This window comes from Natator depressus, chromosome 16 (genome assembly GCF_965152275.1).
Source record: "Natator depressus isolate rNatDep1 chromosome 16, rNatDep2.hap1, whole genome shotgun sequence".
NCBI lineage: Eukaryota > Metazoa > Chordata > Testudines > Cheloniidae > Natator > Natator depressus.
The window spans coordinates 15,918,135-16,033,021 of NC_134249.1; the positions used below are offsets into that span (position 1 = coordinate 15,918,135).

General features: G+C 45.5%; 2 protein-coding genes across 5 annotated transcripts; both read left to right on the forward strand.

The window, feature by feature from the left end:
* Positions 1-2,938: 2,938 nt before the first annotated feature.
* Positions 2,939-24,904, forward strand: AIF1L (allograft inflammatory factor 1 like). Of its 2 annotated transcripts, XM_074973458.1 has the most exons (6): positions 2,949-3,289; positions 3,424-3,485; positions 13,633-13,699; positions 19,081-19,122; positions 21,249-21,411; positions 24,293-24,904. In XM_074973458.1, the coding sequence occupies exons 1-6, from the start codon at positions 3,148-3,150 to the stop codon at positions 24,378-24,380; spliced, it is 564 nt and encodes a 187-aa protein (XP_074829559.1). In that variant the 5' UTR covers positions 2,949-3,147; the 3' UTR covers positions 24,381-24,904. The 2 variants fall into 2 exon arrangements, with proteins under 2 accessions (XP_074829560.1, XP_074829559.1); XM_074973459.1 differs by lacking the exon at positions 19,081-19,122 and having other exon boundaries at positions 2,939-3,289.
* Positions 24,905-27,838: 2,934 nt separating this feature from the next.
* Positions 27,839-104,212, forward strand: NUP214 (nucleoporin 214). 3 transcript variants are annotated; one of them, XM_074974191.1, is made up of 36 exons: positions 27,839-27,975; positions 30,418-30,613; positions 32,024-32,175; positions 33,409-33,613; positions 34,469-34,539; positions 34,893-34,956; positions 36,185-36,288; positions 36,895-37,001; positions 37,536-37,602; positions 38,232-38,358; positions 41,146-41,307; positions 42,474-42,951; positions 44,668-44,843; positions 46,004-46,095; positions 46,705-46,794; positions 47,408-47,557; positions 47,825-47,983; positions 55,328-55,431; positions 55,984-56,166; positions 56,879-56,964; positions 57,073-57,156; positions 60,013-60,258; positions 61,375-61,536; positions 63,668-63,776; positions 73,294-73,369; positions 74,203-74,311; positions 81,439-81,544; positions 83,833-83,900; positions 85,667-87,457; positions 88,995-89,065; positions 89,745-89,901; positions 95,600-95,749; positions 98,726-98,897; positions 102,519-102,661; positions 103,300-103,324; positions 104,071-104,212. In XM_074974191.1, exons 1-36 carry the CDS (start codon positions 27,934-27,936, stop codon positions 104,102-104,104), a joined length of 6,318 nt encoding a protein of 2,105 aa, XP_074830292.1. In that variant the 5' UTR covers positions 27,839-27,933; the 3' UTR covers positions 104,105-104,212. The 3 variants fall into 3 exon arrangements, with proteins under 3 accessions (XP_074830292.1, XP_074830293.1, XP_074830294.1); XM_074974192.1 differs by having other exon boundaries at positions 63,671-63,776; XM_074974193.1 differs by lacking the exon at positions 95,600-95,749.
* The last annotated feature ends 10,675 nt before the right edge of the window (positions 104,213-114,887 follow it).

Here is a 114,887-nt window from a genome sequence, read left to right on the forward strand (position 1 = left end):
AGGATCTGCTCGGGGACCATGCAACCCCAGTCCCTGAAGCTCCTCATGCTACTGCCCAGACTTGGCCCAGCATTCCCTGCGATCCCGAGGTGCCTGGCTCCCCCACACAAACCCCTTCTCTAGCTTGCATTAGCTGGACACAGCATCACGCCCACACTGCGGACACTAGAGGGAGGCTTTTCCGTTCCCAATGCTTTCAGCCTGCTGTTAAAACCTAGTCGGTTCCTGTCAGTTTGATCCATGCGTGGGGCACAGCTCTGTTCGTGGGCAAAGACAGCGTTAGCTAATCTTGAGCACCTATGGAATGGAATGGGAGGGAACGGGGTGAGAGCCCTAGTCTGGGACTTGGGAGGCCTGAGTTCAATACCCTCCGCTGGCACAGATTTCTGGTGGGGGTCTTGGGAAAGTCACTTAGTCCCAGATCTTCAAAGGTATTTAGACTCTTGACTTCCACTAAAATCAGGATCTGGGCTTTAATCTCTCTCTGCCTCAGTTCTGCATCTCTAAATGGGGATGCCCAACATCAGGGGGTGTTGGGAGGTGCTCAGATACTACCGTGAGCAAGGGTCACATAAGCACCTTGGATAGATAAGATCTACTTACCTACTCTCATAAGATGCAAGGCCCTCTGCGTGCAGGGCCTTTACTTTCTGGTGTGGCGGAATGAACAGGTGCCAGTATCTTGCAGAGGTCCGTTCTGAAAGGCTTGCTGGAAGCTGGGTGTTTCAAGGAGCCGTCTGAGAGGGGTGAGTCGGATGCCGACGTCAAGGGGGCAGCGTGGAGGAAGATGCAAAGACCAGACCAGGAGAGGGAGCAGATGCTAGAATAACTGCAAGTACGTGCAGGGTGGAGGTGCGGCCCTCAGCCCCTTGTCCCTGGACTTTAAATCCAAAAACAGGACACCTCTCCTGTTGTTTTTGGGCTTCCAGCTGGTGACTCAGACTTGGCTTCTCCAGGCAGCAGCCATTCCAAGGGACTCACCCAAACTCTGATTGTTTCGTTTATTTTCTTTAATTAAAATGAACAGTATTGTTATTAGTGGGGATCTAGTGGTTATGAAAATGGGAGAGTGAAATGGGCTGGAATCCAGCATGGGGGACTAACCTGCAGGAAGGCGCTGGGCAAGATCCTCCCCACCCCACTATCTTTCCCCAGCTTTGCTGATGCACCTCAATCCTTACCACTGCACCCCGTGCTATCCCAGTTCTGCCCCCCTCTCCTAGCTGTACTGATGGCCATCTGCAGCAGTCCCTGATACCCCACTCCTGGCTCCTGCACAGCTTGACCCTTGTCTCCTCCTTTTGTTTCAGTTCTGAGCAAGTGAGGAAGAATCTTGCAATTGTGCCAAACAGTTTGTTGTTTTTTTTGTGATATGGACAAAGGACCACAAGGGAGCAGGCTGAGCTCCCCAAACTCATCTCACCAGTGACCAAACTGCTCTGGATTCCAGCACTCTGGGCCACCAGCCTCTTGTCCTCATGAGAATAATTTGTTGCCATGCCTGGCACCGGGCTTCCAGCTGTTCGATGCGATTCTTCTCTAAGTTGTGGGCACTCACCCTTAGAGAACACCACCAACCATCACAGCAAACGGAAACGGTCAAGCTTTCTAATGTGCCATTGATAACAGGCTCATGTTTCGTACCTGCAGGACCACAGCATTATAGACTGTGAATTTTGGCTGTAGACAGAGTCCATGTTGCTTCCAGATCCAGTGGTGGAGGTGACCATATGTGGTGCTGGCTTTCTTAATTCACAGATCCCTTTCGTGGTCAGCTGTGGCTTCCTTAGTCAACATGCAGCCAACACAGGTCAGTGCGTGGCTTGGAGCCACACTAAACTGGGAGGAGAAGTAGATATGCTGGAGGGTAGGGATAGGATACAGAGGGCCCTAGACAAATTAGAGGATTGGGCCAAAAGAAATCTGATGAGGTTCAACAAGGACAAGTGCAGAGTCCTGCACTTAGGACGGAAGAATCCCATGCACCGCTACAGACTAGGGACCGAATGGCTCAGCAGCAGCTCTGCAGAAAAGGACCAAGGGGTTACAGTGGATGAGAAGCTGGATATGAGTCAACAGTGTGCCCTTGTTGCCAAGAAGGCCAATGGCATTTTGGGATGTATATGTGGGGGCATTGCCAGCAGATCGAGGGACGTGATCGTTCCCCTCTATTCGACGTTGGTGAGGCCTCATCTGGAGTACTGTGTCCAGTTTTGGGCCCCACACTACAAGAAGGGTGTGGAAAAATTGGAAAGAGTCCAGCGGAGGGCAACAAAAATTATTAGGGGTCTGGAACACATGACTTATGAGGAGAGGCTGAGGGAACTGGGATTGTTTAATCTGCGGAAGAGAAGAATGAGGGGGGATTTGATAGCTGCTTTCAACTACCTGAAAGGGGGTTCCAAAGAGGATGGATCTAGTCTATTCTCAGTGGTAGCGGATGACAGGACAAGGAGTAATGGTCTCAAGTTGCAGTGGGGGAGGTTTAGGTTGGATATTAGGAAAAACTTTTTCACTAGGAAGGTGGCGAAACACTGGAATGCGTTACCTAGGGAGGTGGTGGAGTCTCCTTCCTTAGATATTTTTAAGGTCAGGCTTGACAAAGCCCTGGCTGGGATGATTTAGTTGGGGATTGGTCCTGCTTTGAGCAGGGGGTTGGACTAGATGACCTCCTGAGGTCCCTTCCAACCCTGATATTCTATGATTCTATGAGCCTGGTGTCTTCCAAAGCTTATGGACGGGTCTAGGTGAGGCGCTGGCTGGTACATAACCTCAGTTTTCGCTGGGCTGATGGAGAGGCCAGCGTTATTAGCCCCTGCAGCAAAGCGGTTTGCGAGACCTTGTCAGTCTGCTGCTTCAGCGGGCACCACCCAGGCCCAACCAGCCGCCTGCAGCGGTTCCTGAAAAGCCGGCGGCTGGCAGGGCCCGAGCCTTGGGCTGGCTAGAAACGCTCTCCGGAGCCCTGGCCCCTTCCAAGTGCCCGCTGTGGGCGCTCTGCGGAACCGACTCCAGGAGGAGGGGCGGGGGAGGGAGGCAAGGGAAGGGTTAACCCCTGTCTGGCTCCGGCAGCGGGCAGTGCCTGGCCGGTGCATGCTTTTGCCTCTTCCAGCAGAGGGGCCGCTGAGTCACCAGGGCCCCGCTTGGTGAATGGCTGCGCTCAAGAGGGGCTGGGCTGCCCTTCCGCTCGTCCCGCTCGCAGCTCGTCCCGCTCCGCAGTGCAGCCAGCCCGGCCGGCGGGAGGGCGCGGGGCAGCTCAGCATGGCCGTGACCCTCAACAGCCGCTTCCAAGGTAAGCGCGCCCCGAGCCCGGCACCGGCGGCGCCTCCGGGGCGCAAGGGAACCCGCGCAGCCCCCTGCGCTGCGCTGCGCTGCGCGGCCGGGCCCCCGCCCCACCCCGCTAATGCCCCTCTCTTCCCGGCGCAGGAGGCAAAGCCTACGGGCAGCAGAGAGCGCAGCAGGAGGGGCGGCTGGAGGAGATCAACAAGGTAGGAGGCGAGCCGGCGTGGGGCGCGCTGGAGAAGCTGGGTGCACGGGGCGGGGGGGACCTGGCCAGAGCGTCCATCCGGCGCCCCTCGGGCTGGGGAGCTGGATTGCGAAGGGGCTTTGGGAAGGCGAGCTGCTCTGGGGGGGGGTCCTCCCCTGTGGGTGCTGGTTTGCCAGGGTCTGAGCCGCTGGCTCCTACCTGCGGCTGCTGGGAAGGGGGCTGGGGGGTTGCGGTCCCAGCCGCCTCTGCTCCGGCTCCCCCCAGCTGTGGCCGGGACAGGCCGCCCCGCAGCTCCACGTGGCTGGTGGGAGCCAGAAGTTCCTGCTGCCCTGCGATTTCTGACACACGTCGCACGCGGCTGAACGTGCGTCCAGCCCAGGTCTCCCACGTGTGAACTGGAGAAAGGGGCCAAATCTTGGCTTCTGGCGTGGGTGTGTTTTGGGGGCATAGGTGTGTCTAGGTGCTTGCACCACCCCTATCACTCCCCCTGCCAGGCAGGGCCTAGCTAGCCACAGCTGACCTCTGGGGAAACTGAGGCACGGACCAATGATGTCACTTGCCAAAGTTGGGATGGGAAAGCCTGAACTTCAGTTCAGGACTCTACCCCCAGGGACATGCTCCCCTACCTCAGTTACCCTGCTCGCTAGTAAAATCTGCTGAAGAGCCTCCTTCTAAAGCAGTTCTAATGTGCCTCCCTCCAGCCTTGAGCTCATCCAGTGAGCCGTGCTAGGTGGGGGCCAGTGTGTTAGGGGTAAGGATGGATGATTTGTGTTTCTTCACTGAAAAGTTTGAAATCCCCCTTTCCCCCTCCCCCATCAGATTCTCAGCTTGACACAACAATCAAACATGCACCGTTTCTTAAGACACCTTTTGTTAGCCGGAGTGACCATGGTCAGTGGCGTTGTGTAGTGAAGGTCCTAGATCTGGCTCAGTCCTCCTCTTCTCCTCTCCCCCCCCCCCAAAAAAAAAAACCAAACAACTAAACAAAACACCTTTCCAAGCGTGTCGCTAAAGCCCTCCAGCTCCTAAACTGGGCTGCAAGTGAGACCACCGCCTGTGCCTGGTGGGGAGAGCTGTCTGCAGACAAAGCCTGGGTGTCTCCCAGTGTAAATGGCAGCTGATCCCTTGGCTTGTGCCCTTTTTCGTCTCCCTTGTGAAGCAGATTGAAATGGTTAGGAGCCAGTTAAAGCTGAATCCTTCAGCTCGAAGCCCAAAAGCGACGAGAAGTTGGCGTGAACTAAGGGTCTGTGTAGAGAGCTGGGAGGGGAAGACAAAGGCGGTTGCAGGGGAAGGAGGCTGCGGGGGAAGAATCCATATGGGGGGGGCTGGATGGAGATCCGAGTTGGAGTGTTGGCTGGCAGGAGGGGTCTATGAAAGGGCACTGTTTGAGGTGGGGTGTGTGGAAAGACCAAAGTGTCTGTGGGGCCAGGCCTTAGTTAGTCTTAATTTCCACTGGGTTCTTCGTGTAACTGCCTCCTGTCTGGTGTCTGGCTTGCTTCCCCCAGCCTCAAATGGGAATAGACCTGCTGACCTACTGTCATGGCTCGAGGGACCCAGTCCTGCCCCAGCAATGAGAGCCCCATCCCCACAGGCTGGCTCTGTGACTCTGGTATTAGGGGGCCATGGTAGTGAGTGAGGTGCCCAGCTGTCCTTCTGAGTGCTTCAGTTCCAGTTCCCAGCGCACGTAGGGATCTTCAGAGACTATGGAAACTTGTGGACAGGTGAAGGAGGGTGTCTCCCCAGCCTGCCATAGGGTGGGATGGGGAGGTGTCCAAAGCGGAGAGGTAGCTGGATAGAGCCGTATGGGTGTTCGCTGGCAGAGGGCCCAACAAAACAGAGCTGCCCCTTTGAGCCTCACAGAGCACTGGGTGTGGTCTGCAGGCTGGGCAAGGTTCATACATCATGGGACCATCTGGCAGGATGGTGGGAATGAGCAGCCAGGCCTGTCCTCGCTCTTGGGTTGGTGGATTAAATCCTGGTCCCTTCCCAGCAGCTTCCCACTCCTGTCCTAGTTGCATAGCTCAGATCTGAGGTTATGTTTGAATAATCCAACCAGACTGAACCAGGACCTGAGCAGAGGGGCCCGTGCAGGTAAAACAAGTGTAAACGGCCCTCTTCCCCACAGACCTCAGTGCTGCTGTGCCTTCAACAGGGGCAGCAGCAAACCCTGAGGTATGCAGTAATGCTTCCCCAGCAGGTCACACCCATAAACCACAGTGGTGCTGTGCAGGGAGTGTGGCTGGCCTGAGAAGAGGGCGGGGCTGTGGCAGCAAGGAAGGAATGGAGCTGGCCTGAGCCTGGGGTGGAGATTGGTCTGGTGTGGGGCAGGAATGGGTGGCTGGGGCAAGACGGCAAGGTGAGGAGTGGGGAATCTGTATTGCATCCACAGCCACTGGCCGTGAGTCTAGCGTTGTGTCCCCTCAGGCCCTGAGGTCCCTGAGCAGGTGGTGCTGAGGCAGAGGAATGCCTTCAGGGGGCCAGTCTCCGACAGCTGAGAGATCAGAGGTACATTCAGTGGGAGGGATGGGGTGGAGGTGGGTGCCTTTTTCTCTCCTTCAGTGGGCTCCCTGCACACTCTTCTGGCCTGATCTAACCTGTGCTGGGCACATGGCTGGTGCCAGGCGGGCACTTTATGAGAGAGACCCCATTGCACTCTACCCTGAAACTTAGGCCTGTTCTCTCCACAGCCAGTGGCCCTTGGAGGAGCACTTCCGCTGCAGCGGAGCTGGTGGAGGTTAGGGCAGCAGACTGCAGGACAGCAAAGCTGGATCTACACAGGGGCTGTCTCTTGACAGCAACCCCCGAGCTAGGGGGCTCTTCCCCTTCCTCACTACAAGGTGAGGACTGAAATCGTGTGTGTGGATAAGGGCTGGGCCTGTGCCAGGGACCGTTGTGTGCCAGTGGATGCTTTGTGGCCAGCTGCCATAACGGTCCCTGCAGGAGCGCGCCCTGGGAAGAATAGGAGCTATTGTTCTTGGGAAGGGCTTTCAACTTTCACCCCAGCCTGTACCGAGCTGTTCTGATTTCCTCTCCCAGGAGTACACAGTTTCTGCCTCTTGTGAATGCTGACTTGGGTCTTTTCTCCATGCTCTGTGTAGCCAGTGGGTGAGCTCGGTGGTGGGGCCTCCGGACGTCCTGCAGACCTTGGCAGGGGGCTGGAGGGAGGAACAGCAAATCAAGGATTAGAGGGTTCAAGGGACCGTTAGGGTAAATGCCCTGGGTACCAGGGCTGGATGAGGTCCCTTTCCCTGGTGCAGTACAGAGGAGGCCCCTGGGCTGGAGGGGGAAACCTTCTCCTGTCCCAGAGACTAGGATACATGATGGCTCCATCCCCCCGCCCCCTCCTTTCTTCCGTGCCCATGCCATGGACAGTAAGTGCCTTAATCTCTCAGGGGAGGTGCTTCATGGAGGAAGGGGAGTTGGGATGGTAAGTGCTGGCGATAGGAAGCTGGCTGGGTTAATTCTGGGTGGCTTTGGCACTTTACCAGACTTCCTGCTGCTCCACCTGTCAGGAGGCCCATTACGAGTGGGCTGGAGGCTAGGAAGAGAAGAGGGTGTGGGGTGAAGGGGCATGTCCATGAAGGGTCTCAAAGGCTGTGGGGGCGTGTAATGGATTCTGAGATGGACAAAAGCCAGTGAAGGCTTCAGGGAGGAGGGTGACAACATCTGGAGCTCATCCAGGCCAGCACCTTCAATCTGAGCATCTCTTGAAAAGGCTGATGAACCTTCCCAACCCCCATGGGGATGGGGAGTGTCATCTCCATATTACAGGTGGAGAAACTGAGGCGCAGAGGGGAAATAACTTGCCCAAGGTCACAGAGCAAGCCTGTGGCATAACCTGGAGTAGAACTGAGGTGCCCCAATCCCAATCTCTTGCCCCCACTGTGTGCCAATGTATTGCACTTGGTGGGTTTCTCTTCTGGGTATGGATGAGAGCAGCCAGGATCTCTTGGATTGACTGAGCCCTGTAGAGTTGGGACCTATGGAGACCACAGAGGAGGGGATTGGAGAGGACTTGAACCAGTGAGAGGCCTGAATAAGAGAGCACCTGGCAAAGGAGAGGTAGAGACAGTGTCTGATGTGGGGGTGATTTAAGAGTGAGATACCAGGGCAGCTTACAGGGCTGGGAGATGTGGAGACTAGAGAGATTGGGGTCAGTTCTAGCACTGCCTGATATCCAGGGGCAACTGCGAGATTTGGGGATAAGAAGGCTGAGGAAAGAGCTACGCTCTGCTCTCTAACCTCCCCCAATTGCACCTGGAAGTGTCAAGGGCCAGGACTCTGGAAAGCTGCTCTTCCCAGAACCCTCTGACACTTTGAGCTGTGGTAGTTTCAGCCCATTGCACTGAGTGGGAACATTCTTATGACTTGTGCCACCCTCATTCTGCGGCAGGAGTCTCCTTGTAGGGAGGTTTGGGTGTCTGAAATGCAATGAGCTTGGATTTCCTTGGAGAGCTACTTAATGCCCTTGCTGGCTTCTCCCTCCCCACTTTAACACCTTTCCTGGGCCTGAGTGTTAGGGTGTGCTGCCCTGAGTGTTAGGGATGCATGTTCTGTGCACACAACTGCTGCATAAAACAGGCTGCAAACAGCCTGCAAATACTGCGGGATTAATGGGCTGGAACAGCTGCGGGCAGTTAACCCTGTTCTGCTCTTCTTGACCAGCCTCTGTACTTCCTCTCTTCACTGAGGGTGAGGTAGGGTAGTTGTTTTTTTGCCTTTTTAAAAATCTGATCAGCTGTGCAACTGCAGAGATTTAAACCTCTCCAAATCCTCCCAACTGTAACATAGCTGGCATACCAGGCTGTGCAGATGGCATGGCGGGGTCGCCCTCGAGAGCCAGCCCGGACCGTATATGGAAAAGGAGAAACTTTCTCCACCTTTTTCTGAGGGGACTTTCCAGCCTGCAAAATCCCCAGGGCTGCAAACAAGCTCCATTAAGCAGGATAGAGATCTGTTAGGAGCACCTATCATCACTCCCTAGCAGGCTTGGGGAGAACAGTCAGGGATGCCACCTGGGAAGCTAACAGCTGATCCCCTCTGGACTCTGCTGTCAGAAGCTGAAATGGTGCACTTAGCACTCTCCTGACTCCTGTGTGGATAAGGATCTCTGGCAGGAAGCCACTCCCCACTGCTGCCTCCTGGCTGCCAAAGGGCATTGAAGCTATCGTTTCCAATGTGTTTCTCTCTTAGGGGACTGGTTTAGGGACTTTGACAAAAATGCCCCAGTTGAGGTCCCCGCTTCAAGGGGCAGTCTCAGCAGAGCCTAAGAATTCAATGGCCCGTTGCGACAGGCCCAGTGATGGGCACTCTACAAACGCTATAAACGCTATAGGTAGATGGGCCTACCCCTCGTGAGGGACAGGCCCATGTCTCCACTGCAGTTGGAGGTGTGATTGCAGCATGCGTAGGTTTGATTTCACTTCGGTACCAATAGCAGTGAAGCCATAGCAGCATGGGCTTCCGCAAGAGCTAGCCACCCGAGTACACACCCAGGGTCCTGGGCAGGCTTGCACCGTGCATGCTGCCGTGGCTTTACTGCTCTTGGTTCCTGAACTAGGTAGCTCAGGTACCTCTCCACATGCTGCAATCCTACCTCCATACCCTGAAAGGTCCAGGTGTGTTAGTGGGGCGGGGCGGAGGGGGTCTGTGCTTTTGCTACCCCAGTTGATTTGCAGTTAGAGAGGGCTTGTGCATCCAAGTCCATATGCCTAAAGAAGATGACCTCTAACCAAGAGTAGCTCTGTCTAATCTGTGCACTCGTGTGTCTCATTTGTGCAGTTCCGCGTAGTAATAAGAATGCTAGATAGGCAACTATGCCCCTAAAAGCTGGAGCCCCAGCAGAGGGCTCTGGGAGCAACCTTAATCGCTAGAGCAGAGCCCAAGTCGCCAGACCCTGGGGGTGGAATTCCTCTGTGATATTGTTAATGCCTGTTGTTCTTATCACAGTGGCTACAAACAGGAATTGTATACAGTTCGTTGAGGGTGGAATGTTTCCATTTGAAATGTCTTCCTTGTTGCTTTGCACATTCCAGAGCAGGCCCCGTGAGGGTTGCTGGGCTGTGACTCTCACCCCCGCCGATGAAATGCATTCCCCCCCTTCCCCGGCCCCAACTTCTTGTAGCAAGAGAACTGGCTGCTGACATCAAGATAGCTGAATACCTGCTGGGTCAGTGCCACCTGCTCTTATGTGTTGGCATCTGGGCACCTTCCCTGGCAACTTATAGCTGGCCTAGGGCAGCAGGAGTTGGTGTCCTCCCATCCTAAATGCCTCTCCTTTTTCACCACCCCTCCATTCTGTGAGAAAAATATACCCACTGCTCTGCTCAGCATGGTCCGGCAGTAAGTCGTGGGACTGGGAGTCAGGCCCTGGTTCTGTACTGGCTCTTCCACTCCCTCCTCTTGTGACGTTAGACAGGTCACTTCTGCAGAGATTGTTTATACCCATAATAACCCTCCCTCCCAACACAGGTTCACTCTGTAGCCTGCGAGTCTGCCACCATGCCCCATGAGCTCTACAGAGGGTGGGCAGATGGTGTTTGGGGATAGTGTGCTGCTGGAGTTCTGGATGAGATACGAAGCCAAGGGCATGACCACTTGTGTCCATCACCGCTCCCCTGAGACTCTCTCTACGTATAGAATGCTAACCCTGATGACCTGGCTGAATTCCACCTTGAGTAATGGCATTCTGCTGCCCAAAACTCCCCTTGCACTTTCAGCTGGGTTCCAGGGCTGAACATAGTATTGAACTGGAGAGTGATACTCTTAGCTGGATCATTTTTTCTATTCAAGTGTGGCTCAAAGGGAACCAGACTGGTTTACGTGGGTGAGGGGAAGGATCTGGGTGTGTTGCTTAGACCAGCTGTTTAAATTCTCAAGTGGAGGTGCTGTAGTGGTAACAGATGCTAATGCAACGCTAGGCTGTATCAGGCAGCGTATGTTACACAAGCCTAAGGATACTGTGCTTTTGCCACCTTTAGAGCAGTGTTCAGATCTGGTCACTGTAAAGAAAGGTCAGGTTAAGTTGCAGAGAGCATGGTTGGGAGCAGGGGTGGTGGTAAATGGAACGGGCAGGCTTGTGCATGAGGAGAACCTGAATAAAGTGTGGCTCACTAGTGGTGAGAGAATGATCCAGCGGTAACATGACTGAAATATTTAGTGAGGGGCTTTTACACAGCAGAGCTGCTTGATCTCTCTGAGGTTGCTTGAGAGACCAGAGCTAAAGGACGTCATTCTGTTCTGTGTTGGTTCTTACACTGTGCTCATCACCATAAAATCTGAGCACCTTCGAGAGGTATATTAAGCAATAACTAATTAATTAGCAAGAGTTGAGAGGGACCCTATTAGAGTTGGGGCTATTTTAACAGAATGCAGATTTGGATCCAGACTTCACCACTATGTACCTCAGTTTCCCAGTCATTAGGTGAGGATAACGATACTGACCTGCTTGGAGAGGCACTGATGAAAAGCACGGTGTGAGAGCGAGGTGTTACTATTCAGCCCTAGTGTGCTGATCCAGGCCTGTCTCTGTGCTAGAAGTAAGAATGCCAGGAGCTGTTTGTACAGAGTGGGGATGGGATGGGCTCTGAGAGGGAGGAGGCAAGTATGGTAGGATTTTTTTAAAAAATGACTGCAATTGAATCATGTAGATGGGTTCTTGGTCAGCTCTGTGCTGGGGAGGAGCCAGCAGTGCATTTGGGGGTTTCCCCAGTGTGACCCAGGGACCTCTTGGTGCCAGCTGGCAGAGGGCACAGGAGTGCATAGAGTTTTACAAGCATCTGCTGGGCTGGATATAAGCATAATAATTCACTAAAGGGTGGCATGTGAAGTCTCTGTTGAAAGCCAGCAGCCACTTGGTTACCATAATCACTGTGACAAGTGTGTATGGGTAATATTGAAGGAGTTAGGTTTCTATGCTGAGAATTATGTTCTTAAGGCAGGTGACCAGGAGGGGACAAACTTCGAATATTCTTACGGCAGGGGGTAACGTGTCCAGTCACCTGTGTGTTGTATGTCTCACAGTGGAGGCTGGTTTGCATCCTGAGCCAAATGCTAATCAAGAGGTTGCAAAAACCTTCAAGAGAGGAAATTTGCAGAAAGAAATAAACAGCAGGAGGGGGCCCTGCTTACAAGTAAACCCAATGGGTTGTTGCGTTATAATGGGACACAGAGGTAGGTAGACCCTGGATATTTCCTTGGGAGGGAGGCAAGCTGATAGAATGACTTGTCTCACAAATGGAAGATCACAGCCAAACCTGGCTGTAAAATACTGAAAGGACTTGGGCTGAGATTTGCTCCAGATAGAAGACATGACAGTAACTAGTGCAGTAAGTCTAGGTTGTAAAATGCGTGTTCTGATTTTGTTTTATATGTAACTGTCTATTTCCAATATTTCTACTTGCTATCCCTTGAACCTCTACACGTTGTTAAATAGACTTTTACTTGATTTCACTATCAACCTATCTAAGTGCTGTGTGTTAAGCAGAGCAATGATCTGAGATGTAACAGGGAAGCTGGGGTGCACTGTTTCTTTGGAAGCAGTGAATCTGCGAATACTGGGAGTGTCCAGTGGATCAGGGACTGGGAGCTCTGGGAGTCGCTTGGAGGGCTCAGGGGTTGGAGTGTGCCTATCACTAACCGGTTGAGAGACAGCAGGGCCTGCAGAGGCCTAGTGGGCAGTGCTTGTGTTGCCTGTGGCCGGTGCAGTCATGGAGCTGACCTCCGGTAGGTGGTAGCAAAGTGCCTCTCAGCCCTGGGTATCCCTGGGAAGCATCACATCCCGCCCCTCCCACCATCCACGCTGGTCACTGCTTTGGGTGTGGCTGACTGGCTGTTTTCTCTCTTCTGAAACAGGTGTCAAATGTACTTAAAGCCCTAAAATCTCCAGACTAGAGATGGCTGAGTCAGCACCTGATGGTCCCAGAGCTGTAGGCTGAGACTTTTTGAGCCACCTCAGGGGTCCAGAAGCCTGGTTCCTATTTTGTTAGCAATAAAGACTGTGTCCAGCAGGGTTGTAGGAAAGAACATGCAAGTTTCCAGTAATGTTAGTGACGACTGGGCATCCCAATACCTTAAGGCCAGGGGCTGCTTCTGCTACTCCCATTCATGGCTACACAGTTTGTGTCTGCAACGCATGTATGGAGTGTGCAGCAGCCTCAGCCCACTGCCCCTCAATCCCTTGGAGGGTCCTTGCCCCAAACAAGCAAAAAAATAAACGGCAGCTGTTCATGATTGCTGCAGAGAAGAATGCTGAACACGGACCAAGTGACTAAATTCCTGGACATTGGGTGGACATGGGAAGCTGGAAATGAAGCGGAAGACCATGCAGTTTGCAGCTGCAGGGAGTATATTGCCAGCAGAGGTTCGCTGGAGGGGCACAGTGGTGGGGCTTGCTGTCCAGATCCTGCTCTGTGCTGGAGCTCCAGGCTCTTCACCTTGCAGTGCTAAGGCACTTTAATAATAAAGCCGTGAGATGATGGCAGTGGAGCCTGGAGACATCTGCAAGTGGATGAGCAGAACTGACAGGCATGCCACTCCTCCAGCACTTGGGAGAACCTGTTTCCTGCCTCAGCGCATGAGAGGCACTAGCTGTGTCTTGCTAGTAAAAGCTTAGCTCCTAACTTAGTATCCAGTGTGAATCCAGGAGCTTCAAAGCACTGAGAGAACTGTGCTGGCTCTAAAGAACCAAAAGCCATTGGTGTGTATGCATAGAGGAGAGAGAGGTGAGGGGGCTGGAGTCTCTCATCTGCTACCTCAGACCCTATATGGCTATATCAGGAACACTGTTATAGTGTCTGCCTATGGACAGAACTGCAGGGAATCCCCCGGCATTGCCGCTAGAACAGTTCCGGAGTTGCTGGTGCAATGAAGGTGTTGTCATTAAGAAATCTCCAGGCACTGTGATTCCCTCTTGGTTCCCTAGGATTCTCACTATAAGGGTGGGGGCAGGAATTGACTCATTTTAGATCTCTCCTGGCACTGATGATATTCAGCTTTGTAAACAGCATCTGTTTTTGACTTTTGGCAGTTAATTCCCCTCTTGGGTATTTATATAGTCAAACACACATCCCATCTTTAGACTTGCCCTAGGAGTTTTGAGGAGCTTTGCCTTGTGTTTTTAACTTTTGGGACTTTTCTGCCCCTATTAGGAATTTCTCTGTGACCCCAAGTTCAGTGATGAAGAAGATCTGGAGGAGAAACTTGCGGTGTTCAAAGGTGAGACTTAGCTGCCGCTCTCTGTCCCCTTTCACCTGTACTCTGTGTGCCAGGGGTAGCCTTTTCCCAGGAGCTAGGACCAGCCAGATTGTAGAACTCGCTGCCAGAAGAGATAAGTGACTAAACTGAGATAACAGCCTCCTCACGTTTCAGACTAAGCGCTAACCTTCACTGTGACTTGTTTTCCCACAATGAGTCTTCACACACAGACACACACCCTCAAATGGTCCCTCCGCAGGCACCTCTCACACAACTGTGGCAAAATAGTTACTCCTCTAAGGGCAGCTCTGCGCTCAAACGTGTGTTCCTGTTTTCCAGCAACAGCACAGCTGCCATGCTAGCAATGGCTGCACCATTGCTTGAAAACAAGTACAGAATCTTCCAGTGCAGGTAAGGCCCTAGAGGGTGAGAAGGGGAAGAGAGAAAAAGTATTTCGATAGATCCTAGGAGGTACTGAGCCAATACAGTGATTGTAGCCATATAAGCACCTAGATTGATTAGACAAGTGAGTAGAAGCCTCTGCTACAAAGTTGGGCTCCAAACTTCCTCAAAATTGGAGGGTCTTGGGATCCCTGTTTAGGCCACTTGTCCCTCTTGTCTTTCCTAACACGCTATAGATTGCCATCCAGCCCAACCCATTCCCTCCCAGACCCCTTCTCCTAGTCCAGTCCATATTGATGGAGTTTAGAGATGTGCCCCATCTTCATTTTCCACCCAAAACTCTCCTGTTCCTAGATCTGGGGTTTTGGTTTAGGCCTAGAATGGTGTTTGTTTTTTTTTCTTGTCTTTTTGCGGTGGGGAGGAGGGCAGCACAAAGCATGGATCTGCATGTGGGGCTCTCTGGGTGCGGGGTTTGGGCCCGTTTTGGGTGGGGCAAGTCTCACGCTGAGCTGTCTTGGCTGCCTCTGTTTCTCAACAGGCCGTTAGAATCATAGAATATCAGAGTTGGAAGGGACCTCAGGAGGTCATCTTGTCCAACCCCCTGCTCAAAGCAGGACCAATCCTCAATTTTTGCCCCAGATCCCTAAATGGCCCCCTCAAGGATTGAACTCACAACCCTGGGTTTAGCAGGCCAATGGTCAAACCTTAGGGGATGTTTGTGTTGCAGCTGGGAGGGGGATTCCTAGAGTGGGTAGACAGACTCACTCTAGCTCCATTCGAACTCGCACACCAAAAATAGCAGCATGTCCGGCGGCTCGGGCTAGCCACCAGGCTCCAAGACTGCCCGATCCCCTAGATCCGAGCTCCGGTGGCTAACCTGAGCTGCTGCCCATGCCGAGCAGAGCTAGTGCAAGTCTGGCTCCCCGCACTGGGACTCGCACCTTCCAGCTGCAGTGTGGACAAACCCTTAAAGACCTTGCCCCCCAGGCCCTCCCCCCCGTCCCCGGGAGCCCTGGGAAAACATGCCTTCTGTGCCATACTCCCCTTGGTTGTCTGTCCTCTAGCACGGCTCCTCAGCAAATAGGGGCCCATCTTTAGGGGCCCTGGGGCAGCTGCCTAACCTGCTTCCATTCCAGGCATTGGCTGCTTTTGACTTTGATCTCAGCCCTGGAGGGTGCTGGCTGGTGCCTTGCCCAGTGGAGAGTGAGGGAACTGGATGTCTCCAATTTCCTCCAGTTCTCCCTCCCTCCCACCCACCCCCATCACCTGCCTCTCCTTCCATTTTTGCTGAAACCCTGAATTATTTTCCCTCTGAATTGGGCTTTCTTCAAACATTGTGACTCTGGGTTGCAGCCGCAGAACTCCCTGTAACAGGAGGCCTCGGCATCTCCTCCCCCGCCACCTCGTGCATTTGTCTCCATGGCTCGATGGCCTGTTCTGTGGGAGTCCCGCTCCCTGCCGCCAACACCTCCTCCAGCTTCTCCCAACAATCGGCGCATTGTGTGTCCCCCTCGCCCAGCTGAGCCAGAGAGTCTCAGGAGCCCCTGTGCAGAAGCGGTGTTTGTGTGAATGCGCTGGGGTTAGCAGGGCAGGATTTCACCCCATTGAATCCCGGCAGCATAGGATGAAAGAGAAACATGAACGTGTAGGCTCAGGCTCAGAGTGCCATGGTATAAAGCCGCCTCTGTTCTCTGCACTGCCTGTCAAACATCCTCAGAGGAACAGAGAAAATAACACACACACTGCGCACAGCAGACATGCAGTGGGGGACACGTTTCAGATTCGTATGCTGGGAGGACTGACCCCAGTGCTTGGGCCTGGCCAAGTGACTCAGAGCCACAAAGGAGGACACTCCGAGTAGAGAATTAAACCTGCCTCTTGTCCCAAGAGCTGCCGTCCTAGTCCCTTGCTGCTCTCTGTACCTCTGGCCCACCTGCCAGTCACAAGCTATTCCCCCAACAAGCCCAGGATTTCTGTTGGCGACTGAAAGGGGGCTTGCTAACGAGACATTTGTCAAGGTGGAAATTCCCTCCTGCAGCTGGTCCTCTGCTGCTCAGCCATAGGGGCAGTTCTAGCATCGTGCCCTGGCCTGTGCTTGGTTAGGCCTCTTGCCCTGAGCTGAGCCACAGGGCAATGTAAACAGAGGCAGCTATTTACCCGTTGCTGGTAGAACAAGGACATGGCACAATGAGCAATTAAACTGCAATTTGCCCGTAGAACAAGGAAATACTGTGATGGAGCTGGGACTTCCCTGTGCCGCTATAAATGACCTTGCTTAATGTTACAAAAATATGGTGGAGAAGAGAGGGAATTTCTTAATATAGTGCCCACCGCAGTGGTATCAGGGTATTGCTTAGGAGCAGAGGAATGTAGCTTTGTCCATCCAGGAGTGTCCTCCTGAGCCTGGTACTGTAAAGCACAACAGTACTCTGAAATAACAAGGAGTCCAGTGGCACCTTAAAGGCTATCAGATTTATTTGGGCATAAGCTTTCATGGGTAAAAACCCCACTTCTTCAGATGCATGGAGTGAAAATTACAGATGCAGGCATAAATATACTGACACATGAAGAGAAGGGAGTTACCTTACAAGTCTTTTGTGGACACAGACTAATACGGCTACCCCTCTAATACTCTGAAATGATGCTGATTAATAACGAGCAGTATCCAGCACTTGCCCAGGGGCTTTGCTGGCATGGGGAGACAATAACACAGCCTCTTCCCACTAGGAATAGCGCACCGCGTAATGGGAATGCTTGTGGAACTAACTACATGGTAGCAACTCAAATAGTATTAGACATAGGCTGTTTTTCATAATAGAAAGTTATTGTAACGCATCTGTAGCCCTCTTATGCATCAATTATTGCCATGCTGCAGACTGTAGCAACTTGGAATTTCAAGTTGCCAGGAGGAACAGAATCTTCTGACCCAAACCAGACTCCTACTACTTGAGCTTGAGGAGAATCTCCTTTTAGAGGTTAGCAGTATAGGGCCATGGACATAAAGATGAGTTCTGATTCTAGCTGCTAGAGGAAAATTGTGCATATACCCAAAAGCCAGTTCATTATACCAAGTGCCAAACAGTGGGTTTCAGTGGAATGCCTTTTCTGAAAAGTAAATATCCAGCTCTCCGTGCAGTAAGCCATCCCAAGCTGTACACTGTCTTGACTCTCCTGATTCTTTAGGTGTGTTAAAGGACACAATTTCTTCCCTCACTGGTTTTCCAACCATCCATGCCCATTGTGCCTTAGTGTTTAAATCCAGAGTGAAGGCTGTCATTCAACCATCCAATGGCTAGTTAGCTGACAGCTTGGGGCTAAATCAAAGAATTTGTGGCCCAATACATCTACCTTGCACTGATCTTTCAGGAAATAGGATCATTTACCACATCAAATCAGTTATCCATCTACTCTAGAAACCAGATCAGCCAAGTAAAATATAGCAAGGCTCTGTCACATGAGGAGATATAGGCCTGCTGCACTATCCAGTGTGGAAAATACACAGTTCTCTAATGAGTGGTACGTGTTGCCCAGGTGCATTGCATGCACGGAGCTCCCATTAGCACTAACGAGCCCTATGCATTCACCCAGGGGCGACCCTGTCACAGTTCTGAATGGGGGGCTGTGGCACTAATTGGCACCTCTGAACTGGCATTTGGCCTAATTGGTTCTTAGTCCATCAAAAAGGCTTTTGTATCTTCAAAGCCCCTTTATGTGACCTGAGATCAGGTTCAATTGCAGAACCCCTGGCCCAGTTCTCGCTCATGTTGTATATGATGTCTCCCGTGGATCAGCGAATTCTGAAAGGTGTGTCTCTGCTGGTAATAGACGTGATGCCTCAAAGTTTAAAAAAATGCACTCTTTGAAAATCTATTCAGTGCACGTTGTGTAATGGTTGCTAATGGCTGATCTCTCTCTGGTGATGATGCCGCCTTTAAGTGGTGGGGCTAAAAATTTCTTAAAGAAAGAGCACTATCCTGTAAGAGCCACTGTGCCTCGAAGAGGGGATGAATTCATGACCTGGGCAGGCCTGCCTGGATCTCTTGTCTCCCTGTGAATCCTATGGACAGGTTACCCCACCCAGTGGAGCAGTGCCCCTTCCAAGTCATCAAGAAATCAGACCTAAGCAACTGGGGAAAACCCAGCCCTTTACCTGTGCAATACTGTATTAATCTAAATCCCTCCTTCATACCACAATGTCCTCATCCGTATCTCGTTACCTTGGTCTGCCACTGGCCACTGCTTTGTACCATGTCTCTTTCTTTCCTTTCCCTGTAGGAAAGGAACCACGACGGAAGTCATTACTGAGCTTTAGAGCCCATTGAGCCTGTTTTCAAGGCTGGGCACTAACCCCAAGAGCTTGGACATTTGTGTCCCTGTGTGACCACCCCGTGGTGGTATTAGGCACATCACTCTTTGTATTCCAGTAGCAGTTGGAGCCCCCCCAGCTGAGATCAAGGCCCCATGGTGCTAGGTGCTATACGTACACAGTCAGAGGCATTCCCTGCCCTGAAGACTTTACAGTCTGACTAGGCAGATGGTTCTCAGGTGGGAGGGGAGACACAGGCACAGAGAAAGGTCCCATTCCTGAGGTCCCATAACAGATCATTGTAGAACCAGGACTAGAAGTCAGGTCTCCTGACTCCCAGCTCAGTGCTGTATGCACTAGGCCTCACCATCTTGCTTCCTCCCCTACCCACACACAATAATGCAACTGTTGGGCATTTTGGGGTGTGGGGTTTTTTGCCTTCCTCTGAAAGGCTTGGTTGTTGCCAGCTTCTGAGGAGTCACGTGGTGCAAGACTAGCTGGCAAACGATCCATGCCAGTATAACCACCCTGTGTGTTTCATTGCATCCTCTTGGTGATCTAGCCTCTGTGCCCAGTCAGGGAGCAGTGCCACTCAGTGCTGTCCTCTACCTCAGCTGGGATATGGAAGGAGCTGCCCTGAGAGCCTGCTGAAGCTGCTCTGATTTGCTAACTCCCTTCTGTGTGTCTCTTCCAGAGAAATACATGGAGTTTGACCTGAATAACCAAGGCGAGATTGGTGAGTGACCCCTTGAGGAACACATCAGTGCTGCTGGGCCAGAAGGAGAGTTGTCTGTTGGGGCAGACACTGGGACTACAAAGCATAAAGCCAGGGTTGCTGCTACTTTTACAAACTCTATCTCCAGGTGCTGATAAAGAGACCACGGGCTGCTCCCCCCAAATCTCTTGCCTGGTCCTGTGGAACCTTACTCTGTCACTTGGCTTCTGAGAGACTGACTCTGTGCTCACATATCCAGCCTCCTGTCCATGGTCTGTCTTTTTTTCTCTCTCTCTCTCTCTCTCTCTCTCTCTCTCTCTGGGTCTCTCCTGCTTCAAGCATTAGACATGTGTCTGCTCTTGGTCCCAGGCTCCCCTCTTTCTCCTGGATCTCTGCTCAGCCCTCTTGCTTCTCTTTCTGTTCTGGGCTCTTCTTTCCTCATGATTCTGTCTCAGTAAGTATCAGGAAGAGTCATGGATTCCTATCCAGGGTTTTGTGCTTGGATGAGCCTGCAGCTTTAAGGCTTTGTTTGGTTTGAGGTGGAAACCAAGCAAAGCTCCTAGGTTTCCACCCAAAACCAAAGCTCGCTTGTCCTTGCCCACCTCCAGACTCTCTGTAGGTGGAGAAGGGGCTGTCCCCCAGACCTCTGTAAGGTGAGGTCTAGGCTATGGAGCTGGGCCCAGTTTTCTGTTTTCACCTGCTGAGATCTCCCGGCTTAAGGTTTTTAAGGAAGGCTTTTCTCACATCTGGTAGTGGTGCTATCTTGCTCTTTCCCAGGGACAGGCCCCGGCAGCTGAAAAGAGATGAGGCCAAGCCACGGTGTCCAGATCCAGACTTCTGCAACGTTCAGGATTTGGGTCCCAGGTTTTGCCTTGGGCCCATCCCTGTTGCTAATTTCCCCAAAGTACAGCGTATTCACTGTGTCTGTCTGTCTTGTGAGTTCCCTGCAAGCCACAGCCGCCTCTACCTCCTTTAACTGATCCAGTGTCCCTGGTGGGCGGGGAGGGAGAAGGAGACCTGGCTCCTAACCCTGGTGCTGGTTAGGAGGAGGAAAGGAGCCTGCAGCTCATTGTTCAAGTGAGAACAATCTGAAGGAAATTGCCTCAGACTCTGCCTGAGGGTGGGGTTTTAGCACCACTTCCAAGGGGCCTGTTGGGGTCTGTCTCGGTTTCTTTAATATTCGTGCTTCTCTCTCTCCCTCCCCCCAATCCCCTCCCCCGCCGCTTGCCTCCTACACTTCAGGAGAGTTGGAATCCAGAGACCCTCGTATCTACTCACAACAGGGTAGGGATGGGGAAACAGGCACAGATGCCATGATTAGCCCTGGATCATGCAGTGAGTCAGTAGCTGGGTTAGGATTAGAAGCGAGGGGTCCTATGCTGTGCCCTCAAATGGCTGCACCTCAAAAGTCAAAACCCAGTGGGAGGAGCTGCAAAGGTGGCTTTATACCACCTTAGCCCTGCGCTACTCCAGGGCCACTGGCCTCAGCAAAAGTCAGAGCAGCCCTTAGCTGTCTAACTTGCAGCTTCCTCCCACCTTGGCACAACCTCTATGCTCAGGTTTATGGTGGGGGCTGTCTTATGTTTTACCTCAGGATAATCTCTAGTCAGTTATGGCCCCCGTACGCTTCCAGAGCAATGTTGTGGGGCCGGGGCAGGAGAGAGTGGTAGATTCTAACAGGAGGCTGAATTCACTAGTGTTTGAGGCACACGAGTATAATAGTATGGACGCCACCGATACTTGTTTGGTAACTAAACGAACTTAGACATCACCCAGAGGAAAAATATCTGTAATTCTTGGTTTCTGTGGTACCTTTCTGCTGCTGACTGTCAGCCCTGACTTTTGCAAGAGCAGCATGGGGCTGCAAGGGGTCTCTCCTGCATTATTTTTTTATTTTATACCTTGGAAACGTGAGGCACAGTGGCCACGGTCAGCAAAAAATGGCAGCTTAGGTTTTGCTGGATCTTTTGTTTTGGATCTCGGAGTTGCCCATTGAGCATGCTCGGCTTGTAACTGAAGGGGTGGGGAGGACTGAGTTGTTAATGTAGATGTCCTGTATCCCGAAGGCTTATTAGTCACGTTCGGCGCTGCACTATCTCCCGCCGCCACCATTCCTGGCATTGGTTCTCTGGCTCTTCCTCTTGCAGATCTGATGTCCGTCAAAAGGATGATGGAGAAACTGGGGGCTCCGAAGACGCACTTAGAGCTGAAGAAGATGATCTCTGAAGTGACTGGAGGGGTTAGCGAAACCATCTCTTACCAGGACTTCGTCAACGTGATGCTTGGCAAGCGCTCCGCTGTCCTTAAATTGTGAGTCTTTGCGGTGTTTGGTGGGCAGACAAAGGAAGTGATGCTGGGATCTGAGCTCCACGCTTTGGAGGTTCAGGGGCCAGGTGCAGCAGGAGGCAGGGGCTGTTCTGCATGTCCCCGAGGGGCAAAGATGGAGCAAGAACCCATGTGTCCTAGACAAGCTGGGAAGCCTGAATGGGGAAAAAGATGAAGAACGTATCTGGAAGGCAATGAGCAGAACGGCATCTCAAGGATGGAAGGAGTTGGGAGTCACTGTGGCGGGAGTCGGAGTCCAGCCAGGGTGAGGGCTGAGCCTGAGGGGGGGGCTGAAGTTGTGGTGGCTCCAGGCCCCCTTTGCTTTCAATCTACCTTCCAAAGCTGGACCATGTGCCAGGTCCAGGGGTAGGGCTGTCCTAAGTCTGTCACCACCTCATGCTGCCAGGAATGCGCTACAGAGGTGCCTGGTGTATCTGGAAGAGGCTTTGTCCTGCATTGACATGGCAGGGTTAAAGCAGCTCCAAAGCACACAGGACGCAGTACTCTGGAGTCCTCGGCCCCTTGCATGGTTGAGCCTGTGGCCCGTCTCACAGCCCACCTAGGTGGTGCGCCACACAGTCACAATAGGTCTATCATGGGGTGCCACTGCAGCTCGAGTAGACGTACGCCAGCTAGCTTGATCTAGCTAGCTTGGGTGCCGATAGAAACGAAGCCACGGCACCATGCACCTCAGCATGGCTTGCCCAAGCCTGCCTGGAACCCTGGGTCATTACTCATGGGGCCAGCCCTGTACTGTAGCCCATGCTGCCATGATTCACTGCGCCGGTAACCGAGCTAGCTAGATTGCGTCTACGTGAGCTGCAGTCACACTTTGTGATTGCAGTACAGACATAGCCTCGTACTCAGGCTGAGGGTGACTCTCATCCTGCGGCCTGGTGTGTGTCCACACAGGTGTTCCCCAGGGACCACCCAGGTCCTATCACGCTCATGCCCCAATCTAGCTGTAACCCTAAACTGGGGTGGGGGAGGCTAGTGTAGCGATTAGGTCTTTTTCGCCTCTCTCCCACATGAGTCTGTCCAGGTTTGCAGGACAGTAGGTTCCCTCTTGCTTTCCTGTCTGAAAGGCGTCCGCACTGAACTGGGAATTCAGCGACAGTGCAGAGAAGCAGGGAGGCTCCTGTCACTTGCCTCTTTCTACAGAATCCCCCTTCCCATCTCCTCACACCCATTCCAGAGTCGCCCCTGCCTGGCGCCAAGATTTTCCTTGTTCCCTTGGCACCGGAGTGGGTGGAGGAGGCACGTTTGAAGCAGTGCATGCGGGGGAGGGGAGGTACTTCTACTGTGGTATGAGCCACTGGTGTAAGCTTCTCACAGCCTTTTGTGCCCTCCTGACAAGGGCGGTGAAAGCCCTGCTGTTGTAACAAATGGCTTCTGGGCACCAGCTTGGCTGCTCCTTGCAGTGGGGTGGAGTCTATGGGCTCCTTCCCCACCCTCCTAAATCATCTCTGCCTTTCATGGCCACCAACCATGCTAGCACTGCTTTTGTGCTTAACCGAGATGGATAGATGGGGTCCTCTCTCCTCTGTGCCCCTTGTCCGTTTCTGAAGGATACCTCTAGTGCGACTGGCTCTCCAAAGTGGATGTTAAGGGAATCATTTTATTCCCCACACCAGCAGAACAATTGCCATTAATCTGCTGTGTATTTATGGTGAGGGAAATCTTTACCACCCCTCTCCCCTTAACTGCCCTTGGTTAGCATGTTAGTGAAGGATGTTTCTGGAGTTTTCTCCCCCAGCGATGGATTTGTTCCTGATAGTTCCGTGACTCCTACCACAAACGCTCATGGCAACCTTCTTCCCCTGCTGAAGCCTGTTTGATACTCTCCATCCTCTGCCCCAATATAACTAGTTTTAGATAGACAGAGACAGGTCCCTTCTCAGCAGACACCCAAACAAGCATCCCATTGTCCTCAGGGCAGGGTTGAGTTTCTGCTCCAATTGTAAATGCAAAGTTCCAGTCCCAGCAAAAGCCACCAAACCGAGATAGCAGCTGGCAGCTGCTAAGTGGCTACAGTTCTTAGGGAGGAATAAAGCAGTGACACTTTAAAAAGCATTCTGGATTCTCTTTCCAATTACGGCCCCACCCAATCGGCAGTCACTCCCCCTCCTTCTCCAGCACACAGTCGCTGTGGATTGCTTGTTGTTGCTTCTGAATGTGCATGCAGTGTAGTTTCCAGGGGGTGGCTAGTTATGCTGTCCAATGCACATGTCTGTAGGCATAGTGTATTAGAAGCAGTGATCTGCCATGTGTTCTCAATCAACTTCAAGTGGCTGCTTAAAGTGAACATACAAATCCCTTGTGCTCTCAGATGGGAACCAAATGGGCGACTTTGCAAGTGACATTCAAGGCACAACTTTTATGGCTGCTTCAAAAATGAGATACTGTGCCTTGTACTGTGTTGGTAATACTGCCCTCTACTGGCTACAGAGTAGTGGTGGCGATGGGGAAATAGCACAGCCATATTTTTGCAGCTTAGAGCGGATCAAGAAAAACATAAATCAGTTACTATTCTGCACATCTATAAGGCCTTGCATCTGGGGATCTCCGAGCACTTTGCTGGTATGTATTGAGCCTCACAACACTCCTGTGCAATGCAGAACATCTCTGTTTCACTGTTAGGGAAATGGATACGCGGTAGGGTGAAGACACTGCCCAAAGTATGTCGGGGGCAGAGCTAGGAATAAAACCCAGGAATCCTGACACCCAGTTTTGCATTCCAACTACTGGACTTTCTAGCATAGGAGAAAGACCTTGTTGTTTTCCAACAGATGTTGTCGATCCTGGTGATGGGTTAAACTTTCACCTGTTTTCTTAACTCATGCTTCTGACTGTTTGTTTTTTCCAGAGTCATGCTGTTTGAAGGAAAAGCCAATGAAAACATCCCAAAGCCTTCTGGCCCACCTCCAGAGAGAGATATTGCCAGTCTTCCCTGAAGGCAATAGGCTGAGAGCCAAATCTGTCAGCACCATGGTGGTCTGTAAGGAGGGTTACCTGTTTTTGTTACTTTTACATTGGTCAGTCTTAGTGATAGAAACTAATCTGCCTTAGAAGAGGAATGACAAGGGAAGCCCAAGGACCCCCAGTCCACAGGTAGCTGTCTCTTTGCTGCATCCCCTAGCCAGTTTCATCGGTAACAAAAGTGTAAACGTGAAACCAAAAATAACTGCAACCCCACCTGTGGTTCTCAGGTGAGAAATTGCTGATTGATCTCTGTGGTCTCTAGCATGGATCTCTCTGCTAGAAAGGGCTGCCTCCTTTTGAACAGGTGGATCCTGAGCCACAATGAATCAAATGCCGAATCTGCATTCGGCACAGAGTATCCTCCAGTCACTCCCATGGGAAATTGGTATGTTCTTAACATGGCCTTGCTGCCAGTCACTACCTTGCTATCTGCGTCCCCTGAGGCTGCTGTTGAGTACTGCCCTGCCACACCTTGTAAAGTGCCTTCTCAGCTCTACCCTACACCTCCATCCAGTTCCAGGATGCGCGGGATCTGGTGCCGAACTGGGATGGCTCTTTGGGGCCTGTTTCCTTTCGTTGTTGATCAGGACTGTGGAAGAGATTTTGCTGGTGGTTACACCTTGCATGTGTCTTTCTGAACTAGGGTGCAAATCCAGAGAGTGCAGACCTGTTAAAGCCTCTGGGTGAGATCCTGGCCCTACTGAAATCAATGGGAATTTTGCCATTGACTTTCTAATGAGGCCTGGATTTCCCATTCTGTCTTGCAGTTCTAAGGCAGGCTAAATTCTCACTGACATCCACCAGTATTTTGCCTGCCCAAGGTGCAAGATTTAAGCCCTAAGTGTACTTCTCAAGCTGTCTGCAAGAACATATAATTGTTTGCTTATATGGCAACTACTAAAGAATGCACAAGTAACTTAAAGAATTCCTGCATAGCTGTAACTTAAAGGAGCTCATAACAGCAATGAGACTAAAAATAGGCAAGAATTGCCCTCCCAATCACAATCACTGGCCTCCAACGAGAAGACAACAAAAAACTTCCATCTGTGACTATGGTGCAGGACAGAGAGCAAGCACCCCGTAGGGTCCCTCTTTGACCAAGGGGAATAAGCCCTTGCAACTGTGATCTCCTTTTTAGAAGCTAGAGAAACTATTCTGTTAAGTCATCTGTGGTAGAAGCTGTGGATCCATTGTCTGCTTATATTTATATAGTTAAAATGTAAACTTCGTAATATATTGGGTTTGTTTTCCTTGTAATGTGAATAAGTGGCTGGCTTCTGAAGCTTGCAGCCTTCCTCTGCTCCACTGACCGATCCGTTCAAGTGCCTAGAATAAATCCCGTTTTAACAGCCAGTTCCAACTGGCTGTTATCTTGCACCTGAAATATTGGGGGTGGTGGGAGAATGAGCCCAGCTTTTTTGCCTTCGAATTTCACAGAAGAGGCCTGTGATGTGCTGAACCTGTAGGTCAAGGAAATGGGACTCCAGTCTGAGTCTTTAAGCTGTTCCAGAAGAACTGTGGATGAGTCTGTTTGTTCATATTGATGCCCTCAAAACCTCCTAAATTAGACATTGATCCTGCAAACATACTCCTTCCTATGTGCTTGAATTTACTCACATGCAGAGTCAGTTGATTTCTATGGGACTACTCTGCGATTAAAATTGAGCACGTGAATGTTTTTTTTTTATGGGAACAGGGATCTTATGTCTCACTTTTGGGGGTGGGAAAGACTCCCCTGCATACCAGAACTTAGATCTAGCAGGACTGTGCTCTGGACATTGAAGTGTTCGTTGCTGTGTACTCTGTATTTACAATGCTTGGAACCTAGTTGTTTGCCCCTGGGGTTTCATTGCTTATCGTGTTTCTTCCCTCCCACTCTGGCTTTTTTTCCTTTGTCCTTGGCAGCTTTTAACTTTTGTGGTTTTTTAAATCATGCCTTAAATAAAAACAGATACCCAATTTATTGTTTGGAACTCTAACTTGTCTTATTGCGCCTGCCAAAGGCTGCCCTTTTTAAAAAATGCCTTGCTATTCTTGTTTGTCTCAGAATGGCAACGGAGAGAGACATTGTGGGTGAGGGCAGCACAGCTCTACTTGTACAGACTGAAAATAAATCTTCTGAAACTCTGTGAAGCATCAGTGTATTTAATGTTGCTACTCCGGAGCCTTGTCTAAACTCAAGTTGTTCCCAATAAACAACAACTTAGTTTTTAAATCAATTTAGTTAAAAGGTGCGAATCCCAGGATAGGCACTTAAATTACATCAGTATAAGACAGGTGCAAATCATTTAAGTCAGTAACTGATCAAATGCTTCAATGTTTGAGTTAAACAGTGCAAGGGAAGGTTTATTTTATTTTATTTTTTATAAAATCAAACATTCATGAAATAAATTTCAGGCTGCCTCCTGGCTGCTCACTTGCTTCAGGGTCACTGTTTGACATGCACACCTGTCTGGCAGGAGCAACAAGACTCTTCTGACAGATCTTCTCCACCCTCGCTTTTACAATGGATTGGCTAAACCATCTGGGTCTCCATAAATAATCATCCAAGCAGCGACCAAGCTTCATGGTTCCAGGAGATGGCAGGTGGATTTCTTTTCCATCATCACAGAAGGCTGAGTATCAGATGCCCTTTTGCCCCAGCATAGTGGGACGCGGGGATGAGGCCTTGCCAGCAGCCTCTCTAAAGAATATATACGTCTCGCTGGGGCCAGTGCAAGTTTAGAATGTATTGTTCATTTTTAAAAAGGGGGAAGGTTTACACTTGGAAGACTTTCTGACATTCTTACATGCTTCACATAATACAGTATGACATTTAATCCTTGCATACAGGTGTGGAGTTGTGACTAGAACCTTTCCTTCAGCTCCCCCTGCCCAAAACAGGGTTTTACCACTTGATCTAGAGATAAAATGTTTTAAGGGGTAGTAGTCGAAAGTGTTTTGTAGGCTCTAAAATGCCCATTAGGGTGATATAAACACATGCACTTGTACTACCTTACAACTGCACCTGAACTCTCTCTACGCTGCTTTTCCAGCCCCCCGCAGCTTAACAAGGGAACCCAGCAGAGATGAAACCTCCCTGCTACCTTGTTCTAGTGTTGGGGGCCAGGAGAAGGGGTGCGCTTCCTGATTTGCAGTGTAATAAGGCTCAGCTGTGCTCAGGAAGGAAGTCTCTCGCCTCACTCTGTGACCGGTAGGTGGCGGGAGCCTGGACTGTTTCCTCTAGGCGCTGTACAAACCAACGGTGCCTGCCCCGCAGAGCGGACGGCCCCCCCCGGCCCCTTTGGCCACGCCCCTTCCCTGTCAAAGCTCCCACCCCCAGGCATTAGGCCCCGCCCCTCAATCTTAAACCTCCGTCTAGGCTTCTTTCTCCCTGCGCCAGAGGCGCTACCATAGAGCGCTGCGGCGAGAGCGGCTCTTTCGGCTTGATGGCCGCCGGAAGCGGAAACGCCCGCTCAGGTCCCTGCGCAGCTCTGAGGCGGGGAGGAGGCGCCGAGCGGTTGGCGCCCGCGCTGAGCCGGAGCCATGGGGGACGATATGGACGTGGTCCCCGAGCGGGAGATGAAGGTGCGGGAGGGCTGGCGGGTTTGGGGCCCGGTGCGGAGCATAGGGGCTGCGGGAGGACGCCTGGTGGGCCCTGGGGCGGGAGGGGCTCGACCCCTGCGTTGGGCCCCCAGGGGGTTGTAGGAGGGAGTTGCTGGGGTGGGGGGAGAGGGGAGCCTGTGTTCCGGGGTGCGGAGCTACGCGGGGGGAGGGAGCTGGGGGGATTGTTAAGGTGGACGAGGGGGGGCTGTGTTCCAGGGCCGGGGAGCTGGGGGTGGGGGGATTGTTGGGGTGGACGGGGGGGGGCTGTGTTCCGGGAGTCGGGGTGGACGGGGGGGGGGGGCTGTGTTCCGGGGGCCGGGAGTTGGGGTGGACGGAGGGGCAGCCTGTCGCCCAGCCCAGCAGCTGTCCCCTCTTCCAGTGTTCAGACGTATCTTCTTCATCGGCCCCAGTCATCCCCCTCTCCCCTATATAGGGGGAGCCCTGGAACTGGGATCCTAGGCTGTCAGGGTCCATGTTACTCACTGGACCAAGGCGAGCGCCGCGCATGGGGCGGCCTGGGCGGCTGGTTCTCTTTCCAGGCACGAGCTAAGCCAGCTTCCCTCGTAGAGCTTGGTAGCAAGGCTGGTTATTTAGTTGACACATTGCTGCGTATGGCAGGATGCAGTTGCTTCCTCAGTTTTCCATGCCCAGGGGTATCGAGTTAGACACCTGTATCTATTTTTAAGCACTTTACTAAGTGCCTAAGGGAAGGGGACACCTAAATAAGTGGCCTGATATTTTTTGCAGGGGTGTGGAGCACCCACAAGTGCCTTTTACATCAGCAGGTGCTGGGGCAGTAGTTCTCAGACTTTTGTACTGGTGACCCCTTTCACACAGCAAGCCTTTGAGTGCAATCCCCCCATATAAAGTAAAAACACTTTTTAATATATTTAACACCATTGTAAATGCTGGATGCAAAGCGGGGTTTGGGGTGGAGGCTGACAACTTGTGACCCCCCCATGTAATAACCTTGCGACCTCCTGAGGGGTCCCAACCCCCAGTTTGGAGAGCTCCTGTGCTAGGGTGACCAGATAGCAAGTGTGAAAAATTAGGACGGGGGGAAAATAAGTGGCTATATAAGACAAAGCCCTGAATAGTGGGACTGTTCCTATAAAATCAGGACATCTGGTCACCCTAGTGAGGGGTCAGTATCCTCCCTCTCCCAGTCAGGCAGTTTGTTTAGGTGCCTAACGTTAGGCACCACCATTACATTTTAAAACATTGGTTTGTGTGTGTTTTTATGTCAACCTATTTGGGAGTGAGACTGGAATCCTAAACAGAACCCCTGTTTTCTGCATAGTCATAATGTTACCATTAAGTTCTCTGTCCAATCAATCAGCATTTATATGTAGCTTTAAAATTTTATGGTTTGTAATCACCTTTTTTCCTATTTTTCTGTTTCCTGTGATGCAGAAGCCCAATGCAAACAATGGGGGTGTGTGTGTGATTACACGCAAACTACTGCCAAATGCACGAAGTAAACATTCAAGGGGGAGAGGGGAGAAGGCGGGGGATTTTTTTTCTACTGTTTTGGGTATAGTTATCTTAAGTGTTACTACAATAGCAGGTAAAAATATATTCAGACACGTATACCACTCTTAAGTTGACAGTGTCCCCTAACTGTCACTCTGACTCTAGTAGCCATGACGCACAGGTTTTTTTCAAATGGAAGATATGTGCTACCTTCTAGGAAAGTCTTCATGTTCTCAAAATGCTGCCAATTAGTGCCAAGTATATTAAGGATTATCAAACTTTGGAAAAAAAAATATACCTGTCAGGAATTAAAATGGTGACTTCCTAATTTATTTTGTAAACAGTGAAAAGAAGTGGTCCATTTTAGGACACCTGATAGAAAAATACTTTTAAAAAGATGCTTGAAAATAACTTGGCGCTCAAGCTGCAAAGTAGATAAAGTGAAGAAGAAATGATTTAGTAGACCTCTCTGAGAGAGATTGCCTTATCCTGTTGAAAAGGCACCTGTTACTGTTTGTGGTTAAAGTGTTTCATGAGATTAATAACAGCCTTTCCTATTCTGCATTACTTATCTCACCAATACCAAATGTGCTGAGTGAAGTCCCTGGCCCATCTGTTTATAGATAATTCATGGAACTATCACTCTCTGTATATTTAAAAAAATCTGGAAGTGATTGTAACAAATGATTTTTCCTTGGGTCGGTTTTAGGGTCAATATTTTTGTCGTTGTGGTCTGTAAACTGTTCAAAATCATTTTCAGGAGCTCGTGGTTTGGCAACCATGTGGGAAGTAACAATTGAGAGGCTGTATGTATAGTAGTGGGAAAGTGTAAAGTGCTTTTTAATGAGTTCAGTTTCTCCAGGTGTAAGTGAAACTCAGTTTTCTGTCCCTTTCCCTGCCCCACATATATACAACTAGAATTGCTTTTTAACTCTATTATTTTTATGACAGGATTTTCAGTTCAGAGCGTTGAAGAAGGTCCGAATATTTGATGCTCCTGACGAACTCCCTAAAGAACGTTCCAGTCTCCTTGCCATCTCGAACAAATATGGGCTAGTCTTTGCTGGTGGAGCAACTGGCCTGCAGATCTTTCATACTAAAAACCTTCTCATGCAGAATCAAGCAGGAGAAGATCGCAATAAAATTGGTAAGCTATTTTTAAATTATTGCTCTACAGTGAAGAGAGCTGCATTTGGAAGGTCTGTGACATAGTTGATTAGTCTACTCGTGCCACATTCCATTTGATACAGGCCTGGCTGTGGCGATCCATGAATTTGTGACTACCAGGCTTCATTATTTGAATTTGTTGTATTTAGGAACGAGGCAACATATGCTGATGCAACTCCAGCTGATACAAGATGCAGCAGTTGTCCGCTTTGCAATATAAATTGCTGGGAACGTGTTATCAGGATACCGTACTCTCCGCCCGGGCTCCCCAGTGAATAAATTCCTGTTCAGTTTTTCCTTCCTGACATTCAGAGTCCTCCATGGGATTGACTTCAGCTTCTGGAGAGAATGGTGTTTTGTGCACAACCATGATCTCTTGTGACAGCTGCAGTCAATCAGGACAATAGTGAACCTGTGAACTCACTTAGGGAGGCTTGTGAGAGCAGGAGATAGAATTTTCACAGGAGCTCAACCTAGATTGTGGAACTCTCTCCAGTAAAAGAGATGAGTCATCACAAAACTACCACTTTCAGACCTCAGTGCAAAAGTAATTTCTTCAATTTAATTTTCCCTCAGTAACTTCTTCATAAATTACCTAACACACCCTCTTGCTCATGTAAACAAACCTATAAATTCATCAAGCTGTTTTTCCTTAGAGGTGGTTGTTAGTATCTGAATGTCTCCCAAGTAATTAAAAGTACAATCGTGATGTGTGCCATATAAGTACGTTCTTTCACCTGAGAAGCGTTACCAGACTCCTAGCTCTGACAGTTGATATTCACAGGAATTTAGGAGTTGCCTGGCTATATCAAATCAAATCATCCATCTGATCCAGTATCTGGTCTCTGATAAAGGTCAGGACCGGATGCTATAAGGAATATTGTCTTCCTCTCATTTCTGTGATTCTGATGCCATATCTTAGCCTCAAAAGTAATGAGACCTGCTGGGATATTATCCATCAAATTTAAAAAAAATTGTCATGAGTTCAATTTGATCTGTGCTATCTGACCCTTCCAGTAATTTGTGTATTAAAATTTACAACCAAGTAGATGTAAGTCTCAGCCTCTTCAGTTTTAGGGCAATCGACATGCCAAGATCCAGAACAAGGAAATTCCTCAAAAACCTGTAATTAGAAATGTCCCTCTTCGAGATAGTTAAGCATCCAAAAAATTATTCAGACTTGACTTATGGAAAGTGGAGTACATGTCTCTACGCATCTTTTAGAATTAGTCTGCAGTGTTTAGCTTTACATGAATGCACTTTAGGTTACCAGGTGGCATCTGTATTTACTTTTCTTAATAATTCTGCTTAAAGTGACTCACTTACTTTTGACTGTTTTCTAAGAGTGACCGCTCCATACTTCCCTCTTCCGTTTCCTTTTGTTTTTAAGTTGAAAATGTTCAAAGTATATTGGTTCCTATGAAGTTTCCTGTGCATCACCTGGCTCTGAGCTGTGATAACCTCACACTGTCTGTCTGCATGACATCCAGTGAGTTTGGTTCCTTCATTGGCTTTTTTGATGTCCGCATGTTCTCAAATCAGGTAAGGTACATACAAACAGATGTACAAATTTCACCTTGAAAGGGAGCATTTGATGGCAGAAAGGGGATATCTCAAAATGTTTTCCTGGGTGTCCACAGTAGAGTATGCTTTGTAGGTAAAGAACTGTGAGGTTTATTCAATAACTTTTCAATTAAAATCTGCTTTAGTTTCCCCATCTGTAAAATGAGGGTATTCGTCTACCTCATAGGGCTGTTGTGAGGATCTCACAACTGATGTTTAAACAGCCCTGTGAATAAGAAAAGTGCCAAATATTAATAGCCCCACCTCTGACTTGGAATGTGGTAATTCAGACTCCTGCTTGCATGCTAGCCCTGTCTGCTGTGCTAAGCAGTGTTTGTGATTGTCCCTGTTTGTTTGCTATTGCATAGCTGTAACTTCTCTCTGAATAAGGAACGTGTTGAAAGAAAAGATGAAATCGTTATCCAGAAAAAATTCTACTGCAGTAGTGTTAAAAAATGACTTATTTTGGCCTTGTTCAATTATTCCACATGACATTTTGTCTAGTTTACTGCTTGCTTTGCATCAAGTATCAAGGGGTTGCATGTTAGAGTGCTGAAGACTGAACTTTAGTATTGACTGTGAGCCCCCAGTACAGGGAGCAGTATTTCCACAGCTGCTCTACTGGCATTATCAGGTGGTTTAGGTCCAAATATAGATTTAAAAAAAAACCCTAAAAAACCCCAATTATTGAATGCCAGAAACAATGACAATATTTGATCTTGTGCAGTGCTGAACATACTTAAACAAATATTAATCCGTTTGCAGTGACATTTTTATATTCTGGCTAAACAATGTGCTCATACGTTTACACATTCCCCTCATTGTTCGCAACCCAGCTATTGCAGCACTATAGAATAGGAAAGGGAAACAGACAAGAAATCAACAGTGAAACTAATTCTCTCCCTCCCCTTCCCCCCCCCAATTAACCTATATGGTGAAAAAATAAACTCGATATTTAAAATTTTTAGTAATCTGGAGAAATTAACATGACACAAGGAAAGAATTTTTAAATAAATACATAACTTTTAACCTAAACATGGCACTTTAACTTGCATTAAATCTTGGTTTGTGTGCTGTAGCGGTCAGTGTTTTTTCCTACATTGCAATTGTTAGAGTACAGCAAGGCCAAATAGTTATGGATTATGAGTTTGGGAGAACTTGTTTGCGCACTGAATTTATGGGCTGAGGCATTCATTTATTTTCTCTTAAAAGGCTAAACAGCAGAAACGTCCATTTGCTTATCATAAACTGGCCAAAGACTCAGGCAGCATGGCAATGGTCTGTGATCTGAAGTGGAACCCTGCTAGCCCCTCCATGGTCGCTGTCTGTCTATCCGATGGTAGTATCTCTGTCCTGCAGGTCACAGAGTCTGTGAAAGTGTATGCCACTCTTCCATCCTCGGTGGCTGTTACATCAGGTGGGTGACCCAACTCTGACTTAGTGATAATTTGTAAAGATGGAAGATGCTGTAAAGAGTGTGGAAGTGTAGATGTCACTAGAGAGACGGGCGTATTTGCCTTTACAACAATTTTAAAATCTTCTCCTGGGGAGCAAATGGAGTTAAACTTAAATAGAACTTAATTATATTCCAATAACGGTTTCTAAATTTTTTTTCATGATCTTCTTTGAGCAGCCCACTTTGAGAATTAGAGCTAAATGTTTCTGACAAAAGATTACATTGTATCAGGCCTTCAATATCGCTTGAGGGAAAGGCGCAGTATTGCAGGTAAAATAGAATTGTTTCCCTGCGTTTTTCAGTTTCATCAGTGCTCGAGGAACTTTGTCTTCTGTGATGTGGAGTGCAAGCAAGCAGAATTGGTGTTTTGCAAGCATTCTCCAGACTTCTAGCCCAGATGAGGCCTGGTTCAAACACACATTGCACTGGTTTTACAAAAGGTGTGATTTTTAAATTGATTTAGTTAAATCAATGCAACTTTGTGGCTACTCTTAAATCACAGGATTTTCACCAGTTTAAACCACTGCAAGTTTGTGTGTAGCCAGACTCTAAGGCAGATATGCAGAAAGTTAAATGTTGCTGAAATTTTAATTAATCTGAGCCATGGAGCCTCTTTGGACTCATCTTTCTGCATTGCGATATGGTAATGAAAGTGGATGGAATCCACAAGAGAGGACAACTTCAGTAGGATCGGCTGTTTGGCTCTAGTTTGAGTGGTATTTAGTTTACTGATGCTGTCACTGGGAAGTCCTGTAAGTGTTCAATTCTTCCACTGCCATTCTATTTTGTGCTGATAAAACCCTCTTGTTTACTTAGTGTGCTGGAGCCCCAAAGGAAAGCAACTGGCTGTAGGGAAACAAAATGGCACTGTGGTCCAGTATCTGCCTGTAAGTTTTTGTTTGCAGTAATTCATTGTTTCTTTTCACTGACTTCTAATTAGCTTTAATTTTGCCTTTCATCAGCATGTGGTTATTGATATTGGGAGCATAATGTAGGTAGTACAGTGCCTTTCATGTGGGACTTTCCAAGCACATCATAAACATTAAGCATCTCAGTCTGCCTTTGAGAGAGGTATTGGGACATCTGCTGCTGCTGAAATGCAAGGGTCTCTGAGGAGGAATGTGGCAGCTGTTTAAAAAGGACCTGTAGCACCCTAAAAACAACTCTTTGGGATCTGCAAAACTCCTGATGTGGGGGGTTAGTGTTCTTATTTCTGAAAGAGGAATTCTTTTTCTTTCAGAGCCTGCAGGAGAAAAAAGTAATTCCCTGTCCTCCGTTTTATGACTCAGATAATCCTGTTAAAGGTACAGTATTTCTTCTTCTTTTTTTTTTTTTTGGACTTCCATTAAAATGTCATGTCCATGTCATGTCCTCTTTAAGTTGATTCTTGTTGGTGGTAAGGTACTTAAGGATGTGCCAGCATTTCTGCCATAGACACATTTTTGGGGGGGGTGGGGGGGGGGTTAATTTGGTAATAAAAACTGCCTCCAGGCCAAAATTTAATATACAAGGTCTTGTTTCAGTTGGACATTCATATGTAGAAATAAAGCATGAACTTTTAAACAGTGAGGATAATTAACCATTGGAACAACTCATAAAAGGTTTTGGTGGATTCGCCATCACTAAAAATTTTTAAGTCAAGATTGGCTGTTTTTCTAAAAGATATGCTCTAGGTCAAACAGGAATTAGTTCAGGGAAGTCCCATGGTCTGTGTTATACAGGAGGTCAGGCTAGATAATCACAATGGTGTCTTCCGGCATCATATTCTATGAATATTCAAGCATTTAAAAAACTGTTAAATGTTTTTTTTAAAATGAATACAAGCTGCTTTTTAATGCACGTGCAAAAAAATTAAATAATTAAAATGTTAAGATGAATTTGGGCGATGCACCTTAGTGGTGGGGGGAAATGTAGCTCCTGTGCATATCTAGGGCTTCTAACATGTGCATTAGGTCAATGTGTGATGACAACTTTTAAGATGGACTGTACTTTCTAAAGGCTGCAATTACATTTTGCCATGGAGATTTCCAGACACTTCATGAGAGAACTGACCTTATTTTATTCATAATTTTCCTTATTTCATAATAAAATTCAAACCACCACTACAAAACTACATTCAGAACTTTCTAATACTGATGCGAATGCAGAAAATTTAGAGTTAAAGCTTCAACTCCATCATTAGATATGTTCAGTGTGTGAAGACAATGGTGTGTTCTTGCCCACAGTGTACCAAGGCACAGTAGACTGGCCCAGGCACGTGCTTCAGCTTTGTTTCTGAATTTGCTCACATCAAGTTGGTCTCCTAATGTCACTCAAACACTTCTTGAATGTTGTCTGCTAGATGACATGTAGTTGGTTAGGTAGCGCATTAGAAGTTGTCTTCGTCCTACTGCGGAGGTGTAAACCATCCCTATGAGATTTACAATGTCACAGTGGCATTCGAGTTTGGTTTTAGTTGCACATAGTACACAATATCCAAGGCAGTGCTCCTTTAAGATGTCTCTGGATGATGATTATTCATTTTTCTTCCAGTCCTGGATGTGCTTTGGGTTGGCACCTACGTGTTCACTATAGTTTACGCTGCTGCTGATGGGACCTTGGAAACATCCCCAGAGGTGGTGATGGCCATATTGCCTGTAAGTGCTAGGAAGTCTCAACTTTATTTTTCTCATTTTAAGGATTTTATGCTAATGTTTGTTCTTCTGACCTGCTTATTAGTGTCCTATGTTCTTTTTATTGTTCTCGTTAGCATCAAATAGAGGTTCCAGTATCAAACTCAATTCTGAAGCTTAATGGTTTAATGGCAAAAAATTGAAGTAGGGTCCAATAGGGAAGAAATCAGTATCCCATTTTCTATTGAGATTAGACTGTGGCAGACCTTTTGAGGTCTCCAAGTTAATAGGACTTAAGTCCTGCGTATCAGGTGCTCTGGAAGGTAACCTTGTGGTTTATCACAGTGTGGGCTACCGAGAGACTGTTTTTTGTACCCTCCTGCTGTATGCAATACCAAATTGTACCCTCCTAGGACTGTTTGTGTAGAGTGATGCACACATGCAGTCCTGATTGCTCCTGCTCTCTTTACGCAGTTGGACCCGATTAACTTTGTAATGATCTGAGCATATTTCTAAGAAGTGTAATGTAATTATATTCTCTAGGTATGCCTATTTGTATGAGAAGCTGACTTAACTTGCTTTAATGGAAGCTAAATTGAATGTCAATTTCTGTTCCTCTGGTCTCTGCAGAAAAAGGAGGAGAAACGACCAGAGAAGTTTGTGAATTTTATGGAGCCTTGCTATGGTAGCTGCACCGAGAGACAGCATCATTACTTTCTCAACTATGTTGAGGAGTGGTGAGTGTAGAGACCTATGACCAAGTCTTCAGCTCTTTATACATGGGTCAAAAGAAATCATCAATTTCTCAGTTTTTGGGTGGTAAAAATGTATAATATGCCATAAATGCACAAAGGTTTTTAAAGTCGTGCTTTCCACTAAGAATGAAACTTATGCTTTAAGTGGTGCATGGCTTTTAGATTTTTCTGTTCACAGGTCTGTGTGAATATGTTATGTCCTGTTTGTTAAACTGTTTGTTTCTGTTCCATCACAAATGGCTTAGAATAATGATGTTGCATGAGTATCTTATCTCGTCACCTCTGACAAAGGAACTGAACTCCTGACCGCTAATGACACCTGTTTAGAACGATGAAGAGTTCCCTGTATTTCTCCCCTGTCTTTTACCACTTGAGCATGACAAATCAATTTCATTCTTGATTCATATAGCATGCCATAAGTATTTGGGATGCCCATTACAATAGTATGGGCTGAGGAACTCTATATGTGTTGTCATCATATTTGGACTTAACACTGTTTTGGTTCTATACTTGAAGGGATCTAGTCCTGGCAGCGTCAGCAGCTTCCACAGAAGTCAGCATTCTCTCTAGACAAGCGGACCAGGTAACCTTCCTTTCTGCTGCACTTGACTAAATGTATCTTTTCCAGGAAAGCTATCTGGATATCAAAATCTGAGGGCTAGAGAATGCTTATCTCAGAGTTGACCCATTTGATATACATAGACTCTTAAGATGAAAGGAAATTTTTATTACATCCTTGCCTTGCTTATGAGCCAGAGAGTTTTTAGTAACCAGAAAGTAGACGACTGTACTGAAGCATAGCAGGTAATGAGCAAAGTGCCAAAGGGCTATGTGGCATCAGTGGCTTTGTGCAAGTTTAACATCCTGAATCGCTTTTCACCATGGTGACTTTAGTCTTGCTGAGCTCATTAGTTTAACTTTAAACTTAAAGTGAACTCATTCCAGAAAATGTAAGTACCATATGTAAAAGTCACTCAGGAATTTGTGAAGGTTTTTGATATTTGTAGGATTTTTTTTTTTAATCTGGCAAATTTTGACAGATATAGCCCATCTTGTTGCTATCTATTCTTTCTAAATCTTTGGCTAACATTCCAAAGCCAGGGTATCCAGAGTTCATGTGCAAGGTGTTTGTGCTTTTCTGCAGCTTGTTCCCAGCGTGAGTGAGAGTGCTGAAAATCACAGAACAGTAGCAAAAATATTCTTTCTTTTCAGAACAACTGGGAATCGTGGGTTCTAGAAGATTCCAGCAGAGCAGAACTTCCTGTGACAGATAAGAATGATGACACCTTACCAGTAGGTGTTGCCATAGATTACACCAGTAACATGCCAATATCTATCAGTAAGTCTATCTGCTTGTTTTGTTTACTGGGGAATACTATTAATAATAGCAACTCAGATATCTTCTGGGGAGTGGTAGGGTGATAGAACGGCCATACTGAGTAAGACCAAAGGTCCATCTTAGCCCAGTATCCTGTCTTCTGACAGTGGCCAATGTCAGATGCCCCAGAGGGAATGAACAGAACAGGTAATCATTGAGTGTTCCCTCCCCTGTCACCCATTCCCAGCTTCTGGCAGACAGAGGCTAGGGACACCATTCCTGCCCATCCTGGCTAATAGCCATTGATGGACCTATCCTCCATGAATTTATCTAGTTCATTTTTGAACCCTTTTATAGTCTTGGCCTTCACAACATCCTCTGGCAAAGAGTTCCACAAGGTTGACTGTGTGTTGTGTGAAACTTTTGTTGTTTTAAATCTGCTGCCTATTCATTTCATTTGGTGACCCCTAGTTCTTGTGTTATGGGGAGTACATAACACTTCCTTATTTACTTTCTCCACACCAGTCATGATTTTATAGACCTCTGTCATATTCCCCCCCTTAGTCGTCTCTTTTCCAAGCTGAAAAGTCCCAGTCTTATTAATCTCTCCTCATATGGCAGCAGTTCCATATGCCTAATCATTTTTGTTGCCCTTTTCTGAACCTTTTCCAACTCCAACATATCTTTTTTGAAATGGGGCCACCACATCTGCATGCAGTATTCAAGATGTGGGTGTACCATGGATTTATATAGAGGCAATATGATATTTTCTATCTTATTGTTTATCCCTTTCTTAATGATTCCCAACATTCTATTTGCTTTTTTGACTGCCGCTGCACATTGAGTGGATGTTTTCAGAGAACTGTCCACAATGACTCCAAGATCTTTCTTGAGTGGTAACAGCTAATTTAGGCCCCATCATTGTGTATATATATAGTTGGGATTACGTTTTCCAATGTGCGTTACTTTGCATTTATCGGTGTCCTGAGAGGTTACATCTTGACCAGGGCTCTGGTACAGTTCAGCATCTAGTTTGTCTAATTAAAGAAGCTCTTAGTAACCTGGGACTCAGCAATCGTCAATATATAACTTGTGCTTTGTTTCCATCACCACCTCAATTGATGGAATTGAGATGATATTGGGTTTGAAACTACCTGTAGTGTTTCACTCCAGTATTGCCTGTAAAAGTGCTTGGCGTGCTCTTGTAGCAGAGTTGTTCCTGCAGGGCTCTTTTCTTATATAATTTGCATTGATTTAAGGAAAAGCAGGCTAATTCCACAACCAGGAAAATGCATGGTTCGTAAATGCCTAGGAATCAGCTCTGCATTAAAGCAAAAGGCCTGACCTGGCTTTGTACCCTACTGTGCTCTAGGTACAGCCAGTTACATTGTTGCTATAGCTTCTGCTCTGCCTGAAGGCTCCTCAGCTTCTGTCTCTGACAAGGTGCTTTGAAGATATAATGGCACCACTGTGCTGTATCTTGATGGATTTTGAAAACCTTCCCTCAAAGCACAGAGTGAGACTGAAATGGAGGAGCCGTTGGGCAGAGCAGAAGGTAGGGACAAGCTGCATGTAGAACACAGCAGGATGCCAGTTAACTGAGAACAGCAGTAGCCTTTATGGTAGCGACAGGCTATGGTACGCAATTTGTGTTTAATGCAGAATTGGATCTGAAGCATTCTGTGTGTTAATCCAGACACTTATTGGATTAAGGAATCTACTGGAGCAGCTTCTTTAGGTCCATGTCTCTCGTCTCAGGATTCGGCTATCTCTTCAGAGAATGCTACACATTCCATACCCTCCCCACTTAACCCAATCAGCTCCTTTTTGGCTGCGCTTAGTCTTGCTTTATCCACTCTCTGATACTTCCCAGGAGTTGAACTGTCCCTAGGGAGGTGCAGGGCCCAGGACAAATTCGCCTGTATGGGTCCCCTATGGGGCAGGGGGAATGCTGGGTCTCCCCCAGGGGCCCTTTTGGGGGTGGAGGGATGGAGCCAGGGGTGCGCTGGTGGTGGCGGTGGGGCTGAGGAGGCTTACCTGGAGCAAGGCCCACCCACAGTGGTCAGGGGTGCCTGTCCGCTGGGTGAGGATGCTGCTCCTGCCCAGCCTGGGCTGGGACCCCCACATTCCCCGGCCTCTGCATTTGAATAATGGTGGGGCCAGGGTGGGCACATGGGGCGGGGGAGCTGTGATGGCGAAGCGTGGGGCCCCCTAAAGCACGGGGCCCGGAGAGGTCGCTGCAATTCGCCCTACCCAAGGGACGGCTCTGCCAGGAGTACCCAGAGTTGTGAGGTACCTCACGACCACCTTCCTATAGCATGAGGAAGCTTTGTCTGTGCCTGCAGGGGGTCAGCTCTCCAGTTCCACCAGCCGCAGACAATACAAGCACTCCCCTCTAGGCATACAGGTTAGCGATGGGCATGCTGCAACCACTGAGCCCTCCAAGTGTCTCCTTGGAGTGTCCCTGGATTCACTGGATAGTCACACATTCGCTGCTTCCAAAGAAACAGTGCACTCCAACTTACAGTTTCACCTCGGATCACCGCTCCGCTTAACACTTACATGTGTTTATACTGAAATCAAGTATAAGTTTATTTAACAATGAATAGAGAGTCAAGAGATAGCAAGTAGAACTATTGGAAGCAAATGGTTACATATAAAAAAAATCATAGTACATGTTCTAGAGAATAAGTAGCTTTGATGTGAGATGGTAAGAAAGTCAAGTATGAGGGATTTGGGGTGATGATGGTGGCAATGAAGGCAGGTGACTTTGACAGTGTCATTAGCCTGCTGTGTGGTCTTTTGCAGGTGATGAGAAGACCCTCCCTGCAGCTCCAGTTCTAATATTGCTCTCTACGGATGGAGTGCTGTGTCCATTTTACATGATCAATCAAAACCCAGGTGTCCGATCGCTCATAGTGACCCCAGACCAACTGTCAATAGAAGGGGAGAGAGCACCAAAAGCAGCAGGTGGGTGCTGCCATGTGTGGGGAAGAGGCTTTTGCTTTAATTTGTGGCACTTGGAAATACTTAGCTGTTAAGCTTGCTATCCAGGTAGTTAGAGGGGGACCGCCAGGAGGCTTTTGTGAAATAAAACAAGCCTGTGCCCCAGCATATAGCATGTAGTAACCAGCTCATGATGGTTTCCATGCTCAAGGTTCCATTCCACCAGCTGTGTAAATGTACATAGGGAACCCAAAGCATTTCTCAAACTGTACACTTATACCCAGTCACTTTTGGGGTACAGGGCTGCAACTATGTGGCAAACCAACTGCCATAACCTGTATCTTTCAAGAAGGCATCTTGGGCACTCTCGTTGTGGTGTTATGTATCATTGGTGTTGCAGTAGCACTTATGACCTCCCCAGTCATGGGTCCCATTGTGCTAGATACTGTACAAACATGGAACAAAAAGAGTGCCTGTCCTAAATAACTTTTGTGTTCTTCCCATATGTTGTTTCTTCATGGGGCCGTGACATGCGTTAGATGCTTTGTTTGTGATCATGAGGGCTTATTGAAACAGGTTTCGGATCAACTGCAACAATAGCATTGGAAAACTGGTGGGAAGTAAATAGTCTAATAGGCATGTTGAGCATATTACAGTGTGTGTAAAATGTAGATTAGGGGGCTCCTTGTGCCATCCTGGGCAGATTAATTCATTCTCTGTTTCACTTCCCTATATACATGGAGTGATGTTTCAGTGCAAAGCTACCAGTTTCTTTTTTAAATCTAAACATTTGTTTTTACCGCTTGGAACAATATGCCTTAATTTGGCATTATGCCTCTCTTTGCATCCATAGTAGACTTGTGCTCTGGCAGGCTGCTTTATATGGGATGAAACACACCACATCAAAACTGATGGAGAAATGGTGAAGCCTTTTCACTGGAAATTCCAGACTGAATTAATTCAGAATGGCTTGGGAAAATGGTAGTATCGAGCAGGTCTTGGGTTTTGTCCATTCAATATCTCAGCGGCTTGACTTGGAGACTGAAACCCCTTCCTCCCTGTCATTTTGTGGTGATGTCAGTCTCTGTAGTGTGATTGAATTTTACTGTCCACAATGAACAGTATTTGGCTTGCAATACTTCCTTCCTTTAATGATAGAATACTAACTTGGTCCAATTGTTTTTCTTCAGGAAGTACTGCTACAACCCCGACCACCCCTCCTGCTCCTTCAAAGTTTGAAACTGCACCAGTTGTCACTCCTGCCTCAGATCCTCTTGCTCCTGCATCTTCAGCCTCTTGTCTGCTTTCTGCTGGTGGTGGAGCAGCCACTTTTTCCTTTACATCTTCAGCTGTAAAGACATCTGGCTCTATGTCTGGGGACCCCCCACCATATCCGTTTGCATCAGATGTTTCCAAGCAAGCTCTGGGTTCCAGTCTAACTGGAGCAGCTGCTTTCTCTTTCTCTTCTGTTTCTTCCAAAGCTTCCATGATTCCTTCCCCTGCTGCAGGCCCCATGGCAGCTACAGCCAACTCCTTCTCTTTTGGATCTACAAATTTTAAACCAACTACAGACAGCGCACCTGTGCCACCACTGTCTACCACATCTGCCGGACAGAAACCATGTTTCACCCCTACAGCATCTACTGTCAAAGTAAACCTAAGCGAGAAGTAAGTACAGGCTGATGGCTTATTTAAAGGGTGGGCAGTGCTTAAATCAGTTTGGGAATGTGTAGCATATGGTGATAGTTACTAAGATCACACAGCTGTTACCAGTTTGTGATTTTTCTAGGGGGATCCTCTATACTCCAGATGGAGTCCTAAGGAAAGCCTTCTCTACCCAAGGCTTTGTCATAGATATGAGGTTGGAATAGTGGAGTTGTCATAGGTTGTACTCATAAAGCAGCAAAACTTGCACAGCACCAGCTTGCGATATACCTAGTACTTTTATCTCTTTTTTTCATAATCTTGTCTCTTGGTTTTGTTAATACTAGTGAAAGGTACCAATTTAACACCATCGCAATTTGAAATTCTCTGTGTCCAGAGCAGGTACAGAATGGGTAGTAGCAATGCAGGCTTCCTCCACTGTTCGCTCATGTGCCTCACCCCTGACCTAGCGGTGAGAGAGTAATTTGTTTTCTAGGTCCCTATCATTCTTTTCTCTCTCTACTGAGCCTTTCAATAAGAGGTAACAGTGGTTTTTTTATGCTGACATTTGTTCATTGAGAACTGGACCTGAGACCTCCAAACTCACTTCACACAAGCAATTGGAGGATAACTGCTTCTGATCAGCATCCATATGAATTGGATTTGAGTCACCGGTGCAAAGAGTTATTGTGTCTCCAAAGCCCACTGTCTGTCTCCACAGATATTTAATTCCCTTAACTCACTCTGTTTTAAAGGGAAGAGACTAGAACACCAAAGGAAATGTTAATTGAAGCTGGGGTTTAATGAGATCAGTTCTTTATATTTGTATAAGGAAATTTCTAATGGTTCTAAGAATTATTTTTAAATTAGAAAATCTACTTCCACTAAGATCTCTGGCTGTAGCTTTTAAAGCTTCTTTAAAGTTAATGTTAAAGACAAACAAGGTGATCAATTCCTGAATCAGCTGAATATTCATCTCAAGTGCTGGTCCTGGTTTTTAAGATAAATGGAAGTTCCTGTTCTCCTGCAGCATTTGCCTTTTAAAAGTAATACTTGACAGACCTTACAGTGTCAGCACTAGTTTCATTTGATGTATAGCTCAGGTTTTAAGGCTGCTGGTTATTAATTTTCCTCTGTGTCTGATGTAACTGGGGGTGGGATGATTCCTAGAACGGAGCAATTCCCTGATCCAGAGCTGACTCCTACACAGCTCTGGCAGTTCTGTGGGGAAATAGTCTCCACACAGTTCTGCTCTGGTGGCTGAGGCAGCAGGAGCCAAGTATCAAATAACCTTCACCAAGACCATTCTCCTTCATGACATTGTCTGTGCAGTTACCCATTATAGCAGCCACAAGCCGTGCCATGTGAGCCACGGAACCTTCTCCGAATAGATTGTCTGGGTTACACATGCCTCTTGAATCCAACATTCTGGGACGAGGTGTAAAAGCCCCCGTTCGGTGATTGTCCCTGAGTCCACTTTGTCCTTTCACCAATTTTCCATCCTCTGAAAACATCACCTGCTCCTTCTGCTATTCAGTCTCATCCATATTCCCTGAATGGCTTCTTCCCATCTTCACTGCCAGCTAGAACCGTACTTGGTATCTGGATATTGAGTCCCAGTACTGATTCAGAAAGTTGAAAAACTGTCTCCTCTTTAGATGTTAATGCTTTATTTTGAGTATATAAGAGTAAGTTATGTCCAGTTCAGGGTGCTGAAATATTTGCCCTTTTGTCTTTCAGGTTCACTGCCATAGACACATCTGCTTCTGCTGGCAGCAGCAGTCACAACAGCTCCACGATGTTTTCATTCTCCACTACCTCCAAACCTATTCCTGGAGGGCCCCTAAGCCAGTCCACACCACTCTCAGCTTCACCTGCCACCCCAATGAAGGCATCCACTCCTGTGTCTGCAACAAGTATGACATTGAGGCTAAGGCTAGATTCTTTTTTTTGCAAATTTCTATCTTACCAGGTATAAAGTGAGCATGAGAGGTTTTCTCTGTGCTGCTTTCAGCTAGTGCAGATTGGGAGACTTCAGGAACCATAGCCCGTCTTTAAACTGCAAACTATATAGTGCAATGAGCATAATACTGGAACTGGAAGGGTTTCCCCTTTGCCCCTCATTCCCCACAGGGATAACTATTCATTGTCTCAAGTAACCTATTTAGCTTCTTAGAGACTAACAAATTTATTTGAGCATAAGCTTTCATAAACTACAGCTCACTTCATCAGATGCATTCAGTACTCCTTTTCTTTTTGCGGATACAGACTAACACGGCTGCTACTCTAAAACCTATTTAGCTTCGTATCTTCACCTAGAAGCTGTTGCGCCTTCAGTGGACTAATTCAGCTCATTATATTGCCAAAATGTGTTTGCTCTGCTGCAGTGACTTAATGCATTACCTTCCATCTCTAATGGCCAGAGTTCAAACTGATCACAAACGAAATTAAACTAAATCTCATCCTGTTAACAAGTTAATGTTATTCCATTTCTCATATTATCATGTGATTAGCTGTCTCTGGCAGGAGTTGTCCAGGATTGAAATTGCCAGGGTGGTAGAGATCAGACTTGAAAAGTAGTAAACTCTGTCTAGCATTGGACGAAGGGATGCCACATGTTAATACTGAGTAGTAGTATTAGCAGAGCTCTTGCAGTTGGGAAGGAGGAATTCTTGAGGAGCACCTACCTGTTCTATAGCCAGTCTAGCCATTGGTCTCACTTTCATGAGAGTCAAAGTTCATCCAAACTACTCCCACAAATAAAAAGTGTGGGTGGAATTTGGGGAACGTGCTTGCCAGACTGGAACCTGTTCTTCAGTTCCAAGTCATCTGTCCTGTGTCTGAGGTCTGGGAGCAAGGGTAGTGGATTAGGCTTGTAGAACCTTGCTGACTTGATGTAGATTGATGCGTCATTTTAGGGGGGTGGACTTGTTGAAATGCGCTGTTAGGGTTTGTACCCTTCCTTCTAGTGATCAGAATGTCCCCAACAGTGGGCATGTCCCATCTCCAATGATCAACCTGTTTTTTAGAGAACTATATGTGTTTGTCTATAGTTATTTTTCTCTTTAAATTCTAGTGGCGCGGCCTGCTCAGAATGTGCCTGCAGCATCTAATCTACTGAAGACAGCCAGAATCACCCCTCCTGCAACAAAATCAAGCTCTATTCAGGTTAAGAGAACTTAAGCAGATTATGCAGGAGCTGAGAAATTTCTCTGACCTGTGATTTACTTTAGTCGTGGACTGATTTAATGCTGTTAGGTCAAGGGACCAGTGAACTGAGATCTAAGTCTCAAACTATCAAAATTAGACTGATATGCTATGTAATTTTGGGAAGCTGGAGCTCTGACATGGTTTGCAGTCTGATGTAATAAACAGAGCTATAACTAATGCTTTGTGCTGTGTGGAAATGTGGAATCACATCTTTTTATCAGCAGAAAGATGTAATTCCTTGAAAATTCTGAGCTGCTTTGACTATTTAACAATATTAGAAAATATAGTGAAAGGGATAACTCCAAGTGGTGCATAAAGATTTAGCCATGATTTCCAACAGCTTTAATATGTTCAATGTGGTTAAATCTCCGCAGCGTTGTTTGAATGCTTAGATATCATTTTCAGTTTATTGTTTAGGTGAACATTTGTGCTTGTGAGAGTTGTTCCATAGGACAGTTTATGCATCTTAAATTACTTTATACACAAACTATTTCTAGGAGCAGATGTTGGTTGGTAATAAAGATTTTCATTTTGATAAGTTTACATTCTCAACACCTGGCTTTCTAGGGAAGGTCAGCATTGTCCAGCGCTGGGTTAGAAAAACAGGTCCATCAGTGGAAGGATTCGGACCCTGTCATAGCAGGAATCAGAGAGGAGGTGAGATTTTCAAGGATTTTTGTCTTCCAACTTCTAAAAATATCCCTGTACAGGCGTGTGGTCATCTGTCACTCTTTCATATTCCATTAGTGTCCTTCATTACTTAAGCATCAGAGGGGTAGCCGTGTTAGTCTGGATCTGTAAAAGCGGCAAAGAGTCCTGTGGCACCTTATAGACTGACAGACATATTGGAGCATAAGTTTTCGTGGGTGAATGCCCACTTCATGCATGCTGCATCCAACGAAGTGGGCATTCACCCAAGAAAGCTTATGCTCCAATATGTCTGTTAGTCTATAAGGTGCCGCAGGACTCTTTGCTGCCTCTTCAGTACTTAGTTACCATGGGAGATCTTTCCATTATACTCTGAACCACTTCTTTAAATACTGTCACCCCTGTTTGGCTGCTTAAGCTGCTAGCATTAAATTTATGTTGGGAATATAGGGCTCTCTTCCTTGGGTTGGAAGGGAATGCAAGAGACCTGCCTTTATTGTCTGTAAATTATCATGCATTCATGGCTGTATAAATATATTAGCCAGCCCCAGAGCAGTAACATTTGTTCCAGAAGCAAGTCATGTCACAATGGTTGAACTTTCTTTACCCTCTGGCTCTTTAGATTGCCCATTTCCAAAAGGAGATGGAAGAGCTGAAGGCCCGAACTTCTAATGCCTGTTTCCAAGTCGGCACTGCTGAGGAGATGAAGAAGCTGCGGACAGAGTCTCATGACCTTCACACCTTTCTCTTAGAGATTAAAGAGACAACAGAGGTAAGTAGCACACCAGAACTTCTCCCAAATGTTTATGCATTGGTTGAGACCTTCAAGGCTAGCATTCGGGGGTAGATGTCTTTGCTTAACCTGTTAAGTGTTGAACTATGTAGCTGAGATGTCTGGATGTGCTGCTTCAGTGTGCGTGGGCATACCCAATTGTTCCTGAAAGTAAACACTTTTGCTGAAACGCAAATGGGTACTGATGCGAACGGCACCGTTAAGGTCTTTCGTTGAGATCTGGCTCATCTCTTCATCTGTTCACAGTCCCTACATGGAGATATCAGCATTCTGAAGACGACCCTGCTGGAGGGCTTTGCTGGGGTGGAAGATGCTAGAGAACAGAACGAGAGAAATCATAACTTGGGATATTTACATCTGCTGTATAAGAAACCATTGGACCCCAAAAGTGAAGCACAACTTCAGGTATAAAGCCTGCTCGCTACTTTTAAACTGGAGTTTTAAAATAAAATGCGACTAATTGAGGCTTGAATGTAGGTTGCCCAGAAGCTTTGGCCTGCCACACTCACATTGCTTCAGCACAGTGTAACAACAGTATGATTTAATAGTGTCTCAAAGTACTCAACAATCTCAAAGTACTTTGCAGACATTACACCCCTAACACTGCTATGTATAGATGGGGGGGAACCAGAGACCTGCAGAAGTGAAGTGACCTGCCCAAGATCAGAGTCAATGGCAGAGCTGCAAATAGAGCTCCTGACTCCCAGTACCCTAGTCTAACCAATAATGGTTACTTAAGTGAATTTTTTTGGCAAGTGCCAGTTAATTTTTTTTTTAAGCACTTCATAAAACCTTTTCAGAATAATTTTTATCTTTCGCAAATGCTTTGCGGAGCAATTTAATGATTTATAATGGCTTACAATATTGTGGTTAATTTCATGGATGGCAGAGCATAAAACTAAATGGTGTTCTAAATGCCTGATCGCAATGGAAAATTTCCCAAAATATTCAAAAGGCTTTGAAAGAGATAAAAGAAACCAGGATAAAGTACATCTCTCCCCCAGGCAATTTCCTAAAGTATCTCTGGGAGATTTTACTGTATTAAGTTTATGTATCATTGTGGGCCAGGGATTATATGTTCTACCATGGGGAATGGTGACCACAGCCGTCCAGCAACTAAAAACTGTGTGTGTGTGGGGGGGGGGGGGGGGGGGGGGGAGGGGTGATTAGGTAATTTCATTCCGATTGTAGCACTGCTAGAGAGATACTACCACCTGGAGAGGCTAGCATATACTGGTTTAAACTGGATTATCCAGAGGTTAACAGACAAAGAAAGGACTTTTGCATAAATAGCCTGAGGTTTAAATTGACTCAGGGCCTGCTTTCTGATCCAGCAAATGGATAGAACCTACTCTCCAAGGCGGCCTGGGAAGGGCTGCAAGGATTTTCCTATGAAGGTACCGTAAGACTGATAGGTGACCTCTGATGAGCTTTCTAGCATCCATATAGGAACTTTGTAGTTTTCAGTAATGCTTTCATTGTAAGAATAATTATGCTTGCTTAGAAAGAGCGGTGTGGTAATTTATAACTGGGGGGCAGTTAACCTGTTCATAGCCTTTGGAGAGAAAGCAAAGTGCAGATGCAGGCCTCTCTGTGCAGTCTGGCTTGCTGGGGAACTCGGTGATCAGGGAACTGCTCAGCTTGAACAAACCCCAGTTGGGAGGGGGAGCGACGCATTTCTCCACGCAAGAGGTGTGATGGCTTATAGCCGGAAACCTAAGAGTGGTGCCCTTACTGGGCCATGGAGGGGGAATACAGGTACAGTTGCCCTGAACTATGACAAGTACATCAGGGAAAGTAAAATAAGTGTGTGCTATAATTGTGATACTTATCTAGTTCTTGGTTCCCTATAGACAAAGCATGCTCATCTCAGGGAGTGTGACTAGGCAGTTGAGGGTACCTTTTTGTGTTATAGTAATTTTAAAATGGTTTTATGCTACTAAAAATTAATGGTATGGCAGTTAATGTCACATCAGAGTGCACCACTTTGCATGCAATTTCAGATTTCTATTAAAGGGAAAATATCTACCTTCCTAATTCGCAGTATTGCATGTTTGTATGTAGTCCTTATATAGAGAGACATATTTTGTTTTTGGTATAGTGTTCATTGCTGACATGGGGCCTGTTGGAATCCCATCCAGGACCAGGAAAAGAAAATGTTCTATACATATATTTATTCATATATTGCTGTATTGAAAAGAATAGCCACTTTCTCCTTCAGATTTTACTAAAATTCCCCTGGGTGCTGTAGATTCTTTCATGGTCCAACTTGCCTTGTTTCTCCATTTTGCAAAGTAGCATGTGTGACTTTAAAGGTATGACAACCTGGTTTTAAGAGCTGACTGCACAGACCTTGAAAAAAGAACATGGGGAAGGATGGCAGAAGGGGAGAGAAGGAGGAAAATTGAGACAGGAGTAAGGACAGAGGATTTTCAGCTAAACTCTCTGAAAGAGTCTGCCTCCCATCTTCTTGATCCTTTTTGTCTGTGAAACTTTGCTTAGTCAGTGCCATTCTTACATCTCCTGGGTGCAGAATGTTAGCATAAGAATATTCACTTGACCAACTTCTTATACGAGCTTTTAGCAGAGTTTTAAAGATCATGGGGTTTCTTTGATGTTTGAACACATCAACTCACTCACCTGAGAGCTGTTGCTACATTAGTGCTCATAGTTACAAGATGGAGTTGTGCTTTTCAGGGTATGTGTACGCTACGAAATTAGGTCGATTTTATAGAAGTCGATTTTTAGAAAGCGATTTTATACAGTCGATTGTGTATGTCCCCACTAAGCGCAATAGGTCGGCGGAGTGCGTCCTCAATACAGCAGCTAGCATCAACTCACGGAGTGGTGCGCTGTGGGTAGCTATCACACAGTTCCCGCTGCCCATTGGAATTCTGGGTTAAGCTCTCAATGCCTGATGGGGCAAAAACATTGTCGCAGGTGGCTTTGGGTACATGTCATCAGTCACCCCTCTCGCTCCTTGAAAGCAACGGCAAACAATGATGTGGCGCCTTTATTTCCTGGGTTACCCGTGCAGACGCCATAGCACGGCAAGCATGGAGCCCGCTCATCTCAGCGCTGGTGTTGTGAGCATTGTAAACACCTCACGCATTATCCTGCAATATGTTCAGTACCTGGCTGGGAGACGCCAGCACGAAGACGATTGTGAGGAGGACATGGACACAGATGTTCCTGAAAGCATGGGCTGTGGCAATTTGGGACATTGTGGTGGCAGTGGGGCTGCTTGATAGTGGAATACCGATTCTGGGCCCGGCAAACAAGCACAGAATGGTGGGACTGCATACTGTTGCAGGTCTTTGATTCCCAGTGGCTGCGAAACTTTCGCATGAGTAAGGCCACTTTCATGGAACTTCTTGAGTTGCTTTCCCCCACCCTGAAGCGCAGGAATACCAGGATGAGACCTGCCCTGACAGTTGAGAAGCAAGTGGCGATAGCCCTGTGGAAGCTTGCAACACCTGACTGCTACAGGTCAGTCAGGAATCAGTCTGAAGTGGGCAAATCTACCGTGGGGGCTGCTGTGATCCAAGTACATAAACCGCAAGGGATACTTCTCAATGGTGCTGCAAGCACTGGTGGATCACAAGGGACGTTTCACTGACTTCAACATGAGGTGGCCGGGAAAGGTGCCTGACGCTCGCATCTTTAGCAACTCCGGACTGTTCGAACAGCTGCAAGAAGGGACTTACTTCCCAGACCAGAAAATTACCGTTGAGGATGTTGAAATGCCTATAGTTTTTCTTGGGGACCCAGCTTACCCCTTGCTCCCAAGGCTCATGAAGCCGTACACAGTAGTAAGGAACAGTTCAACTATAGGCTGAGCAAGTGCAGAATGGTGGTGGAATGTGCCTTTGGATGTTTAAAAGCTCTCTGGTGCGGGTTGCTGACTAGGTTAGACCTCAGCGCAACCAATATTCCCATTGTTATTGCTGCTTGCTGTGTGCTCCATAATATCTGTGAGAGTAATGGGGAGACGTTTATGGCGAGGTTGAGGCAAATGGCCTGGCGGCCAATTTTGAACAGCCAGACACCAGGGCGATTAGAAGAGCACAGCTAGGCGCGCTGCGCATCAGAGAGGCTTTGAAAAACAGTTTCATGACTGGCCAGGCTACAGTGTGACAGTTGTGTGTTTTTCTCCTCAATGCAAAACTGCCCCCTTTGTTGAATTTACTTCCCTGTAAGCCAATCCCCCTTCCACCACAGCTGGCAAAGGAAATAAAGTCCCTATTGTTTTGAATCCATGCAGTCTTTCGGGAGATCACTGACAAGGTAGCCCGGGTGGGGGGGGGGGGGGGAGGGAAGGGAAGGACAAGGCCACATTGCTTATTGTAGCCACACTACAAATCAAAGCTGTTTGAATCACAGCCTTCTGTTGCTTGGGCCATCCTCTGGAGTGGCTGTGTACCCGGAGGGGGCTCCCCCCAGCCCCCCGCATTCTTGGGCGTCTGGGTGAGGAGGATATGGAACTTGGCGAGGAAAGCAGGCAGTTATACAATGGATGCAGCGGCGGACTGTGCTCTTGTATGCTCACTGTATGCTTTCCTGACCTCTGCAACCGAATGCCTCCATGTGTTCAGCTGTGCCCTATCAGTGCGGGAGGACTGCATGAGCTTGGAAGACGTCATCACGAGTATTTTTTTTTGCCTTCTAATCTGCGATGACCTCAGAGACGGAGTTGATATGGGGAGCATAGAAACATTTGCACCTGCGAGGGGGATAAAAAGGGAGAGTAAAATTTAAGAAAATACATTTCTGAGAACAAAAGGGAGACTTTCACAGTGAATCAAGCAATTCACAGCAGACAGCACATGTGTTTTAGGTACAAGGTTGCATTTTGCCTTTTATATTGAGTGCCTGCCGGTATGGTGACACATCACACGTGGCTGGGCAACAGAATTCGGTTTCCAGGCGGCCATGGTAAGCCAAAGGGTACGCGGGGTTGGCTTCTTCTGCCTTCATAACGTGGGAATGGTTTCAAATTGAAGTACCCTCCTTTCCCATAGGAAGCAATGCCAGTTGGGTTTGCTGTTTAAAAGGAGGGGCTGTGGTTTTGGGTTGGATGTGCAGCACACCCTTCCCCCCACTGTGTGGCTGTTCTCCAGGATGATCCCTTTTAGCCAAGTGCAAACAGCCCAACATGAGTGGGGTCCTTTTACTGTTCCCTTACAAAAATTCCCTTATTTCAACCAGGTGACCATGAATGATATCACTCTCCTGAGGCTGATACAGAAAGATAAAGACCGAATGTTGCTTGAATGCGACCAAAACCCAGGACCCTTCGCTGCCATGCTTTGTACTGCAATGATTCCAGACTACTTGCTACTGGCTTGGCGTGGTAAAGTGTCCTACCATGGAGGACGAAATAAGGCAGCCCTCCCCAGAAACCTTCTGCAAAGGCTTTCAGAGTACCTCTAGGAGAGCTTCATGGAGATGTCCCTGGAGGATTCCTGCTCCATCCCCAGACACGTTAATAGACTTTTCCCGTAGCTGTACTGGCCACAAATGCATCCCAATTCTTCAGGGCAAATCAAACTTTAAACACAATTGCTTTTAACCCCTGTAGTGTAGTTACAAATGTGCACTCACCAGAGGTGCCTTCTGCTCCATCAGGGTCCGGGAACCCGCCTTGGGAGGGTATTGGCTCCAGGGTGATGAAAAGGTCCTGGCTGCCGGGGAGAACGGATTCTCCTCTTGCCTGCTGCGCATTCTCATTCTCCTCCTCTTCTTCCTCATCCACAAAATCCTCCTCCGTGTTGCATGAGACTCCCCCCTTGTAGGTGTCCACGGACAGTGGTGGGGTACTGGTAGGGTCCCTCCCCCTAGAATGGCATGCAGCTGATCATAGAAGCGGCATCTGTGGGGCTCTGACCCAGAGCGACCATTTGCCTCCGTTGTCTTGTAGTAGGCTTGCCTGAGCTCCTTAACTTTCACGTGGCACTGGTGTGTCCCTGGTGTAGCCTCTCTCCTCCATGCCCTGTGTGATTTTGGCATAAATTAGCATTTCTTCTTTTTGATCGGAGTTCTGCCTGCACAAATTCTTTTCCCCATACAGCAATCGGATCCAGTGTCTCCCCTTGGCTCCATGCTGGAGCTTGTTTGCGATTCTGGGACTGCATGGTCACCTGTGCTGCTGACCGTACAGGAAATGAAATTCAGAAGTTCCTGGGGCTTTTCCTGTGTACCTGGCTAGTGCATCAGAGTTGAAAGAGTTGTCCAGAGCGGTCACATTGGAGCACTCTGGGATAACTCCCGGAAGCCAATACCATCAAATTGCACAATGCTGCATCTGCACTACCCCAAATTCAACCCAAGAAGGTCAATTTTTAGCACTACTCCCCTCGTCGGGGAGGAGTACAGCCGTCGATTTTAAGAGCCCTTTAAGTTGACGGAACAGAGTTGATTGTGTAGCTGCATTGCTTATAAAATTGACCTAACGCGGCTAAATTCGACCTAACTTCGTAGCGTAGACCAGGGCTCAATGTATAACCCTGGGTCAGCAGCAGAGCTGGACTCAGTTTCATGTTGGCCTGGTCTGTCTTACTAGAGCCTTGTGTTAATCTTAAAACCAGTTACAATGGAATCCTGTCACAGGCATAGATTTTGGCATCCCATCTCATTTTGATATTTATATTTAAATGGGCACTCTTGAAATCAGTAAAACTAAACTTCCCATTGCATGCACCTCCACTACACAAAGGCAGAGTTCTACTAGGCATTTTCATGCTGTGGCATGTGAGAAGAATGAAGGCAGGGTGAAGGATAGTTTTACATTTGGTGCACTGAACTGGGACTAGAGATGTCTGGGTTCTGTTGTCAGATACACTAATGAACTCTGTGGCCTTGGGCTAGTCACTTTAATATCCCATGTGCCTCAGTGCTTTATCTGTAATGTGAAGATAGTGGGTGTTGGGAGGAGAGGTTCTTAAGTGCTTGGGAAGAGCTCAGATCCTTGAGTGATTGGGGCGGGGCCACATGAGTACCTAGGTAACAGAACCTGAAATTTTTGATCACTTTGCTGGTTTCTAAAGGTAATGTAAACTAGGGACAAGCACATCATCAGTAGGAAATGGCTCTAGAAAAGTGAGGTTTGATCTGTGTAATACTTAACATTTGTAACACACTTCATCTTGAACACTTTGCACTGGTAGAGAGCAGGAAGCTGAGGTACAGAAGTTGGCTTGCTCAAGGGCAGACAGTAAGCTAGTGACAGATTGGATTAGTAAAACAGAGTTCCACTGTATAGGGTTCTGCCATTCTGATTTAGATTTTCTAGATGTGAACATGTAAGAGTGTCCTGCATGACTTCTATTTTGGCTCTTTTACAGAGTCTTTAATTTACTTCATTGGATTTAAGATTCCCATAGATCAGTGGTTCCCAAACTTGTTCCACCGCTTGTGCCGAGAGAGCCCCTGACGGGATGGAACGGTTTGTTTACCTGCTGCGTCCGCAGGTTTGGCCGATGGCGGCTCCCAGTGGCCGCAGTTCGCTGCTCCAGGCCAATGGGAGCTGCTGGAAGCGGCACGGGCCGAGGGACTTCCTGGCTGCCACTTCCAGAAGCTCCCATTGGCCTGGAGCAGTGAACCACGGCCACTGGGAGCCGCAATCGGCCGAACCTGCAAACGTGGCAGATAAACAAACTGCCAGGGGCTTTCCCTGCACAAGTGGCAGGACAAGTTTGGGAACCACTGCCGTAGAGAATTGAAAGATTCTCATTTTTTTCTCTTTGGTAGGAAATTAGACGCTTACACCAGTATGTGAAGTTTGCTGTTCAGGATGTGAATGATGTTCTGGATTTGGAGTGGGACCGGCATCTGGAACAGAAAAAAACCCAAAAGTAAGTGAGTGAAATTGGAATAGAAAATTACTCTGTCTAAGGAGCATACTAATGAATTAGGAATAGGACATTAATAAATAGACAAAAGGCATTTTATGATTACCACTCCAAAACTTTTTCAAAGAGTTTGTGAACAACATTTGACTGAGCCATTTTTGCCTGTATTTAAAAGTTCAGACTGCGGACTATTTAACTGTGACTGACTTTGCTAGATGCTTTCCAGCAAATTCTCTACATCCTATAAATTCCACTTTCCCAAATGTCTGTAAAATAGGCTTTGTATGCACTAAACATATCCAGGGGAGACTGGTAATGAAGCCCTTTTGTTGAACAAGTACCTACATGTTAAATTAATAAACTTGCAGTGTACTACAAAGAGAAATACACAACTGACCTGTGCTGCCTTGATATTCAAACCAAAATGTGGTTTGGGGGCTGAAGTCGTCTGAAGTCAGTAGATGAAATAAACCTGTGTATGTATGCACATGCACTTGCAGCTAGGTGTCTAATGGTCTTCTCATCTTTTCCTGTTTTGTTTCTTCTTGTTTCCAGGCGCCTGATTGTTCCTGAGCGAGAGACTTTGTTTAACACACTTGCTAATAATCGTGAAATAATTAATCAGCAGAGGAAGAGGCTGAATCACCTGGTGGACAGCCTGCAGCAGCTCCGCTTATATAATCAGACTTCTCAATGGAGTATGCCCAGTGACACGTCTTCTCTTAGCAGTTCTCAAAGGTATGTGTAATATTTGCAGGTTGTAGCAAGAAGTGTATTGAGTTAAGTCTCTTCCCAATAGTAATGTATGAAAGTGCATGTCCAAAACAGACTTAATAATCATGCTTTGTAGATATAATTGAGTGTAGAGATGTTGGGGAGGGGGGGGAATCCTCAAAAATGAGCATGGGCTGTAAATATGCAAATTCTGCTCACCAGTAACACAGGTGCTCCTCATATAGGCGTGAAAATTAATTCTGTTGTATTTTGTGATAGCTTGTTTTAATATATCGGTGTGTCTCTCTATGAAAGATGGGCTCTCACAGAAATGAAAACACTGTGAAAATGTAGCCTCAAAAATGATCTACCATTGTCATGTCTCATGAGGACTACAATAGAATTTTAATTTAGGACAAGAGGGAATTTATTAGCCATTTGATTTTTTTCCATAAGTAACTTAAGGTCTTGGTGCATGCGTTTAAATATTGCAACATCTAAAGAGGTTCTGGTGGCATTCAACAATGGCTGTTGTAAAGCAGTGTCATTGAGGCATATGCAGATAGACAATCCTGTGTCCTTTAGCCCTTCCAGGTGAGTTGGGCATCAAATTATGGTGTTTCCACATGAGCCTGTGGTTCCTTCTCATTCCCATACAGCTGCTTATGTGGGGCAGATATATGGCTATTCCTCTTGCAGGACCTGTCTTTTGTTTCACCGCTCTGTCTTGTTTCAGCTTTGACAGTGACCTTGAGAGCCTGCGCAGTGCCTTGGTGAAAACTACCTTGGAATCGTATGCCAAGCCTCTGCCAAAAGCACCTGGTAACTCATTGTTCTGTTTTTTTTCCCCCACCTGCACATTCTAAAAATGACTTTTAACTGAATCTCCATGGTTTCTATAGACTAGTGATTTTTTTCTCCATTTTGCAGCCAAATTGTCCCCAGTTAAACAGGCACAGCTGAGGAATTTCCTAGCCAAGAGGAAGACTCCACCTGTGAGATCCACTGCTCCAGGTAAACCCTTGATACATTAGGAATCTGAAACATGCAAGCCTTCCCACAGAACTTGTTAATATCCTGCCTTATCTGTAGAAGGAAAAATTCCTACCGTAGCCCCTTGTATTCCTCACTTCCCCAAATAATGTGCTTCTGTGGAACTAGTTCTAGCTAGAAGTTTCCTTTCCCCGCTCAGACTAGACTAATGAATATCTCTTTTATTGGCTTGTCCTCAAAGTTGGCCGCCTTATTTTCAGTAACAATAGTGCCATTTGCTAAACAGTTAAGAAAAGGAATCTAAATAGCAAATGGAGGCAAAGTTAAAGGGAATCCCTAATTCTTAACTGTTTTCTTCATAGTAGTGTTGGTTATTTCTGTGTAATGCATCTACAGTGCTAAAATACAAAGAAGGCTTTTATAAGCCCTTTCACAAAAATGCAGAGTAAAAACTAGTTGTGAACCATGATCACTCAAAATACTAAATATTTAAAAGTTATTTAAGCTTGACTAAATTCTAAATATCTCTTTATGGCTGAGTGAGTGAGTTATTTCTAGAACCTGGGAGCTCCAATCATGGACCAGGACCCCTTTGTGCTAGGTGCTGTACAAATACAAACCCAAAAGGTGATCCTTGCTCCGAAGAGCTTACAATCTAAGGCAGTGGTTCTCAAACTTTTGTGCTGGTGACCCCTTTCACATAGCAAGCCTCTGAGTGTGACTCCCCCCAAATAAATTAAACACTTTTTTTTATATATTTAACACCATTATAAATGCTGGAGGCAAAGCGGGGTTTGGGGTGGAAGCTGACAGCTCGCAACCCCCCCAAGTAATAACCTTGCGACCCCCTGAGGGGTCCCAACCCCCAGTTTGAGAACCCCTGATCTAAGGCATGGGAAGAGCATCATTAAACTTTGTACTGTACATATATATATGCAACCCCCCCCCCACACACAAACACACACTATAGCTTTTGTTCATGAGAGAGATTTAAGATGAGTGTCTAGTCTCTTAATCTCAGTGAGCCTTCCAGTCTGAAATCCAGGTTCAGGATTGTTTTAAAATAGGACAGTTTAAAACTAAATGCCTCTTTTCTTGATGTTCTCTAGTTTAATCAAAGTATGTGGCACTCATTTCAGAATCAAACACCAGTAGCTCTTGTTCTGAAGTAGTTATTCAGTGTAAGTCTTGCATATTCAATCACAAAGAACCATTTCTTTACAATAACAGCAGAGAACAATTTGTCATTAAAATCTTGAGCTGGAGGCAGTCAAAGGGTTGCAGGAAGCAGTGGTCTGATAGCAAGTTCCTGCCTCTTTCCTTCCCTCACACCAGGCCTACAGTACTAAGAACCATAAGTATTGTACTTCATTGTTAAAGTCTCAGGTTTGTCAAGGAGATAACAACAATGTAGCTTGTGAGACAGATATAGATGTGACTGATGAATAACTGTTTCACAATAGTTTCTACATGAGACTGGGAGGAATGATGTGAGGTTGAAGCTTATAATCATGCGATTAACAAGAAACCTTTAAACTAGATTTTATCTTAAGAATGGTTCTCAGTATCTTAAAGTGTGGAGACGCTTGCAGACTCCGTGTTTTGATAACCTGCTGCTCTTTATGCCATTCTTGAAAGTATTGTCTTGGCACCACAGAACTTCCAGAAATAGTGCAACACTGCAGCTTGTTGTCATACACACAGACGTCACAGTTACTACAGTTGGCCTTTCCAGTATTTCAGTGTCAGTCTCATTGTCATTGTGTCAGTCTCTACGACCCTCCCGCTGCCATCTCCCTACCTGCATTGCATTTCAGCAGCCAAAATGCTGTCTCGCTGCACACATGGCTGGGGAATTTCAAGCTGCAATTTGGACTGAAACCTGAATCTCGGGATCACAAACAGCTCCTGCACTTTAACCTTTTGGAAACTAGGGTTTTCTCTTGCTTTATCATGAACACTTTGAGAGTTCCAAAGAACTCTTGGCCCACGCATTACTCCACCAGGTGTCACATCACTTGGTGAACATCAAATGCTGAATGCCACTGTGAAGAAAAGTTTTTTTTCACTAAGTGTAACAAATATGGAGATTGAGATGAGTCCTAATTTGCATATTAACAGATCAGTTTCAAGTGTGACCTTCAGATCCTTCAGGGCAATAGGGGCAGCCACTAAAAATAAAGGTTTCCATCTGTTATAACCACAGTGGGTGGCTTTTCGGATGGGTGGCTCCTATGACTCATAACAGTGGTTCTTATGGCATTGGGAAGCCTTGGAATGTCACCTGCTCCAATGTAGTTTTTGAATCAGTCTCAATATCCCAATATTTGGGGGTTGTTGGCACCCAGGCTCCTAAGAGAAGAACCCCAACGGCCCTGTGTGCCTTGGAAGTGTATCAGCAGTTCATATTAGACCATGTGAGTTAACAGCATTTATGGGGTCCCTGATGTCATTGTACGAAAAGTGTCTTCAGAGTCTCTCTCCCTTACTTTAGACACTTTTGACCTCCTTTCATTTTTGTTCCTATAGCCAAAAAATGTCCATTGACAGTGACCGCATTGGTAACTTTCAAACATGTAATGTTTCTCTTTTGTTTCTTCCATAAATAACATCTCTCCCAATTAGTTATAAGAATATAACAAAGTAGCCCTTATTTTTAAATTTGAAAGGATCAGGAGATTGCATGTTACCGTAATGTAATGCCTGGCCACACAGCATGTGGTGCCAGAGTTGAGAAGTTAGCTTCTGCACTATGAAGTTAAAATGAGACAGTTAAAAAGTTTTATAGACATGGTGTTTCTATCCTAGCCATTGAGATTAAATAGCACCCTCATTGGCTTTGGATGACAAAATAATATGGCTCTTCTCCAATTGCAGCCAGTCTCTCCCGATCAGCCTTCTTGTCTCTGAGGTATTATGAAGATTTGGATGAAGTCAGCTCAACATCCTCCATTTCCCAGTCACTGGAGAATGAGGATTCACAGGTCGTAGAGCAGGAAGAGGAAGCTGCTCCAGTCCAAGTTCCCCGACATGCCCCTGTAGTCCGTACTCCCTCTATTCAGCCTGGTCTAATGGCACAGTCTCCACCATTTGGTAAACCTCATCTCACAATGGGCACTTTAAGTGAGTAGATTTTGGAACTGCATTCCCCTTCTTGTTTATGACCTTGTTGATGTGTTTAATCTCTACAGTGCTTGTCATAACTTCAGTTCTAGGTGAAATGATTTTGTGGTGTCTGTCTTCATGTTGCCAAACATCCAAGAGCAATGAACAGTACAGAATTATAGCCCCCTTGAACTCAGGCCACTAGTGTTGAAGTAACATTGGAAACTTTATTGTGCTTTTCCTATAGCCTGGGCCATTTAGATCAAGACTGAGAAATTCAACTAAGATTATCTTATCTATTGGCTAGAGGACAGGAGGGAAAGTCAAGACGCCTGCCTTTGCCACTAATGTGTGACTTTGGGCAAGTTACTTGACCTTCTTGTGCCTCAGGTTCCGCAACAGTAAAAAGGGATGAACCTTTTTGAGCCATAAATATGAATTCTTACATGGGAGGTGGCCCTGCGGCTCAAATGTGCATATTGAGGGCCTCAGTTTGTAGCTTTGTGTCTAACTTCCGCTTTCAACTGGTGTAGCCAGGTTTAACACTTGGCATCCCAGTTTCTGACAGTAAGGTGACTACTGGTGTGTGTTCGGTTTCTCTCCACACCCAGAAGAGTTGTGCTCACTTCTGTAGGGATCCTCTAAGTGATCAAGCAAGATGTCAGTAGACATGACTATAAGGACAGACTGAGAAACAGCCACCCAATATGTCCATGCTTTTATGTGACTGCCTACATCTGGTAGCTGATTGAGAAGGTGTTTTTTCAGCAGATGACATTCTGATTGATTGTTAAGGTTTATTAAGGAATTAATGTAGGAACTGGGTTATGTTTTTCGAAAGGGAGTAAGATTAAGGGTTGGCAATTTGACCCACCCTGCATGCTGAAAAGATAGCTGATTAGGACTCCACCACTTGCAGTTCATTAGAAGTTATGGGAAAGTGAACATTGCCAGATTTGATGAATTGCTAGTTGCTTGACTGTTGTAAATTAGTCTTGTCTGACTATATGAGGATTCAGCGGGAACAGGTATATAGTGTATTGCTTTTAAAGAGTCACTACATTCTAGTAGGGGCTTTTGAGTCTCCCTTGTTCATGGGAGTTCAATGAACTGTATTTTTTTTTTTTTTTTTAGTGCCTACATCTTCAAGCAGAATCGTTCCACAAGGGGCAGATAGCACAATGCTTGCAACAAAGACTGTGAAACATGGGGCCCCTGCTCCCACTGTCACCGTCCCAGCACCACAAGCAGCTGCTGCAGCAGCACTGAGAAGACAGATGGCTAGCCAGACTCCAGGTAAAACTGTTAACTGACTAAAATCTGGGCATTTCTACACATGTGTGGTGGTTTCATTTATTTATTTTTATTTATGTAGTGAGTGCATTTAATAGACTTTTAATGCCTTTGAGGGTAAGAAACCATTGCCCTTGGCATGAGCCAAGTCTGATACATACAGGATCTGTATATTATTCCCCACACAATGCTGCCAGTGGTCTCTTCTCTCTTATTTGAACTCTCAGGAAAAAAATGCCTGAAGAATCAACATCCAGGGCTACTTAATATTCATTTTAATCTATGCAGAAACACAGGAGTTGATGACTGTATATCGGGGTGGCCAACCTGTGGCTCCGGAGCCACATGTGGCTCTTCAGAAGTTAATATGCGGCTCCTTGTATAGGCATCGACTCTGGGGCTGGAGCTACAGGTGCCAACTTTCCAGTGTGCCGGGGGGTGCTCACTGCTCAACCCCTGGCTCTGCCACAGGCTCTGCGCCCACTCCACCCCTTCCCACGCCCTCCCCTGAGCCTGCTGTGCCCTCCCTCCTCCTCCCCCTCCCCCCACCAGAGCCTCCTGCACTCCATGAAACAGCTGTTTGGGAAGTATGGGGAGGTGCTGATTGGCAGGGCTGCCAGTGGGCGGGGGCGGGGTGGGAAGCTGATGACGTATTACTGTGGTTCTTTGGCAATGTACATTGGTAAATTCTGGCTCCTTCTCAGGTGCAGGTTGGCCACGCCTGCTATATATCTTCAAAAACTAACATTATGATCATCTGATATACATAAGCCCCGAGGAATTCCTGATAGTTGACTATTGCACAACTGAAATAATAATCAATCTATATGTAAAAATCCTCCATGATTAATGAAAGGTAAAAGGAAAAGATGTGTTGCCCATTCTAATAGTTGTTCACCATGTTAGTTACATTAAAAGATGTATATTTTAAAACAGTTTAATATTAATATTAAAGGAACACTTTAGGTTCAGGTAGGTTAATCCTTAGATCTGGCTGTGGGGTTTTAAAAGACCTTAATAGAAAAATCTCCGTATATGAGGGGTTTTTTTTTTGTTTTTGCTTGGATTTACACATCCCTTGTAGCACCCAATCATTGCAGGAAATAATAAAAATTCAGCTACATACAAAAAGGAAACTGACTAGTCTGTCTTGCTTGTCCAAGGTGAATGGAACTGCAAAAAGCAGATGGACAGCATGAATACTGGAAAAGTAAATTAGGCATTTAAAATTCTTTTTTTATTAATCTTAGAAGTTTAATAAGGGAAAGGGGGGAAAAAAGGGCAAGGTAAGAGATTTGTGTTAAGTATGACTTACTCTCTATAAATCTCTCAATGCAAAATACAGTAATTCCAAATATTACAGAATCCAGTAAACTGGATTGTATTATGTAAATTGGAGTAATACAAAGTAATCTAACTAATTTACGATAAGTAATTCTACACAGTAATTACAGTCTAAATTTATAGTAAAGTTTATATGACATTGCCAGCACAAACTGACACACGCAATTACTTTTAATACCTAGGACTAATATTTGAACATACTCACGTTTTGCATATACACAAACACAGAGCATGCATTTATGTGGCCAAAATAGCAATCATGCACACTCAATAGGTATTTCTATATTTGCCATTCTTTCACAGTATAATTGTGGCACCTTAATATAGACTTTTATTCTCCACTGAAAGATTTTTTGGCAGGGAGGGGATGAGAGCAAGGAAAGGGATATGATCATAATCGCAGTTCCAAGGATAAAATAGCCAGAATTCTGAATTGCAATCAGGAGATCTGTCAAGTATTGATACCAGTTATCACACCAGTTATTAATGTCCTTCATGCATAGTTGTCAAAAATTCTCTATATATCATAGACGTGCTCTCATAAATCACACGTTTTCTAATCCGCAATAAATTACTCATATCAAATTTGAGCCAAATCCATGGTTTCTGCTGATTTGAATAGATCAGGAGTTCCCTTGTAGCTAGTGTACTGCAGATTTCCTCCCTGTCCTCCCAAGTGTACATAGGTGGTGGTCTAGTTAAGAAGCTACTCTTCTGGATACTTGTATAATCCATGTGCAATGGAATATTTCAGCTAATTGGTGGGATTCATCTCTGTTCACTCTTAAAGCAGTGAGCACCTCCTTGACTGAATCAACTCTAAAGAACGTCCCTCAGGTGGTGAACGTGCGAGAACTGAAGAACAATGCCTCGGCCCCTGCTGTTTCTGCGGTAATAGGGTGCGTGAACGATTTTCCTTTCTCTACATTCTGATATATTCCTTTAATTAGCCCTTGCAATAAGGTTCATCTGCCAGTAGGGGGCAGTATTACTGTTTCATATAATCTGAACCTGTTGAAGCGGAAGTGTTTTGGGGAGTAATGCAGGAATGAACAGCTGCTCCTTGCTGCTTTGTTAGCACACAGGTCCTGCTGGGGAGAGGTGGTGGGTACTGTCCTCCCCGAGTTGTTCAAGGACATGCTACATGATTTAGCTAAACAGGAAATTTCCAGTGTCTGGTTTAGAGGCCTGATAATCTAGGCTAGTGGATCAGTATTAAATTCGTTATTCATTATTAGGTTGTATGTAAATATAAAATATGTTGGTACATCCCCTTTCTGTTATGGTTCTAGATCCTATGTTTTGCTAATGCAAACTCTGGATCCTACTACCTCAGTGGCGAGCTTGAAACTTTGCTATCTGGTCCCCACTATCCAGTTACTAGTATTTTTGCATGTATCCTCTACTTTTGAGTGGGGAAAATGCACCCATCTGCAACTGACTGGGTGTCTGTGTGTTTGAGCTGTCCAGCTGCTCTCCTGTTTATTCCCTCTGCCATAGAAAACATCTGCTCTGTAGTTACTTCTCTAATGCCATGCCCCTGGGTCCCTGCCCTGAAGGATTAAGTTTATACTCCAGCTTCTCTGATAACTTGCATTGTTAGAAGTTCTTCACAGTATAAAACCCTTGATATATCAAGGATTAAATATTAATTTGGGGCAGAGCTCCCCAGAAATATATCCAGATGCTAGGCTGTCTTGCTCAACAGAAACCCACGAATATGTGCTCACTTTTAATTTACAATTTATCAAGCAGTTCTGACTTCCCTATGAGTTTAACTGAAACTGTTGGCCTTCCCATACTCCACAGCCAGCTGCCAACTCAGGTCATTCCAGGCAGTGCCGCCAGCCAGAAAACTAATTCTTTTCTCTGTCGGTAATGACCTTGAAATCTTGTTTTCTGTGATGGTTTAAACCAAGAGAAATGAATGATTTTTTTAAAAAGTGAGGGAGGAGAGATTTCCACTGAAAAGTATTAGAGGAGTTAAGGATTATGCTGTCTTCCTACCATGATAAAACAAAGAAAAAAGAAAAGAAAAAAGGTATTACAAAGAGATAAATTCACCATTTGCTTCCAGTGTAAATTGTCTGGAATTGCAAATGCTTTATCCTGGACAATGGTGTGCATTGGACATGCGCCTCTTGGAACTATTTCAGTTTGCCACTTGTGGATTTCATGTATTTTGTATTCCTCTTTTTGATGGAGAAGGGAAAGCAGTATTATTTTGAAGTAGCTTATCAGAATGCCTTGGAAAAGGTGTTTTCTAATGGTGAGCATCAGTTGTTGCTTACCTCTGGGAGTCCAGCTTGGAGGGTCTATGCTTGGAGAAGGTTCAGAAGTTCCTTAGTATTTCATTTTCCCTAAAAGCAACTACCTTCCTCTGAGACAGTACTTTCTTGAAGAGCTGTAGACTACCAAATAACGGTGCCCAGAACTCCTGCCAAAAGCCAAATTGGGATGAGCCTGTGGAAGTGATCTCTACATGGTTTGTTTGTTGCATGTTCTGTGCCAAAAAATTAAAAATTGTGCACCCAATATTGCAAAATTCTGCATATTTTATTTGTCAAAACACACTATAATCACACCAGTTTCAATTATTATTTTGGGTAACTTATTTCAAAATACCTGTCAGCAAGTATGTCTGTAACAATACAGGCAACAAAAAAGATTCAGGAAATATTTTTTGACCAATAGATTCCTTACTAGGCATATTATTACTCAGTTCTGTATTAATTCATTTAAACTACAATACAGAACCATATTTCCTGCACCTGTCAGATGCAGTGCAAAGGCTTGGGGGAGTCGGGGGTAATGGAGGAGCTGAGGGAGAGGGAAGTAATTTCTGGGAAGGAGCCTGGGTGTGAACCTGGAGGGTTGTTGGGTATGGGTTGGAAAAATATGGAACAGTTTTTTCCGGGGGTGGGGAGGGATTGTTAAGCGAGCTTCCTCCACGCAGACCCTGGCTGACCCCTAGCCTCTCCCATTCAGTCAGGCACATCTGCCCCTGTCCCCATGTGTCCTTGCACCCCGTGTCCACGTGTCCCTCCATCCCCACTCAGACACCCACTCTCTGTGCCCCCATTCAGCTGTGCCCCTTCCCCCCTGTCCTTATGTGTCCGTGTCCCCACTCAGCCATCCCCTTCCCCCATGTGGCCCTGCAGCTTCTTCCCATCGTGGCCTTGTGCCTCCACTCCTGTTCTGGCCTCCCCCACTAGCCCTTATGAACCCCAGTCTGACCCCCAGCAGCCCCATGCTGTCTGTCTCCTGACCTGACCCGACAGGCATTGTGAAGAAGGCACTGCAGGCTGTTTCTCTTCCCTAGCTGGCTGGGAGTGGCTGCTGTGTTCTAGCGCCACAGTGCCCTCTGGTGGGGAAAAGGCAGAATTGCAGCAACTTTCCAGACAAAGTTATTTTCTGCTGAGGCTGGCCAGGAGCGGCTGCTCTGTTCTAGTGCCATAGCGCCCTCTTGTGCGCAAAAGGTGGAATGGCAGCAACTTTCCGGCAGAAGCTATTTTCTGCAACAACAAAATTAAAAATGTGTGGCACATTAATTATGCACGTGTGCAGTGGCACAGAATTCCCCCAGGAGTGAAACTATATCTAAACTATATTGCCTCAATGATCATCTCACTCACCGTTATGCAGCCTTGTTAGAAGTGCTGTATCCAAAATGAACAATCGATGCACATCTTGGATGAGTGTTAACTTGAACTCTGATATAACTATTTTAGCTTCAAATAGTTTTAGACTTGCAGTATCCATCTGTATCTAATTCATGGGGTGCCATATACCTTTATATTTCAAAGGCTTTTAGAGCCTTATTGTATAAATAACCTCATAAAAGTGTACCATCTAAAAAAAAATCTACCAAATAGAACCCATGGTAGCCAGTCACATTGATTACTAAATAAAGAGCATCCATCCAGCAAAGTTGTCAGTTTTTGCTACTTCAGGCTACCTGTTTCTCTCTTGCCACAGCAGCACCTTCTCTGGGTTGTTGAGCTGCAATGATTTCTAGTCATTATCTAGTCAGGTGTTCTGTGGCCTGTAGTTAAACAAGTTGGTGGCCTCAGTCCAGTTGTTAGTGTGTGGTTGATCTCCTCGCCAAAAAAACCAAAGGGCATCTCCACAGTTGGAACCAGACTTTCCTTTGTTAATAGTTTCATCAGAAGAGCTAAGGATTGAAGGAGCTTGAAGACCAAATTTTCCTCTCAGAGAGGTGACCCCTTCAGAAACAGTCCTGAAGCATTGTGGGACTGTGTGCGGAAGCTTGCCCCCCCTCTGCCTGTATTTACCTGCTCTGTGCTTTGCCTTCAATCTGGCACTTTTATAATAAATATCCTATATATCTATTACACCAACATTCATCAGACCAAGCGAGCGTAGCTACACTGAGTGAGTAGAAATCATATTCTAATAAAACATCAATGGCTCACTATCATTTCCCCTTTGGGAAGAACTTTTTTGGCAAATGTTAAGGTCATGAGTTGCACAAAATCATTTACATGGAGATGATACACTTATACCTTTCTCTGATTTTAAAAGTAATTTAAGTTCTTACTGCAAAGAGTAAGTCACTGAAATGTCTTCAGTGACATCTGGATGTAATTTGACAACGGAACAGAGAAATGTACAAATTGAGATGATCTCTATACATAAATCTGTGATTGAAATTGGTTTGGAAAACCTTCGTGAATATAGAAGGTAATAGCTGACAAATCTGATCTGGCTTTTACTTCGACGCATTACGACAGCATTCTGCTCCTGTATGCTGACATTCTGTACTGCTCCAGTAGAAGGAGCAGGAAGGCTGAATCAGTGAGTCTTTTTATTCTCTTAATTTCTTTATATATTATAACAAAGAACATCCAGCATCACACAGTGAGGCTGCATCTTTATCACTAGGTTCTAATTTGTCACCACAAAACTTCAAGATATAGTTTTGAGCAATAATACACAAGATGTCTGCCTTATACTTGATATGTGCTATGTAACCAGAGTGCCTTCAATGAGTCAGCATTATCTAGTGGCAGACTTTTGTTTGGCGCTCTGTCACTGTGAGATCTTGAGCAAGCTACTAACCCCTCTGCCTCAGTTTCCTCATCTGTGCAGTGGGCACAATATTTTGTGAAGCACTTTGAGACCCTCTGAAAAAAGGTGGTCTGTATATTTTTTTTAAGTGGACTTGTTTCATGAAATCATAGCAGATATCTTTAACTTTTTTTTAATCTAAAGTATTCAAGGACCTTTAGATTCTTGTTTTATGTTTGCTTTAAATTTAAAGTGTTTAGTCTGTAGCTATTTTAACATAAAGTTTAAACAGACCTAGTAAGAGGAGAGGCTTAACGCATTCAGTGAAGCGAGTTCAGGTCGTGAGCAGGAGGAGAGAATATGAATGTCCTGGTCGGTAACAGTCAGAGAAATTGGAGTTTATAAGATGGACTAGATCAGGTGTATAATAGACCTTTGTAATTTGAGAGTTCCTTTTGTGTGGGGATATGTGGTTGTGTGTAGCCAATAGGAGGCAGAAGAAGCAAGAAGTGAAAGTTTTTATGGCTGTAGCATAGTGTTTGAGTAAGTTAACTGTCCATGTAGCAGAAGTAATCCTGCTTTGCTGATGAAAGTTGGCTTTCACTGGGGGGGTTCATATCTGCACTGGCTTTGGAAATTGTCACTTTTCTTGACCAGCTGATACCAGTGACTGAAAGCGACAAGGGAAAGTGCATTCTCTGGTGCTGCTTGAGAGGATGCTTCAAACTACTTTTTGCTGTATTTTGCATCATGATGATAAAAGTTAGTTAAGGGTTTCCAGGACTGACGTGTGTGTATTATATATCTCAACTTTGGATTCTGCAGACATAGGATCAAAAAAGCCTCCAGCAGCTGAGAACTCTCCCTTGTCTCAAAACTCAGTACCTGACACTTTCTGGTGTATTATACTTTAGAGTTCTTTTTTTATAAGGGGTTTGGGACCAGGAGGGCTCTTAAGAAGCTGAATATTTCAGTCACACTCTGTCACCTGTTGAATCTCCTAGCTGTTTACTCTGTAGCCCTTCTCCCCTGCTTTTCTCTTCCTTCTGTATTTCTCCTGGAACATCCTCCTGTGTTAAATGTGAGTCTAGGGCCCAGCTTCTGTTCAGAGCCCCTGCACAGCCCTAAGTTGAATTTCCATATGCTTCTAGTATGCAATACTCTGGAACCCTCCAGTGTTGGGAGCACCCCAGACACAAGCACTTGCCAGGCCATGCAACAATTCAGCTAGAAAGAGATCTGCTGCCTGCACTGAGAGCCTCTTTGCCCTCTGCTCCAGCAGGTGGCTTTCAGCCAAGAGACTTCATGCTGAGGGTTTCCCCCAGCAGCACCTCTCTCTGCCGAAGGCCCCCTGCAGAAGCAGAAGGCACAGAGAGGCTCTGAGCCCCGGCAACAGTGGCAGCGTAAGACGCAAACCCATTGATAAGACACAGGTGACCTTTAAGCCTAGTTTAATAGTCTCTTAATTAGGAAAACAAAAAAGGCTGTTGATTAAAGAATTTTCCCAAACACTCGTGGCTCCCAAAGGAGCAGCAACTCCACTGCCAGTAGAATTGCCACAACTGTTGATTTAGGGACGTAAGTCTAGGGGAGAAGGTCCAGAGAACCCTCTTCCTCCCTGTCCCTGTAAAAAGCTGATTTGGGAAGGCGAACTTTAATTGACACATTTGCTATTTAGTAAAACTCCACAGATCTGTTTCTCTAGCAAGTGACTGTCTCCTCTAGCTGACCATGAAGTGTTTAGAAATCAAGTATTTGAGCTGTGTGTGAATGTTCCAATTCTCTGATTTCTTGGAGAAAGGAATTGTATTTGTATTGCAACTCACATAAGCTAGCTTCGTGTCTCCAAGCATGTCCTGCTTTGTTCCTCCAGCTTGCCTCGGGCATCTGCAGGCCCTGGCAATCCCTGAAACTCACTCATTTTCTCTCTTGTAACATTGATTATTGTGCGTGGGAGAGAGCAGTGCTATGTACTGCACACAGAGCATTCCTAGAGGAGAACTGCTTTGGGTAGTTCAACAGTAGGAATACAGCTCTGCTGCACCTTCAGGGAACACCGGAATGAAATTATGGGGATGTCTCATCTTCCTGATTTGTATTTCTGAAGAGTCTTTATGCTCTTATTTTGCCAGTCATTGCTCGTTAATACCCCACCTGTAATGAGAAGTGAGATCAAGGGGTTATTGCAAAGGTCTGTGCGTTAGATTCCTGAGTTCTGTTCCCAGTCCTGCCACAGATTTCTTGTGATCTTGGGCAAGCTGCATAACTGTCATGCTTTTATAGTCATCTGTGAAATGTGTGTAATGCTCACTTGCTTCCAGAGGTATGATTAGGCTTAATGTTCAGAAGTGCTTTCAGATCCTGGGATGAAAGAATGCTAGGAGTGTGTTATGACTGTAAGTGGGTCTGAGGTTGAATCCTGCCTTTTCCCATCTCCCCTGCATTCTGTACATAATCTAGTTTGTGTGGAAATGAACTGAACTTGGTGTACACATCTGCTGGAGCTGTGCATTAGTCAAGTTGGCTTTAGATAGGGCTTTTGGCAGGTAAATTGTTTGTGCATGAGCTTTCAAGTTATCACCTATAGGAAACTACCATGGCGTTTCCACCTGGGATCTTGCATATTGTGTTGATGACAAGCAAATAAGTTCTGTTGCCAGTACACTGATTCTGAGTATTGAAATGGCAATCCCCTGTGCTCAATGTATTTGTGACCTGTAGGAATCTTTGTGTGATATTTACCAAATCTAGCCTTCAGGCATGGTACTGGCTTTTCCCCTTCATTATTGGGTTTCAAATTTTATTGACACTTGGCTCGGGGTGTGCTGATGGTATGTAGAGCTGAAGGTAAAACATCTGTGGAGATATCGGTCACGGTGCACCCTGTACAGGCTGGTTACAACTCATTGCATAGCTTGTTCTCATTCAGTTCAGGAATGCGGGGTGCCCTTCCCTGAAGCTTCAGTAGCAGTCTGGTTATAATACATCTGAATGGTTGTCGTTCTGGCGGGTGGGGAGGGAGTGTGTGGGTGGGTGGTGGTCCTGAGAGGGCGCGTGCAGAACGATGATGTCACATCAGACTTAGACATTTGATTCAGTATTAGAAATGCATGACATCACCTTGGCTTGAGATAAAAGGGCTTTGTTCCTGACTGGCAGGCAGACATGGTCTGAATCTTAAGACTAGCTTGTGCCCTGAGGATTGGAGGAGAGCATTCAGGATATAGGGCATTACTGTTACAGTGTAATGCACTGTGTGTAACAGTCTGCAGACAGAGGGATCTGGATGAAAAAGATCCTTGCTAACCAGAGGATCTAAAATAGTTGTCTAGAAGCAGTCTCATTAACGAGTACAGTTATGCTAAATAACCTCAGATGTTGGATGCACTGTGTGGCACAAGACTGAAGTGCCTTTAATTACTTGATGGATGGGCATATGGTAGAACCAGAAATGCTGTTTGTGTTTAGTACAAACACTAATGACTTATTTTCTAGGCTGTGAGATGTCTGCAGTGGGCAGGCGTTCTCCTGAGGAGACTTGGCTATAGCTTCTGCCACGCCCTCCACACCACCACCCTTCGCACTAGTCAGTGCTGCCCCGAACATGGGCTGCAGAGGGACATGAAGCACCCTTCCAGGAGCACCACTGCGTGCCTCTAGAGCCACTAGATAGGGTTAATTCTGGCTGGTGCAGCTTTCGCAGAGTACATCTTTGTGCATGTGAGAAGTGCTGAATTGAGGGTTCTAAGAAGTGAAGCCATCTGTCCACACCAATGCCCTACTGCCTTGCTGTGGAGGGCCCACCCGCTGGATTGCTAGAGAGCACTTCACTCTTCCTGCCCTTTTAATTCTTGGCCTCTCTGAGGGTGTCAAGTATGATTTGAATGTGGACTCCAGATTACTAAAAACTGTACTGAAATCACCAACTCATTGCACATAGACCATTGAACTTTTGTCAGTTGTAATGACTTGCCATAACAAACATGCCCTGGACTTGAAAAAGTAGCTTGACAGGGAGAGACTCTCATCCAGTTACCAATGCCATGGCGGTATCTATTCATTCTCTCTACACCCAGGGACCTTGAGCATCTTGTGATGTTTCTTATCACCTCCCTTCCTCTAATATTGAGCATTCGCTAATGCTAGTCAGTTGCTGAAATTGTTGTTGGGATAGCTGGGCAGAGGGTTATTCCAGTGTGTGCAACACGGGGAGCTTTCGTTGCTGGTAGGGAAGGACTTGCGATTAGTGCCAGTCTTTTTTAAAGCATCAAATCCTAGTCAAGCTTCCCCTCCCCTCACCCGCAATAAAAAGGCAAATGGCTGTGAGAAATTGTTCTTGTGTGTACTCATCCCATTCCCTTGGGATGTTAGGAAAATTCTGAGAGTTTTCCATGTGACTGACTGACACGCTTCTGATTAGTGTGTGGGAGTTGGTGTGGTGTAGTAGTTACAGCACTTTTGAGACCCAGATTTGATTTCTGCCTGGAGAGGAGGACTTCTGAATCTTGGTCTGTCTCATAGTGGGGAGAGAGCAATTTTTTACAGAGCACCTGTCACTGGTTTAGATGTGGGGAAAACAGGTCATTATAAGGTTTTTTCCTTACTGCTTTCTTCTAAAACCTATGTTATTGGACCAAATGGACCACTAATGGGAGGAGTTCCTGTGACTCGATGGCAATTCCCATGTTCTAATAATTAGAGCTATAATGTGACACACAGTGGGAGCTAGGTTTCATCCCAGTAATAGTTGCCTTCCACTAATGATTGCCCATGGGCTCAGAAGTACAGTTTATAAAGCAAGTTAAGCTTTCATATCACCCTAACCAAGCAATCACATTATCAATCACAGATTAACCAGGCCACCACCCTTTCTCACTAGTTCACTGTTTGTACAACTTTGAAGCCAAAGTGCAGGGTTTTTTTTCCACATTTTTATCTCCTTTTGTTCATCGCTTATGAGAATTACGTATATTTGTATCCAGTTCCAGGCTCTGGAATGTGTGGAAAGCCTCTTGCCTTTTTATGCCTGGTGTATAACATGCACAATCCCCTGACCTGCTGAATCTTTCTTCAATTCCCTGTTGAAATAGAGAGGGGTTCACTACCTTCTCTTCAGTGACATAAATGGGTGTGAAGGAGACTTGATCACTTAAGTCTAGCGCTTTAGGCACATTTGCAGCCACGCTCTGTTAAATGGGGCTTATTCATTTAAGAGGTTTATTCCATAATCTGATTTGTTCATTTGGGTTTTGCTAGAATCACGTGTTCAGAATCTTTGCTGTCAGTGCTGTACTGGACTTCTCAAAAGTCGATGCTTTGGGGAGAGACCTGCTTTTAAATTAGCCTTTCATTAAATCTTTATTTTATTTTTTTTTTTTTTTAAAGATCTTCCGTACCTCAGTCTGCAGCCCAAGCCGTCCACCAAGTTTTGGCTACCGTTGCTACAAATCAAGCCAAGCAGGTATCTCTTGATATTTACCTTTTACCTATTAAGCACTGTGCCCGGCAGATGCTGTACCACTCTCAGTTTCTGCTGCTGTTGAATAGGTTGTCTTGCAGTCCCGTTCTACAATCTCTATCTGGCATTCCTTTCAAACTCCTGCTTAATCTGTGACCCTGACTGGATAGTGCCAGACATATCTGTATTATGTCTCTTAACTCTACTGCTTTCGTTTTGTTTTTGAAAATAGCTTGCCGGCTGCAAGTGGCCATGGTCTTACTGTAGCATCAGGACTGGCTGGTCAGTCTGAAACTAACAGTGAGGGAGATAGTGTTAACTGAGTTAATGGACATTCCGAGTTGATGCAAAAACAGAGGCTGGTGGTGAAATCAGGAGAAAGAATAATTCTCCGCATCCAGTATTTTCCATAAAACCTTTTCAACTGGGGGATTCGATTCTACTACAGGTTAATGGTCATCCACATCCCCAAACCATTAACGTTGTCAGTTTTCGTTCAGGAGAGCCTCAGAACTGCAGTAACAGAGGTTTGCTGGGCTAGACTGGAGACTCATTGGAAGAGTTGAGTGTGGACTGTCTATTGAGTTTTGTAGAGCTATGTGTGGTCTCACAACTGTAATAGGAAGGGGAATGCTGCAGATTAGGACAAGATGCATTGCTAGTGTTGGCAGGTGCTTTGGCCAGCTTCTCCTTGTTTTATCTAGATATAGTGCTCCTTTCCTTCTTTAACACCAAATCCACCTCAAAATTACAGAGTAACTTCAAAAAAAAGTTTTTTCAATTATACGCTCGTGCAGTGACGTAATATTTACATTAAGTGGTGTTTGTATTTTTAGGGGTCTCTAACCAGCTCACTTAAGGCACAGTCTTCACCTGTATCTGCATCCATACCATGTACCATCACTACTACAGCTGGTCAAATATCAGCGGGCAACAAAATCTCAGGTCAGTTGTCATTTCTATTGAGATGGAAACAAAAATGGGAGAAGGCCCGTCCTTCAGAGCATAGGGGGGAAAAAAGTCAAGACACTGATTCAGCTTCTGTTGACTGGCCTCTTACTATTTCAGTCTAGAGAGAGAGTTTTAAAAGCAAAGGTACAAAAGATAAATGGAACAGCTGCTCAAAACTCAACCCATCCACATGGTTTTTGTCTAAAATTCTGCCTTGAAAAAGTTCCTTTTTCATTCTGGAACCAAGGTGACTACACGTAATATTTAGCTTGTGTGTTCCCTTTAAATGTTTGAAGTATCTGAACTGGACACTGGTGTATTTAAAAAAATCAGTTAAAACGGAAGCCTGTTTAGGGCTTGAAAGCGCGGTACGCTTAGCTGCACTATGGAATTTTCATTGCACTGTAGCAGCATCCACACGAGATGATTTTGTGGCAAGCTGTTGAACTGTAGATTCACACCCTGGCTTGCCATGCAGTAACTTACTATGTAGGCAAGCTCTTAGATTGTGTAAAGGATTTCCACTGAAGTGCCACAATGACATCCTTGTCTAGAGGTAACAGTAATACTGTCCCCTATTCATTTCTGAATTTGTGGTATTAACCAGAATAACCCATGTTAGGCAGTCGATAAGTTACCTATTTTGAGGGCTACTGCAGACCTCCTTACAATGAGTTGCTACACCAATGGTTTGAAATATGATCAAAGATACACCCAAGAATGTTTCAGAGATCAATGTTAACTTCTACTGTGATTATGTAGAGTTTGGAATTGCCCACACGTCTTTATACAACAGTCGTTTGCTGCCTTCAAAGTGAAGATACATGTGAATGGACTTTGTTATTCCATGACTAAGACCTGGTGTACACTAGAAACTTAGGTCGACATAAGCCATGTTAAGTCGATCTAATAATGTATGTGTCTATACTACCGAGTCCCTTCCACCGTTAAGTGGCCTGTAAAGTCAACTTCTATACTCCACCTCCGTGAGAGGTGTAGTGCTTGATTCAACATCCACGGGTTGACATGAGGATAGTGTAGACACTGCGTTGTGTAATTCAAATGAATTGGCCTCCAGGAGGTGTCCCACAGTGCTCTGCTGTGACCACTCTGGAGAGCACTTTCCACTCCACTGCATGTCAGGTACACAGGAAGCAGCCACTCCCCTGTTAAAGCCCCGGGAACTTTTGATTTTTCATTTCCTATTTGATCAGCGTGGAGAGCTCGCCAGCATAGCTGATCATGGAGACACAAGGCTGCAAACGCGCTCCAGCATGGAGTACACAGGAGGTGTTGGATCTTATTGCTGTGTGGGGAGAAGAGTCTGTACAGGCAGAGCTCCAATCCAGCAGAAGAAACTCTGACATCTGTGTCAAGATCATGCGGGGCATAGGGGATATAGTGCGGGGCATGGGGGAGAAGGGCTACACCAGGACATGCAGCAGTGCCACGTGAAAATAAAGACGCTTCGGCAGGCGTACCAGGAGACAAGGGAGGCGAACAGTCGTTCTGGTTCTGGCCCACAGACATGCCGCTTTTATGAGGAGCTGCATGCGATTCTTGGCGGTGACCCCACCACGACCCCAAAACACTTCATAGATCCCTCCCAAGAGCCCCAGGATGCAACAACGAGGAGGACATTGATGAAGAGGAGGAGGAGGAGAATGTGAGGCAGGCAAGTGGAGGATCCATTCTCCCAGACAGCCAAGAACTGTTTTTAACCCTGGAGCCCATCCCTGCGCAGGACCAGTTGACGGCAGAGCGTGATGCTGGGGAAGGCGCCTCTGGTGAGTCCACATTTCCAGTCAAACTGTCGGGGTTACATGCTATTATTTTTTATGTTTAATCTGAACACAAAAATAAGTGTAGTGGGTATCGGTGGCCACTCCAGCTATGCAGAGGGTGCTGTCCAAAAAAGACTGTTTATGTGCGTGGGGATGGCCCGGGAATCCTCCCTGGAGATCTGTAGGAATCTTTCATGGAGGTACTCTGCAATCCTTTTGCAGAAAGTTTCTGGGAAGGTCTGCCTTATTTCATCCACCACGGTAAGACACTTTCCCATGCCACTCCAGTATTAACTCTGCAGCACGCAGCATTGCCGCATAAGGACCTGTTCTGTATCCAGACGCTTGCAGCATCTGCTCCCTTGCTGCGTCTGTTACCCTCAGGAGAGTGATATCGCATAGGGTCACGTAGGGGAAACGGAGGAAGTTTTCGATGCTCGCCCTTAAACCGCAAACAAGTCAACTAGTAATCCACCCCCCCTGTTTGGTGAAATATGGGTCTCACAACCACTCTTTCCCAAACATGCCATGGTTGTAGTTGGAAGGGATCACTGTGTTGCAAGCAGCGTTGGGAGGGAAAAAAAAAAAAGGGAGGGGGGGAGGTGACTTCCTGTTTCTCCTTACCACCCCCCCGACCCATAAAATAGTTTTTTTTGTTTCTTTGTTTTTTGTTTTTTAACAAAGTATTTGGGGGGCTCTACCCTGGTCCCTGTCCTCAAGCACCATCCAGGTTGCTAAGGGGAAAGGGGCCTTTTCTCAAGTTCCAACCTGTGATCCCAAGGATGTCTTCACAAAAGCAGCAGCACAAGACCTCTTGCCCATGCCTCATGGCCTTACTCACCATGGCTGGAGCAGCAAACCGACGCTTGCAATAGCCAGTGGCTTGCAGTGAAGTGTATTGCAGGGTGTTGTTTTCTTCAAAAAAAAAAAAAAAAAGAAAGAAAAAAAAAAGAAAAAGAAAAAATTAACCTTGCACCAGAAACAATGCATGCACTGTCAATGCTACCCTTGTGCGTTGCATTCCTTGCAGCTGAAACCTTGTCCATTGGCCCATCCTCCACACCGGGACAGAGACTTTTCCAGATTAGAAGGCAGAAAAAAGAAGATTCGGGAGGACATGTTCAATAGGTTAATGCGTGCCTTCGAGAGTGGCAAGACAGAGCTCAGAGCATGGAGGATTACAGTGTCCGAGGACCTGGTCATGGACAGGGAGGACAGAAGAGCGTGCAGGGAACAAGAGCGTGCCATGTAGGAAGAGATGCTGCCGATTTTGAAGGAGCAATCAGACATGTTGAGGCGTCTGGCTGAGGTTCAGAAAAGGCAGCTGGATGCTAGAGTCCCTCTGCAGCCTATGCTGAACCTGCTGCCATCATTAACCAGTTCTACATCCTCCTCCCCAAAATGTCCTGTGGGGCGGGGAGAGGGAGTTTTTGGTATCCCTTGCACTCAACACCAGGGGAGGGTACAAGGACCAGAAGGTGCCCATTCCCACACCTTTGATTGTTGTTACAGTGCATCCATAAGCAAGCTTTCCTCTTTCTCCCCAGTGTTAAGAGCCCTTTTGCCCCAGGTTCTTACTTTTCTTTGCTGTCTGTGTGCATAATAAAACTTAATGGATTGAGGAGAAAAGGCTCTTTATTCATTTAACACATGGTGGTTGGTGGGGGTGGAGTTTACAGGGGAGAAAATGCAATGGAGGGGACAGTTTGGTAAGGAATACCACAGATAAGTGTCGCATTACTCTGGCTCGTTGCTGAAACTGGTTTTCAAAGCCTCATGGAGACGCAGAGCCCCTTGATGTGCTCTTCTTCTTGCCCTGGTGTGTGGCTGCTCAAAATTGGCTGCCAAACGATCTGCCTGAACCCCATCCCACCAGAAACTTTTCTCCCTTTGTTTCACAAATACTATGGAGCACACAGCAGGCAGCAATAACAATGGGGATATTGCTTTCACTGAGGTCAAACCTAGTAAGCAAACAGTGCCAGCGACCTTTTAAACGTCCAAAGGCACATTCTACCACCTTTCTGCACTTGCTCAGCCTATGGTTGAACTGGTCCTTACTACTGTCCAGGCTGCTTGTGTACGGCTTCATGAGCCATGGGAGTAAGGAGTAGGCTAGGTCTCCCAGGATCATGATTGGCATTTTAATATCACCAATGATTATTTTGCAATCTGGAAAGAAAGTCCTTGCTTCCAGCTTTCTGAACAGACCTGTGTTCCTAAAGATGCATGCATCACACACCTTTCCCAACCAACCAACCATGTTGATGTCTATGAAACAGCCTCTGTGATCCACCAGCACTTGCAACACCATTGAGAAGTACCCATTTCGGTTTATGTTCTCTTTGGCAAGGTGGTCTGGTGCCGAGATAGGGATATGTGTTCCGTCTATCACCCCATCGCATCAAAACCATCCACTATGTCCTGCACGTTGCCCAGAGTCACTACCCTTTTTATCAAAAGTCTGTTAATGGCCCTGCAAACTTGGATCACAACAGATCCCGCGGTAGACTTACCCACTCCAAATTGATGCCCCACTGATGGGTAGCAGTCTGGCATTGCAAGCTCCCACAGAGCTGTTGCCACTCGCTTCTCAACTGTCAGAGCAGCTCTTGCTTTAGTATTGCTGCTCTTCAGGGCTGGGGAGTGCTCTTCACACCATTTACTGGGAAATGACCGTACACATTCGAAAGTTCTGCAGCCACTGCTCACCATCCCCTAGCTGCATAACGATGTGGTCCCACCAGTCAGTGCTTGTTTCCCAGGCCCAGAAACAGCATTCAGCCATGTCAAGGTGATGCCTGGCTGTTGCCATCAACTGTAAATTGCTCCGCTCTGTGTTCCAGCAGAGCTGCTTGCATGGCATCACATTGTTCCACGTGGCAGCTCCTGTATCGGCTGTGTAAATACTGCAGGATAAGGCGCAGGGTGTTTGTATTGCTCACAACAACAGTGTACAGCTGAGCGCAGTCCATGCTTATTATGCTATGGTGTCCACGCAGGCACCCAGGCTTACGAAAAAGGCTTGGTTTGTTTGCTGTTGATTTCAGGGAGCGAGGGAGGTAAGTGCATAATGGGAGGCTAATGCCATATTCCCTTAACCACCCGCGTCAATGTTTTGGTCCCATAAGACATTGCAAGCCCAACCCAAAATTCCAGTCAGCTCCGTGCACTGTGTGATAGCTTCCCATAGTACAGTGCTCCGTGCATCAATACAAGCCCTGCTAATGAGGATGCACTCTGATGACCCAATGAGCATAGCGTGAACGCGCAGGATCGACTTGCTTAAATCGGAGGCTCAATGTCGACTTACATAAAGTCAACTTAAGTTTGTCGTGTAGATATGGCCTAAGACTGAAGAAGTGATGGATAATAGGTGGGCATTAATCTATTCTACTGTAGCTGCCTAGTTCAACCATCCCGTATGGTATATAGGCCAAAAGAGGAACCTGGCAAGCAGTTGGCACATAGCACTCTGACACCTGGAACTTGGCAGTTCTGGGTTAGTTATTAGAAAATGAGACACTGCTATTTCATTGCAAATGGCTTTAAATAGTAGTTGAATATACTTCAGCATGAATTAATCACTAATCCATTTGACTGCACCATTGGTTTTCTGTGACTTCTGAGGTTTGTGCTCAGATGTGATCAAAGGGACTGTCAAACATTTTCTCCCTCCAGGCTCTTCTGGCTTTTGCATATCAGTTTGGGGATACTCTAGAGACTGTTAATAAGCCTTGTTTTTCAGTGCACAGCTAAATCATGTCTAGAAATCTATATGAAGGGACTGCTAGGAGAATTATGAAATATGGTGTAGAAAAGGGATTCATGGAGTAGGAAGAAGAAGCTATTGCAGAAAAGTCCCCACAAGGTTACTTGTCTCCTGCATTATTCAGTTCAACATTTTTTTCTGTAGTAAAAAATAGATAAAAGTAAATAACTAGATAAGTGTTTGCATGCTTGCAAAGATTAGGATTAGAGTGAGCCTTCTGAGTGGAGCAAGATGTTTTTCTGCAGTCACACCAGACTAGTATCCCTGTCTGCTCTTCCGTTGTTTCCAGTGGCTTCTCAATAGCAGCTCTGGCTTCTCCATGTTCTTGGTGCCAAGGGGATTCAAAATAAGGAGCCATCTTGCTCTTAAGAAATAAAGGTTGAGAGCAGTTAAAGCCCAACGCTCTTCCCCCCCAAGTTTTTTGTTTGTTTTTTTTGTTTTGGGAGGGGGTTGGATCTAGGTTCTTCAAGTAGCAAGAGCCTGTAGTGTCTGAAAAGTCAGTATTTAGAAGATATATCTCTTTTTGTTAGGCAGATCACCTAGTAGTCATCCTTTATCGCCATAAACAAAAATACTTCAAACTATAGTATCACTCAAGATTGTTCAGTTACATGTAGCTTAAGAATTCCAAATTAGTGCCCCTTTGCCCTCTAACAAAATGTAAAATGGAATGGAGCTGAGAAAATTAAGAATTACAGTAATGCTTGCTTGTTTCACTGTATAAAGAAAAGAGGAAATCAGTGGTGGCAGGAGGAGTTATCTTCATGCATGTGTTAGATAGCAGTGCTTGAAATGGGTATGGGTTTTTATAAAACCTCTTGCATAAATTTCTGAAATCCATCACATCGTTGATACTCATGAAATATTCCCTTTAATCCATAGATGTAGGTTGCTTCTTAATCAGAGAATAGAGCCAATAAAAGTAGTCAGGAACCACATTTTACATAACAAAACAATACTTTAGAAAAGAACACGAGCCTCGTAAAATGTAAGTTGAAAATGTCAGATGTTGAATTTGATAGTACCTTCTCTGTATTTGAACACTGGTTGTTATGGTGATGGTTTCAGGAGGGAACACTGTCAAGGATCTCTTGGTAGATTTTGTTTGCTCTATAATCTTTATTTTATGAGAGAATGTGACCATTAACTTCGCTCCTAGTCAAATACAAATTATTGCTTCAGTTGTGTTAAATAATGGTTCAAATGATCTGCAGTCTTGCACTAGTAGCATTAATACTTTTATGTATAAGTGTCAAGCAAATAAAATAAAACTGAAATGCACTTTCTGAGGATATGATGTTAGAATTTTGCAAGACTTTTGTTTTCTGTTGTTTCCAGTTTGTGCAATAGGACACAATGTGTGTTTGTGAACTGCTCTTTTCCTTTTGATGCTGCACATGATCCATCCAATATGTGAGAACTCTGCTGGGCTTGGCCTAAAAAATTCTCTAGGTAGAGCGCGTGACATGACCGGCCTATGCTGAGCGGGACCTGAAGGTGAAAAGATGATGCACTGGTTTTGTACGTACTGCTTTCTGCAACTTTTGTTGTTCTTGTAACCCTAGGGCAAGCGACAGCAAAAACAGTTGCAGCTGTGACCTCTCCTACAGTGACTTCAACTCCAGTGGCTGCTGCACAGTTTAACAAGATATTTTCGTTCTCTTCATTGGGGTCTGTTATGAGCCTTTTTATTTCTGTATGATATATCTTCTAAGTACTAGAGTGCTGCTACAGCGAATAATATGGGAGAGCTATGTAGCAATGAAAAATAGCTACTGTAATTAATTATAAGCATTTTCTAGTAGTATGTGTATAATTGAAGCCAATGGCTACAGTCAAGGGCTTGGCAAGGCTTACATGGTTCACAGGCTACATAAGCAAGGTTAGAAGAGCTGTGGGAATTTGGCACAATTTTATTTTGCCGTGAACATTCTCCATCAGGAGAAGTGGATGAGGAATTCTGTTCATAGGTTTTGGGTGGCTGGTTGGCAGCATGGCATTAGCCAGGTTGTGGAGAATGTATACAGTTCTAAGAACCTTTGAATCAGTTGGGTTGAAATCCAAGGGTTTAATTGTGGTGGTAAATGTGGTAGTGTATTTAGTGATGAAAGCACCAACTTGATGGTCAGACAAACTGAATTCACTCTCTGCCTCCTAAATGTGCAGCAGACACACCACTCTCTACCTATGTGCTTCAGACAAGCGTAGAGTAGAGTGCTCCCCTTTGGAGAGGGGCAGAAGAACACATGATGGGGGATAGTCACTTCTCTGTGAAGGAGACAGAGACAAAATGGATCTGGCTTTCTTATTACCTCTTTATCCAGCCAGGACAGAGAAGTAACAGTGAAGCTAGGATAAGAACATGAGAGAGTGAACCTTCAAATCTTCAGCTCCTAGCTGTTGAGAAAGCCTGAAGCTTCCTATTCCAGAGGCTAAAATTGAGAGGCAGGGGATCTGGGCTAACCTTGACTATCCTTGTAACCTAACTAACCTTTGCTGATAGGTTTCGTTCTCCAGTTAATTTTTCCAACCCTGGATTATACAGATGTTCATTACAAAAGGGAGGGTGTACATGCTAACAAGGTTCTGATACACACAAGCACTGAAATTCCCACTTATGGCTGGAAATCTGGACAGACAGTCCAGTTTGAACTCACTGAAGTTAAAAAAAAAAAAAAAAAAAAAAAAAAAAAAGACACAACAGCATGAATGCCATATTGTGACTTGAAAAGTAATCTTGTCATGGAGGTGACTACAGTCCCAATGCCATCTGGTGATTTCTGTTGCATAAGCAATAACACACAGTGAGGCATGCGTTATGAGATAAGAGCACATTATTATCACATTATTTATTCTAAAATGTTTCAAGGGTGAGACAAAAAAACATTTTAACAAACATATATATTTAAATTTACTTGGCAAAGGCAGGTTAAATAGATATTGTGTGTATTTACACATTCAGGTGAATTTCTTTTTTTGAAGCAGGTGTAGGCAAGTATTTTAAAACAGAGGTTTGGGAATTCTCTTTCCGAGTTCTGTTGCAGACTGCCACTTCTATGATTTTGGTCTCTTAATCCCTCTTGCCTTAGTTTATTAATCTGTATGTTGGGTATAACACGTAGACACTTCGACTTGTTGCACTCTTCAAAGGACCTAGGTGTTTAATCTTTAAAGGAGGACGTTGAAATTTGTATATAAAAGAGAAAATCAAAAACCCTCTCCAAGTTACAGCCCCCTTGTCATAGCCTAGAGTGCATCCACTGGATGTGGAGCCTCTGTGATTGTGCCTGCAGAGTGTAATGAAACAACACAGACTTCTCCTAAAGATGCAGCAGCATCTGTCACAGAGACTCAGGGTGAAATGGCCAGAATGCTGAAATTCCTGCAGGCTTTTAGGTTCCCCAAAGGATCCCAGACCTCATTATGGTGGCTTTATTCTGTATTCAACTAAAACTAGATTAAAATATATTTCAAGAATTTCCCCCCTTAAAGTACGTTTGTATTATTAAATGAGCTGTGGAAATAATCTTTTTGTGTATATCCTGTTGTGGATGGTTTCCTCCTTCATGAGCGGGAGTAAAGAGCATACAATTAACCCATAGTCTATATACATAACCATTTGGCTTGAAAGCTGCAGAGAGAGGACATGGGAAGAAGAAGTGGTCTGAAGGGTCTTGAATTGAACTGAACTCTTACTGTCTATAACTAAGAGCTTTGTCATAGGTAGGGAAACAAATGCAAGCCATTCTCCCTGCATTTGTCAGTTGCTGTACAGAAGTATTTCCAGTCATAACAGGTTTGTGGGTAGGCAGCAGGGGTACATACACATGTACACACAGCCTGATTTTGTACACCCCTGTGCTGGGAATCTGGGTTTCACTGGCTGGGTTAATCATGAGGAAGGCAGTATTAATACTATAAACTAAATGTCTTCTGTCCCTTTTTATTTTTGTCCCTAGGACTGGGTTTAATTTTGGTGCAGCCACGTCCATTGCAGCAACACCACCCAGCCTTGCCACCTCACAAGGTAAATTGTCTGAAGTGTGGAATAACGTCTTTTCTATTTCTCCTCCAGATGAATAGTTAATGCCTTCTTCATGCATACAATTCTTGTGTTCTGTTGCTGCTTTTTTTTTGGTTAAAACTGCAGTAGCTGTAATAATACTGTGTTTTGTATCCATATGCTGGATTAAGCCATGTAATATGCAGGAATTCAGGCCACCTGCATTTCAATTAAGAATAAGCAAAATATTTGTTCCCAAGAACATCGAGTGAAGTATTAGCATATGAAAAGGGCAGTATCTGAAATGATTTCCTCTATTATCTCTAATCTTCAGGCTTTAAAATGGCATAGGTATAGGTGGCTGGCTGCCTAGTGCCATCAGCCTTAAGTAGAACGTGTACATGGTGAGTGATTTGGAATGGTTTATAGCCTCTTGCTTCTCGGAAGCTGATGTGAAAAACAGGCAGGCTGCCTCTCCTACTTAATACTTTGGTTTATGGGTAGATTATATTTACCAATAGCTACCTGGATGGAAGAGCCCCTGCTGTATCAGAGTGCAATTATTCCATCTCTTGCAAGGGGGAAGAACTGATTTCATTTAATCTTCAATTTCCAGATCAAGATTTTACAAATTCGGGTAAGTAATGGTAGTGAAGGGGGATTGGAAGGTTCAGCAGGCCTAATGAACTATTTGTAGTGCTCTGCATTGCACATGAGTAATTTCAGTTCCTCATGCCGCTCTCCCTGTGTCAGCAAGAGTACCCTAGCCTTGGTAGCTATTTATGGTGGAGATGAGAATTGAATGAAGAAAATTGGTAAGGACCTTAAGGTTTCATGAGGAAATGAGTCATACTAATTCAGTGTCTGTCACTAGTATATATTAATCTGTATCACTTTGACATTTTAATTTATTTTGAAAAATATGGGTCAATAAGGGCACAGAAGAGAAATTACGGCTTTTCAATTTTGCTCCCTCTGTGGTCCCAAAACTACTTGGTCTTTTTATTGGCTGATCCCCATCAAGTCTCTTACGCTCTGTCTAAATACCGCAAAACTAATACATAATTTAAGCATATTGTACCATATATTTATGCCCAAAGTAGGCATTTACAGTCAAGGCATATAAATGTGATGAAATGTATAAAATATACAATCACACTGAAAATTTTCTAAATTGCACATTCTGATAACTATATATTGAATAAATGTAATTACATTTGGGAGCTTTTCTTCAGTATTTCAAAGTTTAGGATAGACTAGATAAAAGTGGCTAATGCTCTCTTTTTAGCTAAGATTTTATATAAGATGACTTAATTCTGTAGAAAACTTAGCATCTGCCAGAAAACGGTTTTGTGACCCAACCTTGGCTGAGAGCCACTGCTTTAGACTACCAATTCTTCACTGCGTGCCAGAACTTTTTGCAAGTAAATAAAAGGTATAAAAAGTGGTGGTAACTGCAAAATGTACTGTAGTAAAGAGAGTGGGCTTTTTAGTTACATAATTATAACTCTTGAAAAATGAAGGAAGTAAGAGCACGTAAAATGGCTATAACCCAATCTATAATGAAGTGGGCCTCAGTTATAGCCATTGTTATCCTCATGAAAGCAAGGCTTGAGAAAGTGGCAGGGATAGTTAATCATCTGATAGTCATGAGACTGTAAAGTCTTTGAGGTAGGAGAATTTTCTTCATACCTGTCTGTAAAGCACTCAACATGCTGGTACTATACAGATGATAAATGAGTGTTGCAACCTGTAACCCATTTTAATTCCTTTTATGTCTCTCTCTGTAGCAGTGACAGCCCCTGCTAAAGAGTCAAGTCAGCCTGATGCATTTTCACTTGGTGGGGGTACTAAATTTGGAACAGTTCCTGAGAGCTCATTTAACTTTGGGTCCATCCAGCCAGCCAACGTTTCAGGAGTCTCCATGACGAGTGGCTCTTCTGTAGATGCCACCCAGATGAACAGCAAACCTGCTCCAACTGCCACTTCTGCTCCCTCCACAACCTCTGGCAAACTGGAAGTCCTTCCATCAAAGCCAGGAGATCATTTATTTCAGAGTAATATGGCTGGGGAAACTCTTGGGAGCTTCTCAGGATTAAGGGTTGGTCAAGCAGATGATAACACCAAGGTCAGTGTTAAAGCTCCATCCACCAGCATTACTGGTGGACAGCCAACTAAAACATCTACAATACCTCCTGGATTTACCTTTAACAGCCCTCTGCAGTTAGGGAAACCCGTGGAAGCCACTTCAACATTAGTCGTGGCCACCAGTACAGTATCCACATCAGTCAGCACAAATACCACAGGCGGTATATTTGGCAATGTCCAGTTAACCAGCACAGGGTCTTCTGGGGTATTTAGTCTTGGAGGATCTTCAGGTGGCGGCAAGCCTCCTTTTACATTTGGGCTTCCACAAGCAAACAGTATCACAACATCCACCCCTGTACCTGCAACTCTCCCCACTTCAGCATCCCTGTCATTTGGAAGTCTTCTGAGTTCAGCGCCAACTGCTGTCTCCCCAGCAGCTTCTAGTAATGGTGCAGGGGATGTCAAGCTACCACATTTGTCTGATGAAAAGCCATCTGAATGTGAAGCACGAACAACTGTGTCTGCATCTCTAACTTCTCAGCCACAAACACCCCAACCACAGTTACAGCTGTCTGATTCTGTTAAAGACGAACCTGCTTTATCTCAGTCTATAGCAGGAGATGCAGATGTTACAGGTCCTAGCACCTCCTTGACTCCTTCCACAGATACAATCTCTACAGCTACCTGTGTTAGTGAGTCTAAGGCAGAGTTAGTTCCTCCAGTCTCTACCTCTGCCCCACTGGACCAGAACATTTCAGTGACCACAGCTGCAGCAGATGTCGCCATCACCCCTTCTGCAGAAATTACAAGCACGTTGACTACCACCGCGGACATTGATACATCTGTTCAAAGCCCAGCTGTAGGTACTTCTGAATTTGGGGCTGTTTCTTCAAGTTCTGCAGTGTTCTCTCAGCCTCCAAATTCCAGTTCTTCTGCTTCGGCCTTTAGTCAGCCTGCTGGTGACACGACCACCACCCCTTCCACTCCTGTTTTTGGACAGCTAACAGCAGCTACCACAGCATCTTCTCCATTTGGTCAACACACTGGCAGCCCTGTCTCCACCACTGCAGCTACTACTCAGGTAGCTGGTTCGGGGTTCAGTGCATCTGCTTTTGGCACAGCAGCTGCAGGTGGCTTTGGCCAACCAGCATTTGGGCAAGCACCAGCCTTTGGACAGCCAGCAAGCAGTTCAAGTGGTTTTACCTTCACTCAAAGTGGGTTTGGGACAATGCCTGTTTTTGGCCAGCCATCTTCCTCCACCGCAGCTTCAAGCAGTGGGAATGTCTTTGGAGCACCATCTAGCACCAACAGTCCCAGTTCTTTTTCTTTTGGCCAGTCATCTGCCAGCACTGGTGGTGGACTATTCGGGCAAAGCAGTGCTCCAGTTTTTGGGCAGGGTGCTGGCTTTGCACAGGGTGGATCAGTGTTTGGTAACAACGCTACTGCCACCACCACTACATCATCTGCTGGATTCAGCTTCTGTCAAGCTTCAGGTAAGAGTGAGTGGTGATGGTGGGGTAGTCTAGTTCGAATACAGCTGTCAGGTTGAGGTAGGTGAACAGTATTTCCTAGGGAAAATTAGGACTAATTTTGATGCCTTCTGCTGGCAGTGGACATAGCACCTCCAATGGTATGTGTGAGACCTGCAGTTGGAAACTTTCTGGGAACAAACATTCTGCTTTAATACTAACAGTTCCAGTGGGAGCTCTGTTTGAATAAAGAAGTCCCAGTTTAGGTTCCCATTCCTAACTGTACCTTGACATGATTCTGAGCAGTGTACTGTGCTGCTCATTGACCAATAATTCAAGTGTTTTGGATTCAGTGTAGTCTCAAATTACAAAGAATTAAATGGCTATTTAAGGACTTCAGAGCATTACATTAAAGTAAACAGAGCTCTAAGGTAAGCCTGTAACAGTGAAGAAATTAATACAGCTAAAGGACCCTCTTAAGTGAACTGTATTGCATACATGCAGTCAGAGCATATAGATGTACTGTTATATCAGGATCTGAGGGACTAAACCAGATACCTTTAGCCACCCCAGAGCCGTGGGTTAATGAGGAACTAGTCACCTAGCTAAGTATTCTTTTCCTTTATGAAATATCTTGCAAATAAACAAGGGGGGAAATGTGGCTTCAGAGTCCCTGCCTGTGCCGATAAATTGAATGTTTACGCAGGCTAGAACGTTGTTTGCCAATCTTTCTCTTGTTACCTGTGTTACTAAAACAAATTGCTTTTCTGTTCAGGCAGGGTTATAGCCTTCTGAGAGCCTTGAATGAAAGGTGCTAAGTGCAAAGTAATATTAGATAAAATGTATTTCCAATAAAACTAATTAGTCTAATTTAATTATAACAGATGGGACTATAGGAGACCTGCCTCTTGCATTAACTATTGTAATAAAGAATACTTAAGTCTGGGGGACTCCTGCTAAAGGAAGGTGCTTCTAATTATAGAGACTTCAAATCTTTTATTACAAAGTATGTATTTAAGTGAACTGGGAAATGGAGTCGTGAGTTCTTTTTAATCAAAACATTTCATTATCTTTAACTGGAATCTTTAGGTAACAAAGCTCAGATCCTCTCTACACAAGGGAAATCAAAATCCTACAGCATTTGTTCATAGATTGCCGCATTACAGTGACATTAAGAGAAATCCAATTGGAAATTCAGTATTATTAGCCACAGCCCAAACACTAAAACAGATTTTATTTTCTGTTTGTTTTAAATGTGGAAGAGGGGATAATGACTTTCAAATAAAATGTAAATGATATTTACCCTTATGTCTTATACCATTCATGTGTTGGTATGTACCTAGTCATTCCAGCTCCATTTGGTGATAACCTTTTCAGTATTATAAAGTTAAATCTGAAGTATCATTTGGGTCTTGAAGTGCATTGCTTCTTTTTACTGGAGCCTCTGTAACTCCTCTCTTCTGAAGTACTGAATGGCAATCCCTTTTAAATTGTCTGGTACCATAGTATTGCACTAGATCGAATTATATCGGAGCATCCTTTCCCTTTCTCCTTTGGCCAGGTTTTGGTTCCAGCAACACAGGTTCCGTGTTTGGACAGGCAGCCAACACTGGGGGCGCTGTCTTTGGCCAGGTAACTACGATGTGTGTTGTCTCAGTGTACGTGGTAGGGCCCTGTATTTGCAAACAGATTGGTCCAAAGTACTTTGGTTGTATCAAGCAAAATAGAACCTGTTTTACAGTCAGTAAGTAAAAACTATCCAAGGCTATATCAGTAATATTTGATTATTCAGGGATGTACCACTATGGCATCTGAGTGAGAGGACATAGCCTCTGCCCCTCCTGCAGCATGCATGGACTCTTGTGCAAGACAGAACCATTTGAAACAGACAACAGAACAAAACAGTGTGAACAGGTGTCAATACACATACCATGGACTCATTATGCACCTGCTCCAGGGAAGGGCCAGTGAGCTGTGTATGGAATTGTTGGCTGGTTGCAACAGTTGGTAGGTCCTGCAAGTGCACTATGTGGATGTGAGACAGGGTGGCTAGTGTGGACGTGATGCACCATTGCAGCTTCCCCTGGTGCGTCTAACCTGGTGCAAGTTATAACTGTACAATTCTCCAGTGTCACTAAAGGTTGAGAGAGACCTAAGTAGATGCTGATTTTGTTCAACCTTAGGAGACCACCATCTCGTCCCTTTTGTATCACTATTGTGAATGGAAATAGGTCAGTCAAAATCAGCTGCATATGTTTTTTTTACAGTGACCTATAATGCTTTCTTGCCTTGTGCCCTTTGTTTTTTTTAGCAGTCATCCCCTTCTGCTGGGGGTTTGTTTGGGTCTGGAAGTGGTGGAAGAAGTGGAGGTTTCTTCAGTGGCCTAGGAGGAAAGCCAAGCCAGGATGCAGCCAATAAAAACCCCTTCAGTTCTGCCACTGGAGGATTTGGCTCTGCAGCTTCCCAGAGTAAGTAAAGGAAATGAGTATAAAATGTACTGAGCTTCCATCTTGCTTTGGTGGTGGTAGTTTTGTCCTTGGGTAATTTCCATGATAGCATGAAAGGCCTAATAAGCAACAGAGGGAAGTGGTTGGAGGGGGATGTGCTGGAAGGGGGCGGCGGGTGTGTAACTTTCCCAAAATCTACTTTCCTTTGCAGGTTTGTGCAAAATTATGTGGACTATTTCCCTGTTCAACAGCCATGTGGACGGGTGGGAGAAGTATGAAGAGAGCATGCAGATTTTGTAGGGATTTTCAGTATCAAAATACAATTCTTAAAAATTCAGTGCTGTCAGTTCTTACCAGTGAACTTCAGCTTTTAAATTGGATGTTAAAACCTTGTTTATTTCTCCTCTGCAGTATTTTTTACTTACTGCAGAGTCCCACAGTTACCACTCTCCTCTCCTGTGATTTTGATTTCTTGCATTCTTTTGTTGATCTGTCATTTTGTAGCTGGAAACTATGCAAAAATTGTTAAAATATTTATTCTTGCTACTAATGGTAGAGGAGCCAGGAACCTGCCTTTCTCAGGGTATCTTAGCAGTCTTTCTCATGTTGATGTGTGATACAAGATATTTATGAGCCAAGCACGAGCACTGCACTTAAATACAACAGATGTATTCAATTTATGAATCCACTTACTATTCAGATCCCAGGCAGTTCTGTACAAACATCCCGTCTCTTTTAATCCATAGACCAGAGGTGATGCTGGTGATTTTACTTTCAAATCTAGGAATGAGTAAGCAAGGATTGAAAATGAGATTATTTTGAGACTATGAAGTCCCTTCTGCTTTAGAAAACTAGCATCTCCACTCTTGGGTCCGGAGGCTGGATCTCATGTTTTTAAAAAAAAAAAAAAAAAAAAAAAAAGACATGGATGTGCACACCCTTAGGTGCCTCTAGCAATTCATAAGCATTTCCAGTACCAGTATAATTGCACTCATTCTGGACAAGTGTTCTGCTCCACTTCAAAACATTTCAGAGCTAGTGTAGATGGGTCACATAGCTGTAGACAGTCCTCCCACTTTCACCCAGCAAGGTTTTGCTTTTTAAATTGAGAGAAATTATATTTCAGATTTTATAAATAGAGAGCGTGTTTAATGTCTGAGTAACAGTGAAAAAGGAAACTTGAAAGTGGGAGCTATTGAGTGGAAGTGAGGCATGCTCCGCAGCACAGTGCGGCCTGTTAACTACAGTCTAATCTACAGCAAGCCATGGAGCCTTCTGCCGTGTATATCTACGTGCATCTCCAAGTGCTAGCCTCTTCTCTTTTACAGTACTGAGTTCGGCATAGTTTGATTTTAAGGACCTTCTCCTGACTTGTACTGAAGAGACAAGTTGACATGCCCTTCTACATAGCTCTTACTTTCATAAGCATAAAACGCAGAGGTCATTTAATGGCCCACTTTCCCCCCAGGGAAACTGCCGATCAAAGTAGAGTTGTTTACCATACAGACTTGTCAAAATTTTCAAGGACAAAACCATCTTCCCCTGGAAAGTTCAACTCATACATTTCTGGGTTGTAGTTCTTGAAGTGCTGTATGTGTAGCTTGATTCCTGCCACTGGTTAGCAGGGATAACATTTTTAAAAGCACTTACAGCCATTTTCAGAAGTAACTTAGGTACTTCGAAAGTCAACAGGATGTAGGTTCCTAGGTAACTTTTGAAAACTTTAACATCCCTTTGGGAAAGGGCAGGAGGAGAGGGGGAGCAAGACCAAAGATCTGTCCTCCTGTTTGAATATTTTTACTTTGTAATGTGGTCAGATACTACATGAAGGACACAAAAAAAATCTAGATAGAGGTTTATAATGGCATGAAATCCAGTTTCATCTAACTTTCATTTCAGATGTTTCTCCTTGGAATAGAGATTGGGGATCTCTGTCCTTTTGCTCCCCTCTTCCGCCCCTCTCCCCAACCCTGGTCTAAGCAAGATCCTTAGATTTTTTCCCCATTTAGGTCTAGTAGCATTTTTCACCCATTAAGGAAGCAGTAACACTTCTTTACCTGCAAAGGCAAGTCTGTCATTTCAAACACAACCTTGTTAATACCGCACTGTGTTTGCAGCTGGAATGGGTGCCTTTTTCTCTCTAATGCCAAAGCCAAAATTTATTACCTTCAGGACTCAAGTCCCAGTGTGTCTCTCAAATGGAAAGTACATTAACTTTTTATTAATTAACAAATTATCAGAAATCTATTGACTAATGAAGCAACTGGTGCATGGGGAGTGGGTGAGTAGCGGAGGGAGACGTGAGTTATTTTCGCTGCAAGAGGATTTCAATCCACTGATCTGCATAAATCAATAGGAGACCAAATCCCAGATGTACAAATAGTTAAGGATCATGGGCTTGAGTGTAACTAAGTCAGTAGAAATGAGCATAGTAATATTGAGACGCCATTTTCCTCTTTCAGATGAATTTCTGTATGCATAAGAAAATATACTAAATCTCTGGCACAAAATTTCACAGGCCTTCAGTCACTTTTCACATGCAAGATGAGATATCAAAGAAATGATGAAATCTCAGAATGCATTTAATTCACATGAATGTTTTACAGGGCAACCAATGTAGTTAATGCTGTAAAAAGATGGTCTTTTAAACATATTCAACGTGTTACTCCTGGACAAGCTGTTCTGTCTTGGGGGCTGACTTTAAGCCTGTTCAGTCATTGCAAGGCATGTGCACCCGTTAAGATGCCTTTTAAAGGCCAATTGTAGAGGGGTGATTTTTCATTTCTTTAGAAATCTGCATTGTGTTGGTCATGAAATATTAAAACCGAGAGAGAACCTCTGGAAGCTACTAAGGATTTGGTAGGCTATTTAGATGTTTGTGTATATTGAGGAGTGGGAAAAAGCTAATCCGATTCCTCATAAATTTGCCTCTGGATCTAGTAGTTAGTGCCAGGCTCAAATTATTGGCTGTTAGTGTAAAGTTTTTTATTGTCAGGGCTATCGGACTAAAATTGCATCAGTCTGAGTTTTCTGAACTAGCTGGTCTTTGTAATTCCCTGTGAAACTGACTGAATATCATGCCCACCAGTCTCCAGAATTGAAAATCAGTTTGGAATACTTGGAGTACCATAACATTATACATGTATCTGTTGCAGACTGTTCAGTGGTCTGCATAAGCAGGTTAACAAGTACATCTATATTTAAACAAAATTAGAAGCCTGTTTTCTGATCAGCTGTACCTTTTACTAAATTAGGAGCTTCGAGTGCCTTTATTATTCTTCCCTTGTAAATTTGTCCAAGCAGCTAGCAGGGAAATAGGAGAAGAGCGTCTAGTGGGTAGGTTGGCTGAAAGGGAGCAATGCAGTTGCCAGCAGGTGGAAGTAGGGAGGAGAGGGAAGCAGCCACGTTAGCTCTGTATAGTTGAAAAGACCATTTAAACCCGCTGAAGAAGGAATCTGGTCCCTTCATACCCTTTTAACAGTCTACCAGCATTAAAGGCTGTGGGCAATTGTTTGTCCTTGCAAATTCACCCATCTCTAACTTTAAAATTAATCTTCATGCTAATGGAAAACAAATAGTTCACCAAAGAAGAACTTAGGCCATTCAGGGTCATTTGACTACCGAAGCCATAGACTGAGTTCTGCCTCATGGAAGATAAAAACCTCAGGCCCTGTTTAGCCAGTGAGGCTGTAAGAGCACAACTGCAGCTGCAAGTTATACTGCAGCGTGTCATGTCAAGAAATCCTGGCTCTTCCTGCCAAAATGGCTAAGACTCTTTAGTTCTTCTTCAAGTATTTGTCAGTGTGGATCCCAATGTAGATGTGTACATGTGAGTTTGGAATCTTTGGAACAGCTGTGTCCATCAGCCATGTATGTACCCTATGCCTCCTTGTGTTCCCCTGTCAGGGAGCCTAACAGGCAGAGCAGTCCCTGCCCTCTTCTCAGTCCCTTCTTACCACCCATGGTAGTGAGGCGGAAGCTAGCAAGGGTCTGACCTGCTTCAGCATTCGTCTGAGCTTCAAAAAACTGCTGTGAAAACTGTTCCTCACTTGTGTTAGTTTAGTTATCGATTTTACCATTTAGTTGGACCTTTCCGAGTTGGGGGGGATGGTAAGAGAGAAGAGACTCTAGGGGGAGACCCACTCTACAGCAAAGTGAGGTCGTGCAACCATTGGAAATGGAAACTCTAAGCCCTCAGGGTTTAAACCCTGCCCTTCAGGCAACAGTCTGTTGCCCCCAATAGGCAAGCATAGCTGATGTCTCTTCTGCCTCAGGGAAGGACACATCACTGATAAATGCTCCGTTCGCTGCTCCTCCTCCTGTACCAAAAATCAAGGGATGTAAGGCTCAAACTGCACCTCCTGGAGCAATCCATGAAGGTGGCCTCAGACCTCAGGGAGATCTCATCCAAGGTGGAACCAAGGAGCATTTCTTCAGCAAATGCCTCAGCAACAAGGTTCACTTCTGGTTCCAGTGAAGAGAGGAGATCAAAAAGAACCGTGTCAGCACCAGGCGCGTGTGCCCCCACAGGCACCTCCTTGGCATCATAGATGGGGCAGACCTCCTCGGCACCGACCCCAGGACAAAGAGACCCCAAACACCGCGTCATATGCTGAGTGCAGCACCTGCAGTGGATGTGCCACCCACAGTCTGGCCAGCACCAGTCCAATGCGCCACCATTGCACTCTTGGTGCTGCTGGAGCCCGCCAGTCTGTTATTTCATCCCAAAGACAGTAGCTCAGCATATCGTACTATTATGAGCTTCCCACTGTCTGTCAAGGATCAGTCTACCAGACCTCAAGCAACATCCTCGACTTGTTTCCAAAATGTGTCAGAATGCGTATATGCAAGGCTGCTAGTTGAAGCAATCCACTCTTGTTTGTAAAGCACTATGCATTGGACTTGGCTGATAGATCCGATGCCAGATTCAGGAGAACAGTATTCAGATTCCTGGTTGACTGATGAACCTGGCACTCCTCCATCCTGAAGAGGATACTGCTTGCCAGTCACTTCCTGTGGGAGCCATACTGATGTACTAGAAGAAGAGAGAATGATCACTTTCTCTACATTAACTGTGGTTCTTCGAGATGTTGTAATTAGTGTGGATCCTATGACTTGCCCTCCATCTCTGCTTTTGGAGTCCTCCGCTAACATGGGCTACGAATTGTGAGGGAACAGAGGGAGGGTCGTGGCTACTCCAACCTTTATCATCCCTCACAGGAGCATGAATAGGCACAGGACGCATGCAGTGGCTGTTCAAAAGATTCTAAACTTGTGTGCGAAAGGTGCATTTGCACCTACAGTAGGCTCCGCAGTGACTACAACGTCTCAAAGAATCAGTTACTCTAGGTCACATAACCATTCTTTTCAAGGCATGAAATCTAGATGGTAAACTTGTGTCACCATGAGTGACTGTTTCCAGTGACCACAATTTCTGATTTGAAGGATTGACTTCCACTTAGTGCAATGCAAGATGGTGCAAAAAAGTCACACACCAGCTGGTCAACGCTGGAGATGACAGTAGTTATGTTTGTCTTGTTGTCAGTGGAGAATGAGACAATGAAGTGGCTACTAGTGCAGTTTATTCGAACAGGGATTAGGACAAGCTCAGTGTCTCTCCATAGACTATCATTTTGGATATAACATTCATTATGTGCTTTTTGGGAAAGTGCTTCTTTTTGTCTCTTATGAGCTTCACGAGTATCCTTCATCTCTCTAGATACCTCTAGCTTATTTGGAAACAATGGGGCCAAGACCTTTCGATTTGGCAACTCATCTTATGGAGAACAGAAACCTACAGGCACTTTCAGTTCTGGAGGCGGGACCGTGGCCGCTCAAGGCTTTGGGTTCTCTAGTCCAACCAAAGCAGGTATTGTATTGTATTAACAAACCCGCTATAAACACCCACACTTACTTGTAAGATATTGAGTAGTGTGTTCCAGTGGTCAAAGATCTATACCCAGTGTATGGAAGATCATATGCATGAGTATTGCCTCTGCATGATACTCCACCATATGGTACCATCTATCTCCTTCGAAAAAACAGGTCCCAGCAAGTGGAAATTCAGATGCTAGATTCAAAACTTAATGATTTAGAACCTGAACTGCACAAAAACACTGAGTAGACTTTATCTTCACAGGGTTCATTGCAGAAACTGCCATTCCATTTGTAGGGAAGTGAGCTGTGAGCATTCGTGCCAGGCTTATATAGCTCACTGACAGTGTAACATGCAATGTGATTTATAGAACTTATTTTGAACTGGGTGTTTTTGCCTATTGATGATCCCAAATTCCTTCTTGTGTAACCCGTTCTGTGACAAACTCATCATGGCCTTGTATGCACCAGTGTCTTTGGTGGGACTTTCCCCAAAAAGTCCAAGTCAGGAAAGCTTCAATCTACTTTTTTAAAATCAGTCTGACCTTGCTGTTACACATGTGGCACTTTCTCGTCTGTAATTAGTCTGTAGTGAACACTGAAATACATGGTCCTTCATGCTGTTCTGTTGACTATTACGTTCTTGGAAATCTTGCCTAATCCTTTTTCCTATTCCATGGTAATTTGCCTGCTGCAAACAATGGGAGTAATGGTGACTGTGATATGAAGTCTGTTTCAACCAAACAAGGTGTTTGCCTTGATAATTACCAAACAAAAATAGAAAACCAAAGGGTTAGACAAAACAAGGGTTCTTTCCTGTAACCTTAGAATACTCCTCCAGTTGGCACCCTTGCAACTTGTAGTTTCCTGTGAAAAAGGCTATACAAAGGTTGGTGCCATAGAATTCAGAGAATGATGCTCCAACGTACCTCTTACAGAAATGGTACTTCATGGGATAGTATTTTAACATGGCAGCCGTGGCACTAGTGGTGGCTTTGCTTTCGGGTAAGTGAGGTAGCTAATACTGTCAGTTGATGCTACTAACCCCAGTAACAATGTCCGGTGTTTTTCCTAAATACTACTTTGTGTGATAGTGTAGCAAGCATTCTGCCTGTCAGGCTAGCCTTGTGTCTTTCATCTTGCGTGTTGGAAATAGGTAGTTTCAGTGAATGATTCTCCTCTCTCCTTCCTTATTGAAGGAAAGGAGAGAGTTCTCTAATTCCTGTTTCAAAATAAATCTTGAGATAGGATTTCCTGACAGGTTGTTGCAGAAGGCGATTTACTGATGTGGAACCTCCTTGAAGTCCTTTCCCATCCAACTCTAGGTGTTAGACACCATAAAAATAGTCAGTAGTTTCCTTTCCTATTTAGTGTGGGATGAAGAAGGGGCATGACTTGCTACAGAACTTTCTTTTTCTTGGTTTGCTGTCTGTATATTGCATCGCCTTCTCATTTTTATGTCTGTTAACACACAGTATACAAGAGAGTCCAGTCCAGAACTAAGCTCCAAGGAGCTAGGTAAAGACCTGTGTCTCTAGAAAGAAAGTGTAACTGGATATCTGATCTGTGTTTCAATAATTCAGCCCGAGCTTTTATTTTTTCTAGACCTTTGTGTTTACAACCAGACAGTATCCATTATCTTGGCCTGGACTGGAATTTCACCCAGGGTATTAAAATGCATGGTGTTATTCCAAACCTCAGCCGTAATCAAACAAACCAGCATGTGCCCTTCAAGATCCATGTAGTCAGTTCTAAACAGGCAAACAGTATCAACAGAGTGAATGTAGAGTAGAAAAATCCTAATAAAAGGTTTTTATTAGATTGTGTAGGAGGAGGAGGTTAAGACACTGAATGGGAACTTGAGGCCTAGTTTAATTCTTGGCTCTGCCACTGATTTCTTGCACGACCATGAACAAGGCACTTAATCCCCATGATTTAGTTCCCTATCTTTAAGTGTGGGTTAAAAAAATCTCCTTCCTTCATTAGTCCTTTAAAGGTAAATTTACTGTTTGAGGTGCTCGGATGCTATGGTGGGTAGCGTATAAGAACATAGGTAGAGAAGAGCAAATCTTACCCATTGCATAGAGATTCCTTCCATTGTTTTTAAGGATCTGTGTGCAGCACAACAATATTGTTGATCCAACAGGCTTGTGTATAAGCTATCTTTCATATCAGATACATAGCTATGGTAAAATAGCTCCTATTGCATTTTGTTGGGGGTGTTGTCAGTAGAACCAACCTATGCAGGGAATTTTTCATCCTGGTTTTTTGCACAGGAGTTCCTTCAGACCTTAGTAATTTATCTAATTTCTGGTGATTAGGTTTGTAAAACTGTCTGCAGAAGCTAGGCTCTTCCCTTCTGCAGTAAGGGACATGAGATCATTGATGAAGGATGCATGCGCATTGTTTAAATAAATGAAAAGCATCAGTCTATAATTTATTGCCACATGTATTTTTAATTGCCAGTATAACCCAGTTAACATGAATACTCGCTAACTTGCAATTAAAGCATCTAGTTTATATAAAGCAGGTAGACTGTTTTGATTCCTTCACACACCATACAGGCATGAGTATATGTTAGTGGGCTTTGTACATTGTATATATATCCTTGTGTAGCTACAGAACCCTATTAAACTGAAAATTATGCTCTCTAAAATGTAATTCTGGGAATCGAGCTCAAGCAACTGCTCAAGCAACCCAAACTGCACTTGCCCACTGGATAGTCTGTTTCTTTGGGCTGGTTTTGGAAGGCGTTCACGAGCTTTCCTACCCATGCCTTTTGTAATAAAACGTGCTGCACTTTGGAAGCTTTGTCACAGCTGTAAGTTCCATAGATAATGCTGTGACCATGTACAGGAATGTCAGCCCTCATTCTAGAATCTGTCTCCTTGGAAATCTAACTGTTTTTCTTTTTTTCTCTGTTATTGTTTACTTGATGTTCTTGTCCCTTTTTTGCCTCTGTTTTGCTCAGGTGGCTTCGGTGCTGCTCCAGTGTTTGGCAGCCCTCCCACTTTCGGGGGGTCCCCTGGGTTTGGAGGGGTGCCAGCATTCGGTTCAGCCCCAGCCTTTACAAGCCCTCTGGGCTCGACGGGAGGCAAAGTGTTCGGCGAGGGTACAGCCGCAGCCAACGCCGGAGGATTTGGGTAAGCCAAAGAGGGTCTAGGGATTGGGAAATCAGTGTTCTTACTCGGTGTGAAACTCTTCTGCTTCATTCTGTATCCAATAGATTCTGCAAATAAAGAAGGGTCTAGGGATCTAGGGTTGATCGCTGAGCAACGGGCTTCCTCATTAGAAAAGCCCACCTGAAAAGAAAACAGCAAAAACCAGTAGTTTATGATTCCAACCATGCTGGCCCTAGTGAAAGTAACAGGTTCTCATTTCAATTTGGAAACTATCAAAATTGAATCCTAGAATACTGAAGTGGGAAAGACCTAGGCCATCTAGCCCATGTATCTGAGTGCCGGTTTGTTTCCTATTTGCACTTTTGTTAGTGTGCATTCCAGTCTAGTTCTAAATGTACCAAGCAAGGGGGCTTGTTTCTTTTCCATGTGGAATAATAAATATGTTTAATCTCTAGAATCATCCCCACTTTTGGGATGGGATAGAGATTTTGAGAAGAGTTCAGTATGATCGCTCATCCCTGCACAGTAATATTTGGTCAATTCCAGAGATGGAGTACTGATTGTTACCGGTTTTGTTTTTTTCTTCATCTTTGATCACTTACATGGCACTGAAATCTTATCTCGCAGCAGATAGCACTTTATTTATTCCCTGTGCCACCTAGCAAGTACATGGCTTCATACCTTGTGAAGCAGCAAATGATCCACCCCACACTTTAGAGTTGCTGATAGATACTTAGCTTTCAAGGCTACCCTTTCCTGTACGTACACATCCCATAACCAATCATTTTCTGCAAAGAAGTCTTGGCGAACTGTGTTGCAAGATCCAGTGGAAAAAAACACCAAGCCTTCCAATGAAGTGAGCTATAGCTCACGAAAGCTTATGCTCAAATAAATTTGTTAGTCTCTAAGGTGCCACAAGTGCTCCTTTTCTATTTTCAGGAATGTAGCTATTCGCATCTCAATGAGAGTTCTTGTTTAAGGAATTGAAGACTTGGGAAGCAAGCACTTCAATGACTTGCTCTGTTTTCTTCACAACCTTAGAAGTTAGAGACTTAAGCAGCTTTGAAAATCTTATTCCAAGAGATTTGGTGTCCCTATTTTAAAAAAAAAAAAAAAAGGAATTGGGCGTCCAGATTCCTTAGGAAGCATTGAAATCCCTCCCTTGAAGTCTTTAAACCACGATTTGAGGACTTCAATACCTCAGGCATAGGTGAGGTTTTTCGCAGGAGTGAGTGGGTGAGATTCTGTGGCCTCAGTAGTGCAGGAGGTCAGACTAGATGATCATAATGGTCCCTTCTGACCTTAGTATCTATGAATTGGCTTAAATCAGTTGTGTCCAAACTTTTCCTGTCAACTCCCTCTTCCACCACAATAGTGGAATCTGTCCACGCTGCCCCTCTTCCCCGCCGCCCCCCCCCCCCAATCACAACACGGGGGTGGGAGGGACAGAGACAGGTTGAGAAGCTGAAATCCAGGTAGTCATTTTCCCAAGGTGTTGGAGGTAGGATTAGTACTCAGCTCCTTTCAGTCTTGTGCTCAGCCCATTAGACAGTGTTGCAAACTCAGTCATGTGGTTAGTTGCATCATTTCTCAACAGTTTACGTTGGTTTGAGGAAGTGCAGCAAAAAGCAGTTTCTGTTTCTTGATACCTGCAAAGTTCCTTATCAAATCTAAAGACAACTTGGGATGGGGACGGTCCTTCACTGTCACCACTTTAATGTCAACTCCCTCCAAATTCTCAATATCACAGTGACACACCATGAGAAAATCCCTGAGAATCTGGGAGAGGAGTTTGGTCAAAACCAGATTGATAGGTTAAGGTGTTAACAGATGGCATCTCCAGCTCTAGAAATGGAACTTACACCATTAAAATAAAGTCAATGGCAATGACTTGTAATTTTTCTAGTTTTTTGTATTCTTACCTCTCTTAGTCTCTTTCAACAGCCTGTAGTAGCCAGTGAAAGATTGAGGCAGTTAAACCACAGGTTTTTGTTGCTAATTTTACGTCCTGTTCCTTTGATAGCTAGTAGAGATGGTTTATTTGATAGAGGCACAGAGCCTGGGGAGACAGAAGAGTCATAAAAACCTTGTCAACCACTGGCCCTTCCTCCCACTCTTTAAAAAATACTAAGAAAAGCAATATAGCCCACGCTTCATTTACAATCAAGAGCCAAGGCCATCTGCAACTAGCCCCATCAAGAATCTTGTTCGGGGCCGAAAGTGGCTAGCAGGCTTAAGTGTTGAAAGGCAAAGTCACTGAAATGCCTGTCTGAATCTAACACCATATATGGAAACTACCTGCATAAACAACTCTCTCTTAAACAAAGAGAGCAAGGCAGAGAGGATTACTTTTCTTTATCAAGAGAATTGCATGAAGCACTTCTGCAAGGGCTGTCTCTTTTCGAGATGTATGTTTTGATGCTTCCAAGAACGTACCCTTGATCTGAATGGATGGAGAAGTGGATTAATTCACTGTCAGTTCAGACTGAGCGTCACAAATGAATGGAGCTTGCTGGGCTCAGCCTACTGCCTACTTGACATTTTATCAACATCAGGAAACAAGCACGCTGTTTAACTTGACTAGCGTCACTGGCTGCATTACTCAGTACTGAGGTGCATTGTCAGAGCTTTGTGATGAGAAACTTGGATAGCTCATGCCCACACTATTCCCAGTTCCAGATACTATATCAGTGATATAAGCCCATTGTTTTCAAGCATAAATATAGCATACAAAATTGTGAGAGGATGTTGGTGCCAGTGAGAACCATGCTAGACAGAATTATCATGGCATTTCATTGATGTGATACTGGTGGTGGTGGGTTATTTTTAAAAAGGAAATATTTGCCTGTACAATGCTTGGTTAGATGGGTGAATGGGGAAGGGTAGATCTGGTTTCTCTCTATAAAGCTACATTTGAGTATCATTTTTCATACAGACTGTGTCCCCAAAAGCTATCAAGTTAATAATACAAAGAGGTAAATAAATTAAGTGTTCTAATAGGTAAAGTGAGAGAGAAGTGTCAAAGGCAAGGAGAGGTTCAGGAAGGAAGCAGAATGAGGCATACTTCAAAAGAGATAGGGAGGAGAAAGGGAATAAGGCTGGAGAAGGCTTTATGGGAGGGCTGCATTGTTCACTGAATAAGGCACTGGCCTGGGAAACAAGAGACTGGGTTCAAAATCCTGGCTGTCATACCCCTTGCTATGTGACCTTGGGCAAATCTCACAACCTCTCTGTCTCTGTTTTCCCCCTCTGTAGGGTACAGTAATGATGCAGCACTTTTGAGCTGGATGGATAAAAAGTGGTGGGGGAGGGGGGTGTAATTTATTATATTCCCCATGATGGCAGGAGTTGGGATTTCGTGGCATGAAAATGCACCACAGTTGCTTGTCGTGTGTTAAGATGAACTTTTTCTCCATGTGCTCACTTCTTGTTCCCTCTGAAGGGCAGGTGGGCAGAGGGGTGGCTGTAGTACTGTGCAAGATTCTTAATAAAACCAAGAAATAAGCATCTCTCAGTGAGTGGGTATATAGTAAGAGGTTCTGTGGGCTTCAGGGGGTGCTGCTTTAAGGGGGTGGGGGCAGACACGTGGTCTTCCTTTATTGAGTGATGAAATAGTTGTGTTTTTTCCTCTTTGAATTGCAGTTTTGGTGGCACCAGTAACAATACTGCATCATTTGGCACCCTAGCAAATCAAAATGCTCCTACATTCGGGTCGCTATCCCAACAGACGACTGGTTTTGGCGCACAAAGCAGTGGATTCTCTGGCTTTGGGTCAAGTGGAGGAGGTATGAGGAGCTGAAATGTCCCTGTCAGAGAGTGAAGCGGGAGAGACCTAGCATATTCCTGTGCCTGTCCTCCTCAAACTCAGCTGTGACGCTTGCTCCGTTTGTCTGTTGTTGACCAGTTGGGGTTTACGAAACTGGGAGTGGGAGGAGAATTGAGAGGTGTATTTTCCCCTTTCTGATTACAGTAAATGCATGTTTCAGTTTCCTATTGGGCTTTACCCCAAATTTGAGAGAGCAGAGGCTAAACAGGCATCAGGTGGATCTCTGCCCAGAAATCTTAAATGGCAGAATCCAAGAGAACACAGCCAGCCTTGAGGGTCCTGAGCCCCACCACCCGGCGCTGAAGCCGAAGCCTGAGCAATGTAGCTTTGTAGGGGCCCCTGGGCATGGGGCCTCAGGCAGTTGCCCTGCTTGCAACCCCCTAATGCCAACCCTGACTTTTATATGCAGAAAAACAGTTGTTGTGACACAGGTGGGGCGTGGAGTTTTTAGCATGTTGGGGGGGAGGGGGTGGCTCAGAAAGAAAAAGGTTGAGAACCCCTGTTCTAAGTGACTATGGGAGGGTGACCGTACTGTGTCTCGCATGCATTCCTTATGCCTTTAACAATAATCCTTCTTTAATCTTGCACTTCTCTCAGGCTTTGGCTTTGGATCATCTAACTCGTAAGTACCCATCACTGCCTTATATCTGATTTTCATTAAACATATAGAAAAAACTAGAATAGAAATGCTAGACGATGTGTGAAAGGAAGCTTTGGAAAGCACACTAAAACGCTAATCCTAGTTGAAATTTTAAGCAGGAAAGGAGGATTCTTATTTCATTCACTCTCGTTTCTCCTTTTAGTAGTAGTATACACAGCTCAGTATCTAGATGGCAAATTTCTTGATCGTGTCCTTTCCTGTGTAGTTAACTGAAAATTCTGTTTTACAGGGGATTATGCAGTACTTTTTTCCTCGATTGCAAAGTGCATAGTAGGGATAGGAAAATATTTATCCCCATAGTAGAAATGGAAATATGATGCAGAATACCAGATCATATTCCTGATCTAAATGAGGCTTTATTGTCTAGTGGTTCGAGTACTCCTGGATGACAAGACTCCTATTTCTATTCCCCACTCTGCCACTGAGTTGCTGGGTTGCCTTAAGCAAGTCATTTAAACTTTGTGCTTCTGTTTCCCTATCAGTAGAATAAACATAAGCCAGTTAACAGGTATGTTGAGACAGTGTTGTTAAAGCTATCTCAGATCCTCAGTTGAAAGATGCAGGAAGTGCCAATGCATTCTATTAAAAAGCTTCCAGTGGCACATTGATGGGTATGGAGGTTCTTGGAAGCTTTAGAGATTTTCTAGATTGATCTAGATGAAGAGGGGCTCTAGCTTTCACTGTTGTGTTGTGCTGCTGTTTCACAGATCCACTTCTGGGTTCAGTGGTTGGAGAAGCTGAGAGGGGATGTTCATGAGCCCCTTCCACCAATTCTGTGGTCAGCCAATTTAGAGCTGCTCCGTTTGTGGATCCTCTTCATGATCAAGCATCAGATCAGCTTTCCTTTGAAATACCAGTTCTGCTTCCTTTTTTAAAAACACTTAATGCTTATTTTTATGAAATAATTGTTCTTGCTCTTTAATAAACTGTTTTATCTGCTTCACTGTGGTTTGTGTGGAAGAATTTTTCAGCATGTATCCAGAAAAAACAAGCTTGCATTATACCAGCTCCATGTGGATTGGATATAGATGCTGTTAAAGGATGCCTCTTGCCCAGCCCACTTATGTAAGAGAGAAGATGATGTATTGGCCAAATGCAGTCCTTGGTCTAAACCAGTGCAGCTTTCATTGAAGTCAATGGAAGTCCGTCTTTTTTTTGTGACCAGGCTAGTATATTTGACCCGTCAAGTGACACATGTGCACGCTCACCTCACTGAAATTCCAAGAATCATGGGTCCAGTCTGAGCCTGGTGGGGAAGTAGAAAGTGAGTTCAGATGAAAAATTGGGAGAGTACAGCATGAATACTGTTAGCTGTCATGCTCAGTAAAGTGATGGGGAGCAAGGGCTTTCTTTTCTTCATTTTTTGCAAAGCCTACTATAAAAATTATCACGACTGAATACAATTTATAGGAAAGACTTCTGGCCTTTGTATTTAAAGTATGACATCCATCTAGAAGCACTAATGCTTTTCATCTTATGGCTTTGGGCATCGGATCTTCCTGTCAGCTACACTTCTACCAGCCTCTGTGAGATACTTTTCTTAGTGGCACTCCGCTCCAGTCAGTAACATTTGTGAATTTGTCTTGTATGTGTTTACTTGAAAATATTTAGCAAATGTTTTTAAAGCATGCCTCAAAGGCATCCAGAAAAACATTTTCTCTCTGTTTTAATGCGTCTGACCTCCATGAAACCCCCAAGTGATGTAATGGATTTTCTCTGCACTGTGAAAGATGCATTTGAAGTAGCAGCTTGATATTAGTTTGATGTGTTGTACAGTACTTTGTCCTGTTACTGTCATTGATTCTAATAGGACGCTTAGGAATATGGAATGTAGCAATGTTTCAGATTAAAAGCTTTCTAATCTTATTTTAAATAGATGTGCAACTGTGTGACAAGAAAATGTCATCTTGGGTTTTGGGTGACATCTGGGAGCAGAGTTGCTTGTTGAAATGGCAGCTGTGTGTATACATGCAGCAAGGAAGTTTTAGGTTAGATATGAGGGAAAACTTTCTAACTATAAGGATAGCTAAGTACTGGAATAGGCTTCTAAGGGAGTTGTAGAATCGACCTCATTGAAGGTTTTTAAGAACTGTTTAGACAAACACCTGTCAGGGATGGACCATCTACACCTGGTCCATCCTTCAGCACAAGGGGCTGGACTGATGACCTCTCAAGGTCCCTTCCAGCCAGACATTTCTTTTGTTCTGTGGCTGGTGTTGACTTTATTTTTACTGCATCCAGTTTACAGCTCTGTAGTTAAGGCAGTATCTCATATCAGCAGTCCCCTGAAAAGCCCCTATTTTCAGCGGTTCATAAGTCCAATTGATGTGCAGTCCTAGCAGTTGACTCTGCTCCCATCCCAGCTGTGGAAGGTGGCCCTCGTGTGTCTCTACAGTGACACCCATTTGTCAACTAGGAGTGACACTGAGTAAGTTCAGTTTAAAGGGACAGTCGTAAAAATGCAGGATTTGTAATTTAATGTGTATAAGAGAGAGGGGAAGCTTTTGTTTGATGTGGACAGGCTTTTATGAAGCTGTAAGCACTCCATCTCCACACGCTTCCTGCATTTCACAACCCACTCAAGGTGAAGTAGCACTGTTTTAGCCCCTCTAGTACTAATGCAGAACCCAGTAGGGACAGTCTCCAGGAATTTTGTTGGAGAAAACTGATGCTGAAGTTCCAAACTAATAAGGAGATGAGGTACATATCAGAGAGCTTAGAGCATGGCATCCTTGTATAGTGTACTCCTTGACTACACCCAATCTCACCGAGCCTAATTGCGCTGCTGCCGTCCCTGTGGTTTCCTTCATACTTATAAATAGAAGCTGGTTTGGCCCAAGCGGTTGACCTTAAATTCTTTGCATTAATCCTCCATCGCTGTGGCATGTGACACCTCCTAGCAAGGCCGTATCAGCTGTGCTCCCCCAGATAGCTAACAAATCACTTGCTACGAAGAAGATTGGCTTGGTAAGAATGTGAGGCTGGCATGTTAAGCCATTAGAGTTCCTTTTTTAGGATGATGGGAGCAGTTGGGGGTCGTCCCTGCTCTTTCTCAGTACCTGTTTAGCTCCTTTCCCAGTGAAAGTGGAGTGGCAAAAGGATTGCTTCAGGCATCAATTAAAAGAAAACACTCGTGGTTTTATCCTGACTGCAGCAACCCCACGATTTTAGTGATCCTCTGCTGGAGCGAAATGGGTGGCACCCAACACCTGAGAGTGTGTAGACCTCCAGTTTAGCTATGTAAGAAGCAAATTAGCATAGAGAAGGCTGTGATTGATCCTTGGCTTGCAGGAATTACGTGCATTTTTATTGGATGGCTCGAGGGCTTGGCAACTGTATATGGAGCCGTTCACTTATAGCTCAGTGCACTTCAAATCCAACCCAGGCTGGTAGTCGCCGAAAGTCATTACCATCTGACAGCTGTTAGGTAGCCTGTCTGTGAGCTGATGGCTTCTGTCCAATTTCTAGTGGGCAGGTGTTCACATCAGAGAATAAAGTTACTATTCCAGTTGGCACCCTTGTTGGCATTCCTACCAACGACGCCAATGACTTAATGGCACTTGAACTTCCCTAGTTCTGTTGCCTCAGATTGGCTAATCCTTAAATAGCCATTAAGCTCAGGAGAGCAAGTCACCCAAGGGATGCCTTGAAGGTGACCTGGAAAGGGAGATAAATGGTGGTTGTACTTTTGTTTTTTATGATGGAGAAAGGAGGTCTGAAAAGTTTTTTGTCAAAGATGTTTTTTTTCTGCTTTTGTTTTTTACCTTAGATATTCCAGTCTGTTTTTTTCTTGTGCAGTATTCTGTATCCTAGGCAGAGGGGTCCCAAGGGTATCTGTGAATGGTACTCAGTTGTCTGCGCAGCCAGTGACAACATGGGTTGTAGGCTGAAAAATAAGACCATGCCTCCTTGGTAAGATGCAGTGATGTGAAATAGACTCTTCCTATCGGTATATTTGAAGAGGGTGTCTAGTCAGGCTGGGGAGAAACCAGACTGGGTATTCCTTTTCTGAGGTCTGTAACAAAGAGGGGGAAAATCTTCCTTTTTTGAAGGATGCTCTTGTTATATCATAAAGATGCACAAAAGGCTCCAACAAAATTATTTTCATTTCACTTTTAAGTGCTGTATTGCATAATGTGTGCTATCCCATTCCTACTCTAGTTTGCTTAAAATACTAATTTTCTGCCTACGATAAAGCGCTTCTGGATACATCTCTGGATAGTCAAGATCAGAGGAACTTTGGGCACCTGTCAGGTATGAGTTGAGGGGGGAATATTGAACCATCTGTTTTTTGCTGAGGGAGTCGAACTTACCAGGAAACTGGCCTGTAGTTTTAAATGCAAAACCTGCTTCTCTGGTCACGACAGTGGGTGAGGGAGAGCCTGTGACAGGTTTACATGCCTTGGGATGCAAGTTGCTGTTTGGCTTTTCTTAGGTGTTCCAGTTGCTCCTTTCCTTGGTATACAGGAAGCCCTGTTGTTTCTGGAGTTCAGCAGGAGCCAGTCTCATCTCGCTGCTTCCAGCAACTGCTGGGAGAAGGTGTGACATTGCTCCAACTGCCCACTTTTGTGTGAGCCATTCCACTACTTTATAAATAGAAACCCATACGGAGAAGGGCCTTGACCAGAGATTCCCAGCATTGTTTTCAAACCTTGGAGGGATTTGTGAGGCCTAAAGCAAGAGGAGATTTCTAGACCAAGTCACACTTGAGTGCCTGGTGTGTGTGTGTGTGGGGGTGTCCTATAGTGCTGCTGGTTGTGTTTCTGGTGAGCTGTAGCCTGAGAGTTTGGCCCCACTCCCCTCATACTACATAGCAACACCTGATGGATCCTGAGTGTTACCTCCGCTCCCTATCTGTTCCCAAGTGCATTGATGTCACATATATTCCCAAGACGGGGATTTCTTAAGGAGATATATTGCTGATCGCTGTGCCAAGCTGATTCATACCTTCCTTCTCTAGTGAAGTCACAGGCTGCCAATCTCCTCCTCCTCTCCCCCTCCCTCTACTCTCACATCCTCAAGTGGGTGTCAGAAGGCTCCAACCTATGACCCACTTACAGATATGCCCTTGAACCAAAGTTGCAACAATACTGTGTTTATAAGTGGCTTCAGCTGGCATTAAGTGTTTCCCAGGAGAGTGTCACTAAGGTCTCAACCCTTGGGGAGGGGGGCTCTGACACTTCCTTCCAGATGCACCTTCCTAAAACTGCAGGTACCAGGAGGAGTTCACCCATGGCAAATATTCTGAATTCATGTCTTTGTGGAAGCTAGTTCTTAAACAGTCCGCCAAAGAGGCGGGAGGGAAGCACCAGCTGGAGGAGTGGGTGTGAGAAGAGTGTTGGATGGGTGGAGATGTGTCTTACTGCCCCACTTCGCTAATAGGAGAAACCTGGGATGGTCTAGCTTTAAGGTAACTCTTAAACATCAGTTAAGCCTGTGATGACACTGCAGGCACCACCAATGGCAGCAGGGAATGCCAGCGTTGAGGGGACCTTTCTAGGGCAGGTCATGACATATGGAGCTGGGGGATTTTGCTATAGATATCAACAAGGCTGTGATTTCACCCCTAGTGTTCCAGGTTTGACCCGCCACACCACGCTCTAATTCTAGCTATCACAACGATCCGTCAGCCACCGTTGAGTGACATACTAGCCTAGACCCCAGGCGAAGGCCAAGTAACCAGGTCAGCTGGGAAAAGTAGCTTATTGCTGCTGTGTCTATTCCTGTTTTCCAATTCACGTGCCATCTCCTCTAAAGCTCCATTTCACCTGAGGGAATCCCTGGGTCCAGGCATCTGGCGCTCCAGCTGCACAGCCTGTACTAAACCCTGGGGAGCTCAGATGCTACAGTAGTGGGTGTCGTCTAAGAACCGAGACAGATAAGACTTCAGTGTATGTGAACAGGCGAGTGGGGGGTGACCACATGGATGAGATTCCCTCCATCTCAGACTTTGGCCATTCACACTTAGTAGAAGAAACCAGCTGCTTTCAGGAGCTGGTGCTCTGCCCTACTTTGTTTTTCTCAGCCCTTGCTAACTTATTTTATCCTAAACCAGGCAGCTGGAGAGAGTCAACCAGTATGTCAGGGAGGGCAGTGCCAGGGAAGACAGGAGAGGAATACTGAATTAGAACCTTAAGAAATAACTTTGTTCTGCTCTTGTAGCTGTAAGGCCAGGTTTTCAACAGCTCAGCACTCAATGTGTCTTTTGAAAATCTGTCCCTGAGTGTGGATGCTGAAGCATCTTTGAAAACTTGCCCGGGGTGTCCTCATGGACTCAGATTTGGATACCAAATAGTATTCACAGCAATGTAGGAAAAGATTGAGATCTTGCTTCTGGGCGAGCTCAGGCCCTGTGCACTGTTTTATTTGGAGTTTTGTTTTTTGATTTTAGTTCTCAAGGAGATAAGGCACCGATAACCCTCCTGGAGCCAGGCCTAGCAAATTCCATAAAGACATGGTGTGAACTTCCACAAACAGGTCAGTCAGTGTGTCTCAGGTCAGTGGGCCCCCCTGCTTTTCTCATACCAGATCCCAATCACCTCTAGGTTAACCTCTTATTCCAGTCTTAGACATCTACCTAGCTCTGCCAACACACTTAATTACTGACTGTATTCTTTCCTGCCTTCCATTCCAGTCCTGGGTCACTTCCACTGTCAGCCCCTCCAACTCCTTTCTAATCATGAGCAAAGGCCAATTTGCATTTAGGTTCCCAGAAGGCTGATTAAACCTCTTCACCATTCAGGCCATGGTTGTATAATGCCTCCTGTTTGAAGTTAGTGCCCCGTGCCTTCTGCTGACAGTAAGTGGCTGATGTCTGAGAAGATGATACACACATCCATCCATGCTTGGTGCCAGCATCAGGTCTGTTGTTTTTTCCTGAGCTCCAAATAGTTCCTGAATGAAAACTAAAGCCCTTCAGCAAAGAGGAATCTTTTGATTGGGCAGCACTGCTAATTGCAGAAGCTAAATAACAAGACCACTTACAACTACATTCCTCTGCCTGCAGAATCTGAGCAAGAGAGGGGATGCTAGGCATGGGACAGGTAGGAAAGCCACCAAGTGTTGGAGGAGGGGTGAACCACCTACCTTCCTTGGTTATACCTACCACATGCACATCAACTCTAGCTGCCGAGACAAAACCACAGAGCAGTGCTGCAAGGATTTAACGTAGGCCACTTCTCAAAAGACAGTCCCTCTTGTTGCAGGCTCCACTGCTTAACAACGACCACAGTGGTATGCACTCCTTCAGTGGTAAGTCAGAGATGGCTGCTGGGCTTCCAGTAGTGACAGAGATGGCTGGATGGAGATGCCCTTTAATTGGCTGCAGAGCTCGGGGGTGAATAGATGTCAAGTTGAGCCCCCAGCTGGAAGGGGGCCCAGCAGCAGCTCAGAATTTATAGACCAAAATCTGTGATTCAGCAGCAAAAGGGCCCCCCTTCCCCAGCAGTGCAGCTTGGTCAGAGGCGTGTTTAACCTCCCGGGGGGATGCTGATCTCTAGTCCCTGCACAGGGGTATGTTCAGCATGTTTTGGGGGGGAGCGAGAGAGGATGGGGGGCCTTTGGGAAGCTCTTGTGGAGACTGTCCTGTAAATGTCTCCCTTGGTATTGCAGGGTTATTGATGCCTCCCTGGCTGACTCGCTCCCATGCCGAATGAGGAGGGGAGGGGCACCAGCAGACCCCTCTATCACTGCCACGGGGATCCTGCCCCATGACTCCCCTCTCCTGGGAGAGGCTTTTCTGTCCATCTCAGCTAGACCTAGGGCTGTCTCCTTCTTTTAATTAAAGCAAACTGTCGGCTCCCGCACTGAGGACTCGAGATGACTATGTTACCATGGTTGGAAAGGGAACAACTGCGACCTCCCGAGGAGCAGATAAGCTGAGGATGCCGGGATTAGCCTGATAGTGTTCTCCTAAGGCAAATCCCACCAGAGCACTCTCTCTCTCTCTGGTTTTATTTGCAGGTGGGGGGAGGTTTGGGCTTCCAAGTATTTTGGCTGCAAATGAGCCTGAAACCTCCAAAATCAAAGAATAAACCCCGGGTTGGTTTTTGAGGGGAGGGGCCTGAATTACCCCAAAACTATAATTTGCTTGAGGTTCAGATCTGACTCTTGAGTGACCCGGACAGCATTCAGACTGTGCCATAATCCAAGACCTGGGGAGAGGTGTGGGGGCTTTTCGGTTTTTTCATTTTTTGTTTTTTTTAGTATTGTTGTGGGAAGCCAAAGGGCTCAAGTTATTATTTCCCCATAAAAAACTGGCTCTGTTATAAAGGTGACGCACCGAGGTTTAGCATGGGAGAGTCCGGTGGGAAAATTAGAACAGTTATTTGTGCAACTTTTTTTAGTTAAGTGCACAGAACACACAGCACTCCGAATTAAAGATGTTTCTGGATTCAGCAAACCATCTCTGTACGGAAAAGCGTTTGTTTTAAAACGTAACAACGTTGGGGAATACAAGCAACATCTGCAGCTGCTGCATGTCAGAGGTCACCACAGTGCAAGATGGCAAAAGACAAAGCCCAGCCTGTGACAGCAGATGGAAGTCCACTGAAAATGGTTCTGAGCAGCACCGTGGAGATAAATAGGAGACTTCCGCTAACAACTGAAGAGTAATAAAATCTGACACATTATTCCACTTAAAGAGGCCATGAAATCACGAACCAAAGTGGTGAAGCCTTTGTGGAACAGAAACTAGGCTCACCAGCTTCAACGCCCGCCGCCCCCATGGGTTGCGGAGAGGGGAAGTGTCTGCTTAAGAGTGGAGGCACTGCACAGAGAGCCTATGGTCAGTTCAGTTTATGGTGCAGGAGTCTGGCCACATGGCCAATCCCCATGCCATCTTCTGTAACCAGTGACTGGACTGTAATTCTACTTTCCCTGACAGCGTGTCTGGCCATGTGAACAGGAGCAAGAGCTGCTCTAGCCTGGAGCACTGTTGTTACTGGTGACCTCGAAGGGAAATAAGTGTTTGGTGAGAGCAGGAACCTATGAGTTGGATGAAGCTGCTACGTATTCCTCCAGCACCAGCCAGGGCTCTAAAATGCTTGAGGGACCTGCCGACTCCTGACATCAGTTGCTAAAGGTGACCCTGTAGCCTTTGATGTAAATGACACGTCCAGTCTTGCTATTGTCATTCCTTTTCACGTCTGGTGCTCACGCTGGCCTCACTGACTTGCATTTTCATTTAGCCCAGTGGCGGGGGAATCCTGGCATAGAGCTTTGCCTCCCTTTTCACATGACTTCTAGTCACACACCCCTACCACCTGACCCCCGACTACTATAACCAGAAGTTCCTGGCTGATCTTGGTGGGGACCTGATTGATTTTGTTTTTTGTTTTTTGGGGGTTTTTTTGTGTTCTCTGCTGGGTTTCTCAACCTTGGCAATGAAAAAAGAGTGTTGGGCCTTTTTTTAAGATGCATGGGGGGTTTAGGGGTTCAGCAATGAATGCAACAGCTTCCGTTGCTGCTCCTTCTCTCAGATTCTCGTAGGGAAATATCTGGACTCTGCTGCGCATACAACAAGTGACTGGAGCCTTTCATCTCCTTGAGTGCGTAGCCCCAAACAGCTGTGAATAGACTGGTACTTTCTGTTGTCCCCCCCTGCCTCCCCCCGCCCCGCAAAGAAAAGAAGAAAAACCCCAGGACATCTAAATTTAACCTGCTATCAACATGTAAGGCTGGAGAGTTTCCACTGTGGAAATGAATCCCACTTGGAAACCTGTCTTCTCTTCTGTTCACAGTCTCCATCCCTGCAAATTCCTTTCTCTAAGCCACAGCCTACAAAATACTTTATCCGCCATCTCCTCCCCAGCTGCATACTCATATGCATCCTCATGTTCATGTTATGCGTTTACCTATATGCTTGTTCAATGTCATGCCACTCACACTCAGTCACGGGTACATGTCTATACAACCAATAGCTTCCTGTACACAAATAGATGGTGCATACCTTGCACACAGCCTTGTAATAGTGTGAGAGATGCTCTGGCCCTCAAACAGTTGGCTGCAGCATATAGAGAGTATAAAGGCCCTTGCTGTACTGATTCCTAAAGGAGACCAGGGAGAGAAGCAGGGTCTTTGAGGATAAAGGGTTTAGAACTGAAGGCCTTTTCTCTTTGTCCTGGTGCCACATGTGTTTGCTGCCATTTTGGTTAGCACTAGGTACCTCTAGATCTAATGGCAGGGGTCTCTCCAGTTTGAGTTAGTCAGGCTTGGTAGCTGGGGGCCTTAATAGACTCTCATCCTCTGTGGGTTGAACACAGAAGGGGGCTGCTGTGGTAATGCGGTCTACAAATTTACCATAGTCCTAAGCTCAACTGCGGAAAAGTGGGCAGAGGTTCATGAATGGTCACAATGAACTCTCTCTAACACTGATTAAGGAAAGCTGTGAGGAGACAGACTGAATTAATTTAAACAGAAAGCGTTAACTGATACCACCCAAGGACTGTTACGATTATGACCGGTAAACAAGCAGAGCAGAAATCAAGCATTCAAAATTGGTGTTTTGGAAATCAGGCCTAACTGGTGGACAAAATAAGGAGCATGTGTGCACCCGCATCTGCAAGCAGAAGCAGTCCCTTTGTGCCCTGTGTCATGGGCATGTGCTGGGCAAGCCACCGACCTGCCTTGCTGCAGTTACAGAAAGACAGCCTGCACGAGAGCAGGTGCCCTTGATCTGCCAGGAAATAGCCAGCACTGCAGGGTGAAACCTCTTGCACAGGACAGGTTAGGCCTTTCTCAGACTCCTTGCTGAGACGTCCCTGCCTGGCCTCGCACCTTTGGCAGCAGTGGGTGCTGAGACACCAGTGGTTCTGCAAAAGGGGAAGCGACCAGCCAAAACTAGACGCAAAGACGTATTTCCTGAGGGGGGTGGGGAACCCGCAGTGCCGCTAGCTGAATGTCGAGAGAGAAAGTTGCAGTTGAGACCTAAGTCATGCCACAAGAGGTCCTATTGCCTGCAGCTGTTGGCCTAAAGCCCAGGTCCCTGCCTTCTCCTTGGACGCGTTCCTGGTGGATTAGATGCTTCCTTTCTTCTTGAAAAGTGACATGAATCTGAACAATGGCAGGAGCTGGGCAGGAGGGGGGGGAGGTTGAGGTTATTCCTATAGACCAGTGGTTCTAAAATTATATCCTGAGCCCCACAAAGGTCTACAAAGCCCTGCTTGCAGGAGTGGCCCTAGGCATTTTTCAGCCACCGCCCTCCCACATCGAAGCGCCGTTCCCAAAAATACCATCAACAAATCCAGCCAATCAGCACAGCTGGATGGTAACCTCTGCAAGTTGGTACCCAGGGCAGTTGCCCTGCTCATCTGCCCCTATAAAATGGCCATGAGTGCTTGGTGGTGCTCAGTATGGAACCCTTTGAGGAACAAGTGAGGGTAGCAGGTTGGGAGAAGATGGGTCTCTCAAGATGCAGCATCTAGGCAGATAAAAAGTTTAGCAAGCCCCTTGCCGAGCAAGTGTGAAAACCACATCTGGTAACCAAATTGTGCAGAAGCTCAACTGGTGTCTACCCTGGTGGGTG

Coding starts and splice junctions, on each gene's coding strand:
- AIF1L (XM_074973458.1), top strand. CDS start 3,148: ATGGCTGCGCTCAAGAGGGGCTGGGCTGCCCTTCCGCTCGTCCCGCTC. Junction 13,700..19,080: donor GAAACTTGCGGTGTTCAAAG/GTGAGACTTAGC, acceptor TGTCTCTTCCAG/AGAAATACATGGAGTTTGAC. Junction 19,123..21,248: donor GAATAACCAAGGCGAGATTG/GTGAGTGACCCC, acceptor TTCCTCTTGCAG/ATCTGATGTCCGTCAAAAGG.
- NUP214 (XM_074974191.1), top strand. CDS start 27,934: ATGGGGGACGATATGGACGTGGTCCCCGAGCGGGAGATGAAG. Junction 33,614..34,468: donor CTCGGTGGCTGTTACATCAG/GTGGGTGACCCA, acceptor TTGTTTACTTAG/TGTGCTGGAGCCCCAAAGGA. Junction 36,289..36,894: donor TGGTGATGGCCATATTGCCT/GTAAGTGCTAGG, acceptor TGGTCTCTGCAG/AAAAAGGAGGAGAAACGACC.